Below are 144,179 nucleotides of genomic sequence, written 5' to 3' on the forward strand. Positions count from 1 at the left end.
TAATAGTTCTTTTTCGACGCCTTCGCATTTTTCCTGTAGTAATTTCGTTTTAATTCCGTGCATATCCTGAAATGTCGTTCCTAACTGACTTTGATAGCTGTCCTGTTTCAAACATTACTATACTTCCTTCTTTCTTCGATCAATTGAAGAATTTGTTCGGTTATTCAAGATTTCTTCAGCGTTACCGATTTTGTATCGATATTTATCTGTCGAACGTCAGTGGTTAGCCATTTAAGAGTTGCCCACTCCTCTTCAACTGAACTACCTACTGCGATATTCATTATCAAAGAAACTACAGAGAACTGCAGAAACATCATTGATACCTCACAACTGGGCTTGAGATAGTTTAATGGAAAAACATGGAAGGTGGACCCACACAGGCGATCGTCGATATGCCGTAAACCTTATGTATGCAGAGTAAGCTGGGAACTTGCCCACCAGGTTGCACGCCACGTCCATTTGCCTTCGCGCCGCCCACCGTTACCAGGCTTGCCGCCGGCCTATTTACCATTGCGCCGGTCCTCGCGACCCACGCCGGACCGCCGAAGTCCCCTAAAAGCGTCAACTTGCAAGCCACGCGCCCCTCAGCCAACTAGCCCACCAAACACGTCGCACCGTCGAAGTCCCCCAAAAGCCTCAACTTGTAAGCCACGTGTCCGCAAGCCACGTGCCCCTCAGATAACTTGCCCGCCAAACCAACAACACACATACCTCGACCAAAGACATTATCTCGCGACACACGATCGACTCGACATTGGCAACCTAAGCAGTTAGCGACGCCAGTGTGAAGCTATAGCGCCAATACTAGAACCGCCAGGGCTCAAGTATCATTCCTCTGTACTTCAGAACATTAATTTTTTCCACATTGATTCCTCTCTTCATTATTTCTTGTGATCCAAGACTACATCTGCTCCTGGGTATGCCTTAAAATCCCTGACTAACCGTGACGTAATCAAGATGAAATTTTTGTGATGGCCTCAGACGATTTCCAAACATACCTCCTTTCTTGATTTCTGGACAGTGTATCACTGTTGTCGTTGTGGTGGTGGTGGTCGTCCGTCCAAGGAATGGTTTGCTGTAGCTCTCCATGCTGGTCTATCCTATGCAAGCCTCTTCAACTCTACACAGTTGTGGTATCTGAAACTACCAGTAACGTACACTGCTCTACTTTTGATCATTATATTGTACGTTACTGACATGTGCAGAACCCACAAATGTTGTTTCAAGAGATTTACAGATGATGTATGTGAGAAATGCAGACATGAGCCGTATATAAGGGAATAAAGCCAACTTGTTTATGACCACCTCACCCATCTGTCATTTTCAGTCATCCCCTCCCTATCCCCACTTCCCTTATGTACAAATGGCCTGCTTTTATCCTGTTGGCTGAGGCATACAGGGTAATAATTTATGACAGATTATTTTTAAGCTAGGCTCCCTCTAAACCACTTGAGCTGTTATTATTATAATGTATCGTCGATTAGTATAACTTAAGAACCATATTATTACTTTTTGTTCGATCTCACATTTAAAAAATTAGAAAAATCTCAGTAAGACAGCATGGCTTATTTATTCAGGAAAGATTCTGACATTTATGAATCAGTATGTTAAAAATGCTGCAGTCATTGTCAGTGTAATGCTAAGTATGAAATTCGAGATGGTTTTCTTGTTAAATCAATTAATATTTATTTAGGAACGTTTCTGACGTAATAATACTGTGGAGGTGTTCAAACAAACTACACTGATATCCCATAGTTCCAAGTTTAGCAGTTTTCACAGGTACGTATTTATGATGTGCTGTATCACACAGTGTAGTGGGAAGGAATGGACCAATTACGACATTTTTATTACAAACAGTCACAGTGTTCAGTGAGTGCAAGACCACTGTACAGCTATTGACTGCTGACACACACAACCAGAAGGACTGCCACGTATGTGCAGTTTCTGCAGAGTAGGTTCTCATGGCCACCTCACCATACTGTTGACCAAGATAACCAGACACCAGACACATCGTTCTGACATGCTACAGCACCAGACCTCCCACCATGCCCACAGCCCTCGTAATGCCTTGGATAGGGGCTGCAGTCTTTCTACCCCCATGTCAAGATGATTTTCACATATTAGAAGGGGGGTTCAGAGTCTGCCCACACTGGCTTATAAATCTTGGCCATGGCGACAGCAGAGGCTGCCCACCCAGCTCAAAGAGCACACACGTTTTTACCACTATTCATCCAACCTTCAGACGCAACCCTCATTTCCATTCAGCATTTCTGATAGGTATGCCAGTCTTTTCCTCAGCGTTTAAAAATGCGATTATGCATTTCCTACCTAGCGTCTGTACATAAACAGAATTTGGTGCAACAATGTCATTACTTTGTGTGATAGTGCTAAGGTGATGTGGAATGGCGAGCCAAAGACCATGTTTTAATCGCCAGAACGTATAGAAGATATCCTACACTACACCAGTCGGTCCCCTTTTAGAGTGATGCTGCATGTAATGCTAGCTCCTTAGAGAAGGACACAACGATTTCTTTGCTGAACCCTACCTAATCCATGCTTATGTTCTCTATACTGTTTATGTTAGGTAGCATTGTACATTCACTGTATAAAGCTTTTCTCAGACAATGGTAATTTCTATACATGGACTGTACTGAAAATCAAATGCGTAACGCCCATATGGCACCTTACGATATGTTGTGGAGAGTACTTCCATACTTAATTGTCATCCCTGGTATTCGAGAGTGGAATAGTCGACGCAGCTGTGTACGGTACAGCTTTTTTCAGCTAGTGATAACCACTTGTGTAGTGTGCATGCATTAACTTGCTCTCTCATTTAACATCTATCCCCCTTCCATTCGTGAATGATACATGGAAAGAATTAATGCCAGTATAAACCTATGTATTAGTTATAATTCCTCGTATTTTCCCGTTGTGGCTGATTCCTGAGGTACATGTGTGAACAAATAATATGTATTCCTAAATGGCGTATCTCGCTTTTTTGTTTCATTGGTGAACCTCTCAGTGATACACAACAACTCTCTTGTACGGACTGCCATTGAAGTTCGTTTAGCATTTCCATAATGCTCTCTCACCGATAAACGACAGTATGCGTGCCGCCCTACGCTCGACCTTGTCTCTTCTACTAATGTGACCTACTCAAAAATTGTCCGAACAAATGTTTCGTAAGCCATTTCTTTGGTGAATGAATCACATTTCCTTAAGATCTTTCCAATGAACCTCAGCGTGTCATCTAATTTTCGTACAAGTTGTATTACGTGATCATTCTACTTTAGGCTAGCCCGGACAGTTGCACCCACAGGGTGACAATTATTGAACCATATGAAATAAAGTCGTCATAACTTCTGAGCGGTTTGTGTTAGGACTTTCAAACGGCACGGCTGGCCGCGAGGCTTGATGGGAATTAGTATGTGTTTGCACTATTTGCACCCGAAAATATCACGGTACAGCGTGCATGGATGTATAGTGCTTGTGAAGGCTTACTATGCGAGCAATAACAGCCCAACTACGGCTCAAGCTGAAGAAAAACGGTCCGAGTATGCTAACAATCAAGAATTTGGTTTCCCAGTTTGAGAGGACGGCTAGTGTTCGTGATAACAGTCTTGGTAATACCGGTCGTCCAAAAAGGGTGATAAAGACAGGAAACATCGAGACGCAGCCCCAGGCAATCGAGCAGACGAGTAGCGCAACGGGTGGGAATCAACCGGGAGACACTGTAACAAATTGTTGTTGAAGACCTGCATCTCTTACCAAACAAAATTCAAACCCATCGGCTATTATGCCCCAGGGCCATGCAACAGCTGTTGTGTTTCGCTATTATCCATACAATTGACGAACAGGACTTTGATACGAATATGGTTTGATTTAGCGACGAAGGCCGCTTTCATTTGGATGAGTTCGTCAATAAGCAAAACTGGCGCATCTGGGGGACTGAGAATCCTCATTTCGCGATTGCGAAGTCTCTCCACTCTTAATTGGTGACTGTGTGGTGTACAATGTCTAGCCACGGAATAATCGGTGCGATATTCCTTGACTGTAGGGTGACTACCGAACATTACCTGAAGGTTTGGGAAGATGATTTCCTCCTTGTTATCCAAAGTGATCGTGATTTTTACAAGATCTGGTTCGTGCAAGATGGAGCTCGACCCTACCGAAGCAGGAAAATGTTTGATGTCCTGGAGGAGCACTTTGGGGACCGCATTCTGGCTCTGGAGTACCCAGAGGTCACAGGGGATGGGTCTTGGTTGGCCGCCATATTCTCCGCATCTGAACATGGGGGTATATTAAAGGTAAGGTGTACAGCAACAACCCTAAAACCACTACTGAGCTGAAAACAGCCATTCAGGAGGTCATCATCAGCATCAATGTTCCGACACTTCAGCGAGTCATACAGAATTTCGCTATTCGTCTGCGCCACATCATCCCCAATGAGCTCAGGCACATCGAACCTATCATAACCTAAATCCGATTATCTGTAGTAACGTTTACATGTTAAATAAAGTGTGTGCACGCCGTAATTTGTCGCAATTTACGTTTTTCCTCATATAGTTCAACAATTGTTACGCTGTAGGTATTATGTGGTTGCTTCTATCTCCAGAGGCTTATTGCCAATAGCGAAATTGTACAGTAATGGGTCTCTTCATCTATGGGTGTGCAATAGTTGCGTTTATTTAGATTCGGTTCCATTCCAAGTCACTGCACCAATCGTCAGTCTTCTGTACATCTTCCTGGAAATCGTAATAGCCGACTGATGTTTCAGCACTCATGTAGGTAACAGTATTGCTTGCAAACAACTTAAACCTTCGTCTAAACACATACTTCATAATTCACTCTGCAGTGTATGAAGATTGGTACACTGAAATAATATTATGAATCACCTTGCCTATCCAGATCAATTACTTATTGAAAAATAAAACGCTTGTGTATATGCTTCTGTGTGTACCTTAAACTGTTTTATCTTGTACTTACGACCATTAAGGCAAAAATGCGATGGTGGCGGAATGGTCTCCATGTTCGTTGAATACTGTTTCCCTGAATCTACCCGACAGTATTTTACCTGAAGCACTTCGTGATTTTTCGAAAAAAGTCTCCCGAGCTTTTCTCTAGCATTTTTCGAATAGAGTGTACCTACCTGATACAATCCAAACAGTTTCATGAAGCTTCAGATATTATTCACTGGATCATTTAAATTGGTACACCTGCTTCGTGGGTCAGCCACAAGCAGTTAGTCATGTTACACGATTTTATCAGTGGCAGTGTCAATATGGCACCCATTTGTATTTTTTAAATCTTATGGAACAAAAACGCCGCAAGAATAGCGCCACATATCTTTGATACTCGAAATGTTATTTATTTTGATAAATAATAATAAAACATTTTGTTTTGACATATGGTTGAATTTTTTTCGTTCGTGACCAGTAATCTGTAATCATACTTGCATATTACTATAAACAATCTGTATGTGTTTTGTACACATACCATTATTCTCTACCTCAAAAGGCCACTTAGGAAGAAAAATTGTACATATATATTAAAAGTGACACTTACATGGTAGCTTCACCATCACTGAACGGTGAAGTGATACATACTGCAAAACTTCATTTCCTAGGATTGTGATCCCACACAGAAATCATTAGCTGACATAGTGTTCTCAGATGACAGGAGCTACATCCAGGAAATTCAAAATAGTAACCCTCCTCATAATTCCAAAATGGCGCACGCTGTCATAATTGGTAGAAGCAATTCTGGTGAGGAGGGAGGGCTGCCATTATGTAAGCCCTTCCAGTTTATCCATCTAGTTTCAAAGGAATGCTGCTGTTCACAAGTACATTTTATCTGACTACTTGCAAATCAGAATGCATCAAGGTTGCAATGGTGCTGGATGTTGAGTTCGCCATCATAACTAAATTAGAGTATGTGTGGAAGTGTAGAGGCATTCCATTCAGTCAAACAGAGAGGAGACACTTGTGCACAAATCTGTCACCGAATACAACCCATATAGGGTTATAATCAATGTTCTCTCCAGCAGTGACAGCAGTAGCAGCAACACTCACGTTGCCGCCTTGATAGTAACAGTATTTGGCAGCACAGCACTGGAACTATTAGACAGAGAAACTACTCATAGCATGCGTTTAAGAAAACAAAGTGTTACAAATATATGTAGTGTATAGACGCGTATTGTGCCTTAGACAGAATATTTGAATTAGCCAACAGTGTTAAAAATGAGTTCACTGACAAGGTGGAATGTGTAATACGACACATAGCTTTTGTGGGCATAGAGCTGGATGATTGCATAACTGCATGTGAAGATTATAACAAACGTGCGAAATTTAAAATGTACAAAACAGAATTATTGGTTAAATATTGCAATATGGCAAGCAAAATAACATTTATTAATAAGTGTGTATATATGAAGGTAACAAGATTAATATTGATTTCAAGAAGTTGCAACGTGTGTTTAATGTTCAATCATATCTATTACTATATACCTAGTATCAAACATTGGCCGTAATTTGAGGAAGCATTTTTTGAAAGTATGTGTCTGGAGCACAGTACTGTAAATGTAAACACCAGTGACAGAGTAGGCTTCAGGTCTACTTCGACTGGTCAACTGCTGCGTACAATGCAGTATGAAGAGCGATCTATGATCGTGGGACATGTGATGTGCATGTCGCCACACTCGAAGCGTTATTGCCAGCAGATGAATCCTGATGATATCACTGCTTCTCCACTCAAACAGCTCCTTATCTGGCCTCACAAGGCTAAGTAGACCTATTCCTGACCTCACTAAGTCAGAAAATTTCAAAGACATACTGAGAACCGAAGCTGGGGCCTTCCGCACCAATGACAGCTATGTTAAACATACGGCTGCGAAGGCGGTCACACATTGTTGCATGGAAGTGAATAATGGTCTGCAGGCTAAACAGAGAAAAAAATGATCGAAGTATCTGAAACACAGTGTTACAGAAATGAGGAAGTTAGATAAGAAATGAGGAAGTTTTCCACACATTCGGCGAGGACACAAATGTGGGGAAATGCGTGATAGGACTTGCGTTAAGACGTCAAACAATATTTTCTTTAGTATAACTTCCCTAGTACTAGCGGGAGCCGTAGAGGATATAGGAGAAGATAGAGCTGTAATGTAAACAAAAAATAATTGAAAATGTTGGCTACTCTGAGATGAATGGGTTAGTACAGGAGGGCCATTTGTGGCGGGCCACATCAAATCATTCACAGGAATCATACGCATAAAAAATTTAATTAATATATTTCAGAAAAGTTAAATACCACCTTCACATTGAAGGCAGAATCGAAACACTACCATGTGGCCTCCGTCTTTTCCATTGTGCCGGTATGCCGATGGTTAGTTAGATCATGAACATGAGTTCTTGCAGATATCTTTTTCCGTGTGTTTTTTTTTTTTAGGAGTAATTCTAGACCCCTTATGAAGTAGGCATGACAACAGACAACGAACGTACTCAGACATCTGCTGGGATTGTAAAAGGCTAGTATAGTCCATACGAAAGTGTAACAAAGATGATCGAGGAACTTCAGCTGCATCTTTCGAAGAAAGGCGACGTAGTTTTCGTAAAATCCTGTTGCTTAAGTTTAGAATACTTAAAATCCTAGGAAGTCTGTGTGAATATTCTCCAGTCACCATCGTACGTCGCAAGCAGGAATCTCGAGAGTAGGGTAAGAGAGATTAGAACACCTACAAGGACATATAGACAATAATTTTTCGTTCGGTCAGTACGAGAACGGAATAGGACAGGGAATGGCTAACTCTGTTATGAAACGGAACGTGCACGTTAAGTCGGTTTTACGTAAGGTGAATGGTCGATTTTGGTTTATTGGGACAATTTTAGGAAAGTGTGGCTCTTGTAGAAAGGGGGCCGCGTGTCGAACACTTGTGTGACCCATTCCTCAGCACCGCTAGAATGATTGGGTTTCCCAACAAGTCGAATTAAAGGAAGACATCGAAGAAATTCGGGGGCGTGCTGCTAGTTTTGTTACTGTTAGGTCTGATCAACACGCGAGAGTCACAGAGATGTTTCTTGAACTCAAATGGGAATACCTGAAGGGAAGATTGCGTTCTTCTCGCGAAACATTAAAGAGAAAATTTAGAGAACAGGCATTTGCAGCTAGTTTCAGAACGATTCTGATTCTTCCACAGCGAATTTCGCTTAAGTGTCGCGAAGACAACATAGAGAAATTAGCGCTCATACGGAGGCATTAGGATCGTTTTTCACTCAAGCCATTTATTAGTGGAATAGGAAAGGAAATGACTGGTAGTGGTACATTCTATCCTCCACTGTACGCCGCACTATGGCTTGCGGAGTGTGTATGTTAAAGTAAACCTAGATGTAAATGTACTGTAGTGTGGAGTATAGTGACTTGCGGAGTATACAGGGTGAATCACCTAAAACTTGCAAAGCAGATACTGCGAAAATGGAAAGTGCTATTGATGTACGGTTTTCAAGGAATGGGTTGGTAGTCAGGGGCTCGTATTGTTAGCCAATACACAGACTGTAATAATACTGAGAAAGTGTATTTTTGTGCAAACATACACTTTTTTAAATGGAACAATACCTATAGACATTAGCAATTAGAATGTCAGTGGTATCTGTTGCCTGAATTGGAACCAATAAGTGAAGACATGCTGCAGTACTTCGTGCTCTATGGACTGGACAGCCATCATGTTTGTTCCGAACGTTAACCCCTAGTCTGCAGTTGTACGTCTTCTAGCACTCATGGAAGACGGTGTTTTAGGAGGCTGCTATGCTTTTGCGCGTTCAGTGTTACGTCTTTGAAACACGGACCTATGAGCTGATGGTTCATTATCCCACACCACACATTTACTCTCCAAGGACGCTAACGTTTCACCTGTCGAAGCCAACGGCGATCGTCAACAGACCAACAGTGCACACGTGTCAGCAATTTACCTGTCCATGATTGGTGGATGTGGCCTCATCACCAAACAAGATGCCTGATACACTCGAGTATCCTGTCTTAAAGCCTATGAACAGAAGTTAACACGATTCTCACAATCATCGATGTAGAGAGATGTGACAGGGATGGAACCTATGTCAATAAAGAATGTGTAGGACACGACACTTGCCTGGCTCATGCCACTTCCTCGTCCGATTGCGCGAGCTAACGTGTGAATCAACTTCAGTAGCGCTTCTGTCATTACTTGTTTCCCTCTGTTACCTTGACTAGGTGTTACACTATCACTTTGACATGACTGGTTGAAAAGGCTGATAAATAACTGCCGAGATTGTTGACGTCTGCTGGGATATCTTACCGCATACACCGCCCAAGAACTAACTGAATTCTTCCCACACGCTCCATACGGCTTTTTCTTCATTGGTAATTCCCATCGTCCACTCATGACCTACTGCTTGGACTGTCACACACTAAGTTCAAAAATGGCTCTGAGCACTATGGGACTCAACTGCTGAGGTCATTAGTCCCCTATAACTTAGAACTAGTTAAACCTAACTAACCTAAGGACATCACAAACATCCATGCCCGAGGCAGGATGCGAACCTGCGACCGTAGCGGTCTTGCGGTTCCAGGCTGCAGCGCCTTTAACCGCACGGCCACTTCGGCCGGCACACTCAAAGTGGCTAGCAAGTTGCAGTGCACTCAAGGAACACGCAAGCACACTGTAAGCAAACATAACAACATCGTACCTGGCAACCACACAGGTTGAATGGCATAAATAAGTGTCAGTGTTGCAACTTTTCACAATGCGATATCTCGTAAACGTCTCGCACTAGACTCCTGCGCAACAAACACCACTGACATTATAATTTATCCCACTTTTAGACTGTTAATGTCAACAGGCATTGCTCCATTTAAAAAAGTTTATGTTTGTACAAAAAGTACACTTTCCAGGTATTATTGCAATCTGTTTATTGGCTAACAATACGAGTCCCTGACTACTAAACCATTCTGTGAAAACCGTACACCAATAGCGCTTTCCATTTTTGCAATATCTGTTTTGCAAGTTTTAGGTGATTCACCCTGTACACTTGTATGTAGATGTAGATCCTCAGTTCAAAAAAAAATTATGGGTGGAAAAATTTTGTTTGTAATGAAGAGGGTGAGGCTGCCACGTATGGGACACCATATATCTTCCAGAAAAGTTGAACAAAGTTCATTTACTATGAAGGGGATTAGATCGAAAATGAAGTGAATTTCTGTCACACAAAAGGCAATGTTTACCATCGGTCTGGCAAGTTTTTACCTTGCCATCATAATGTGAGAGTCTGCCACATGCCTCAGTTCGCAATTATTACGTACTGGACTTTTTGTAGCGTAAAACTAGTGTTTGTTAGAAATCCAGTGTGGATACTGATACCAGTGATCCATGTTCAAACATATGCAGACATCTCGGATTAAAATGCTACAAAACGCATTATTAACTGTATCGCATGAAGCGGTGAGGTCTTGATTAGATACGACGGTATTGACAATATTTTGACACGTAATCTGATAGGAAACAAATTGTGTCCACGGCAGTCTCGAGAGGGCGGTGATAAAATAACTAATAAGACAGGTGTGGTTAGATAACATCTGGCAATTCTCAGAACTCATCAGCTGGTCTAAAACAGTGACTACACAGTAATACTTTATATAGGCATCGACTAAGAGGCTTCAAATGCATGATATCTGTGAAACTGTTTGCTTAAGCTGTATCTGTAAACCCGTTGTACTGTAACGGTTTCTTAATAAGACTTAATGAACAGATAAATGCTTGGTAAATGAAAACAAAAAACTGTAGCTGTAGTTACAGTTACGTCATGTTCTAGTGCGTAAAATGCTGTGAATGTTGCTGCACATTTAGCTACCTCATTGGAATCCAAGTACCTGATGTGTAACTATGTTTACGTCTGTTCTGGTGACAGTTGTCTGAGGCCTGTGCTTGTAATTAATCAAAAAGACATCAGATATGACTACTAAGATTTGCACTGATTAAAATTCCCTTTTTGTCTTTATGAATGTTGACTAGCACTATAAATTTCAAAATTAAATATGAGGCTCTAATCTTTAGCTGAGCAACGGTATCACACATTACATCAGAGTGTGCTGCTTCACCAGAAAGGGAAATTTAAAGCTAATTTATGAAATATTAAAAGAAAGAAGTTAATACATGTCAGTGAACTGAACCTTGATGATTGCATGTTAGTTCTAGATTCAATAGATATAATCCAGGAACATGCTAAATCTAAGACTAATCAGAATTCAAATCAGCTGGCTGATCCTAACACAAGCAATGGTAGGACATGCGGTGATTATTTTTTAATTGTTATGGGAGCATCACGATGGTCCAGCACTAAGGGGTTCAGCATTCGTATACTGGGTATGGGCTTGGCGGTCCCTGGGTTCCTAAGCTGGGGACTCAGAGGCGGCTCGTGAGTATACATTCTGGGTGTTCACAAAATTTTTAGATTCACGTAAATTTCAGAGTGTGTAATTAATAGCATCTGCTGTGTACCAGTTATGCTTATCAACAAACTTATACAACTACAGCTACTGCCAATAATAACAACAACAACACTAATAATACTCATAAAGTAATAATAATAATAAGATTCATAACTTATCTGACAAAAGGAAGAGTTTTTTTCGTGTAATTCTGTTGTTTTGTACATAATTAAGTGCAGTTTAGGGCAATAACGAAATAATGTGTAAGCTTTCGCAGCTCACCATTTCGCACTTTTGTGTAAGTGGGAGTTTTCGTACTTTCCCTTTTCGCAGACAAACGTACAAGAACCCCCCTCCCACACCATTAAACCACAACCTCCATACAGGTCCCTTTCAAGGACATTAAGGGGTTGGTATCTGGTTCCTGGTTCACGCCAGATGAAAATCCGGCGAGAATCACTGTTCAGACTATACCTGGACCCGTCCGTGATTATAACCTGGGACCACTGTTCCAATGACCATGTACTGTGTTCTTGACACCAGGCTTTACGGGCTGTCCTGTGACCAGGGGTCAGTGGAATGCACCTTCCAGGTCTCCGGGCAAATAAACCATGTCTGTTCAGTCGTCTGCAGACTGTGTGTCTGGAGACAACTGCGATAAGGTCCAGAGCGAAGCTACCTGCAGTACTCCGTGGCCGTCTGCGGGTACTGATGGTGAGTTATCGGTCTTCTTATGGTGTTGTACAGTGTGGACATACCATACTGTAGCGCCTGGACACGTTTCCTGTCTGCTGGAATCGTTGCTATAATCTTGAGATCACACTTTGTGGCACACAGAGGGCCCTGGCTATGACCTGCTGTGTTTGACCAGCCTCCAGTCGCCCTAGTACTCTACCCTCATAATACCAATATGTGTTCTTTGAACTATTTTCAACACACAGTCACCATTAGCACGTCTGAAAACGTCTGCACACTTACTCGCTGCACCGTACTCTGACGTGCACCAACACACCTCTGCGTATGTGGACTGCTGCCAGCGCCAACGTGCGACGACCGCAGGTCAAATGCACCGCATGGTCATACCCCGAGGTGATTTAAACCCGCAAACCGCACACTAGAGCGTTGTTTCACCATGTATCAGCATTATCCTTAACTTATGACCATGGGTGTAGATAATGTAGGGGAAGGCGAACCAAACGCTGCAGTTTATTGGCAGAACTCTCAGAAGATGCAACAGAGAGACTGCCTACAGTACACTTGTCCGTCCTCTTTTGAGGTACTGCTGCGTGGTGTGAGATCCTTACGAGATAGGATTAACGGAGTACGTCGAGAAAGTTCAAAGAAGGGCAACGCATTTTGTATTATCAAGAAATAGGGGCGAAAATGTCGCGGACATGACATAGGACTTCTGGTGGACACTAATAAAACAAAGGTGTTTCTCGATGCAGCAAGATCTTCTCACGAAATTTCAATTACCAAATTTTTCCGAAAACATTTTGCTGACGCTGACCTACATAGGGAGAAACGATCATCGTAATAAAAAAAATCGCACGGGAAGATGGAGGTGTTCGTTTTTTCCACGCGCTGTTGGAGAATGGAATAATAAAGTATTATTGTGAAGGTGGTTCGATGGATCCTCTGCCGGGCAAATGGCTCAAATGGCTCTGAGCACTATGGGACTCAACTGCTGTGGTCATCAGTCCCCTAGAACTTAGAACTACTTAAACCTAACTAACCTAAGGACATCACACACATCCATGCCCGAGGCAGGATTCGAACCTGCGACCGTAGCAGTCACACGGTTCCGGACTGCGCGCCTAGAACCACGAGACCACCGCGGCCGTCTGCCGGACACGTAAGTGTAATTTGCAGAGTACCCATATAGATGTATAAAGGGTGACAATTATTGAACTATGTGAGAAAAAACGTAAATTAGTTAAAAACTACGCCGTGCACACACATTACGCAACATGTAAACGTAATACAGGTATTCGGATTTACGTTATGACATGTTCGATTAGCATACCATTATTGGCGATGGTGTGGAGCAACGAATAGGAAAATTTTGCATGAACCGCTGATGTGTCGGAACATCGATGCTGTCGACGACATCCGGAATGGCTGTTTTCAGCTCAGCAATGGTATTGGGATTATTGCTGTACACCTTGTCTTTAATATAACCCCACAAACAGGAGTCGCATGAATATAGATCCGAAGAACATGGCGGCCAATCAAGGCCCATGCCAGTGGCTTTTGGATGCCATAAAGCCAGAATGCGGTCCCCAAAGTACTCCTTCAGGACATTAAAAAATGTCCTGCTTCGATGAGGTTGAGCTCCGTCTTGCATGAACCACATCTTGTCGAAATCAGGGTAACTTTGGATAAAGGGGGTAAAATCACCTTCCAAAACCTTCACGTACCATTCGTTAGCCACAATGACATCAAGGAATATCATACTAAAGTGTAGACTTTCCCGGAAGGAAATGCGCCGGTCCTCGCGACCCACGCCGGACCGCCGAAGTCCCCTAAAAGCGTCAACTTGCAAGCCACGCACTCCTCAGCCAACTAGCCCACCAAACACGTCGGACCGTCGAAGTCCCCCAAAAGCCTCAACTTGTAAGCTACGCGTCCGCAAGCCACGTGCCCCTCAGCCAACTTGCCCGCCAAACCAACAACACACATACCTCGACCAAAGACATTAGCTCGCGACACACGATCGACTCGACATTGGCAACCTAGGCAGTTAGCGACGCCAGTGGGAAGCTATAGCGCCAATATTAGAACCGCCAGGGCTCAAGTATCATTCCTCTGTACTTCAGAACATTAATTTTTTCCACATTGATTCCTCTCTTCATTATTTCTTGTGATCCAAGTCTACATCTGCTCCTGGGTATGCCTTAAAATTCCATATCTGGCTCTGTAATCCCTTACTAACCGTGACGTAATCAAGATGAAATTTTTGTGATGGCCTCAGACGATTTCCAAACATACCTCCTTTCTTGATTTCTGGACAGTGTATCACTATTGTCGTTGTGGTGGTGGTGGTCCTCCGTCCAAGGAATGGTTTGCTGTAGCTCTCCATGCTGGTCTATCCTATGCAAGCCTCTTCAACTCTACACAGTTGTGGTATCTGAAACTACCAGTAACGTACACTGCTCTACTTTTGATCATTATAGTGTACGTTACTGACATGTGCAGAAACCATAAATGTTGTTTCAAGAGATTTATAGATGATGTATGTGAGAAATGCAGACATGAGCCGTATATAAGGGAATAAAGCCAACTTGTTTATGACCACCTCACCCATCTGTCATTTTCAGTCATCCCCTCCCTATCCCCACTTCCCTTATGTACAAATGGCCTGCTTTTATCCTGTTGGCTGAGGCATACAGGGTAATAATTTATGACAGATTATTTTTAAGCTAGGCTCCCTCTAAACCACTTGAGCTGTTATTATTATAATGTATCGTCGATTAGTATAACTTAAGAACCATATTACTACTTTTTGTTCGATCTCACATTTAAAAAATTAGAAAAATCTCAGTAAGACAGCATGGCTTATTTATTCAGGAAAGATTCTGACATTTATGAATCAGTATGTTAAAAATGCTGCAGTCATTGTCAGTGTAATGCTAAGTATGAAATTCGAGATGGTTTTCTTGTTAAATCAATTAATATTTATTTAGGAACGTTTCTGACATAATAATACTGTGGAGGTGTTCAAACAAACTACACTGATATCCCATAGTTCCAAGTTTAACAGTTTTCACAGGTACGTATTTATGATGTGCTGTATCACACAGTGTAGTGGGAAGGAATGGACCAATTACTACATTTTTATTACAAACAGTCACAGTGTTCAGTGAGTGCAAGACCACAGTACAGCTATTGACTGCTGACACACACAACCAGAAGGACTGCCACGTATGTGCAGTTTCTGCAGAGTAGGTTCTCATGGCCACCTCACCATACTGTTGACCAAGATAACCAGACACCAGACACATCGTTCTGACATGCTACAGCACCAGACCTCCCACCATGCCCACAGCCCTCGTAATGCCTTGGATAGGGGCTGCAGTCTTTCTACCCCCATGTCAAGATGATTTTCACATATTAGAAGGGGGGTTCAGAGTCTGCCCACACTGGCTTATAAATCTTGGCCATGGCGACAGCAGAGGCTGCCCGCCAAGCTCAAAGAACACACACGTTTTTGCCACTATTCATCCAACCTTCAGACGCAACCCTCATTTCCATTCAGCATTTCTGATAGGTATGCCAGTCTTTTCCTCAGCGTTTAAAAATGCAATTATGCATTTCCTACCTAGCGTCTGTACATAAACGGAATTTGGTGCAACAATGTCATTACTTTGCGTGATAGTGCTAAGGTGATGTGGAATGGCGAGCCAAAGACCATGTTTTAATCGCCAGAACGTATAGAAGATATCCTACACTACACCAGTTGGTCCCCTTTTAGAGTGATGCTGGATGTAATGCTAGCTCCTTAGAGAAGGACACAACGATTTCTTTGCTGAACCCTACCTAATCCATGCTTATGTTCTCTATACTGTTTATATTAGGTAGCATTGTACATATACTATATAAAGCTTTTCTCAGACAATGGTAATGTCTGTACATTGACTGTACTGAAAATCAAATGCGTAACGCCCATATGGAACCTTACGATATGTTGTGGAGAGTACTTCCATACTTAACTGTCATCCCTGGTATTCGAGAGTGGAATAGTCGATACAGCTGTGTACGGTACAGCTTTTCTCAGCTAGTGATAACCACTTGTGCAATGTGCATGCATTAACTTGCTCTCTCATTTAACATCCATCCCCCTTCCATTCATGAATGATGCATGGAAAGAATTAATGCCAGTATAAACCTATGTATAAGTTATAATTTCTTGTATTTTCCCGTTGTGGCTGATTCCTGAGGTACATGTGTAAACAAATAATACGTATTCCTAAACGGGGTATCTCGCTTTTTTGTTTCATTGGTAATCCTCTCAGTGATACACAACAACTCTCTTGTAGGGACTGCTATTGATGTTCATTCAGCATTTGCATAATACTCTCACACCGATAAACTATAGAGTGCGTGCCGCCCTACGCTCGACCTTGTCTTTTCTACTAATGTGACCTACTCAAAAAAATTGTTTGAACAAACGTTTTGTAAGACATTTCTTTCGTGAATGAATCACATTTCCTTAAGATCCTTCCAATGAACCTCAGCGTGTCATCTAATTTTCCTACAAGTTGTATTACGTGGTCATTCTACTTTAGGCTGGCCCGGACAGTTGCACCCACAGGGTGACAATTATTGGACCATATGAAATATAGTCGTCACAACTTCTGAACGGTTTGTGTTAGGACGTTCTAACGATACGGCTGGCAGCGGGGCATGATGGGAATTAGTATGTGCTCGCACCATTTGCACGCGAAAATATCACGGCACAGCGTGCCTGAATGTATTGTGCTTGTGAAGACCTGCTATGCGAGCTATAACAGCCCAACTGCGGCTCAAAGAAGTTTGAGACCGGCTTAACGCTGAAGACAAACGGTCCAGGTATACTAACAACCAAGAATTTGATTCACCAGTTTGAGAGAACGGGTAGTGTTCGTGATACCAGTCTTGGTAATATCGGTCGTCCAAAAAGGGTGAAAAAGCCTGGAAACATCGAGAAGCAACCGCTGTGTTTCAACTATCCCCAGTAAATCGATCAGACGAGCTGCACAACAGGTGGGAATCAACCGGGAGACACTGCGACAAATTTTAGTTGAAGACCTGCATCTCATCGCATAGCCGCGCGGGATTAGCCGAGCGGTCTTAGGCGCTGCAGTCATGGACTGTGCTGCTGGTCCCGGTGGAGGTTCGAGTACTCCATCGGGCATGGTTGTGTGTGTTTGTCCTTAGGATAATTTAGGTTAAGTAGTGTGTAAGCTTAGGGACTGATGACCCTAACAGTTAAGACCCATAAGATTTCACACACATTTGAACATTTTTTTGTCATCGCATACGAAACTCAAACCCATCGGCTATTATGCCCCAGGGCCATGGAACAGCGGTCGTGTTTCGCTATTATCCATAGAATTGACGAACAGGACTTTGATATGAATATGGTTTGGTTTAGCGACGAAGCCCGCTTTCATTTGGATGAGTTCGTCAATAAGCAAAACTGGCGCATCTGGGGGACTGAGACTCCGCATTTCGCGATCGCGAAGTCTCTCCACTCTTAATTGGTGACTGTGTGGTATGCAATGTCCAGCCACGGAATAATCGGTGCGATATTCCTTGACTGCAGAGTGACTACCGAACGGTACCTGAAGGTTTGGGAAGATGATTTCCTCCTTGTTATCCAAAGTGATCCTGATTTTTACAAGATGTGGTTCGTGCAAGATGGAGCTTGACCCTACCGAAGCAGGAAAATGTTTGATGTCCTGGAGGAGCACTTCGGGGACCGCATTCTGGCTCTGGAGTACCCAAAGGTCACAGGGGATGGGTCTTGGTTGGCCGCCATATTCTCCGGATCTGAACATGGGGCTATATTAAAGGTAAGGTGTACAGCAACAACCTTAAAACCACTGCTGAGCTGAAAACAGCCGTTCAGGAGGTCATCATCAGCATCGATGTTCCGACACTTCAGCGAGTCATACAGAATTTCGCTATTCGTCTGCGCCACATCATCCCCAATGATCTCAGGCACATCGAACCTATCATAACCTAAATCCGATTATGTGTAGTGACGTTTACATGCTAAATAAAGTGTGTGCACGCCGTAATTTGTCACTAATTTACGTTTTTCCTCGTATAGCTCAACAATTGTCACGCTGTAGGCATTATGTGGTTGCTTCTATCTCCAGAGGCTTATTGCCAGTAGCGAAATTGTACAGTAATGGGTCTCTTCATCTATGGATGTGCAATAGTTGCGTTTATTTAGATTCGGTTCCATGCCAAGTCACTGCATCAATCGTCAGTCTTCTGTTCATCTTCCTGGAAATCGTAATAGCCGACTGCTGTTTCAGCACTCATGTTGGTAATAGTATTGCTTGCAAACAACTTAAACCTTCGTCTAAACACATACTTCATAATTCACTCTGCAGTGTACGGGGATTGGTACACTGTAACAATATTATGAATCATCTTGCCTATCCCGATCAATTACTGACTGAAAAATAAAATGCTTCTGTGTATGCTTCTGTGTGTACCTTACACTGTTTTATCTTGTACTTATGAACATTAAGGCAAAAATGCGATGGTGGCGGCATTATGGTCTCCATGTTCGTTGAATACTGCTTCCCTGAATCTACCCGATAGTATTTTACCTGAAGCACTTCATTTTTCGAAAAAAGTCTACCGAGCTATTCTCTAGCATTTTTCGAATAGAGTGTACCTACCTGATACAATCCAAACAGTTTCATGAAGCTTCAGATATTATTCACTGGATCATTTAAATTGGTACACCTGCTTCGTGGGTCAGCCACAAGCAGTTAGTCATGTTACACGATTTTATCAGTGGCAGTGTCAATATGGCACCCATTTGTATTTTTTAAATCTTATGGAACAAAAACGCCGCAAGAATAGCGCCACATATCTTTGATACTCGAAATGTTATTTATTTTGATAAATAATAATAAAACATTTTGTTTTGACATATGGTTGAATTTTTTTCGTTCGTGACCAGTAATCTGTAATCATACTTGCATATTACTATAAACAATCTGTATGTGTTTTGTACACATACCATTATTCTCTACCTCAAAAGGCCACTTAGGAAGAAAAATTGTACATATATATTAAAAGTGACACTTACATGGTAGCTTCACCATCACTGAACGGTGAAGTGATACATACTGCAAAACTTCATTTCCTAGGATTGTGATCCCACACAGAAATCATTAGCTGACATAGTGTTCTCAGATGACAGGAGCTACATCCAGGAAATTCAAAATAGTAACCCTCCTCATAATTCCAAAATGGCGCACGCTGTCATAATTGGTAGAAGCAATTCTGGTGAGGAGGGAGGGCTGCCATTATGTAAGCCCTTCCAGTTTATCCATCTAGTTTCAAAGGAATGCTGCTGTTCACAAGTACATTTTATCTGACTACTTGCAAATCAGCATGCATCAAGGTTGCAATGGTGCTGGATGTTGAGTTCGCCATCATAACTAAATTAGAGTATGTGTGGAAGTGTAGAGGCATTCCATTCAGTCAAACAGAGAGGAGACACTTGTGCACAAATCTGTCACCGAATACAACCCATATAGGGTTATAATCAATGTTCTCTCCAGCAGTGACAGCAGTAGCAGCAACACTCACGTTGCCGCCTTGATAGTAACAGTATTTGGCAGCACAGCACTGGAACTATTAGACAGAGAAACTACTCATAGCATGCGTTTAAGAAAACAAAGTGTTACAAATATATGTAGTGTATAGACGCGTATTGTGCCTTAGACAGAATATTTGAATTAGCCAACAGTGTTAAAAATGAGTTCACTGACAAGGTGGAATGTGTAATACGACACATAGCTTTTGTGGGCATAGAGCTGGATGATTGCATAACTGCATGTGAAGATTATAACAAACGTGCGAAATTTAAAATGTACAAAACAGAATTATTGGTTAAATATTGCAATATGGCAAGCAAAATAACATTTATTAATAAGTGTGTATATATGAAGGTAACAAGATTAATATTGATTTCAAGAAGTTGCAACGTGTGTTTAATGTTCAATCATATCTATTACTATATACCTAGTATCAAACATTGGCCGTAATTTGAGGAAGCATTTTTTGAAAGTATGTGTCTGGAGCACAGTACTGTAAATGTAAACACCAGTGACAGAGTAGGCTTCAGGTCTACTTCGACTGGTCAACTGCTGCGTACAATGCAGTATGAAGAGCGATCTATGATCGTGGGACATGTGATGTGCATGTCGCCACACTCGAAGCGTTATTGCCAGCAGATGAATCCTGATGATATCACTGCTTCTCCACTCAAACAGCTCCTTATCTGGCCTCACAAGGCTAAGTAGACCTATTCCTGACCTCACTAAGTCAGAAAATTTCAAAGACATACTGAGAACCGAAGCTGGGGCCTTCCGCACCAATGACAGCTATGTTAAACATACGGCTGCGAAGGCGGTCACACATTGTTGCATGGAAGTGAATAATGGTCTGCAGGCTAAACAGAGAAAAAAATGATCGAAGTATCTGAAACACAGTGTTACAGAAATGAGGAAGTTAGATAAGAAATGAGGAAGTTTTCCACACATTCGGCGAGGACACAAATGTGGGGAAATGCGTGATAGGACTTGCGTTAAGACGTCAAACAATATTTTCTTTAGTATAACTTCCCTAGTACTAGCGGGAGCCGTAGAGGATATAGGAGAAGATAGAGCTGTAATGTAAACAAAAAATAATTGAAAATGTTGGCTACTCTGAGATGAATGGGTTAGTACAGGAGGGCCATTTGTGGCGGGCCACATCAAATCATTCACAGGAGTCATACGCATAAAAAATTTAATTAATATATTTCAGAAAAGTTAAATACCACCTTCACATTGAAGGCAGAATCGAAACACTACCATGTGGCCTCCGTCTTTTCCATTGTGCCGGTATGCCGATGGTTAGTTAGATCATGAACATGAGTTCTTGCAGATATCTTTTTCCGTGTGTTTTTTTTTTTTTTAGGAGTAATTCTAGACCCCTTATCAAGTAGGCATGACAACAGACAACGAACGTACTCAGAGATCTGCTGGGATTGTAAAAGGCTAGTATAGTCCATACGAAAGTGTAACAAAGATGATCGAGGAACTTCAGCTGCATCTTTCGAAGAAAGGCGACGTAGTTTTCGTAAAATCCTGTTGCTTAAGTTTAGAATACTTAAAATCCTAGGAAGTCTGTGTGAATATTCTCCAGTCACCATCGTACGTCGCAAGCAGGAATCTCGAGAGTAGGGTAAGAGAGATTAGAACACCTACAAGGACATATAGACAATAATTTTTCGTTCGGTCAGTACGAGAACGGAATAGGACAGGGAATGGCTAACTCTGTTATGAAACGGAACGTGCACGTTAAGTCGGTTTTACGTAAGGTGAATGGTCGATTTTGGTTTATTGGGACAATTTTAGGAAAGTGTGGCTCTTGTAGAAAGGGGGCCGCGTGTCGAACACTTGTGTGACCCATTCCTCAGCACCGCTAGAATGATTGGGTTTCCCAACAAGTCGAATTAAAGGAAGACATCGAAGAAATTCGGGGGCGTGCTGCTAGTTTTGTTACTGTTAGGTCTGATCAACACGCGAGAGTCACAGAGATGTTTCTTGAACTCAAATGGGAATACCTGAAGGGAAGATTGCGTTCTTCTCGCGAAACATTAAAGAGAAAATTTAGAGAACAGGCATTTGCAGCTAGTTTCAGAACGATTCTGATTCTTCCACAGCGAATTTCGCTTAAGTGTCGCGAAGACAACATAGAGAAATTAGCGCTCATACGGAGGCATTAGGATCGTTTTTCACTCAAGCCATTTATTAGTGGAATAGGAAAGGAAATGACTGGTAGTGGTACATTCTATCCTCCGCTGTACGCCGCACTATGGCTTGCGGAGTGTGTATGTTAAAGTAAACCTAGATGTAAATGTACTGTAGTGTGGAGTATAGTGACTTGCGGAGTATACAGGGTGAATCACCTAAAACTTGCAAAGCAGATACTGCGAAAATGGAAAGTGCTATTGATGTACGGTTTTCAAGGAATGGGTTGGTAGTCAGGGGCTCGTATTGTTAGCCAATACACAGACTGTAATAGTACTGAGAAAGTGTATTTTTGTGCAAACATACACTTTTTTAAATGGAACAATACCTATAGACATTAGCAATTAGAATGTCAGTGGTATCTGTTGCCTGAATTGGAACCAATAAGTGAAGACATGCTGCAGTACTTCGTGCTCTATGGACTGGACAGCCATCATGTTTGTTCCGAACGTTAACCCCTAGTCTGCAGTTGTACGTCTTCTAGCACTCATGGAAGACGGTGTTTTAGGAGGCTGCTATGCTTTTGCGCGTTCAGTGTTACGTCTTTGAAACACGGACCTATGAGCTGATGGTTCATTATCCCACACCACACATTTACTCTCCAAGGACGCTAACGTTTCACCTGTCGAAGCCAACGGCGATCGTCAACAGACCAACAGTGCACACGTGTCAGCAATTTACCTGTCCATGATTGGTGGATGTGGCCTCATCACCAAACAAGATGCCTGATACACTCGAGTATCCTGTCTTAAAGCCTATGAACAGAAGTTAACACGATTCTCACAATCATCGATGTAGAGAGATGTGACAGGGATGGAACCTATGTCAATGAAGAATGTGTAGGACACGACACTTGCCTGGCTCATGCCACTTCCTCGTCCGATTGCGCGAGCTAACGTGTGAATCAACTTCAGTAGCGCTTCTGTCATTACTTGTTTCCCTCTGTTACCTTGACTAGGTGTTACACTATCACTTTGACATGACTGGTTGAAAAGGCTGATAAATAACTGCCGAGATTGTTGACGTCTGCTGGGATATCTTACCGCATACACCGCCCAAGAACTAACTGAATTCTTCCCACACGCTCCATACGGCTTTTTCTTCATTGGTAATTCCCATCGTCCACTCATGACCTACTGCTTGGACTGTCACACACTAAGTTCAAAAATGGCTCTGAGCACTGTGGGACTCAACTGCTGAGGTCATTAGTCCCCTATAACTTAGTACTAGTTAAACCTAACTAACCTAAGGACATCATAAACATCCATGCCCGAGGCAGGATGCGAACCTGCGACCGTAGCGGTCTTGCGGTTCCAGGCTGCAGCGCCTTTAACCGCACGGCCACTTCGGCCGGCACACTCAAAGTGGCTAGCAAGTTGCAGTGCACTCAAGGAACACGCAAGCACACTGTAAGCAAACATAACAACATCGTACCTGGCAACCACACAGGTTGAATGGCATAAATAAGTGTCAGTGTTGCAACTTTTCACAATGCGATATCTCGTAAACGTCTCGCACTAGACTCCTGCGCAACAAACACCACTGACATTATAATTTATCCCACTTTTAGACTGTTAATGTCAACAGGCATTGCTCCATTTAAAAAAGTTTATGTTTGTACAAAAAGTACACTTTCCAGGTATTATTGCAATCTGTTTATTGGCTAACAATACGAGTCCCTGACTACTAAACCATTCTGTGAAAACCGTACACCAATAGCGCTTTCCATTTTTGCAATATCTGTTTTGCAAGATTTAGGTGATTCACCCTGTACACTTGTATGTAGATGTAGATCCTCAGTTCAAAAAAAAATTATGGGTGGAAAAATTTTGTTTGTAATGAAGAGGGTGAGGCTGCCACGTATGGGACACCATATATCTTCCAGAAAAGTTGAACAAAGTTCATTTACTATGAAGGGGATTAGATCGAAAATGAAGTGAATTTCTGTCACACAAAAGGCAATGTTTACCATCGATCTGGCAAGTTTTTACCTTGCCATCATAATGTGAGAGTCTGCCACATGCCTCAGTTCGCAATTATTACGTACTGGACTTTTTGTAGCGTAAAACTAGTGTTTGTTAGAAATCCAGTGTGGATACTGATACCAGTGATCCATGTTCAAACATATGCAGACATCTCGGATTAAAATGCTACAAAACGCATTATTAACTGTATCGCATGAAGCGGTGAGGTCTTGATTAGATACGACGGTATTGACAATATTTTGACACGTAATCTGATAGGAAACAAATTGTGTCCACGGCAGTCTCGAGAGGGCGGTGATAAAATAACTAATAAGACAGGTGTGGTTAGATAACATCTGGCAATTCTCAGAACTCATCAGCTGGTCTAAAACAGTGACTACACAGTAATACTTTATATAGGCATCGACTAAGAGGCTTCAAATGCATGATATCTGTGAAACTGTTTGCTTAAGCTGTATCTGTAAACCCGTTGTACTGTAACGGTTTCTTAATAAGACTTAATGAACAGATAAATGCTTGGTAAATGAAAACAAAAAACTGTAGCTGTAGTTACAGTTACGTCATGTTCTAGTGCGTAAAATGCTGTGAATGTTGCTGCACATTTAGCTACCTCATTGGAATCCACGTACCTGATGTGTAACTATGTTTACGTCTGTTCTGGTGACAGTTGTCTGAGGCCTGTGCTTGTAATTAATCAAAAAGACATCAGATATGACTACTAAGATTTGCACTGATTAAAATTCCCTTTTTGTCTTTATGAATGTTGACTAGCACTATAAATTTCAAAATTAAATATGAGGCTCTAATCTTTAGCTGAGCAACGGTATCACACATTACATCAGAGTGTGCTGCTTCACCAGAAAGGGAAATTTAAAGCTAATTTATGAAATATTAAAAGAAAGAAGTTAATACATGTCAGTGAACTGAACCTTGATGATTGCATGTTAGTTCTAGATTCAATAGATATAATCCAGGAACATGCTAAATCTAAGACTAATCAGAATTCAAATCAGCTAGCTGATCCTAACACAAGCAATGGTAGGACATGCGGTGATTATTTTTTAATTGTTATGGGAGCATCACGATGGTCCAGCACTAAGGGGTTCAGCATTCGTATACTGGGTATGGGCTTGGCGGTCCCTGGGTTCCTAAGCTGGGGACTCAGAGGCGGCTCGTGAGTATACATTCTGGGTGTTCACAAAATTTTTAGATTCACGTAAATTTCAGAGTGTGTAATTAATAGCATCTGCTGTGTACCAGTTATGCTTATCAACAAACTTATACAACTACAGCTACTGCCAATAATAACAACAACAACACTAATAATACTCATAAAGTAATAATAATAATAAGATTCATAACTTATCTGACAAAAGGAAGAGTTTTTTTCGTGTAATTCTGTTGTTTTGTACATAATTAAGTGCAGTTTAGGGCAATAACGAAATAATGTGTAAGCTTTCGCAGCTCACCATTTCGCACTTTTGTGTAAGTGGGAGTTTTCGTACTTTCCCTTTTCGCAGACAAACGTACAAGAACCCCCCTCCCACACCATTAAACCACAATCTCCATACAGGTCCCTTTCAAGGACATTAAGGGGTTGGTATCTGGTTCCGGTTCACGCCAGATGAAAATCCGGCGAGAATCACTGTTCAGACTATACCTGGACCCGTCCGTGATTATAACCTGGGACCACTGTTCCAAGGACCATGTACTGTGTTCTTGACACCAGGCTTTACGGGCTGTCCTGTGACCAGGGGTCAGTGGAATGCACCTTCCAGGTCTCCGGGCAAATAAACCATGTCTGTTCAGTCGTCTGCAGACTGTGTGTCTGGAGACAACTGCGATAAGGTCCCGAGCGAAGCTACCTGCAGTACTCCGTGGCCGTCTGCGGGTACTGATGGTGAGTTATCGGTCTTCTTATGGTGTTGTACAGTGTGGACATACCATACTGTAGCGCCTGGACACGTTTCCTGTCTGCTGGAATCGTTGCTATAATCTTGAGATCACACTTTGTGGCACACAGAGGGCCCTGGCTATGACCTGCTGTGTTTGACCAGCCTCCAGTCGCCCTAGTACTCTACCCTCATAATACCAATATGTGTTCTTTGAACCATTTTCAAGGCACAGTCACCATTAGCACGTCTGAAAACGTCTGCACACTTACTCGCTGCACCGTACTCTGACGTGCACCAACACACCTCTGCGTATGTGGACTGCTGCCAGCGCCAACGTGCGACGACCGCAGGTCAAATGCACCGCATGGTCATACCCCGAGGTGATTTAAACCCGCAAACCGCACACTAGAGCGTTGTTTCACCATGTATCAGCATTATCCTTAACTTATGACCATGGGTGTAGATAATGTGGGGAAGGCGAACCAAACGCTGCAGTTTATTGGCAGAACTCTCAGAAGATGCAACAGAGAGACTGCCTACAGTACACTTGTCCGTCCTCTTTTGAGGTACTGCTGCGTGGTGTGAGATCCTTACGAGATAGGATTAACGGAGTACGTCGAGAAAGTTCAAAGAAGGGCAACGCATTTTGTATTATCAAGAAATAGGGGTGAAAATGTCGCGGACATGACATAGGACTTCTGGTGGACACTAATAAAACAAAGGTGTTTCTCGATGCAGCAAGATCTTCTCACGAAATTTCAATTACCAATTTTTTCCGAAAACATTTTGCTGACGCTGACCTACATAGGGAGAAACGATCATCGTAATAAAAAAAATCGCACGGGAAGATGGAGGTGTTCGTTTTTTCCACGCGCTGTTGGAGAATGGAATAATAAAGTATTATTGTGAAGGTGGTTCGATGGATCCTCTGCCGGACAAATGGTTCAAATGGCTCTGAGCACTATGGGACTCAACTGCTGTGGTCATCAGTCCCCTAGAACTTAGAACTACTTAAACCTAACTAACCTAAGGACATCACACACATCCATGCCCGAGGCAGGATTCGAACCTGCGACCGTAGCAGTCACACGGTTCCGGACTGCGCGCCTAGAACCACGAGACCACCGCGGCCGTCTGCCGGACACGTAAGTGTAATTTGCAGAGTACCCATATAGATGTATAAAGGGTGACAATTATTGAACTATGTGAGAAAAAACGTAAATTAGTTAAAAACTACGCCGTGCACACACATTACGCAACATGTAAACGTAATACAGATATTCGGATTTACGTTATGACATGTTCGATTAGCATACCATTATTGGCGATGGTGTGGAGCAGACGAATAGGAAAATTTTGCATGAACCGCTGATGTGTCGGAACATCGATGCTGTCGACGACATCCGGAATGGCTGTTTTCAGCTCAGCAATGGTATTGGGATTATTGCTGTACACCTTGTCTTTAATATAACCCCACAAACAGGAGTCGCATGAATATAGATCCGAAGAACATGGCGGCCAATCAAGGCCCATGCCAGTGGCTTTTGGATGCCATAAAGCCAGAATGCGGTCCCCAAAGTACTCCTTCAGGACATTAAAAAATGTCCTGCTTCGATGAGGTTGAGCTCCGTCTTGCATGAACCACATCTTGTCGAAATCAGGGTAACTTTGGATAAAGGGGGTAAAATCACCTTCCAAAACCTTCACGTACCATTCGTTAGCCACAATGACATCAAGGAATATCATACTAAAGTGTAGACTTTCCCGGAAGGAAATGCGCCGGTCCTCGCGACCCACGCCGGACCGCCGAAGTCCCCTAAAAGCGTCAACTTGCAAGCCACGCACTCCTCAGCCAACTAGCCCACCAAACACGTCGGACCGTCGAAGTCCCCCAAAAGCCTCAACTTGTAAGCTACGCGTCCGCAAGCCACGTGCCCCTCAGCCAACTTGCCCGCCAAACCAACAACACACATACCTCGACCAAAGACATTAGCTCGCGACACACGATCGACTCGACATTGGCAACCTAGGCAGTTAGCGACGCCAGTGGGAAGCTATAGCGCCAATATTAGAACCGCCAGGGCTCAAGTATCATTCCTCTGTACTTCAGAACATTAATTTTTTCCACATTGATTCCTCTCTTCATTATTTCTTGTGATCCAAGTCTACATCTGCTCCTGGGTATGCCTTAAAATTCCATATCTGGCTCTGTAATCCCTTACTAACCGTGACGTAATCAAGATGAAATTTTTGTGATGGCCTCAGACGATTTCCAAACATACCTCCTTTCTTGATTTCTGGACAGTGTATCACTATTGTCGTTGTGGTGGTGGTGGTCCTCCGTCCAAGGAATGGTTTGCTGTAGCTCTCCATGCTGGTCTATCCTATGCAAGCCTCTTCAACTCTACACAGTTGTGGTATCTGAAACTACCAGTAACGTACACTGCTCTACTTTTGATCATTATAGTGTACGTTACTGACATGTGCAGAAACCATAAATGTTGTTTCAAGAGATTTATAGATGATGTATGTGAGAAATGCAGACATGAGCCGTATATAAGGGAATAAAGCCAACTTGTTTATGACCACCTCACCCATCTGTCATTTTCAGTCATCCCCTCCCTATCCCCACTTCCCTTATGTACAAATGGCCTGCTTTTATCCTGTTGGCTGAGGCATACAGGGTAATAATTTATGACAGATTATTTTTAAGCTAGGCTCCCTCTAAACCACTTGAGCTGTTATTATTATAATGTATCGTCGATTAGTATAACTTAAGAACCATATTACTACTTTTTGTTCGATCTCACATTTAAAAAATTAGAAAAATCTCAGTAAGACAGCATGGCTTATTTATTCAGGAAAGATTCTGACATTTATGAATCAGTATGTTAAAAATGCTGCAGTCATTGTCAGTGTAATGCTAAGTATGAAATTCGAGATGGTTTTCTTGTTAAATCAATTAATATTTATTTAGGAACGTTTCTGACATAATAATACTGTGGAGGTGTTCAAACAAACTACACTGATATCCCATAGTTCCAAGTTCAACAGTTTTCACAGGTACGTATTTATGATGTGCTGTATCACACAGTGTAGTGGGAAGGAATGGACCAATTACTACATTTTTATTACAAACAGTCACAGTGTTCAGTGAGCGCAAGACCACAGTACAGCTATTGACTGCTGACACACACAACCAGAAGGACTGCCACGTATGTGCAGTTTCTGCAGAGTAGGTTCTCATGGCCACCTCACCATACTGTTGACCAAGATAACCAGACACCAGACACATCGTTCTGACATGCTACAGCACCAGACCTCCCACCATGCCCACAGCCCTCGTAATGCCTTGGATAGGGGCTGCAGTCTTTCTACCCCCATGTCAAGATGATTTTCACATATTAGAAGGGGGGTTCAGAGTCTGCCCACACTGGCTTATAAATCTTGGCCATGGCGACAGCAGAGGCTGCCCGCCAAGCTCAAAGAACACACACGTTTTTGCCACTATTCATCCAACCTTCAGACGCAACCCTCATTTCCATTCAGCATTTCTGATAGGTATGCCAGTCTTTTCCTCAGCGTTTAAAAATGCAATTATGCATTTCCTACCTAGCGTCTGTACATAAACGGAATTTGGTGCAACAATGTCATTACTTTGCGTGATAGTGCTAAGGTGATGTGGAATGGCGAGCCAAAGACCATGTTTTAATCGCCAGAACGTATAGAAGATATCCTACACTACACCAGTTGGTCCCCTTTTAGAGTGATGCTGGATGTAATGCTAGCTCCTTAGAGAAGGACACAACGATTTCTTTGCTGAACCCTACCTAATCCATGCTTATGTTCTCTATACTGTTTATATTAGGTAGCATTGTACATATACTATATAAAGCTTTTCTCAGACAATGGTAATGTCTGTACATTGACTGTACTGAAAATCAAATGCGTAACGCCCATATGGAACCTTACGATATGTTGTGGAGAGTACTTCCATACTTAACTGTCATCCCTGGTATTCGAGAGTGGAATAGTCGATACAGCTGTGTACGGTACAGCTTTTCTCAGCTAGTGATAACCACTTGTGCAATGTGCATGCATTAACTTGCTCTCTCATTTAACATCCATCCCCCTTCCATTCATGAATGATGCATGGAAAGAATTAATGCCAGTATAAACCTATGTATAAGTTATAATTTCTTGTATTTTCCCGTTGTGGCTGATTCCTGAGGTACATGTGTAAACAAATAATACGTATTCCTAAACGGGGTATCTCGCTTTTTTGTTTCATTGGTAATCCTCTCAGTGATACACAACAACTCTCTTGTAGGGACTGCTATTGATGTTCATTCAGCATTTGCATAATACTCTCACACCGATAAACTATAGAGTGCGTGCCGCCCTACGCTCGACCTTGTCTTTTCTACTAATGTGACCTACTCAAAAAAATTGTTTGAACAAACGTTTTGTAAGACATTTCTTTCGTGAATGAATCACATTTCCTTAAGATCCTTCCAATGAACCTCAGCGTGTCATCTAATTTTCCTACAAGTTGTATTACGTGATCATTCTACTTTAGGCTGGCCCGGACAGTTGCACCCACAGGGTGACAATTATTGGACCATATGAAATAAAGTCGTCACAACTTCTGAACGGTTTGTGTTAGGACGTTCAAACGATACGGCTGGCAGCGGGGCATGATGGGAATTAGTATGTGCTCGCACCATTTGCACGCGAAAATATCACGGCACAGCGTGCCTGAATGTATTGTGCTTGTGAAGACCTGCTATGCGAGCTATAACAGCCCAACTGCGGCTCAAAGAAGTTTGAGACCGGCTTAACGCTGAAGACAAACGGTCCAGGTATACTAACAACCAAGAATTTGATTCACCAGTTTGAGAGAACGGGTAGTGTTCGTGATACCAGTCTTGGTAATATTGGTCGTCCAAAAAGGGTGAAAAAGCCTGGAAACATCGAGAAGCAACCGCTGTGTTTCAACTATCCCCAGTAAATCGATCAGACGAGCTGCACAACAGGTGGGAATCAACCGGGAGACACTGCGACAAATTTTAGTTGAAGACCTGCATCTCATCGCATAGCCGCGCGGGATTAGCCGAGCGGTCTTAGGCGCTGCAGTCATGGACTGTGCTGCTGGTCCCGGTGGAGGTTCGAGTACTCCATCGGGCATGGTTGTGTGTGTTTGTCCTTAGGATAATTTAGGTTAAGTAGTGTGTAAGCTTAGGGACTGATGACCCTAGCAGTTAAGTCCCATAAGATTTCACACACATATGAACATTTTTTTGTCATCGCATACGAAACTCAAACCCATCGGCTATTATGCCCCAGGGCCATGGAACAGCGGTCGTGTTTCGCTATTATCCATAGAATTGACGAACAGGACTTTGATATGAATATGGTTTGGTTTAGCGACGAAGCCCGCTTTCATTTGGATGAGTTCGTCAATAAGCAAAACTGGCGCATCTGGGGGACTGAGACTCCGCATTTCGCGATCGCGAAGTCTCTCCACTCTTAATTGGTGACTGTGTGGTATGCAATGTCCAGCCACGGAATAATCGGTGCGATATTCCTTGACTGCAGAGTGACTACCGAACGGTACCTGAAGGTTTGGGAAGATGATTTCCTCCTTGTTATCCAAAGTGATCCTGATTTTTACAAGATGTGGTTCGTGCAAGATGGAGCTTGACCCTACCGAAGCAGGAAAATGTTTGATGTCCTGGAGGAGCACTTCGGGGACCGCATTCTGGCTCTGGAGTACCCAAAGGTCACAGGGGATGGGTCTTGGTTGGCCGCCATATTCTCCGGATCTGAACATGGGGCTATATTAAAGGTAAGGTGTACAGCAACAACCTTAAAACCACTGCTGAGCTGAAAACAGCCGTTCAGGAGGTCATCATCAGCATCGATGTTCCGACACTTCAGCGAGTCATACAGAATTTCGCTATTCGTCTGCGCCACATCATCCCCAATGATCTCAGGCACATCGAACCTATCATAACCTAAATCCGATTATGTGTAGTGACGTTTACATGCTAAATAAAGTGTGTGCACGCCGTAATTTGTCACTAATTTACGTTTTTCCTCGTATAGCTCAACAATTGTCACGCTGTAGGCATTATGTGGTTGCTTCTATCTCCAGAGGCTTATTGCCAGTAGCGAAATTGTACAGTAATGGGTCTCTTCATCTATGGATGTGCAATAGTTGCGTTTATTTAGATTCGGTTCCATGCCAAGTCACTGCATCAATCGTCAGTCTTCTGTTCATCTTCCTGGAAATCGTAATAGCCGACTGCTGTTTCAGCACTCATGTTGGTAATAGTATTGCTTGCAAACAACTTAAACCTTCGTCTAAACACATACTTCATAATTCACTCTGCAGTGTACGGGGATTGGTACACTGTAACAATATTATGAATCATCTTGCCTATCCCGATCAATTACTGACTGAAAAATAAAATGCTTCTGTGTATGCTTCTGTGTGTACCTTACACTGTTTTATCTTGTACTTATGAACATTAAGGCAAAAATGCGATGGTGGCGGCATTATGGTCTCCATGTTCGTTGAATACTGCTTCCCTGAATCTACCCGATAGTATTTTACCTGAAGCACTTCATTTTTCGAAAAAAGTCTACCGAGCTATTCTCTAGCATTTTTCGAATAGAGTGTACCTACCTGATACAATCCAAACAGTTTCATGAAGCTTCAGATATTATTCACTGGATCATTTAAATTGGTACACCTGCTTCGTGGGTCAGCCACAAGCAGTTAGTCATGTTACACGATTTTATCAGTGGCAGTGTCAATATGGCATCCATTTGTATTTTTTAAATCTTATGGAACAAAAACGTCGCAAGAATAGCGCCACATATCTTTCATACTCGAAATGTTATTTATTTTGATAAATCATAATAAAACATTTTGTTTTGACATATGGTTGAGTTTTTTCGTTCGTGACCAGTAATCTGTAATCATACTTGCATATTACTATAAACAATCTGCATGTGTTTTGTACACATACCATTATTCTCTACCTCAAAAGGCCACTTAGGAAGAAAAATTGTACATACATATTAAAAGTGACACTTACATGGTAGCTTCACCAACACTGAACGGTGAAGTGATACATACTGCAAAACTTCATTTCCTAGGATTGTAATCCCACACAGAAATCATTAGCTGACATAGTGTTCACAGATGACAGGAGCTAAATCCAGGAAATTCAAAATAGTAACCCTCCTCATAATTCCAAAATGGCGCACGCTGTCATAATTGGTAGAAGCAATTCTGGTGAGGAGGGAGGGCTGGCGTTATGTAAGCCCTTCCAGTTTATCCATCTAGTTTCAAAGGAATGCTGCTGTTCACAAGTACATTTTATCTGACTACTTGCAAATCAGAATGCATCAAGGTTGCAATGGTGCTGGACGTTGAGTTCGCCATCATAACTAAATTAGAGTATGTGTGGAAGTGTAGAAGTATTCCATTCAGTCAAACAGAGAGGAGACACTTGTGCACCCATCTGTCCCCGAATACAACCCATATAGGGTTATAATCAATGTTCTCTCCAGCAGTGACAGCAGTAGCAGCAACACTCATGTTGCCGCCTTGATAGTAACAGTATTTGGCAGTACAGCACTGGAACTATTAGACAGAGAAGCTACTCATAGCATGCGTTTAAGAAAACAAAGTGTTACAAATATATATAGTGTATAAGACGCGTATTGTGCCTTAGACAGAATATTTGAATTAGCCAACAGTGTTAAAATGAGTTCAGTGACAAGGTGGAATGTGTAATGCGACAAGTAGCTCTTGTGGGCATAGAGCTGGATGATTGCATAACTGTATGTGAAGATTATAACAAACGTGCGAAATTTAAAATGTACAAAACAGAATTATTGGTTAAATATTGCAATATGGCAAGCAAAATAACATTTATTAATAAGTGTGTGTATATGAAGGTAATAAGATTAATATTGATTTCAAGAAGTTGCAACGTGTGTTTAATGTTCAATCATATCTATTACTATATACCTAGTATCAAACATTGGCCGTAATTTGAGGAAGCATTTTTTGAAAGTATGTGTCTGGAGCACAGTACTGTAAATGTAAACACCAGTGACAGAGTAGGCTTCAGGCCTACTCCGACTGGTTAACTGTTGCGTGCAATGCAGTATGAAGAGCGATCTATGATCGTGGGACATGTGATGTGCATGTCGCCACACTCGAAGCGTTATTACCAGCAGATGAATCCTGATTATATCGCTGCTTCTCCACTCAAACAGCTCCTTATCTGGTCTCACAAGGCTAAGTAGACCTATTCCAGACCTCACTAAGTCAGAAAATTCCAAAGACATACTGAGAACCGAAGCAGGGCCTTCCGCACCAATGACAGCTATGTTAAACATACGGCTGCGAAGGCGGTCACACATTCTTGCATGGAAGTGATTAATGGTCTGCAGGCTAAACAGAGGAAAAAACGATCGAAGTATCTGAAACACAGTGTTACAGAAATGAGGAAGTTAGATAAGAAATGAGGAAGTTTTCCACATATTCGGCGAGGACACAAATGTGCGGAAATGCATGATAGGACTTGCGTTAAGACATCAAACAATATTTTCTGTAATATAACTTCCCTAGTACTAGCGGGAGCCGTAGAGGATATAGGAGAAGATAGAGCTGTAATGTAAACAACAAATAATTGAAAATGTTGGCTACTCTGAGATGAATGGGTTAGTACAGGAGGGCCATTTGTGGCTGGCCACATCAAATCATTCACAGGAGTCATACGCATAAAAAATTTAATTAATATATTTCAGAAAAGTTAAGATACCACCTCCACATTGAAGGCAGAATGGAAACACTACCATGTGGCCTCCATCTTTTCCATTGTGCCGGTATGCCGATGGTTAGTTAGATCATGAACATGAGTTCTTGCAGATACCTTTTTCCGTGGTTTTTTTTTTTAGGAGTAATTCTAGACCCCTTATCAAATAGGCATGACAACAGACAACGAACGTACTCAGAGATCTGCTGGGATTGTAAAAGGCTAGTATAGTCCATACGAAAGTGTAACAAAGATGATCGAGGAACTTCAGCTGCATCTTTCGAAGAAAGGCGACGTAGTTTTCGTAAAATCCTGTTGCTTAAGTTTAGAATACTTAAAATGCTAGGAAGTCTGTGTGAATATTCTCTTGTCACCATCGTACGTCGCAAGCAGGAATCTCGAGAGTAGGATAAGAGAGATTAGAACACCTACAAGGACATATAGACAAGAATTTTTCGTTCGGTCAGTACGAGAATGGAATAGGACAGGGAATGGCTAATTCTGTAATGAAACTGAACGTGCACGTAAAGTCTGTTTTACGTATGGTGAATGGTCGATTTTGGTTTATTGGGACAATTTTAGTAAAGTGTGGCTCTTGTAAAAAGGGGGCCACGTGTCTAACACTTGTGTGACCCATTCCTCAGCACCGCTAGAATGTTTGGGTTTCCCAACAAGTCGAATTAAAGGAAGACATCGAAGAAATTCGGGGGCGTGCTGCTAGTTTTGTTACTGTTAGGTCTGATCAACACGCGAGTGTCACAGAGATGTTTCTTGAACTCAAATGGGAATACCTGAAGGGAAGATTGCGTTCTTCTTGCGAAACATTAAAGAGAAATTTAGAGAACAGGCATTTGCAGCTAGTTTCAGAACGATCCTGATTCTTCCACAGCGAATTTCGCTTAAGGGTCGCGAAGACAACATAGAGAAATTAGCGCTCATACGGAGGCATTAGGATCGTTTTTCACTCAAGCCATTTATTAGTGGAATAGGAAAGGGAATGACTGGTAGTGGTACATTCTATCCTCCGCTGTACGCCGCACTATGGCTTGCGGAGTGTGTATGTTAAAGTAGACCTAGATGTAAATGTACTGTAGTGTGGAGTATAGTGACTTGCGGAGTATACAGGGTGAATCACCTAAAACTTGCAAAGCAGATACTGCGAAAATGGAAAGTGCTATTGATGTACGGTTTTCAAGGAATGGGTTGGTAGTCAGGGGCTCGTATTGTTAGCCAATACACAGACTGTAATAATATTGAGAAAGTGTATTTTTGTGCAAACATACACTTTTTTAAATGGAACAATACCTACAGACATTAGCAATTAGAATGTCAGTGGTATCTGTTGCCTGAATTGGAAACAATTCGTGAAGACATGCTGCAGTACTTCGTGCTCTATGGACTGGACAGCCATCATGTTGGTACCAAACGTTAACCCCTAGTCTGCAGTTGTACTTCTTCTAGCACTCGTGGAGGCTGCTATGCTTTTGCGCGTTCAGTGTTACGTCTTTGAAACACGGACCTATGAGCTGATGGTTCATTATCCCACACCACACATTTACTCTCCAAGGAGCTAACGTTTCACCTGTCGAAGCCAACGGCGATCGTCAACAGACCAACAGTGCACACGTGTCAGCAATTTACCGGTCCATGATTGGTGGATGTGGCCTCATCACCAAACAAGATGCCTGATACACTCGAGTATCCTGTCTTAAAGCCTATGGGCAGAAGTTAACACGATTCTCACAATCATCGATGTAGAGAGATGTGACAGGGATGGAACCTATGTCAATGAAGAATGTGTAGGACACGACACTTGCCTGGCTCATGCCACTTCCTCGTCCGATTGCGCGAGCTAACGTGTGAATCAACTTCAGTAGCGCTTCTGTCATTACTTGTTTCCCTCTGTTAACTTGACTAGGTGTTACACTATCACTTTAACATGACTGGTTGAAGAGGCTGATAAATAACTGCCGAGATTGTTGACGTCTGCTGGGATATCTTACCGTATACACCGCCCAAGAACTAACTGAATTCTTCACACACGCTCCATACGCCATGAGCATGTCGGCTTTTTCTTCATCGTCCACTCATGACCTACTGCTTGGACTGTCACACATTAAGTGGCTAGCAAGTTGCAGTGCACTCAAGGAACACGCAAGCACACTGTAAGCAAACATAACAACATAGTACCTGGCAACCACACAGGTTGAATGGCATAAATAAGTGTCAGTGTTGCAACTTTTCACAATGCGATATCTCGTAAACGTCTCGCACTAGACTCCTGCAACGAACACCACCGACATTATAATTTATCCCACTTTTAGACTGTTAATGTCAACAGGCATTGCTCCATTTAAAAAAGTTTATGTTTGTACAAAAAGTATAGTTTCAAGGTATTATTGCAATCTGTTTATTGGCTAACAATATGAGTACCTGACTACTAATCTATTCTGTGAAAACCGTACATCAATAGCGCTTTCCATTTTTGCAATATCTGCTTTCCAAGTTTTACGTGATTCACTCTGTACACTTGTATGTAGATGTAGATCCTCAGTTCAAAAAAAAATTATGGGTGGAAAAATTTTGTTTGTAATGAAGAGAGTGAGGCTGCCACATATGTGACACCATATATCTTCTAGAAAAGCTGAACAAAGTTCATTTACTATGGAGAGGATTGGAACGAAAATGAAGTGAATTTCTGTCACACAAAAGGCAATGTTTACCATCAATCTGGCAAGTTTTTACCTTGCCATCATAATGTGAGAGTCTGCCATATGCCTCAGTTTGCAGTTACTACGTACTGGACTTTTTGTAGCGTAAAACTAGTGTTTGTTAGAAATCCAATGTGGATATTGATACCAGTGATCCACGTTCAAACATACGCAGACATCTCGGATTAAAATGCTACAATACGCATTATTAACTGTATCGCATGAAGCGGCGACGTCTTGATTAGATACGACGGTACTGACAATATGTTGACACGTAATCTCACAGGAAACAAAGTGTATCCACGTCAGTCTCGAGAGGGCGGTGATAAAATAATTAATAAGACAGATGTGGTGAGATAACATCTGTCAATTCTCAGAACTCATCAGCTGGTCTAAAACAGTGACTACACAGTAATACTTTATATAGGCATCGACTAAGTCGCTTCAGATGCATGATATCTGAGAAACTGTTTGCTTATCTGTATCTGTAAACCCGTTGTACTGTAACGGCTTCTTAATAAGACTTAATGAACAAATAAAAGTTTGGTAAATGGAAACACAAAAACTGTAGCTGTAATTACAGTTATGTCATGTCCTAGTGCGTAAAATGGTGTGAATGTTGCTGCACGTATAGCTACCTAATTGGAATCCAAGCACCTGATCTGTAACTATGTTTACCTCTGTTCTGGTGACAGTTGTCTGAGGCCTCTACTTGTAATTAATCAAAAAGACATCAAGTATGACAAACAAAATTTGCACTGATTAAAAGTCCCTTTTTGTCTTTATGAATGTTGACTAGTACTATAAATTTCAAAATTAAATATGAGGCTCTAATCTTTAGCTGAGCAACGGTATCACACATTACATCAGAGTGTGCTGTTTCACGAGAAAGGGAAATTTAAAGCTAATTTATGAAACATTAAAAGAAAGAAGTTAGTACATGTCAGTGAATTGAACCTTGATGATTGCATGTTAGTTCTAGATTCAATAGATATAATCCATGAACATGCTAAATCTAAGACTAATCAAAATTCAAATCAGCTGGCTGATCCTAGCACAAGAAACGATAGGACATGCGGTGATTATTTTTTAATTGTTATGGGTGCATCACGATAGTCCAGGACTAAGGGGCTCAGCACTCGTATACTGGGTATGGGCTTGGCGGTCCCTGGGTTCCTAAGCTGGGGACTCAAAGGCGGCTCGTGAGTATACATTCTGGGTGTTCACAAAATTTTTAGATTCACGTAAATTTCAGAGTGTGTAATTAATAGCATCTGCTGTGTACCAGTTATGCTTATCAACAATTTTATACAACTACAGCTACTGAGCTACTGCCAATAATAACAACAACACTAATAATACTCATAAAGTAATAATAATAGCAAGATGCATAACTTATCTGACAAAAGGAAGAGTTGTTTTTGTGTAATTCTGTTGTTTTGTAAATAATTAAGTGCAGTTTAGGACAATAACGAAGTAATGTGTCAGCTTTCGCAGCTCTCCATTTTCGCACTTTTGTGTAAGTGGGAGTTTTCGTGCTTTCCCTTTTTTCAGACAAACGTACAAGATTTCCCCCCCCCCCCCCCCCCACACACACACACACACCATCAAACCACGACCTCAATACACGTCCCTTTCAAGAACATTAAGGGGTTGGTATCTGGTACCTGGTTCACCCCAGATTAAAATCTGGCGAGAATCACTGTTCAGACTATACCTGGACTCGTCCGTGATCATAACCTGGGACCACTGTTCCAATGACCATGTACTGTGTTCTTGATACCAGGCTTTACGGGCTCTCCTGTGACCAGGGGTCAGTGGAATGCACCTTGCAAGTCTCCGGGCAAATAAACCATGCCTGTTAAGTCGTTTGTAGACTGTGTGTCAGGAGACAACTGTTCCAGTGGATGCGATAAGATTCCGAGCAAGGCTGCCTGCAGTACTCCGTGGCCGTCTGCGGGCACTGATGGTGAGTTATCGGTCTTCTTTTGGTGTTGTACAGTGTGGACATACCTTACTGTAGCGCCTGGACACGTTTCCTGTCTGCTGGAATCGTTGCCATAATCTTGAGATCACACTTTGTGGCACACAGAGGGCCCTTGCTATGACCTGCTGTGTTTGACCAGCCTCCAGTCGCCCTAGTATTCTACCCTCATAATACCAATATGTGTTCTCTGAGCCATTTTCAACACACAGTCACCATTAGCACGTCTGAAAACGTCTGCACACTTACCCGCTGCACCGTACTCTGACATGCACCAACACACCTCTGCGTATGTGGACTGCTGCCAGCGCCAACGTGCGACGACCGCAGGTCAAATGCACCGCATGGTCATACCCCGATGTGGTTTAAACCCGCAAACCGCACTCTAGAGCGTTGTTTCACCATGTATCAGCATTATCCTTAACTTATAAGCATGGGTGTAGATAATGTTGTGGGGAAGGCGAACCAAACGCCGCGGTTTATTGGCAGAACTCTCAGAAGATGCAACAGAGAGACTGCCTACATTACATTTGTCCGTCCTCTTTTGAGATACTGTTGCGTGGTGTGAGATCCTTACGAGATAGGATTAACGGAGTACGTCGATAAAGTTCAAAGAAGGGCAACGCATTTTGTATTATCAAGAAATACGGGCGAAAATGTCACGGACATGACATAGGACTTCTGGTGGACACTAATAAAACAAAGGTGTTTCTCGATGCAGCAAGATCTTCTCACGAAATTTCAACTACCAACTTTTTCCGAAAACATTTTGCTGACGCCGACCTACATAGGGAGAAACGATCATCGTAATAAAAAAAATCGCACGGGAAGATGGAGGTGTTCCTTTTTTCCACGCGCTGTTGGAGAATGGAATAATAAAGTATTACTGTGAAAGTGGTTCGATGGATCCTCTGCCGGACACGTAAGTGTAATCTGCAGACTACCCATTTAGATGTATACAGGGTGACAATTATTGATCTATGTGAGATAAAACGTAAATTAGTTAAAAACTACGGCGTGCACACACATTATGCAACATGTAAACGTCATACAGGTATTCGGATTTAGGTTATGACATGTTCGATTAGCATACCATTATTGGCGATGGTGTGGAGCAGACGAATAGGAAAATTTTGCATGAACCGCTGATGTGTCGGAACATCGATGCTGTCGACGACATCCTGAATGGCTGTTTTCAGCTCAGCAATGGTATGGGGATTATTGCTGTACACCTTGTCTTTAATATAACCCCACAAACAGGAGTCGCATGAATATAGATCCGAAGAACATGGCGGCCAATCAAGACCCATGCCAGTCGCTTTTGGATGCCCCAGAGCCAGAATGCGGTCCCCAAAGTACTCCTCCAGGGAATTAAAAACTCTCCTACTTTGATGAGGTTGAGCTCCGTCTTGCATGAACCACATCTTGTCGAAATCAGGGTCACTTTGGATAAAGGGGATAAAATCACCTTCCAAAACCTTCACGTGCCGTTCATTAGTCACCGTGACATCAAGGAATATCATACTAAAATGTTGACTTTCACGGAAGGAAATGTCATGTCCATTATAATTGTCCGGGCTGTTATGCCGTCGTCGGTTGATGAATTCTATGTCAATTCCCAACGTTTCGTCCCCGTCTGCGGAGGACATCTTCAAGGGGGTCTGCAGCTCGATGGAAGGTCCAACACACCCACTGGCTCGCCACTGACTGCCGCTAAATTCCGTGTCCGCGCGCTCCCGCGCCGAGGCGTGACGTCACGTGTTTTGAAAACGTCAGTGCAACTGTCCGCTGTGTGCTGTCGTCGATCGCCATCACCCAGTGGTGGACGGGTGGTACACATCTTCTTCAACACCGGCATCCATATACCGTTTAATTTCATGCCCTCCTCCTTTCGATTGAAATTATTAGGGTGTTTGGCGATTTCGATTACCTCCCTGTAGAGCCTTTCGTAATATCCGCTTGTGGCCGCTAGTACTTGCGTCTCCTCGAAACGAATATGGTGGCTACCTGGCTGGAAAGCATGCTCTGCAACAGCTGATCGTTCCGTTTCTCCTCTTCTACAATTGCCCTTGTGCTCTTCCAAACGTTTTGAAACAGTTGTTTTAGTGGTACCCACATAAACATCTCCACAGCTGTATGGGATCCTATACACTCCAGCTTTTTCTAATGGTTTGCGAGCGTCCATTGGCAGGCTTAAGGTATTCCTGTATCTTCCTGGTGGGCTTGTAAATTATTTGTGAACCTGAGTTGCACGACGCTGAGATGGAACATCTTCACAATGCACTAATGAAGAACGGATATTCGTCCGCCGAAATAAAACGTGCGTTGAGACAGCCACGCAGAAACCATAGTGACGTACAGGCTACTGCAAAATCTAAGGTTTTCCTGCCGTTTGTTAAAGATGTAACCGAAAGAATAGGGAGGATCTTAACGAAGCGGTATATTATCTTAATTTACAAGCCACCAGTAAGATACAGGAATACCTTAAGCCTACCAAGGACGCTCGTAAACCATTGGGAAAAGGTGGAGTGTATAGGATCCCATGCAGCTGTGGAGATGTTTATGTGGGTACCACTAAAAGAACTGTTTCTAAACGTTTGGAAGAGCACAAGGGCAATTGTAGAAGAGGAGAAACGGAACGATCAGCTGTTGCGGAGCATGCTTTCCAGCCAGGTAGCCACCATATTCGTTTCGAGGAGACGCAAGTACTAGCGGCCACAAGGGGATATTACGAAAGGCTCTACAGGGAGGTAATCGAAATCGCCAAACACCCTAATAATTTCAGTCGAAAGGAGGATGACGTGAAATTAAACGGCATATGGATGCCGGTGTTGAAGAAGATGTGTACCACCCGCCCACTACTGGGAGATGGCAACGGCGATCGACGGCAGCGAACAGCGGACAATTGCACTGACGTTTTCAAAACACGTGACGTCACGCCTCGGCGCAGGAGCGCGCGGACACGGAATTTAGCGGCAGTCAGTAGCGAGCCAGTGGGTGTGTTGGACCTTCCATCGAGCTACAGACCGCCTTGAAGATGTCCTCCGCAGACGGGGACGAAACGTTGGGAACTGACACAGAATTCATCAATCGACAACGGCATAACAGCCCGGATAATTATAATGGACATCAAGGAATATCGCACAGATTATTCCGTGACTGGATATTGCGCACCACACAGTCACTCGTCGAGCGTGAAGAGACTTGTCGATCGCGGAATGTTGGATTTTCAGTCCCCCAAATGCGCGAATTTTGCTTCTTGATGAATCCAACCAATGACAAAAAAAAAAAAAAAAAAAAAAAAAAAAAAAAAAAAAAGGAGGTTCAAATGGCTCTGAGTACTATGGGACTCAACTTCTAAGGTCATCAGTCCCCTAGAACTTAGAACTGCTTAAACCTAACTAACCTAAGGACATCACACACATCCATGCCCGAGGCAGCGGTCGCGCGGTTCCAGACTGTAGCGCCTAGAAACGCTCGGCCACCCCGGCCGGCCATCCCAAATGACAGTGAGCTTCGCCGCTAAACCAAACCATGCATGCACATACTAATTCCCATCATGCCCAGCGGCCAACCGCGCAGTTTGAACGTACAAACGCAAACCGCTTAGAAGTTATGACGATTTTGTTTCATATAGTTCAATAATTGTCACCCTGTACGTAGATGTGAAAGCAAACAGGGTGGCTGTGTTCTTGCCTATTCATGAAAAAACCTATGTGGTCCATCAAACTAAAACTGGGCACAGGGGAACTTCACGCCTATGCCCCTGTAATAGAACAATAAGCAGTACAAACTGGTCAGAGCTATTGTATTGGTGTATAATAATCGTCGTGCCCAACGATACCTTGTGTAGCACAAATTCTGTGCGATTCCTCGGCTGTACTTGCGAACTCGTGTGTTCGCTCTCCTTTTGACGATGGTTTAGTGTACTTGCACCCGACATCCGACTCACGTGGCGACTTATCAGTTAAACGGGCAGCGGCGGAGACTCCCGAGTCTAGTCTCCGAGCATACGCTGACGGAAACTTCAGAGACGATGTTATAGGACCTGCTGGCAAGTAGAACACGAGTACGCAAAACTCAGTTCTAATTTCTACTCTACAGGAGCCCATGGCACTGGCCAGCGTTTCGCTTATTGGTCGTCTGCTTCTGTTCAACGTGATGGAGGACGTCCTCTTCGACGTCGAAATACGGCGTCTGCATAGAGCACCACAGTAATCCTCCTACTTGCCAACATACCACTTTGTCACGGCTGTCGTTGCAGTCTGACTAAAATGGTATGCGACGCCATTATTACAGGAAAGACTGACGATGGTGCGCTCTTCTCAATTTGTGTGCCTACCGTGACGCAGGAGGTTTGAAACTGAGCCGATCTAAAAACTAGTTTTCTACTCAAAAGTACACCTGCGGACATGGGTTCCCCATCAAAACTTTATCTACTATGTCCCTTCTACAAGCCGTAGAAGCCTTTAATGGGAATTGAGACACTTTTTTTTGAGTCGTCAGTCCTCTGACTGGACTGATGCGGCCCTCCACTAAGTTCTTTCCAATGCCAACCTTTTGCACCTCAGAATACCAAAAAAAGAAAAAATGGTTCAGATGGCTCTGAGCACTATGGGACGAAGGTCATCGGTCCCCTAGGACTTAGAACTACTTAAACCTAACTAACCTAAGGACAGCACACACATCCATTCCCGAGGCAGGATTCGAACCTGCGACCGTAGGGGTCGCGTGGTTCCAGACTGAAGCGCCTAGAACCTCTCGTCCACACCTGCCGGCTCTCAGAATATCACTAACAACCTACGTCCTCAATTATTTGCTGGATGTATTCCAATCCCTGCCTTCCTGCACAGTTTTTACCCTCTACAGCTCCCTTTAGTACTATGAATATTATTTCGTGACGTGTTAACAGATGTTCTATCATCCCGACCGTTCTTCATTCCTCGCCGATTCGAACCTCTTAATTCCTTATTGTACCAGTCCACCTAATCTTCAAAATTCGTCTGTAGCAGCACATCTCAAATGCTTCGATTCTTTTCAGTTCCGTTTCTCCCTTAATCTATGTTTCACTACCAGTCCGTGCTATGCTCCAAACGTATTTTCTCAGAAATTTTTTCCTCAAATAGGGCCTATGTTTGATACAAGTAGGTTTCTCTTGGCCAGGAATGGTCTTTTTGCCACTGCTAGTCTGTTTTTGACGCCCTCCCTGTTCCTTCTGTCATGGATTATTTTGCTGCCTGGGTAGCAGAAATTCTTAACTTCATCTACTTCATGACCATCAGTCCTGATGTTAAGTTTCTCCAAATTCTCATTTCTGCTACTTCTCATAATTTTCGTCTTTCTTCTATGTGCTCTCAGTCCGTATTCTGTACTCATTAGACTGTTCACTCCATTCAGCAGATCCTGTAATTCTTCTTCACTTTCACTGAGGATGGCAACGTATCAGCGACTCTTATCGATGACACCCTTTCACCTTGAGACGCATTGCACAGCGAAAATCACCCCACGACTCAGCAGTTTAGTCACCCTGGTCGTACACACAGCACAGAGTTGTCAGGCTTATTATATTCGTAATAAACATGCAACCCCTTTATTTGACCATTAAAACGCAAAAATGAAATTGGTCTTACACGCCAGTTTCCATTGTTTTACTTCCTGAAGCAATTCCTTCTGTAAGAGTATGAACCCCTACCATTTCGTTCGCATGCAGACAGAGGAAAACTTATTTCTCTGTCGGTGTGCAGGTGTCTGAATATACATTTAAATATAGGATGATTGATTTAGAATGGCGGACCCGAAGTTGCAGCTACTACTCATTCCGCTGAGAATTGGGTGCTGCACATTATTTGGGTTAAGCAGGACTACGCCCATGCTGGGAGACCCGTAAGCCGATTGGGCCTCGTACTCCGACGGAAAAGCTTCTTACTCTGAGCCCGTCTCATGCTGAGTCGGCAGGCCGTCTAAACCTGCGTCGTTGACAATGGAGCTCACCGAGTTTCCGAACTTTACTTTCTTTCTTTTCCCCTCTGTGTAATAAACTACGATGAAGACAACCGTGACTGCGAAGTTAATTCAATGTGAACATAAACCAACTGACAGTTTAAATACTGCCCTCTACTTAATGCACCTATCTCCTGTCATCCGTAGCCATAACACCGCTGTCTGAGACGGAAAATTCGAAAGAGCAAGCGTGGCTTATTGGTTTCGTAATTCAAGATTTTTTTTACTCCTTTAAGGTTTACTTCTAATGTAGGCTTCTACACTGAAGCGCCAAAGAAACTGGCATAGGCATGAGTATTCAAGTACAGAGGAATGTAAACAGGCACAATACGGCGCTGCGGTCGGCATCGCTTATACAGGGTGTTACAAAAAGGTACGGCCAAACTTCCAGGAAACATTCCTCACATACAAATGAAGAAAAGATGTTATGTGGACATGTGTCCGGAAACGCTTAATTTCCGTGTTAGAGCTCATTTTAGTTTCATCCACCTACGCTCAATGGAGCACGTTATCATGATTTCATACGGGATACTCTACCTGTGCTGCTAGAAGATGTGCCTTTACAAGTACGACACAACATGTGGTTCATGCGCGATGGAGCTCCTGCACATTTCAGTAGAAGTGTTCGTACGCTTCTCAACAACAGATTCGGTGACCGATGGATTGGTAGAGGCGGACCAATTCCATGGCCTCCACGTTCTCCTGACCTCAACCCTCTTGAATTTCATTTATGGGGGCATTTGAAAGCTCTTGTCTACGCAAGCCCGGTACCAATGTAGAGACTCTTTGTGCGCGTATTGTGGACGGCTGTGATACAATCCGCCATTCTCCAGGGCTGCATCAGCGCATCAGGGATTCCATGCGACGGAGGGTGGATGCATGTATCCTCGCTAACGGAGGACATTTTGAACATTTCCGGTAACAAAGTGTTTGAAGTCACGCTGGTACGTTCTGTTGCTGTGTGTTTCCATTCCATGATTAATGTGATTTGAAGAGAAATAATAAAATGAGCTCTAACATGGAAAGTAAGCGTTTCCGGACACATGTCCACATAACATACACTCCTGGAAATGGAAAATAGAACACATTGACACCGGTGTGTCAGACCCACCATACTTGCTCCGGACACTGCGAGAGGGCTGTACAAGCAATGATCACACGCACGGCACAGCGGACACACCAGGAACCGCGGTGTTGGCCGTCGAATGGCGCTGGCTGCGCAGCATTTGTGCACCGCCGCCTTCAGTGTCAGCCAGTTTGCCGTGGCATACGGAGCTCCATCGCAGTCTTTAACACTGGTAGCATGCCGCGACAGCGTGGACGTGAACCGTATGTGCAGTTGACGGACTTTGAGCGAGGGCGTATAGTGGGCATGCGGGAGGCCGGGTGGACGTACCGCCGAATTGCTCAACACGTGGGGCGTGAGGTCTCCACAGTACATCGATGTTGTCGCCAGTGGTCGGCGGAAGGTGCACGTGCCCGTCGACCTGGGACCGGACCGCAGCGACGCACGGATGCACGCCAAAACCGTAGGATCCTACGCAGTGCCGTAGGGGACCGCACCGCCACTTCCCAGCAAATTAGGGACACTCTTGCTCCTGGGGTATCGGCGAGGACCATTCGCAACCGTCTCCATGAAGCTGGGCTACGGTCCCGCACACCGTTAGGCCGTCTTCCGCTCACGCCCCAACATCGTGCAGCCCGCCTCCAGTGGTGTCGCGACAGGCGTGAATGGAGGGACGAATGGAGACGTGTCGTCTTCAGCGATGAGAGTCGCTTCTGCCTTGGTGCCAATGATGGTCGTATGCGTGTTTGGCGCCGTGCAGGTGAGCGCCACAATCAGGACTGCATACGACCGAGGCACACAGGGCCAACACCCGGCATCATGGTGTGGGGAGCGATCTCCTACACTGGCCGTACACCACTGGTGATCGTCGAGGGGACACTGAATAGTGCACGGTACATCCAAACCGTCATCGAACCCATCGTTCTACCATTCCTAGACCGGCAAGGGAACTTGCTGTTCCAACAGGACAATGCACGTCCGCATGTATCCCGTGCCACCTAACGTGCTCTAGAAGGTGTAAGTCAACTACCCTGGCCAGCAAGATCTCCGGATCTGTCCCCCACTGAGCATGTTTGGGACTGGATGAAGCGTCGTCTCACGCGGTCTGCACGTCCAGCACGAACGCTGGTCCAACTGAGGCGCCAGGTGGAAATGGCATGGCAAGCCGTTCCACAGGACTACATCCAGCATCTCTAAGATCGTCTCCATGGGAGAATAGCAGCCTGCATTGCTGCGAAAGGTGGATATACACTGTACTAGTGCCGACATTGTGCATGCTCTGTTGCCTGTGTCTATGTGCCTGTGGTTCTGTCAGTGTGATCATGTGATGTATCTGACCCCAGGAATGTGTCAATAAAGTTTCCCCTTCCTGGGACAATGAATTCACGGTGTTCTTATTTCAATTTCCAGGAGTGTATTTTCTTTCTTTGTGTGTGAGGAATGTTTCCTGAGAGTTTGGCCGTACATTTTTGTAACACCCCGTATAAGACAAGTGCCTGGCGCAGGTGTTAGATCGGTTACTGCTGCTACAATGGCAGTTTATCAAGATTTAAGTGAGTTTGAACGTAGTGTCATTGTCGGCGCACTAGTAATAGGACACAGCGTCTCCGAGGTAGCGTTGAAGTGGTGATTTTCCCGTACGAACAATTTACGAGTGTACCGTTAATATCAGGAATTCGGAAATACATCGCTGCGGCCGGAAAAAGATCCTGCAAGAACGCTCACAACGACGACTGAAGAGAATCGTTCAGCTTGACAGAAATGTAACCATTCCGCAAATTGCTGCAGATTTCATTGCTGGGCCGTTAACAAGTGTCAGCGTACGAACCATTCTACAAATATTATTGATATGGGCTATCCTTGATGACTGCGCGACACAATGCTTTACGCCTCGCCAAAGCCCGTCAACACAAACATTAGATTGTTGATGACCGGAAACGCATTGTCTGGTCGGAAGAGTCACATTTCAAATTGTATCGAGCGGATGGACATGTATGGTTATGCAGACAATCTCATGAGCTCATTGTCCCTGCATGTCAGCAGGGGACTGTTCAAGCTGATGGATGCTCTGTAATGGTGTGGGGCGTGAACAGATGGAGTGATATCGGACCCCTCATACATCTAGATACGACTGTGACTGGTGACACATACGTAAGCATCCTGTCTGATCAGCTGCGTCCATTCATGTCCATTGTGCATTCCGACGGACTTGGGTAATTACAGCAGGACAATGCGACAACCCACACGTCCAGAATTGCTACAGAGTGGCTCCAGGAACACTCTTCTGAGTTTAAACACTTTCACTGGCCACCAAACTCCGCAGACATGAACATTGTTGAGCGTATCTGGGATGCCTTGCGACGTGCTGTTCGGAAGATACCTGCTCCCCTTCCTACTGTTAGGGATTTATGGGCAGCCCTGCAGGATGTATCGTGTCAGTACCCTCCAGCACTACTTCATACGTTAACAGAGTCCATGCCACGTAGTGTTGCGTTACTTCTGCGTGCTTGCGGGGGCCATACATGATGTTACGCAGGTGTACCAGTTTCTTTGGCTCTTCAGCGTAGATATCGCGTAGGTTGGAGCCCCTGTATGCTTCAAGGAACAGTCAATTGGAAACCTAACACCCGCCACGACGGGAAAGTGGAATGGTTTCATTTAAAAATAATCATCACACGCGTGAAGACATTCACCATACTGGGAGAGGAGACGATCAATTCCCGTTTCGTAGAACGCGGTTTGCCGCTCACGGATCCACAATCGCACCCACTCTAGCACTTTTTCGTCCGACTGAAACCAATGTCGACGTATGTTTGTCATCAGGTCGCCAAAGATGTTAAAATCACATGGTAGTAGACCCGAACTGGATGAAGGATGCTGCAGTGTTACCAAACCATTTCGCTAAAGAGTAGCCTTCAGCCGATTGGCGGTGGGAGGCGCAACAGGATGCCTCTAGCGTGGCTAAGTACACACTGTGCGGAAACTGCAACGCGCCAAAAAGTCAAAATGCTGAGGAATGTTGACGGACAGAATCATCCTGTTGCATAACAACGCGCGCGCCCATACTGCCAATCGGATGAATGCTACCCTTCACTGACTTGGTGGAAACATTGTAATATCCTCCGTTCTGTCGGACGAGAAAGTGCAAGAGTGGGTATTTCTGTGGATCCACCAGCGATGGATCGCGTTCTACGTGACAGGAATTGATCATCTCCCAGTGGGGTTGAAACTTCTCCTTTGAATGTAAAGAATGACAGTGCTGGAAAACCTCTTACGTTGTTTGATTTTCAAACAGTTGAACAAAACTCAACGTACTCAGGCAGTTTTCTCTTCACTTATTCTGATCATTACTAAAGTGACACACAATATTATTTTAGCGCAACGCAATCTGACTTTCAATATTCCCTACAAAAGAATGGCCCTGATTAACAATAACTTATACCTTTCATGAATCACTTACCTCACAAAAATCTTCGTTACTCGACGTACTGCAATACAGCTAGCGCCAATACTGCCAGCTAAATAAAAGATTCAAACTACTGAAGGCACTAACTACTGATAGGCATAGTTAGCAAATGAAAGATTTTGATAGAGAACAAACAATGTATTTACCTTAATGGCGTTCAAAAGTCATAATATATATATCAGTTCATGACATCCAGTCTTACAAATTTCCTTTTTCTGACGGACACACGCCCAGATCGTCCGCTCTCAAAACTCTGGCATCTCTCTTCCCACATCCACCACTGCTGACAGCTCACCTCCAACTGTCCAACGCTACGCGCTGTTGACATCCAATTGCCCAACACTACACTAGAGAATATTCCAACAATGAGTCTAACCAGCCACAGACTGCGCACAGCGCAGTCAGCGATTTTCATACACAGCACTACTTGGCATTACCAACATAAAGACTTAAACAACCTACTTACAGGGTAAATGTCTTATCGCTTGTGGTAATTACTTTTAAATGGACCCGTTCCAAGGCCCCGTTGTGGCGGGTGTTTGGTTTTTATTTGACTGCCCTTTGTTTGGTTTTCATTCAACTAGCAATAACTGGAAAACGTCTCGTATCCGACAATGATCTGTAAAAACTTTTATACCAGTTGGCAGTGTGTACCATCGTTAACTTCAAACCATCTTCTGAAACTGCCTTCCACTTCTTTAACTGCTTTTCGATGTACAAGTTAAAACAGCAGTGGCAACAACACAGTGGTGATAGCTCCAAAGCCGCATCACATTCTTCTGAACATGAAGGGGCGTTTCTTGTTCTCGCGCCTTTATTACCCCCATGTAGCTTTAGTAAATGCTGGTCATTATCCATCTACCTCTCGTCTTACCGTGTGTACTGGCGCAAGGATAAGACACTGGGCTGCAATCCGGGTGAACGCCGGATCAAATCTCCGTCCGACCATCTTGATTTCGGTTTTCCGTGATTTCCCCAAATAAACGCCTGGAATATTCATTAGAAAGGACGTGGTCACTTCCCTTACCAAGCCTGTACTGTGTCTCTAATGAACTCTTCGTCGACGGGACGTTAAGTACTGAATTTTTTTTCTCATATCGAGATTGCGAGCGCCTTATTTATCCTCACATTGACGAAAGATTTCTGCAGATCCACCGTACGCTCATTTCCCTGCATTCCTCTCTCCGTAATTAAGAAGAAAATCAAAATTGCTCCTGCTGTACCATTTCATTTTCTCAAACGACACTGAACTCCGTCCAGCAGATCTGGTCTTTATGTTACCAAGGCTATTAGTGGAGCATGACCTATCAACTCATCGTCCGATAGTTTTCATATTTATCTACTTGTACCTTCTATGTCAATCTGATGCAAAATCTTATCTGGATATCTGATTGTTAGTCATCAGTTTCACAGATTTTTGACTCAAGCGCAAATAATTTTCTAAAACCAATAGCTCTTGCATATTTCGTTATCACCGAGGGTATCTTCTGGACTCCAACTGTTTTGTTTCAGCTGAGATCACACAAGCTTCTTTGAAATTTCATCTCATTACTGGATAGCCGCCGGCCGAGGTGGCCGAACGGTTCGAGGCGCTACAGTCCGGAACAGAGCGACCACTACGGTCGCAGGTTCGAATCCTGCCTCGGGCATGGATGTGTATGATGTCCTTAGGGTAGTTAGGTTTAAGTAGTTCTAAGTTCTAGGGGACTGATGACCTCAGAAGTTAAGTCCCATAGTGCTCAGAGCCATTTGAACTGGATAACCGATTCCTTGCACATCAACAATGTGTTACAAAATGGTTGAAATGGCTCTAAGCACTATGGGACTTAACATCTGAGGTCATCAGTCCCCTAGACTTAGAACTACTTAAACCTAACTGACCTAAGGACATCACACACATCCATGCCCGAGGCAGGATTCGAACCTGCGACCGTAGCAGCAGCGCGGTTCCGGACTGAAGCGCCTAGAACCGCTCGGCCACAGCGGCCGGCAACAATGTGTTACAAAGATTCGAAGTAGTACAATCTGCTTATTCGTAATCACCAGTGCTAACTCGACACTCGACGATATGAGTGGTTAAAGTGCGCGATTGTTCATGTCTGATCCCTTTTTCTTCCCCACCGTAACGTTCAAGGATCTGTGTCGCGTAAATGATCACGTCTCGCAGTTATACGAGGTGCATTCAAGTTCTAAGGCCTCCGATTTTTTTTCTCCGGACTGGAAAGAGATAGAAGCATGCGCATTGTTTTAAAATGAGGCAGCGTTCATTGTCAATACGTCCCAGAGATGGCAGCACCGTACGGCAGATGGAATTTTACCGCCAGCGGTGAGAATGAGAACTGTTTTAAACACTTATAATGGCGACGTTTTCCTTACTTGAACAGTGTGCAATCATTCGTTTTCTGAATTTGCGTGGTGTGAAACCAATTGAAATTCATCGACAGTTGAAGGAGACATGTGGTGATGGAGTTATGGATGTGTCAAAAGTGCGTTCGTGGGTGCGACAGTTTAATGAAGGCAGAACATCGTGTGACAACAAACCGAAACAACCTCCGGCTCGCACAAGCTGGTCTGACGACATGATCGAGAAAGTGGAGAGAATTGTTTTGGGGGATCGCCGAATGACTGTTGAACAGATCGCTTCCAGAGTTGGCATTTCTGTGGGTTCTGAGCACACAATCCTGCATGACGACCTGAAAATGCGAAAAGTGTCATCCAGGTGGGTGCCACGAATGCTGACAGACGACCACATGGCTGCCTGTGTGGCATGTTGCCAAGCAATGTTGACGCGCAACGACAGCATGAATGGGACTTTCTTTTCGTCGGTTGTGACAATGGATGAGACGTGGATGCCATTTTTCAATCCAGAAACAAAGCGCCAGTCAGCTCAATGGAAGCCACCAAAAAAATTTTGGGTAACCACCAGTGCTGAAAAAATGATGGTGTCCATGTTCTGGGACAGCGAGGGCGTAATCCGTACCCATTGCGTTCCAAAGGGCTCTACGGTAACAGGTGCATCCTACGAAAATGTTTTGAAGAACAAATTCCTTCCTGCACTGCAACAAAAACGTCCGGGAAGGGCTGTGCGTGTGCTGTTTCACCAAGAGAACGCATCCGCACATCGAGCTAACGTTACGCAACAGTTTCTTCGTGATAACAACTTTGAAGTGATTCCTCATGCTCGCTACTCACCTGACCTGGCTCCTAGTGACTTTTGACTTTTTCCAACAATGAAAGACACTCTCCATGGCCGCACATTCACCAGCCGTGCTGCTATTGCCTCAGCGATTTTCCAGTGGTCAAAACAGACTCCTAAAGAAGCCTTCGCCGCTGCCATGGAATCATGGCGTCAGCGTTGTAAAAAATGTGTACGTCTGCAGGGCGATTACGTCGAGAAGTAACGCCAGTCTCATCGATTTCGGGTGAGTAGTTAATTAGAAAAAAAATCGGAGGCCTTAGAACTTGAATGCACCTCGTATAATGTAGATGTCATGCTTTCGATAACAGTGATTTATAGCACGAAACATCTCTCTTGATCCTTCGATTTCTTCAACAGTGCACTACTATTGGGAACTTTTGTTGAAAAGATCGTTCGAAGAAATGGTTTAGCATACAGAAATCAATCATTATACTTTGTATCAAAAAGAACCTCATTTGCCATATTCTATACATGATAGCCAAACATAAATTACTGTAATTATATTCATTGTATCGAAACTTGTAAGGTTTCTAGCTTGTTTTTGGTACCCGATGAAAGTGACTGAACTCTCTTTTTATTCGATTTGACATAGCTCAGATTTGCGCACTGTATATTTTTCAAACAGAAGTCTCAGATAGTCGTTACATTACGCCACAGAGGTTCTGAGTACAAGCAGTGTGACATTGGGTTGTCAGTAACATTGTCGTTGCCAATATAGCATTCGGTAAGACGTAAGTGAGAGAGTCTGGTGATGGTCACGCTGCTGAGCGGCAAGGAAACAAGTAGCAACACAGAGATGCAAACACAAAGAGAGTTGCATTATGGAAATATGTTTTTGTAAAGCTTGATTTGAAAAGTATGAAGACATTCAGGTAACGTTGTCGCTGCATTGTTAACTCATGCGTAATTTGTCATGAGTTCCAGAAAGACAAACGTTTAGCACGATTTGTCTTCATTGATTCACGTCAGTTATTTTGAATGACGAGATGTTTGTTAATTAAATATATCTGCTCACGTAGCCTGGACTCAGAGCGACATTTTCAGCTGTCCCTAACTATTTCAGTGTTGTATTATAAGGCACAGTAACATTTTTTAATAAGAAATGAATTTTGTAAAGACTGTTGTAGTTGCCAAGGAATGAAATCCATAATTCACAATACAGTTTTTATATGCTGGTCTCTTCTCGATAATTCACCTAGTTTAGTTTCTACCACTGTCTCATGACGAAAGTTTTGTTTTCTAATCGTGGATTGCCGCATTGCACTCAGCAAAAGAGTTGCTCAAGCTTACTGTAAGGGGTAGTTAGCATACCTCAATTTCCTTACATTACACTTGGGCAACGTTTCTTTTCTTTAGCTGGTTTGCCGCCGCACTACATACTGACGTTCATCAGTTTTGAGCATCACCCAGTTTCTGTTGCCACAAGCCGCAAGGTGAGTCACAAAGTTTGTTAGGACACAGTAAAACTATTCAGTCATGAATTGCATTTCAAAATCACAATCATGGTCAGTTTACACTTGTTGTAGCTGGGATTCACAGTTATAAAAAACTTTGTGAAGGACATCATCTTTACGCCAGTGACTGTTTTTTTTACACACTATTGTAATTTCGGCCTCAGTCCATTATCAAGTGATATTACGTCTTTAAGTCATGTCAACGTAATGTAAGCTGACACATTTGTATGTCGTTGTGGTGGTGGTGGTTAGTGTTTAACGGCCCGTCGACAACGAGGTCATTAGAGACGGAGCGCAAGCTCGGGGTAGGGAAGGATTGGGAAGGAAATCGGCCGTGCCCTTTCAAAGGAACCATCCCGGCATTTGCCTGAAACGATTTAGGGAAATCACGGAAAACCTAAATCAAGATGGCTGGGGACGGGATTGAACCGTCGTCCTCCCGAATGCGAGTCCAGTGTATATGTCGTTGTCAAACCTGTTAAACACATTCGTGATGTTGATACACAGTGCTAAACATAATCTGCATGTGTGACTAGTGATGGGTTAACAAACAAGTGCATTTACAGATTATGTTGTTTCACGATGATTGAATACGTGTGCTCGTACTGTGTATCAACGACACGAAAGTGTTCAACAGGATTGACAACGACATACAAATGTGTCAGCTTACATTACGTTGACATGGCTTAAAGCCGTAATATCGCTTGATAATGGCCTAAGGCTGAAATTGCAATAGTGTGTAATAAAAACTTATAACAGTCACTGGCGTAAAGATGATGTTCTTGAAAAAGGGTCAGTTTAGGTAAAGTTTATTTCAGATCTTATTTCTTATGCAGACATTCGTATTCTTAGCGTGCAGTTTTTTACATTTTCGTGTTTGTCTTTCAGTGTTTGGACTTTCAGTTAGTCAGTTTGCGTACGTAATTTATAGGGCATTGTAATATAATCATTTTCGACACTTATACTTTCAAAATTCAGTATGTAATTTTATGCGGAATTCTTACTCCGTTAGTTGCTTATGTTGAAACTGTGTGTTTTGACGTCACGCACTGTAACACTGTTCACTGCATAGCACAGAATATCACAGGATAATTTATTTAGTATACAGTTTTAGGATTTTTAGTTATTTCTGGTAAAAGGTAGTAACAGGACAGCCACACTATGTAAGACGGATATTGCGACTCTTTTTGTCAGATAGCGTTTCGTAGTCACACTGCTTGCATTGCTCAGTTTTACGCTCAACACAGACACACACATGAATTGAGACTAGAAAACCAGTTTACATACACAACAAAAACCAACAACATTATTTTCAATCTCAAACAAGCTCTGTCTTACTAATTTTGTGACGCTACCTTTATGGCATTGCTTCCACAATCCAAACTAACTGACATAACTGATAGGTATCTGAAATTCAGTTTCCAGCAACCGTAGCATCTGAGTCACAGAATGTGCTGGAAATGTTGGATACACCGTCGTCAAACGGGAAGCTCTCCTCTCCAGCGCATTCCAGTAAAATTTTTGCGTGTCGGACCCCTCGTTTGCCTGAAAAGTGTAGGTGAGCAACCGTCCGATACAGGGTCGCCTATCTCTACTGGAGGCGTTCGATAAGTAATGCAACACATTTTTTCTTGGCCAATTTTTGTTGAAAAAATGCGGAATTTGTTGTGAGAGAATGTAGAATATTTCATCTTCAGCCCCTAAACTTTCAAGAAATTCAGAGAGGTGGTGGCACTGTACGTAGCTTTCAAAATGGGTCTGTAACAGAGGTGTCCTCCCAACAGGGATCTGAATTTCTTTTGACGAAAGGACAGAGCAGCGTTTGTAGAATGTCTGCGGAGACCTGGCAGTGAACAAAAGCATGGGGAGTCGTTGGGCGAGGCGTCTGTCATCATCGCAACAAGAACGTGGAAACACATCCCATCTCCCGCGTGCCGGCCGACCTCATGCGAGTTTGGAATGTGTGGAAACACTCATTTGAGATGATCGACAAATCACAATCAAACGCCTCGGCGTAACCATAAAGAGCAAATTCAAAAAAATGGGTTCAAATGGCTCTGAGCACTATGGGACTTAACATCTATGGTCATCAGTCCCCTAGAACTTAAAACTACTTAAACTTAACTAACCTAAGGACATCACATAACACCCAGTCATTAGGAGGCAGAGAAAATCCCTGACCCCGCCGGGAATCGAACCCGGGAACCCGGGCGCGGGAAGCGAGAACGCTACCGCACAACCACGAGCTGCAGACCATAAAGAGCAACGAAGGACTATCTCTGAGGAACTGCTTGCGCGTTAGGAGGGTGATGGTGACAATTTTTTGTCGAACACCGTCACAGGTGACGAGGAATGAGTTCATCACTTCGAACCGGAAACAAAACAGTAATCCGTGCAGTGGCGCAACACCACCTGTCCTCCGAAGAAAAAGCCCAAAGCCACACCCTGAGCCGGTAAAGTCATGGCTACAGTCTTCTGGGATTCTGAAGGGGTTATTCTGGCCCAACGATTAACACTGAAGTGTACTGTGTAAAGGTAAAAAGACGAGGGCTAATAGAAATCCTTGGGTAACAGAAGAAATATTGAATTTAATTGATGAAAAGAGAAAATATAAAAATGCAGTAAATGAAGCAGGCAAAAAGGAATACAAACGTCTCAAAAATGAGATCGACAGGAAGTGCAAAATGGCTAAGCAGGGATGGCTAGAGGTCAAATGTAAGGATGTGGAGGCTTATCTCACTAGGGGTAAGATAGATACTGCCTACAGGAAAATTAAAGAGACCTTTGGAGAGAAGAGAACCACTTGTATGAATATCAAGAGCTCAGATGGAAACCCAGTTCTAAGCAAAGAAGGTAAGGCAGAAAGGTGGAAGGAGTATATAGAGGGTCTATACAAGGGCGATGTACTTGAGGACAATATTATGGAAATGGAAGAGGATGTAGATGAAGACGAAATGGGAGATAAGATACTGCGTGAAGAGTTTGACAGAGCACTGAAAGACCTGAGTCGAAACAAGGCCCCGGGAGTAGACAACATTCCATTAGAACTACTGACGGCCTTGGGAGAGCCAGTCATGACAAAACTCTACCATCTGGTGAGCAAGATGTATGAGACAGGCGAAATACCCTCAGACTTCAAGAACAATATAATAATTCCAATTCCAAAAACAGCAGGTGCTGACAGATGTGAAAATTACCGAACTATCAGTTTAATAAGTCACAGCTGCAAAATACTAACGCGAATTCTTTACAGACGAATGGAAAAACTGGTAGAAGCGGACCTCGGGGAAGATCAGTTTGGATTCCGTAGAAATGTTGGAACACGTGAGGCAATACTAACCTTACGACTTATCTTACAAGAAAGATTAAGAAAAGGCAAACCTACGTTTCTAGCATTTGTAGACTTAGAGAAAGCTTTTGACAATGTTAACTGGAATACTCTCTTTCAAATTCTGAAGGTGGCAGGGGTAAAATACAGGGAGCGAAAGGCTGTTACAATTTGTACAGAAACCAGATGGCAGTTATAAGAGTCGAGAGGCATGAAAGGGAAGTAGTGGTTGGGAAAGGAGTGAGACAGGGTTGTAGCCTCTCCCCGATGTTATTCAATCTGTATATTGAGCAAGCAGTAAAGGAAATAAAAGAAAAATTCGGAGTAGGTATTAAAATTCATGAAGAAGAAGTAAAAACTTTGAAGTCCGCCGATGACATTGTAATTCTGTCAGAGACAGCAAAGGACTTGGAAGAGCAGTTGAACGGAATGGACAGTGTCTTGAAAGGAGGGTATAAGATGAACATCAACAAAAGCAAAACGAGGATAATGGAATGTAGTCAAATTAAATCGGATGATGCTGAGGGAATTGGCTTAGGAAATGTGACACTTAAAGTAGTAAAGGAGTTTTGCTATTTAGGGAGTAAAATAACTGATGATGGTCGAAGTAGAGAGGATATACAATGTAGACTGGCAATGGCAAGGAAATCGTTTCTGAAGAAGAGAAATTTGTTAACATCGAGTATAGATTTAAGTGTCAGCAAGTCGTTTCTGAAAGTATTTGTATGGAGTGTAGCCATGTACGGAAGTGAAACATGGACGATAACTAGTTTGGACAAGAAGAGAATAGAAGCTTTCGAAATGTGGTGCTACAGAAGAATGCTGAAGATAAGGTGGGTAGATCACGTAACTAATGAGGAGGTATTGAATAGGATTGGGGAGAAGAGAAGTTTATGGCACAACTTGACTAGAAAAAGGGATCGGTTGGTAGGACATGTTTTGAGGCATCAAGGAATCACAAATTTAGCATTGGAGGGCAGCGTGGAGGGTAAAAATCGTAGTGGGAGACCAAGAGATGAATACACTAAGCAGATTCAGAAGGATGTGGGTTGCAGTAAGTACTGGGAGATGAAGAAGCTTGCACAGGATAGAGTAGCATGGAGAGCTGCATCAAACCAGTCTCAGGACTGAAGACCACAACAACAACAACATAACACTACCGGCCACTACTGTTAAACTCGTACTATAACCTCAAAGCTGGAGGCAGTTCGTATAATGAAATTATTTTTATTAAAGCAATTTCAGTGTAAAGAAGCAGAGCAGTGTTACCCTCTGAAAGGAATTTTGTGTGTTGACCGAGATGTACCTAACGGAGGTGGCTTATCGGAAGCGAAAGTCAGAATTACGTAAATATTTAAACAGTAACAAACAATAATTTACCTATCCACAGTGTCCAAATGATAATAAAAACGGTCGCCAGCCTAATTAAGCGTAGGAATGAGTAACATTCTTGTTCAAGAAACTGAAAATAAGTAATTTCAATGGGCAAACACAGCCTATACTTTGTCACGCGAGAGTGCAATGAACTCTGGGACCTGCGTATGTTCACGTTAAGGTCGGAGCTGACAGAGCAGAACGAACTATTTGCATAAATATAACAGATAACGAAACACACTATTACCTTGAGGACTTAGTCAAACTGAATGGTCTCAATAACGTTACTATTAATATTCACTGTAAAATTATGAATTCGACATAGATTTAGTATCACTTTTCAAACACTTTCCTATCTGACATGAAATGTGAATAAAGTTCACTGCAAAATTATAAATTGGACATAGATTAAGCCTCTCACTACTAAACACCTTTCTACTTAGAATGGAAATTAAATGGAGTTCACTAACAAATTACTTCTCACTGCCTTTTGAATAAAGAAGTTATTGTTTTCATAGATAGTGGTCTTCCTATTAATCGTTAACTAGCATGAGCACAATAGACAAACTGTGGTTCCTGTTACACCATTAATAGGCACTTTTAATACACAAAAAGAACTCAGTATTGTACAGAATTTGACCTGAATATTAAGAGTAATTGAAACTTCCTATAATTAAGTAACTTCGTATATTTGAACTACTTTCAATGGAGGGTGGCCCTTAATCTTAACCACTGTAGCAGAACAAACTAAACAAACTTTCAGTACACTAGAGAAACAAGCCCTTAACCAGCATGAACATGTAACTTTCAACAGCAATAGTTCTCAACTTTTACTTCAGTAGAACACAACTTGACGTGGTTACAAGACAATAGCTCACCTTTCGGTGATTTTCAACAGGCTGCACTGTGATCATTTAATTTGCAAAACTCTATAAGCCACAGTTTTGAGAACATTCACTTTAGAAGTTGGAAACAAAATATTAATAACCAGTTTTAATAGAAAGATTATTTTCAGTAAGCATTATTTACTATATTACTCAGTTCTGCTACATTAACTTTAACTTAGTTTCTTCTTACTATCTTCAAGTGGCATTAATTAGTAAAACACTGAGCTTTAATGTTCTTTCAATAAGGACACTCGGTAATCACTTTAGCATGAGAAGGATCCTAAGTGGAAATGTGACAGAGGATAAATCAAGGTAAGTTTCACAAATAGTCGTTTGGTTTACCTTATAATTGAAAACAAATAAATCATCCACATGAGCTGATCCTTCACTGTACATTTCTATAATTCCTTGGTTCCTTTTCAGTGATTGCGCAACGTGGTGGCGAGTGCATGTCGGTGAGTGGGTGTGCAGGCGGAAACGCTGGACTCTGTCATTTCTTGGTGGCGATGATAGATACAAATTCCAGAATAGTTCCAGCTCTTTATCCATTCATCCGAGGCATTAGCACCTTGGAAAACGGCACCAAAAGCCTCTCTCGGCACCAGCACAATACACAACTTCTATATGAGCAGTTGATAGTTTGGTAGTTCGTCCCCGACTGACTCTTAATCCACCTCTTCTATCTATGCCAACCACAATTTGCGCCCGCTACTAAGTTCCGTTCCGGAGGGGAATCACACCACCTTTTACATACAAAATAACTAAGAACCCTAAGTGAAGGTCAGCAGTTTACATAACAGCAAACAATCACTTTAAACAAAACATATTATTTGCACATATTGGTAGTTCTACACAAAATTATTTAAATAAAATTATTCAGTTTTAAAGACAACCAAAGAGATTATGTGACAAAGACAAAACATATCATTTGCTCATATTGTGCATATTACAGAGATGACACTTACTACACTCTAAAAGATATCAAAGTTTTTAACAGAGAAAAGAATAAACACTCTCACGGTATCGATTCAATCCAACAACATTTACAGAAACTCAAAGTTATAACATTAAACAAAACAAAAGGCAAAATAAATCAGTACAGCATTAGAGAAATCGTGTTACAAGACGACATCAACGTGTTTGCCGTCACAAAAATGCAAGCTAACTTCCCGTTCTCCATGACAACACAAGGCCTCAGGAAAGTCCGAGCACGCAAGAAGAGCTCGTAAAACTTCACTGAACTGTTCTTCCTCATCTTTTCCTCATCGAGGATCTCTCACTTTCCGACTTATATCTGTTTGGCCCAGTGAAGGATTCACTCAGAGGCAAGCAGTACGTGGATGATGAGGAGGTTATTGATTGGCTCCGACGTCTACCAGTAGAGTGGTTCCAAGGGTGTATACCGATAGCTGAGTGGTCAGCGTGACGGATTGCCCTCCTACGAGCCCGGCTTCGATTCCCGGCTGGGTCAGGGATTTTCTCTGGGCAGGGACTGGGTGTTGTGTTGTCTTCACCATCATTTCATCCCCATCCGGCGCGCAGGTCGCCCAATGTGGCGCCGAATGTTATAAGACCTGCACCAAGACGGCCGGACCTGCCCCGTAAGAGGCCTCCCGGCCAATGAAGCCAAACGCTCATTTCATGGGGGTATACGGGCCATACCAGGAATGTGGCGTAAGGCCGTCGCATTGAATGGAGATGATGTTGAAAAATACATTTCTGTAGCCGAAAGTGTGGGAAATAATATGGTTTATTGATATCCTGAATAAAATTAACCTTCTTTCCGAAAAAAATGTCGCATTTCTTACTGAACGCCCCTCATATTAAGGGAAGGGAAATCTCCATTGTCCGAGGAACACACTACTCGCCCCGCCCAAGAGACATGCGACTCCACTGAGAATCCCTTCATGCCAACAATAAACCTGGCGAAATATACTATTATTTTAATGAAATGCGACTTCCTTATTTCTTCCCAAGAGACGAGGTGGGTCACAAACAGTTTGATAACCTTATAATACTCTTGTAGGGTACGTTATGCTGAGGAATAATTCTTAAGAAAAAAACTAGATCGTTACGCCATTTCAGACTCTATTAGTGTTGCAGCTATTCAGTCAGGTCATTGCACGTGCAAATTCAAGCGACCCACCGGAGACGGTGTGGCAAATGTGTTCTTCATTTGGTTTTCTAAATCCGAACACGAAAGAGATACAAAAACTGGACAAGGGACGGTAGTAAGGATCAAACATGAGCCAAAGGCTGAGAAGTCACGTTCACTGTCTTCTACGCTGTAAGAATTGTATCCGACGGGCCGCAGCCGGCCGCAGTGGCCGAGCGAATCTAGGCGCTTCAGTCTGGAACCGCGCGACCGCTACGGTCGCAGGTTCGAATCCTGCCTCGGGCATGGCTGTGTGTGATGTCCTTAGGTTAGTTAGGTTTAAGTAGTTCTAAGGTCTAGGGGACTGATGAGCACAGATGTTAAGTCCCATAGTGCTCAGAGCCATTTGAACCATTTGACGGGCCGCTTGAATTTGTGCGCGTAACGACCTGATTAGCAACTTCAGTGCTAATTAAGTCGGAAACACCGTTCGAAATGTTTTCTTAGCAATTATTTCCCAGCGAAATCTCCCCAGCAACACCCTTACAAGCTTTTCTGACGACCCTGTATATGTATAAATGGTAGCAAAGAGAGAGCTAACACTTGGCTAGTTGCAATTACTTCATCTCTGCTTATGCTTACATTGACACAAATGGCAGAAATTAAACGACTTCTCATCACAGAAGGGGGATTCCTCACTCAAACTGGAAATAGTAAGACATATGCCAGCATCTTCCCATGTTCACTTTATTAGTTTATCTCTTTGTCATGCACTGTCAGTCTGAATTTCTATATTAGCTGGCTTACAGAAGGAGTAAGGAGTGCTGTAAACCTGAAGAATACAATGGGGTTGATAACACTTGCAAACACGTAGCAAGTGGTAAGAGAGACGAAGTCAAGAAAGGCAGAAAAGATCTGACACATTTCTTTTGGTGTTTTACTGCGTACTCGTACTAATGGATCAACGTATTTCAGGCCTTCACTGTGCGTGATATCGGGTTCCTCTACCGTCTATAGCCACGTCTTCAATCTTTTCTTTTAACTGAAGGAACTTAGTTCGTTGTATCCACCTCAAGTCGCTCCTAATACCATCGTTCATAGGCATTGTTGTTTAATCACCCACTGATGATTTCGTCATCTTCTTCTTCAGAACGAGAAATTTGTATTCTAAACCAAAATATTCTTTCAATTATAACAGAATACCTCAAGCATATTTTTTAAATTTCCTTTCAAAATCGCCTAATTACGCACAGATAAGCCACAAGCCAGATAACGAGGATTTTTTTCCGCTCAGAAAATGCCACTGAATAAGCCCGAAAATTTTTGTCGGTGTATTACACGCGGTGAGCTGGTTATACTGATGTTTAGTGTACCATTGGCGGAAGGTACAGAAGTGTGAGGTTTCTACTGAAGTATAGTGCGCGTCACTGGAAATATAGATAATGAACTACTTGAAACATCGTAACATTGGCAAGCCAGAATGGGTACAGATAAGATTCCTTCGGATTTTCTGAAATAAATTGTGGAAGTGAAAACTAAGTGAATATTCAGGGTGGTGTGTAGAATCATGGAGAGTGGAGACACATCATTGGACTTCCGTAAGAATGGCATTCACACAATCGTATACGCTGCTATCTTCAGGATTATGTGAGTGATATTTTTCCGAGATATAGATTTGCTACTAGTCAAATGTCAAAGGTAGCCACAGGGGGGGGGGGGGGGGGGGGGAGAGAGTTGAGGTGGGTTGGGTGGGTGAATTGAGTGAGGGGGGGAGACAATTATTTTTGATCAAACTAAGGAAAGAACATTAGCTATTGTTACAAATTGTTGACTAATACCTTTCACCATTCATTCAGTTCATACTTTATTTCTATCAAGGTGCGTGCCGTATTAGTGGAGCGTTCTTTACTTTTAATTACTAAAACGGTACTGCGAATTATGAACATATATTTTCTGTTTATGACACGTAAGATTACATTTGATGCACGCAAATATAAGTACTTACACAAAGGCAACCAGCATATCCCCAACTGCAGCATTCAGGTGATTGTGTCGTCTTGGTTCTGTAACACTTTTTTTCTTTCGTTTGTTACTTCGAAAGATAATTATTAGGAACAATAAACACATTCAACTCTTTCATTTTCTCTCGGTCTATGTTAACATTAAAGACAGTTGAGGAATGATAGGGCAGTGTGGGAACGTCGTATTCGGCGCAGAGCAATGTCAGCAATTGTTCATACTTCACTCTTTATTTTTTAACACTACATGACATGACAAAGGATTATGTGATGACTCAAGTTGTTGACTATTTTCTTGAAAATTCGAGGGGTTCTGTGTCGATTTTCCATATCAGAGTAATTGATGGAGGAAAAAAAAAGAACGGCTTACCACAAAAAATGGTTCAAATGGCTCTGAGCACTATGGGACTTAACATCTGAGGTAATCAGTCCCCTAGAACTTAGAACTACTTAAACCTAACTAACCTGAGGACATCACACACATCCACGCCCGAGGCAGGATTCGAAACTGCGACCGTAGCGGTCACGCGGGTCCAGACTGAAGCGCCTAGAACCATACGGTCAACCGGCCGGCGCTTACCATAAGGCAGGATTCCTGCCCCAACTTTCTTCAACAACAAACCGCTCCCAGACAGCACCAAAAGCTGAATGATGGAGCTATTGTCATTCAGGCAACTCAAAGCGAGACTGCAGAATAAAATTTATCTGAAGCCGTGTCTGAACGAACTGGCTAACACAGAGAAAAGGAACTGAAGCATAACCCATAAAAAAAGTCTGGTATGTGGCTTCCGTCGAAGGAACAATCAGGCTTCAACAAAATTGCATTTAGCTTGGGAGAATGTCCAGTTAGACCACTGTCCAACGCCCAAGTATTTACATGTAATTATGCATCGCTCCCTCTCTTACAAAAAGCGCACCATAAACACCAAACACAAAAGAGTTCGCTAGAAATAACACCCTTCACAAATCGACTGGAATCAAATGGGGTACACAAACAGAGAAGTTGAGAACCGCTGCCCTGCCTCTGTGTTAGTCTGCTGAAGAGTATGCTTACCCTGATGGAGACAGATCGTCAAATTGTCACTTCTCTGAATCAAACGCGTCAGCGCATCACTGGTTGCTTCAGACCAATACCAAGTGATAAAATTTAGTATTTGGCAGGAATTGCTACTCCAGATATTACAGTAGAAGTGGCGTCCACAACTAGAGCACTAAAGAACTTGTCTCACACGCTCACCCATGGATATGTACGGATATCAACCTGCCCACCAACGACAGAGGTCTAGCAGGAATTTGCTCCAAACAATCGAAAATTTAAGCAAACCTCCTCACACTACAAGGTGAAGATTATAGAGGGCAAGAGACACTTACCTTGCAAGTAGGATGCTACCAAGCGGACATCTTCCCCCAAGACATGAGGAACACTAGTCTACCTGGAAAGCATTAAACAAACTTCTTACTGGTGTAAGCAGATTCAGAATCAGTGCGTTAAAGTGGGGCTTCCCTAGTCCATCTATGCTCTGCGACCACTACATCGACTGCAGGAAGTACCGTCTGATATGCCAATGGAGAACTTGATAGCAGTTACATCTAATGCCCATCATTTGGCAAAATTCTGAGCAGACACCATATCGTATGTCTTATACAGTTTGTCTTTAAGTACCATTATGTAATGCAGTTTGTACACTACTGGCCATTAAAAATGCTACACCAAGAAGAAATGCAGATGATAAACGGGTATTCATTGGACAAATATATTATACTCATTGACCAGACGTTTTCAATTGGTGAGAGATCTGGAGAATGTGCAGGCCAGGGCAGCAGTCGGACATTTTCTGTATCCAGAAAGGCCCGTACAGGACATGCAACATGCAGTCGTGCATTATCCTGCTTCAATGTAGCGTTTCGCAGGGATCGAGCCACGGGTCGTAACACATCTGAAACGTATGGTTCAAATGGCTCTGAGCACTATGGGACTTAACATCTATGGTCATCAGTCCCCTAGAACTTAGAACTACTTAAACGTAACTAACCTAAGGACATCACACACATCCATGCCCGAGGCAGGATTCGAACCTGCGACCGTACCGGTCGCGCGGTTCCAGACTGTAGCGCCTTTAACCGCGCGGCCACCACGGCCGGCGATGACGAATACGCACTTCCAATGTGCGTTCACCGCGATGTCGCCAAACACGGATGCGTCCATCATGATGCTGTAAACAGAACCTAGATTCATCCGACAAAATGAGGTTTTGTCATTCGTGCACCCAGGTTCGTCGTTGAGTACACAATCGCAGGCGCTCCTGTCTGTGAAGCAGTGTCAGGGGTAACCGCAGCCATGATCTCCGAGCTGATAGTCCATGCTGCTGCAAACGTCGTCGAACTGTTCGTGAAGGTGGTTGTTGTCTTGCAAACGTCCCCATCTGTTGCCTTAGGGATCGAGGCGTGGCTGCACGATCCGTTACAGCCATGCGGATAAGATGTCTGTCATCTCGACTGCTAGTGATATGAAGCCGTTGGGATCCAGCATGGCGTTCCGTATTACCCTCCTGAACCCACCGATTCCATATTCTGCTAACAGTCATTGGATATCGACCAACGCGAGCAGCAATGTCGCGATACGATAAACCGCAATCGCGATAGGCTACGATCCGACCTTTATCAAAGTCGGAAACGTGATGGTACGCATTTCTCCTCCTTACACGAGGCACCACAACAACGTTTCACCAGGCAACGCCGGTCAACTGCTGTTTGTGTATGAGAAATCGGTTGGAAACTTTCGTCAGGTCAACACGTTGTTGGTGTCGCCACCGGCGCCAGCCTTGTGTGAATGCTCTGAAAAGCTAATGATTTGCATATCACAGCATCTTCTTCCTGTCGGCTAAATTTCACGTCTGTAGCACATCATCTTCGTGGTGTAGCAATTTTAATGGCCAGTAGTGTAATTTTATGAACGTTTGCCTTTGATACGAATAGGAACACTTATGTTGTTACGAAAGGCACAACAAGTAACGAGGATAAATCAGTGGAACAGTGAACAGTAAGAATCAGTTTATACCTAGATCATTACTAAAACTACCAACACATAACAAAAACGGGTTTCAGTCCGTAGGCAAATGGTTGTGGGATATGTAATGTCAGTAATTCCTGTATGTACTGTGTAATAAGTATACCTTTACATGTATTTTTATATTGCTTTTTAAGCCGAACTATATACTCATCATTTAACGTCGATATTGCATTATTATCTGCCATTGATGTTTGAAGTCAATGATGAAATCGAAATCGGCATCGATGATGTGCAAACGTAGCTCATTGCTAATTAGAATCTGCAGAAGTGCGAGTTCTGCCTCGTTAGCCTCTGACGCTCTCCCGATCTGTTCCGTCGCGCCGAGTTATGGCGGCGCCTTAGGCTTACGGTGCCTCCGGCATCCCGTTAACATCCGCAGCGCCATAAAGACGTCCTGCGACAGCTGGACGCGAGCCTCTTCGTCGTTTTATGACGCACTAAAGTTGCAGCCTGGGTGTACCTGTCACGGTTTCCACTGCCTGATTTCTGAAGACGCCCTGCGCACCGACGCGGAACATGGACGGTGTGGAACTTATCAAGGAAACGTGTGATTGACATCATCGTGGCGAGCAATTCAGCAGCAGCTGCCTGTACTCGTAAACATCGGTCCCTGAAACTGGAGCCTTTTACTATGACAATTGATTTGCTGTTGCCCTGTTGACAAGTGCAACCACCTCGCCGTTATGCACCAGGGTCACTCCAAAAGAAATGCACACTATTTTTTTTTAAATCCATCTTTTACTCTACATGTTTGAAAGTTTTACAGTGTGTAGATACATCCTTTAGAACAATATTTTTATTTCTCCACATAATTTCCATCCCTCTCAACTGCCTTGCGCCATCTTGGAACCAGCGCCTGTATACCCGCACGGTAAAATTCTGGACCAACCTGCTGGAGCCACTGTTTGGCAGCGTGCACAAGGGAGTCATTATCTTCAAACGTTGATCCACGAAGGCAGTCTTTCAGTATCCCAAAGAGATGATAGTCACATGGAGCCAGGTCAGGACTGTAAGGCGGTGTTTCATTATTGTCCATCCGAGTTTTGTGATCGCTTCCATGGTTTTCTGACTGACATGTGGCCGTGCATTGTCGTGCAACAGCAAAACATCCTGCTTTTGCCGATGTGGTCGAACACAACTCAATCGAGCTTGAAGTTTCTTCAGTGTCGTCACATATGCATCAGAATTTATGGTGGTTCCACTTGGCATGATGTCCACAAGCAAGAGTCCTTCGGAATCGAAAAACACCGTAGCCATAACTTTTCCAGCAGAATGTGTGGTTTGAATTTTTTTTGTTGGTTGAATTTGCATGATGCCATTCCATTGATTGCCTCTTCGTCTCTGGTGAAAAATGATGGAGCCATGTTTCATCACCTGTCACAATTCTTCCAAGAAATTCATCTCCATAATTCTCGTACAGTTCCAAAAGTTCGCGCTGCATACCGTTTTTCTTGTTTCTTTGTGAGCCACTGTCAACATCCTGGGAACCCACCTAGCACAAACTTTTTTTAATGCCAACAGTTTCAGTATTCTGCAAACACTTCCTTCCCCTATCCCAACGTAGCGTGACAATTCGTTCAGTGTGAGGCATCTGTCAGCAGTCACCAATTCGTTAACTCTCTGCAGACTGTCTGGAGTGTGTGCAGTACGAGGCTTGCCACTGCGAGGACAATCCTCAATATTGCCGTGCCCGCTTTCATCAGGTAACCTGCTTGCCCACCGAATAACTGTACTGCGATAGACAGCAGCATTTCCATACACCTTTTTCAACCTCTTGTAGATGTTTCCCACTGTCTCGTTTTCACAGCACAGGAATTCTATGACAGCACGTTGCTTCTGACGAACGTCAAGTGTATCAGCCATTTTGAAGACATCCTGTGACGGCGCCATTCACGGGAACAGGTTGAACTAATTTTGAAAACAAGCAGGAAGGATGTATCTACACACTGTAAGACTTTCACACATGCAGAATAAAAACTGTATTTTTACAAAAATAGTTTACATTTCTTTTGGAGTGACCCTCGTACAAATTGATCAAAAGCATGCTGCCACCCCTATTTAATGCGGAATTGGCAACGAGAAGTCACGACAGGAGGACCTGCCAGTGTAAAAGGAACGAGAAGTAGAGAGAAGCAGTAACAGCAATATAAATCGATCAGAACAGTTCAGTGACTTTGAAGTTGGACCAGCCATTGGATGTCACTTGAGTAACAAATTCATCAAGAATATTTCAACCCTTCTAAAGCTGTCCAAGTTGACTGTTGACGATGTGATTGTGATGTGCAAACGTGCAGGAACAACGACAGCCATACCGAGACCAGGAAGACCTGACGTACTGACAGAATGGGACTGTCGAGCATTGCTTAGGGTGGTTGTAAAAACCTGCATGAAATCAGAGGAAGAAGTCACTCGTGTGTTCCAAAGTGCTACCAGAAGCCCAGCTAGCAAAATGGCTGTCCGTATGAAATTAAAAAGAATGGGCTACAATACCTCCTCATGAGCTATATATTTCTATAGTCAATCCTAAGTGATGCTTGAGGTGGTGTAAAGAGCGACACCACTCGCGACTAGATACGAGTGATGTGAAGGGATGAATCACCTTGTCGCAATGACAATCCAATGGGAGGGTTTGGAAGTGTTGATTGCTGGAGAACGTTATTTGCCATCAGCGAACTGCCAAAAGTAAAGTATGTTGGAGGTGTTGTTGCGGTATAAGGTGTTTTTCGTGCTTGGAGTGTGGTCTCCTTACTGCGTTTAAGAAAACACTAAACTCAGAAGGATAAGAAAACTTTTTATAGCTTTGCGTACTACGTAGAATAGAGGAAAGTTCGGAGACGATAGCTGTCCTACCAGCATTACAAAGCACCCTGTCATAAAGCACCGTCTGTGAGGCATTTGCTTGTGGACAATAACATTCCTGAAATGGACTGGCCTCCCAGAGACCTGACGTGAAAGCAATTGAATAGATTTGAGCTCACTTAGAACGTCGACTTCGCACTAGATCCCAGGGTCCAACGTTATTACCTTGTATGGTTTCGGCTCTTGAAGAATGGACTGCCATTCGTCAACATACATTCAAGTATCCCATTGATAGTGGCTCCAGCAGAATCCAAGCCCTCGTAAAGGCAAAGTGTGGACACACCCCATATTAATGTCCACTGATAGGTGTCCAAATACTTTTAAATAGATGTTGTATACGTGAAATCCAAAAAAATTATAAACAAAATAACTTATATCTGCATGTTCCTTCGATACATAACGTAAAAAAAGGTGAAAGCTGTAATCAAAACAAAGTTTGGTTTGAACACCATAGTGTGTTAGACGTAGTACTACTGGAGGTGATACGCCTTTGCCTACCTCAGTTGTTTAAATGACATATACAGCCATAGTTTAATGCAGAATCCGGATCCCAGTGAGAAACTTTCCACATTAACAGACTAACAGACGTTGCAATGATACACTGTGATACATTTTTGAATACGTCTTTAGGAGAGGAAATGAATTACCGAACGGAAAATACAGGGTGGCATTTAAAAAAGTCATACCGCTGTCCATATCCTTGTTAAAAAAAAAAAAAAAAAAAAAAAAAAAAAAAAAAAAAAAAGCAAAGCTGCAACGAAAGCAGTCATGCTGATAGCTACCCCCCGACGGCTAAAGAGCATTTCCTCGAAACATTTTTCTAATTTGCATCTCCACAAACAGTTATTTAGGATGGTCAAGATAAATTAGCACCCTGTAGAAGAAAACGATGTACGGCGGAATCGAACTGATGTTAAACTGGTAGGATTCTTCTAATTATTCTTTTAAAAGTTTTAGCGATTTTGCGAACTGATGTGTTCGACATTTGATAGAGTGTCACTGGGAAGTTGACGGGGTGAGAATTTTGTGGAACGAATGTCTGTTTAGTTCATATTAGCAGTCCACTACGGTACTCATCAGAATAATCTCACACAAAGTAATTTTGCCTACAGCCTTTACAATTATAAGGGGTTCCTCACCACGGTATTAAAGCAAAGGCGTCTTTTTATTTTCATTTTCTGTGGTGCGTAACCGCAGCCTCCTCAGTCCGTATGTAGCACATATCCTATATCCAACTTTTACTTTTTCTGGCTCAGTGAATAAACTAAACTAGCTATATCTGCTTGTGGCATATACTTTACACCATCTGCTTTCTGTCGATCGCTCGTTTCCGGTTCTGCTTGTTCCCAATAGGCGGCAACGGCTGCTTGAAGAAAGGTATTTGTTGCAGTGGCAGCATCTCTTCGAGACATAAAAGTAATTTCGGTTTGTATTTAGTAATTTTGGAATAGAATATGTTTAGAGGTTGCTGTATCCTCGAAGGGCGGTCTGTCTCTTATACAGTGTCCAGTCACATTAATGTGACCATCTGTCAAAAGGCTGAATAACCATCTTTTGCAGCACGGACCAGAGCAGACGTGCAGGAAGACAGTCAATGAGGTTCTGGAAAGCACCGACAGGGATTTGGAGCCGCATCGACTCCATTTCCGTGGCCAGCTTCACTAGGTTTCTCGGTTGAGGATCCATGGCGCCAAAAGCCCGGTCGGAGTGGTCCCACATAGACTGGTTTTAAATTCGGTGACTTTGGTGGACAAGGGAGTGCGGTAAGCTTATCCTGGTGCTCTCGGAACCAAGGACGTGCATTGCGAGCTTTGTGACACGTTGCATTGTCCTGTTGGTAGATACCATCGTGAAGAGGAAAAAAAAAAAAAAAAAAAAAAAGACATGTGGGGTCCCACAAGGTTCCATTTTAGGGCCCTTACTTTTTCTTGTGTATATCAACGACCTTTCATCAGTAACATCACCAGATGCCAAGTTCGTTTTGTTTGCCGGTGATACAAACAGTGCAATAAATAGCAAATCAAGTGTAGTCTTAGAAAGATCAGCTAATAAAATATTTGTGGACATTAATCACTGGTTCCTAGCCAATTCTTTGTCACTAAACTTTGAAAAAACACACTACATGCAGTCCAGAACTTGTAAAGGTTGTCCCACGAGTATATGCCTAACATACGATGACAAGCAGATAGAAGAAGTGGACAGTGGTAAATTCTTGAGATTACAGCTTGATAATAAATTCAACTGGGAAAAGAGCACCACAGAACTGCTGAAGCGTCTAAACAAGTCTCTATTTGCATTGCGAATTGTGTCAGACATAGGGGATATAAAAATGAAAAAGCTGGCATACTATGCTTACTTTCATTCGATGATGTCATATGGGATTATTTTTTGTAGTAATTCATCAAGCTACGCTAAAGTTTTCTGAACACAAAAACATGCAGTAAGAGTTATATGTGGCGTGAACTCAAGAACATCCTGTAGAAGCCTGTTTAGGAAACTAGGGATAAACTAGGGATACTAACTACTGCTTCTCAATATATTTATTCTTTAATGAAATTTGTCATTAAAAATATATAATTTTTTCAAACCAACAGCTTAATTCATGGAATCAATACTATAAATAAGAATAATCTCCACAAGGATTTAAAGTCACTTAGTCTTGTACAAAAAGGTGTGCATTATTCATGAACACACACTTTCAATAACTTGCCAGCAGCCATGAAAAGCTTAACAACCAATGAAATTCAGTTTAAGAGAAGCCTAAAGGATTTATTGGAGGCCAACTCCTTCTACTCCATTGATGAATTTACATCTACATCTACATCTACATTTATACTCCGCAAGCCACCCAACGGTGTGTGGCGGAGGGCACTTTACGTGCCACTGTCATTACCTCCCTTTTCTGTTCCAGTCGCGTATGGTTCGCGGGAAGAACGACTGTCTGAAAGCCTCCGTGCGCGCTCGAATCTCTCTAATTTTACATTCGTGATCTCCTCGGGAGGTATAAGTAGCGGGAAGCAATATATTCGATACCTCATACAGAAACACACCCTCTTGAAACCTGGCGAGCAAGCTACACCGCGATGCAGAGCGCCTCTCTTGCGGAGTCTGCCACTTGAGTTTGCTAAACATCTTCGTAACGCTATCACGGTTACCAAATAACCCTGTGACGAAACGCGCCGCTCTTCTTTGGATCTTCTCTATCTCCTCCGTCAACCCGATCTGGTACGGATCCCACACTGATGAGCAATACTCAAGTATAGGTCGAACGAGTGTTTTGTAAGCCACCTCCTTTGTTGATGGACTACATTTTCTAAGGACTCTCCCAATGAATCTCAACCTGGTACCCGCCTTACCAACAATTAATTTTATATGATCATTCCACTTCAAATCGTTCCGCACGCAAACTCCGAGATATTTTACAGAAGTAACTGCTACCAGTGTTTGTTCCGCTATCATACAATCATACAATAAAGGATTCTTCTTTCTATGCATTCGCAATCCATTACATTTGTCTATGTTAAGGGTCAGTTGCCACTCCCTGCACCAAGTGCCTATCCGCTGCAGATCTTCCTGCATTTCGCTACAATTTTCTAATGCTGCAACTTCTCTGTATAGTACAGCATCATCCGCGAAAAGCCGCATGGAACTTCCGACACTATCTACTAGGTCATTTATATATATTGTGAAAAGCAATAGTCCCATAACACTCCCCTGTGGCACGCCAGAGGTTACTTTAACGTCTGTAGACGTCTCTCCATTGAGAACAACATGCTGTGTTGTGTTTGCTAAAAACTCTTCAATCCAGCCACACAGCTGGTCTGATACTCCGTAGGCTCTTACTTTGTTTATCAGGCGACAGTGCGGAACTGTATCGAACGCCTTCCGGAAGTCAATGAAAATAGCGTCTACCTGGGAGCCTGTATCTAATATTTTCTGGATCTCATGAACAAATAAAGCGAGTTGGGAGTTGGGTCTCACACGATCGCTGTTTCCGGAATCCATGTTGATTCCTACAAAAGTAGATTCTGGGTTTCCAAAAACGACATGATGCTCGAGCAAAAAACATGTTCTAAAATTCTACAACAGATCGACGTCAGAGATATAGGCCTATAGTTTTGCGCATCTGCTGGACGACCCTTCTTGAAGACTGGGACTACCTGTGCTCTTTTCCAATCATTTGGAACCTTCCGTTCCTCTAGAGACTTGCGGTACACGGCTGTTAGAAGGGGGGCAAGTTATTTCGCGTACTCTGTGTAGTCGAATTGGTATCCCGTCAGGTCCAGTGGACTTTCCTGTGTTAAGTGATTCCAGTCGCTTTTCTATTCCTTGGACCCTTATTTCGATGTCGGCCATTTTTTGGTTTGTGCGAGGATTTAGAGAAGGAACTGCAGTGCGGTCTTCCTCTGTGAAACAGCTTTGGAAAAAGGTGTTTAGTATTTCAGCTTTACGCGTATCATCCTCTGTTTCAATGCCATCATCATCCCGGAGTGTCTGGATATGCTGTTCCGAGCCACTTACTGATTTAACGTAAGGCCAGAACTTCCTAGGATTTTCTGTCAAGTCGGTACATAGAATTTTACTTTCGAATTCACTGAACGCTTCACGCATAGGCCTCCTTACGCTAACTTTGACATCGTTTAGCTTCTGTTTGTCTGAGAGGTTTTGGCTGCGTTTGAACTTGAAGTGAAGCTCTCTTTGCTTTCGCAGTAGTTTCCCAACTTTGTTGTTGTACCACGGTGGGTTTTTCCCGTCCCTCACAGTTTTACTCGGCACGTACCTGTCTAAAACGCATTTTACGGTTGCCTTGAACTTTTTCCATAAATACTCAACATTGTCAGTGTCGGAACAGAAATTTTCGTTTTGATCTGTCAGGTAGTCTGAAATCTGCCTTCTATTACTCTTGCTAAACACATAAACCTTCCTCCCTTTTTTTATATTCCTATTAACTTCCATATTCAGGGATGCTGCAACGGCCTTATGATCACTGATTCCCTGTTCTGCACTTACAGAGTCGAAAAGTTCGGGGTCTGTTTGTTAGCAGTAGGTCCAAGATGTTATCTCCACGAGTCGGTTCTCTGTTTAATTGCTCGAGGTAATTTTCGGATAGTGCACTCAGTATAATGTCACTCGATGCTCTGTTAGTAGAACCAACTGATTTGTGTGTATATAATATAATTTCGCACAATTTCATTGTGTTAATTGTAAATAAGTATTATAGTAGTTGTATAACACGTTTATTACTTTATAAATAAAGTATTTGTAAAGGGATCCTATGATATAGTGTTCATTAAAAAATGACGATCATTCCACTTGGGACCTATGGAATGGTACATTAGCTTATTTGTTTGAGTTGTAAATATTTGTCATGTATTGTTGTTTTTCTGACATGTTCTACATCCTGGAGGACCTCCTCACTACGGATCAATTGGAATGAAAGAAAATCTAATCTAATCTAAACTGCGCCTGGGGGTTGACATGGTGCCCAAGGGTAGATGCATAGTTGAGTTCGTCCATTGTGACTTCCTGAATGACGAAATAACGCCACGAAACATTTCCAAAACCATGACGCTCCGTCAGTTGTCGCAGGGTATTTGCTTTCAGACTTTTCACGTCGTACACACCAACAACCATGGAGCATAAAACGTGCTTCACCTGATAAGGCCACCTGTCGTCACTCAGTTGACGTCCAGTTGTGGTACTGGAGTGCAAATTCCAGCCTACAACGCCGATGAACAGCACTCAATACTGATGCACAAACAAGGTGCCTGCTGCGGAGTCCCTCAACCAACAATGTTCACTGAACGGTCGTTGAGGAGACACTTGGTAGACTCTTTGTTCATCTGGCCGGCCAACAATCTGTTAACCCTTATACACACCTCCGCAATCGTCGTGCACCCCTGTGATCTATGGCCCGTGGTGCACCACAGTTTCCTCAGCATTGGTTTTGAATAAGGTCATTTTACCATGCACGATACATACGAGGGTTATTCGGAAAGTAAGGAACAATCGGTCGCGAAATGGAAAGCGCAGTGAAAATCCGATAAAGTTTTACACAGGTGTGTTGGACAGTGTCTCTAGTATGCCTGTCGATGCGTTACGTCGTTCTTTTTAGTTCGGAGCACACAGGGAGCACCTAAACATAGTGTCTCCCGCCAAGTCCGAAAGCTTGGTGAGAAATTTCGCCTGAAGCTATGCAGCCAACATTTCATAACTGCCGTGCGTTTTCTTCTTCAAGACAATTCTCACCCGCATTCTGCAGGGGCAATGAAGATGCTCCTGCATCGTTTTCAATTGGAAATGTTTGATTACCCACAATGCAGCCCGTAATAGTCTCCCTTTGAGTTTCATCTCTGCTCACATGAACCGCTGGCCATGAAGACAACGTTTTGGCACAGACAAAGAGCTGTAGGCCAGCGTAGAGAACTGGTGGAAAGCACTGGCAGCTGCCTTCTATAACGAGGGTATTGGAAAGTTGGTACAATGCGACGACAAACGTCGAAGTCAGATCGGCGACTATGGGGATAAGTAGCTGGAAGTTGTAGGTAACTGTTGCAAATAAAACAGTTGCGATTTTCGCTGTGGTTTCCATTTCGCGACCTATCGTTCCTTACTTTCCGAATAGCCCTCGTTCTACGGCGGTAAGCGAACTGTTTACAAACTTGGGCGTTCCGAAAATGCTTCCACCCTTGGTCCCGAAAGTCAATGATCATGCCCTCTTGGGCGTCAGATAAAAAGTCACATTACGACAACGACTGCACTATTTTTCACGACACCCCAACACGCTTTATATACCCTCCACTGCTACTGTGTGTGATTGGTCATTGCACGTTGACGTCGAATACAGGCGGGGGTCACGTTAATGCGACTGGAGCGCGTACGTGTTGTTCAATGCGTCAACCACGTCGCAAGAAAGAACACCATAGCATGTAACTTTAATAATACCCAATTTAATTTTTAACTTATAGCTTAAATCCACATCTGAATCATCTATTTCTTTCTCCAACCAGTAATTTGATAAATACAGAGAAGGTATATTCTCGAATTCTAATACGTATCTAATTTTCTTCCTGTAAAATACTTGGTTTAAGGCTGTAACTGTTAGCTCTGTTCCTTCCTGCAGTTCTTCTAGACGAGAGCATTCGGGGGATTTGAATTTTTCCTCGTATCTCCTCCAAGACACTATTGTTAAAGCGTTCCACGTCTTACTGTGTGTATGTCGGCAACTCTTCTGCTCCACATTCTTGAGGGATTTCTGTACAGAACTTTCAGTTTACGACTTTTGCAAACGAGTGTCCATTACATGTAGTTATTCCATCAGTTTTAAACTCGGCAAATGGCTGTTCTGTTGCTACGTGGACAACATATAGCTGGCCACACTTAGAATATAACCATCCTTTTAAAGTCAATTCAAATGGGAATATAGCTTAAGAAACACATTTTTCGTGTATCCCTTCATATAGTAAACGTTTTCAATTCCATTGATTTCGGCTAGTACACCAACATGTGACCAGTTTCCATGGCCGGCCGGTGTGGCCGGGCGGTTCTAGGCGCTTCAGTCTGGAACCGCGTGACCGCTACGGTCGCAGGTTCGAATCTGCCTCGGGTATGGCTGTGTGTGATGTCCTTAGGTTAGTTAGGTTTAAGTAGTTCTAAGTTCTAGGGGACTGATGACCACAGATGTTAAGTCCCATAGTGCTCAGAGCCACTTGAACCATTTGAACCAGTTTCCATGGCTGTTTACTGTAGATGCCAATATTTTGTATTCCCCATTCGCAGCCAGATTTTTCCAAACAGAATGTTTAAATCCTTACGTATACCTGGCCTGCACATCGGCAATAGCTTCTTCCTGTTCCAATTGCAGCTTATATTCTTCCGTTAAGACTCTTGTCTTCAATGCATCAACCACGTCGAAAGAAAGAACACCATAGCAATCCAACAACTTTGTCACGGTGCTTCAGGCCAAATATGATGCATTCAACGTGTTCTCCGGAGTCACAGCGTGTCAAACAACGTATAATCAGACTGTTGCCAGAGTGACGTTGCATATGTGACGTATATTGATGCGGCAGAAGCAGCGAACAAGAAACTAGTATTCTGATACGAGTATACCCTACGCTATCGAATAAGTGATTGTTCATTTCATCACAAAAGTACAACAAATATTTTTTCCATGTAGCACTGGGTTTACGTTCGGCAATGGCTTATATTTTCACTTTGCACTGGCAATGTTTTCATTATTTGAGATTAATATTGTATTTTCTGAGTACTGCATATATTTCAGTTCTTTTCTGACACATCTAGTATTAAACATGCTCTAAAATTTTTGCGAATCACACCAAATTCTTAAATATCGTATTTTAGTCGTATTTTAATCGAGAACAGTGCATTGATCGCAAGCTCAGGATCGATGAGGTTAGACTGCAGTCTACAAACCGTGCGTTGTAAAAAGCTGTCCTGCTGCTGACAGCACAGGCGAAACATTTACACGCGGCACCACGTCCAGAACAAACTTCTCAAGCAGTCGTGCACGGTTGCCCTTACTACCCGTGACACGTTTCGTGACAAATAGCCGCCTTAATCTCTTCTTCCTCCAGGCGTCTCACGCACGCCTGTCAGCCAGCGTGTCGCAAGCACTTGCGGGGTATTTACAAACTCAAGGAATGTAGCTTGCTTCAGCGAACTGCTGCGTATGTGCGTGTGGTGATCCGTCAAGCAGTGACACTAACAAAATTTCCCATGACTGGCCAAGATGGCGCATTGGGTAAGGTACGAGGGGCGAACAATAAGTAAGTTTCCTTGTTTCATAAAAAAAGGCTACACACAATTTATCACGACAAATTAATTTTATTCGCTTCCAATGCTTTCACACATAGTCGCCATATTTTTTCAAATAGTTTTGGTAACATGAGACAAGTTATCCCGAACCAGTGTCGTACTGTGCTTCCTTCGAAGACTTGACTTGAGCTGCGGCCAGATTTCGAAGGAACCACTTGAGAATTCACGACATTCAGAAACATACGACCCCATTATGCCAAATCAATTATTTTTTGGAGGTGCGTATGGAGTCTGAAGATGGCATAGTGAATTGCCGAAACTGGTAGCGAAAGTAAAATAAAAGAACTTCTCTATTTGCACAGTTGTTTGGCGAATTTCTTTCTTAAATATTTGACCAGGCGCTGTCCTAGTTTTACAGTGGATCGACAAAGAGTGTCGTACTAGGTCAGACCCTGTGCTCGTAACCAGCTGTTTACTTTTACTGGGACTTCGTCAAAAATGGTTCAAATGGCTCTGAGCACTATGGGACTTAACTTCTGAGGTCTCAGTCCCCTAGAACTTAGAAGTACTTAAACCTAACTAACCTAAGGACATCACACACAGCCATGCCCGAGGCAGGATTCGAACCTGCGACCGTAGCGGTCGCGCGGTTCCAGACTGTAGCGCCTAGAACCGCTCGGCCACTCCGGCCGGCTCGGGCTTCATCGTCGGTGTTAAAGTGCTTATTTTCAAAATGAACCTAATGTTGGGGGAACACGTCAGGATCATTTGCGGCAAGATCTGGTGAATATGGAGCATGCAGGAACACTTTCCAGCTGAATCTTCCGAGCTCCGCCTAGTTCATTCGAAATGCACGAGATCGAGCGTTCTCGTGGAGGTGAGACTGAAGTCCACGACATTTTCTTTTGATGGGAGCTCACAGACTGCATAAGACATTACAGAACCTCTCTGCATTTATAGTGCTATTGCGAGACAGACAGTGAACGAGTAACGCCCCACGACGGTCGTAAAAGATAGTTACAGTAACTTTCCCTGCTGAAAATGTGACGTTTGCCATTTTTGGGGCACATTCGCCAGGTTTCTTCCACACCACGCTCAGATGTTTTGTCGCAGGGGTCGAACCCCTGTCTCATCTCCACTTGAATGCTCATACAGCCTTCACTATAGAAGCAGGTTAACTCCGATGGATATCGCTCCGATGGATGTTGCTCCGAAAAACGAATGACAGAGAGCAGCTCATAAACCGACACACTTTGTAATGGTAAATCCATGTTGTGAACACATACAAGTCGAACTCGCCAGCCCTCGTATGTCACGGGTGTAGTTTATTCTGTAGAGAAATATAATACGGAATCTTACTTACTGGACGATCCTGATAATAGTATCGCATATGAGAGGCGTGGTCTCCAAATTCGTCCTTTCAGAGGTTTGCCACAGTTACCTTAAGCCACTCCACATGACTGCGGTAAGTGTTTCCTTCTAAAAGTGTGGTGTCACCGCCAGACACCACACTTGCTAGGTGGTAGCCCTTAAATCGGCCGCGGTCCGTTAGTATACGTCGGACCCGCGTGTCGCCGCTATCAGTGATTGCAGACCGAGCGCCGCCACACGGCAGGTCTAGACTAGAGACTCCCTAGCACTCGCCCCAGTTGTACAGCCGACTTTGCTAGCGATAGTTCACTGTCTACATACGGTCTCATTTGCAGAGACGACAGTTTAGCATAGCCTTCAGCTACGTCATTTGCTACGACCTAGCAAGGCGCCATATTCAGTTACTATATTTACTATGTATTCTGAACAAATAATATTTTGAATCATGTACCGTCAAGAGCGACGTTCATCATTAAGGGATTAAAGTCAAATATCAAACTAATTACGTCCGCTTTCTGAATTCTCATTCCTTGTCATGTCCCAGACCTCACGTCAGTATAGTTCTTCCCTCCTCACGCCAGCCTGCATGAGCTAAAACCCGTGCATTTCGGCCTCCACTCGTAACACGGTGTTGGCTCTTCTGCTAACAGAAAAAAAAGATCATGTCTTATCCTTGTCCAGGTTGAGATCGTGATCCTTCTGTAAGGCACTCGTCATCAACAAGGCAATAAACTATACCGGGCTCTGAAATGCACGCTGTGACATTTACTGCTGCACTAACGCCTCACATATATGCTGATGAATCAAAACATTACGATCTTGTGCTTAATAGGGTGCTGATCCACCTCTTCTTTCTTCTTCTTTCACTGGTGCCATGTCCCACACTGACGCAGAGTCGGCATTGTTAGGAACGGATTTGCCAAGGTTAGTGTTAAGGGGTGGACAGATGCCCTTCCTGCCGCCACCCCATACGCCCCGGGACGGAATCAGTGTACCCAGCTCTCTGCGTCTACTGTAATTCATGGAATAGTGCGAACGTGTTCACATGTCTGCTAGTCGGGTAACTGAGGCGGAACGTGGGGACCAGCCCGGGATTCACCTAGCGGGATGTGGAAAACCGCCTAAAAACCACATCCAGGCCGGCCAGCACACCTACCGACGTCGTTAATCCGCCGGGCGGATTCGATCCGGGGGCGGTGCGCCTACCCGAGTCCAGGAAGCAGCGCATTAGCGCTCTCGGCTATCCTGGCGGGTAGGATGTTGATCCACCTCTGGAACTCAATATAGTAGGTATTCTACATGGCATGGATTCGATAAGTCCTTGATAAGTATGCGGCACCAGATGTCTAGATCCAGTCATGAAGCACAATAATTTTATTAATCAGGTCACCTATGACCATCTTCAAACCTCAAAAATATACACAAAGGTAGCTTGATGTACAATGGCTCCAAATTACATAACATAAAGAATCAGAAATCATTATCAGCAAACATGAAAGCATTTCTGTACCTGTGTGAATTCAGTACATTACGTTATTCGTATCATTGCGTATATAGATGGTACAGTCACATTAATCAGCCATACGAGCTTCATCATAAAATCTAAAAATTTTTTTATCATGGATACTATTTCGCCAGACATGTTGACACTCTAAAGACATGAGGTACACAGGTATGAATGGGAACCTCTCGGGTGTCAATCCGGTTGGCAGAGTTAAAATAGTGCGACTATCTGAAAGTGTTGAAAATGGTTCAAATGGCTCTATGGGACTTAACATCCGAGGTCATCAGTCCCCTAGAACTTAGAACTACTTAAACCTAACTAACCTAAGGACATCACACACATCCATGCCCGAAGCAGGATTCGAACCTGCGACTGTAGCGGTCGCGCGATTCCAGACTGTAGCGCCTAGAACCGCTCGGCCACTCCGGCCGGCTCTGAAAGTGTCTTACCTATCATCTTCTGATGGAGTCGGAGAGCTTTTTGTCAACTATAGGTTTGGTCGTCATGTGCAGCACTAGTTCCACACCTTAGAGTCAAAAAAGTGGTTCAAATGGCTCTAAGCACTATGGGACTTAACATCTGAGTTCATCAGCCGCCTAGACTTAGAACTACTTAAACCTAACTAACCTAAGGACATCACACACATCCATGCCCGAGGCAGGATTCGAACCTGCTATCGTAGCAGCAGCGTGGTTCCGGATTGAAGCGCCTAGAACCGCTCGGCCACATCGGCCGGCCACCTTAGTGCCATGACATGTTGCAACATGTCTGTGTGTCCATTTGACGGCAAATTCGCTGGCAGTCCTCAAACGCGTCTGGGAGATTTGCGTTCTAGTCATGTGTCTTCGTTATGAGTGCTGTACTCAGTATTGATTCTGAAGCATTAATATTGTGTGTGTGTGTGTATGGAAGAACGGTCAGTCCTCTGGGATAAGAAAACGAAAGAATACGACAAGAAAATAATGATTACTATTGAGACTTTGCAGTACTGCATTTATTCTGTTTGTGAATTAATGTGCAAGCTACGATAAATAAATCTTTCCTGGGTCTCCCAGACAAGAGTGAGAAGAAAAGAGCGTATCATTGTCCCTCTGTGCAGGAGTAATTTTGTGCCAAGATTATTTTAATACACTCCTGGAAATGGAAAAAAGAACACATTGACACCGGTGTGTCAGACCCACCATATTTGCTCCGGACACTGCGAGAGGGCTGTACAAGCAATGATCACACGCACGGCACAGCGGACACACCAGGAACCGCGGTGTTGGCCGTCGAATGGCGCTAGCTGCGCAGCATTTGTGCACCGCCGCCGTCAGTGTCAGCCAGTTTGCCGTGGCATACGGAACTCCATCGCAGTCTTTAACACTGGTAGCATGCCGCGACAGCGTGGACGTGAACCGTATGTGCAGTTGACGGACTTTGAGCGAGGGCGTATAGTGGGCATGCGGGAGGCCGGGTGGAAGTACCGCCGAATTGCTCAACACGTGGGGCGTGAGGTCTCCACAGTACATCGATGTTGTCGCCAGTGGTCGGCGGAAGGTGCACGTGCCCGTCGACCTGGGACCGGACCGCAGCGACGCACGGATGCACGCCAAGACCGTAGGATCCTACGCAGTGCCGTAGGGGACCGCACCGCCACTTCCCAGGAAATTAGGGACACTGTTGCTCCTGGGGTATCGGCAAGGACCATTCGCAACCGTCTCCATGAAGCTGGGCTGCGGTCCCGCACACCGTTAGGCCGTCTTCCGCTCACGCCCCAACATCGTGCAGCCCGCCTCCAGTGGTGTCGCGACAGGCGTGAATGGAGGGACGAATGGAGACGTGTCGTCTTCAGCGATGAGAGTCGCTTCTGCCTTGGTGCCAATGATGGTCGTATGCGTGTTTGGCGCCGTGCAGGTGAGCGCCACAATCAGGACTGCATACGACCGAGGCACACAGGGCCAACACCCGGCATCATGGTGTGGGGAGCGATCTCCTACACTGGCCGTACACCACTGGTGATCGTCGAGGGGACACTGAATAGTGCACGGTACATCCAAACCGTCATCGAACCCATCGTTCTACCATTCCTAGACCGGCAAGGGAACTTGCTGTTCCAACAGGACAATGCACGTCCGCATGTATCCCGTGCCACCCAACGTGCTCTAGAAGGTGTAAGTCAACTACCCTGGCCAGCAAGATCTCCGGATCTGTCCCCCATTGAGCATGATTGGGACTGGATGAAGCGTCGTCTCACGCGGTCTGCACGTCCAGCACGAACGCTGGTCCAACTGAGGCGCCAGGTGTAAATGGCATGGCAAGCCGTTCCACAGGACTACATCCAGCATCTCTACGATCGTCTCCATGGGAGAATAGCAGCCTGCATTGCTGCGAAAGGTGGATATACACTGTACTAGTGCCGACATTGTGCATGCTCTGTTGCCTGTGTCTATGTGCCTGTGGTTCTGTCAGTGTGATCATGTGATGTATCTGACCCCAGGAATGTGTCAATAAAGTTTCCCCTTCCTGGGACAATGAATTCACGGTGTTCTTATTTCAATTTCCAGGAGTGTACAATGCCTTTTAAACGGTAACTGTGGGTGGTCGCTAAAAAGACTGCCATGAAGATGAAATTTGTGGCTTGATGTGTTGTTTTGTTAAGTAATTGCAGAAAGTCAAAAACTTGTAACTGGTAGCGGTCACCGGCCGCTGTGGCCGAGCGGTTTTAGGCGCTTCAGTCCGGAACCGCGCTGCTGCTACGGTCGCAGGTTCGAATCCTACCTCGGGCACGGACGTGTATGATGTCCTTAGGTTAGTTAGGTTTATGTAGTTCTAAGTCTAGGCGACTGATGACCTCATGTTTAGTCCCATAGTACTTAGAGCCGTTTGAACCATTTTCGAATCTGTCTCGGTCCATATATTGCCGAATAAGGCTAAAGATTAGATGGTTACATAGAACAGCTAGTGTGGTGACGCTGAATCGAGTTGGGAAGAAAGAAATTTATAGCAAAACGTGACTAAAATGAGGGATCGACAAACAGAATACTTTATGAGGCATGGAGGAACCAACAGTTTCGTAATAGAGTGAAGTGCGGAGGTAAAAACTAATAAACTGTCAGCAAGGCTTGAGTACATACTGAGGACGACAGTAACAACAACATTGGATTAAGTTGATAAACAAATTTGAAATGAACAAAATGACAAGGACATTAAAAAAAGCAGAAAAGGGGAAAAATAGATTTTAAATATATTGTCTACATCTACATCTACATTTATACCCCGCATGACCGCTACGGTCGCAGGTTCGAATCCTGCCTCGGGCATGGATGTGTGTGATGTCCTTAGGTTAGTTAGGTTTAAGTAGTTCTAAGTTCCAGGGGACTGATGCCCTCATATGTTAAGTCCCATAGTGCTCAGAGCCATTTGAGCCAACCACCCAACGGTGTGTGGCGGAGGGCACTTTAAGTGCCACTGTCATTACCTCCCTTTCCTGTTCCGGTCGCGTATGGTTCGCGGGAAGAACGACTGCCGGAAAGCCTCCGTGCGCGCTCAAATCTCTCTAATTTTACATTCGTGATTTCCTCGGGAGGTATAAGTAGGGGGAACCAATATATTCGATACCTCATCTAGAAACGCACCCTTTCGAAACCTAGACAGCAAGCTACACCGCGATGCAGAGCGCCTCCTTTGCAGAGTCTGCCACATGAGTTTGCTAAACATCTCTGTAACGCTATCACAGTTACCATATAACCCTGTGACGAAACGCGCCGCTCTTCTTTGGATCTTCTGTATCTCCTCTGTCAACCCGACTGGGTACGGATCCCACACTGATGAGCAATACTCAAGTATAGGTCAAACGAGTGTGTTGTAAGCCACCTCCTTTGTTGATGGACTACATTTTCTAAGGACTCTCCCAATGAATCTCAACCTGGCACCCGCCTTACCAACAATTAATTTTATATTATTATTCCACTTCAAATCGTTCCATATGTAAGGTGTCAGGCAAATACACCTTCCATGAAAACCCTGACATGATAAGCAAATCCAGTAGTATGTCACATAGCTCCAAGTAAATCGTGACATTAAATTAACCAAAGTAATATGAGTAACGAGTGAGCAAATGGAATACCACAGACTAACACAAGAATGCCTAAATGCATGTCATACCTTCCCACCATGAGACAGACGCAGTTCCAAGGGGAGAAGCGAGAACAGAAACCGAGAGCAGAACCGTGTTAAGCTGGAAGGCCCTACGGTAAGGGACGGACGGACACCCACGTCGCCAGCTAACCGCTAGGACGACACCACCCGCAAGTTTTTAGCGTGAGACTTTTTCGCATCTCTGTTACGTTAGGACCACCCCCCAGCCCATGTTAAAAGATAGAGCCCTCCAGAAGAACAGTATATATCTTACGATAACGCTAAAAGGACCACACCAGCTGCAAGTTTTAGCGTGGGACTTTTTCGCATCTCTGTTACATTGAAAACTTTAAAAAACATTGCCCCACCACGAAAAGTATAACGTTTCTCATTGGATAGACAGAATTTTTGTAGGCGGAGCTTGAGGTTAACATTGAGACCCTGATTGGTCAGATGAAAACACAGCCAGATAGTTTTTCTTAAACCAACTTCGGTAAATTGTAGTAAGGAGAAGTTAGGACAGAGTTGCTTCCGAGAGGGCGAGTTGGACGGAGCTGCGCCGGCCGCCGTCCCCTGACGAACACCGACAAGGTAATGAACGCACGCGATGCCGCATTTTTGAGCGCATAAGACTTCACTCAGAACTGCAGAAGTCTCATCTGTTACATCCCCTTTACGTAATACTAGTGTCGATCGTCAATTAAAGCTCATGGTGTTCACATTTGCCACTTGAAGTAAAAATCTGAAACGCGATGATTTTTCTGTTATATAGTTATTGAGAAGCCACATCAGTCACTGTAATTTAAGACAAGTTAGATAAGTAATTAAAGATAATTGAGGGGTCACTGCAGACCATTTTGATAGTTTTCTCTTTTGTGAAACTTAATTTAAACCTAGATTATAGATGTAATATGGCATAGGTCATCCTTCGATCCATTGTAGAACTTGGAAACCCATTCAGGGAATATTCGTTCACATTTTTGTTGAATGCAGTTGATTTTTTACCATCCTGTATTAAAACATTTCCTTTTATCAATAGTGCAATTTATAAACAATGTTTTGTGAGTAGAATAAAATTTCCAATGGTAAACTTAACTGCTTTTTCGACGTTATTTTACCAGCTAACTAAAAATAGGAAAGCCTTGAACCCCTTCCACTAAATTTAGTTAGTATTAAGATTCTTTTACAGGGAGTGCAATGGAGCTGACGCTGAAATCATTAGGTACTTGGTTATATCATCGCTAGTCTCACTGAACTCTTCTGAATTTTACATGTCATGTGTGGTCTGACGTCTCCTTACCAGCAACAGGTCTCAGGTTCAAACTAGTCAATTCCCTAAAAAACACGTTCAGAGCGTCGTTGCGCGAAAGTGGTAGGGAGACACGATATAGAACAAACAGACACCACGCAGAATGTTTAGACGTATGCATAGTCCCAGATATTTTACAGAAGTAACTGCTACCAGTGTTTGTCCGCTATCGTATAATCATACAATAAAGGATCCTTCTTTCTATGTATTCGCAATACATTACATATGTCTATGTTAAGTGTCAGTTGCCACTCCCTGCACCAAGTGTCTATCCGCTGCAGATATTCCTGCATTTCGCTGCAATTTTCTAATGCTGCAACTTCTCTGTATAGTACAGCATCATCCGCGAAAAGCCGCACGAAACTTCCGACACTATCTACTAGGTCATTTATATATATTGTGAAAAGCAATGGTCCTATAACACTCCCCAGTGGCACGCCAGAAGTTACTTTAACGTCTGCAGACGTCTCTCCATTGAGAACAACAAGCTGTGTTCTGTTTGCTAAAAACTCTTCAATCCAGCCACACAGCTGGTCTGATATTCTGTAGGCTCTTATTTTGTCTACGGTTACGAGGTTCGAATAGATGAATACATGTGAGGGGCGGTTTGCATGAAGTTATGAATTTGAGTGTTCCATGCATTGTAGTGAATGTTAATGATATGGCGGATAACAGCTGGTGTCGTTGGCACCTTTTGTTGTGGCTCTGCTTCTTAGTCGTCTTCCTCGGCCGTCTGACAGCGGTGGCGCTGGTGTTTGCCTGCAGGTGTTCGCACGTGTGCGTTTGTGGGCGTCCGCCGTCGGCGCAGGCGTAGCGGCGGCTTGTAAGGCAGGCGGTGACGTAAGAGCCACAACAAACACACCTCTCAAGGTGAGCACAACCTTGCGCGGTCACGCCGTGGCGCGCCGGCTGCGTCGCTGGCAGACGAACGACACACCTCGTGCGTCGCAGCGTCTGAGCAGTCAGCCAGAGATACACAACTGGAGCAGTAGTATCACAGGTGACCTTGACAGTGTTTAGCTGCGCGAAGAATTAACAGCTTCAGTTTATTCTCTTTATATACAAAGATTCAGCCTGCGTATGTTCGTGCTCACAAAACTCGAAAAGTACTCGGGCGACAGACTTCAAATTTTGACACAATGTTATATTCGAATACGTGCGTGATTTTATATGCCTACTGGAGTGCCATATATGTTATGTAGATATAAATGGGAAACGTAGTTACCAAAAATCTCGAAAAATTCTTGATCGACTTACGTCAGATATGTGCGTTACTCTATCGAACATTGGAATGGGCATAGGCTATCCATTATTGGATATACATAATACATTACTGACCATTAAAAATGCTACACCAAAAAGAAATGCAGATGATAAACGGGTATTGCTACAATGGCACCATGGGACTTAACATCTGAGGTCATCAGTCCCCTAGAAATTAGAACTGCTTAAACCTAACTAACCTAAAGACATCACACACAACCATGCCCGAGGCAGGATTCGAAACTGCGACCGCAGCGGCCAAGCGGTTCCAGACTGAAGCGCCTAGAACCGCTCGGCAACACTAACCGGCTAAACGATACCCGTTATTTCATAAATATATTATACTAGAACTGACATACGATTACATTGTCACGCAATTTGGGTGCATAGATCCTGAGAAATCAGTACCCAGAACAACCACCTCTGGCCGTAATAACGGCCTTGATTCGCCTGGGCATTGAGTCAAACAGAGCTTGGACGGCGTGTACAGGTACAGCTGCGCATGCAGCTTCAACACGATACCACAGTTCATGAAGAGTAGTGACTGGCGTATTGTGACGAGCCAGTTGCTTGGCCACCATTGACCAGACGTTTACAATTGGTGAGAGATCTGGAGAATGTGCTGGCCGGGACAGCAGTCGAACATTTTCTGTATCTAGAAAGGCCCGTACAGGACCTGCAACGTGCGGTCGTGCATTATCCAGCTGAAATGTGGGGTTTCGCAGGGATCAAATGAAGGGTAGAGCCACGGGTCGTAACACATCTGAAATGTAACGTCCATCGTTCAAAGTTCCGTCGATGCCAACGAGAGGTGACCGAGACGTGCAACCAACGGCACCCCATACCATCACGCCGGGTGACACGCCAGTATGGCGATGACGAATGCACTCTCAACGTGCATTCACCGCGATGTTGCCAAACATGGATGCGGCCATCATGATGGTGTAAACAGAACTTGGATTCATCCGAAAAAACGACATTTTACCATGCGTGCACCCAGGTCCGTCGTTGAGTACACCATTGCAGGCGCCCCTCTCTGTGATTCAGCGTCAAGGGTAACCGCAGCTATGGTCTCCGAGCTGATAGTCCATGCTGCTACAAACGTCGTCGAACTGTTCGTGCAGATGATTGTTGTCTTGCAAACGTCCCCATCTGTTGACTCAGGGAACGAGACATGGCTGCACGATCCGTTACAGCCATGCGGATAAGGTGCCTGTCATGTGGACTGCTAGTGATACGAGGCCGTTGGGATCCAGCACGGCGTTCCGTATTAGCCTCCTGAACCCACCGATTCCATATTCTGCTAACAGTCATTGGATCTCGACCAACGCGAGCAGCAATGTCGCGATACGATAGACCGCAATCACGATAGGCCACAATCCGACCTTTATCAAAGTCGGAAACGTGATGGTACGCATTTCTCCTCCTTACACGAGGCATCACAACGACGTTTCACCAGGCAACGCCGGTCAACTGCTGTTTGTGTATGAGAAATCGGCTGGAAACTTTCCTCATGTCAGCACGTTGTAGGTGTCGCCACCGGCGCCAGCCTTGTGTGAATGCTCCGAAAAGCTAATGATTTGCATATCACAGCGTCTTCTTCCTGTCGGTTAAATTTCGCGTCTGTAGCACGTCATTTTCGTGGTGTAGCAATTTTAATGGCCAGTAGTGTAAATACATGCGTAATACAAGACGGAAAATAGACGGAAAAGTTGTTACCAAAAATCTGAATATGTTCTTGACCGATGTAGTTCAAATTGTTACGGAGCACTCCAATGAACGTTTTTACACACATAGGCAAAATATTTTGTAATACAAATGGGTAACGTTGTTAACAAAAACAACGAAGTGTTCCTTACCAATGTACTTCAAATGCTCCAAGATCATTCGGATATGTGTGGCTTGACACCATACGCTAAATTCTTGACAAATATTCATTGGCAAGTTGCCTCTTAAAAATTGTGGGTGACTTATTGCCGATCACAATTTTTCTGTACATCAGTCGATTTATATCTGGTTATTTGTTCTTTTATGGGCGATAGTCCGTTGCTTTCTTGAGTATGCTAACCGCGATCTGAAATAGTCTGGTGCCACTAGTCGTGCCCGTTATCTGATTCACTTGTGACTTGTTGTCAGTAAGGGGAAGAACTAAGTGTGTTCGTTGGACGACAAGGTCCGGGAGTTGCTCTTTAACTAAATGTGAAAGAAATGTTCTCTGCTCTAAATGTTTATGCTGTAGTGTCAATTATTTAAATTTCTGGGGAAACTTAATGAATGTAAAGTTTCTGACTGGAGTATATCAAAAGAAGTTTGGCAGCAGACCTCTTATTGGAGCTTTGTGTATATTCCATTTGAGTAAATGTCTAGATAAGTGAAACAGATTATATGCCCGTTGCTGAAGCATAACTGACATTATGATCGTTTGCGTTTGGCTTGCTCCAGTGTTTTAATTGTGCTGAAGAAGCTTTGCAGTTTCAGAATGAAAATTCACTTAGAGGAGAAAGTGAAGTGTTCAAAAGTGTTTGGAATGTGCTAATGGTCGGATTTTAATAAATGTTTTTAGTGATCTCAAAATTTTGATGTATTCCCTTCCAATCCAGCACCACCCACACCCACTGGGATCCTATACTTGCCTTAGCCAAGTACATAAAGTTGCGGCAACACAGGTCATCTTATTCATCAGTAGTCATTAATTTATTCTCTGGGTAGGGCAAATGTTAGAGGTGGTTCATTCTATTATAATATTACACATCGGAACAAATTACTGTTAATCCTACTTTAAAAATAAAAGTGTATCTAAAGTTAGCGTTTTATATACGTTAAAGCAATCATCATTGCCGGCCGAAGTGGCCGTGCGGTTAAAGGCGCTGCAGTCTGGAACCGCAAGACCGCTACGGTCGCAGGTTCGAATCCTGCCTCGGGCATGGATGTTTGTGATGTCCTTAGGTTAGTTAGGTTTAACTAGTTATAAGTTCTAGGGGACTAATGACCTCAGCAGTTGAGTCCCATAGTGCTCAGAGCCATTTGAACCAACCAATCATCATTATTTCCTCTAGTGATTATAACACATTCCTCATTTGCATAGTTTCCTGCGTTAGATTATTCTTCAGCACAGCACATAACTCATAAAAAGACGTCAAAGACATTCTAAAGTAGTTAAAGAACTTTGCAGAGATTTCTCTCAGTTCCTAATAAATTACAATACACGCGTTTCTCTCTAGTCGTTAATACAGAATGAATCCAGTACTTGGTTGACTACGGTAGCGCCTATGTTTACTTTTCAACAACAAAGCGAAAATCAACATTTCTTCGTCAGAATCTATTACGTAATTGGCTGGCGCAAGCACAGAGACAGCTCTTGTCACAGAGCTTCGCCGCGCGGTTCAGTAGCATGCCGGAAGCGACTGCACCACTCAACGATGAATTACCCAGTCCTGCACCTTCCTCTGTGGTCGGCAACGTAGATACAAGTAGCGATGGCTAAATGACACAACACGTGAAACTCCGGGCCACCAGATTACGATCACCCCCGACATAATCACCGCACAACGCAAGCCAGAACTCGACACCGCCACTGCAGGACCCCTACACCGTGGTTCCCAGCCTGGGGGTAATCACTCTCTGAGGGGTAAAATGAAATTTTCTGAGGGGTAAAAACTAAGCGATTCGATTCTGTTTCAGTCACGAATCCAAATTGTCTTCAAAAGATCATTACTATTACCAAAATTTTGTGAGACTGTAATATTAATTATACAAGTTATCAGTAATTACTTTTCCGCAATTAGTAGCAGTACTGGGTTGGAGCTTACAGGTTCCTCACATGATCCATCCTCTACATTCACATATTGTGCTTTGTCCCGTACATCGCTGCGGATAAAAGTGAGACATATAAGTAGCAGATGCTAAATGTCTTACAAAATGTCTTTTCCAAGTTGTACATAATACCTGCAGTAGTTCACGAATTGCTTCATTACCGGCTTCGAAACAGATAAATGAATTATGGTTAATGTTTTTTAACAAGTGTGTACCCTCACTGTGGATAGCTAGCTTTCTTTTGTGAGAAGAAGTTGTGGGCAGCACTTGTGATGCACCACGAATTCCTACGTCATTTATTCTAACACACACACACACACACACACACATACACACACACACACACACACACACACACAACCTAACTATAATTCATCTTTCATTATTTTAAAAACAAAAGTGTTCCATGGAAAGCCTTTCATTCTACAGTTTAGTTAGGTGCTAAAGTTGATGATAATGGGGGGGGGGAGGAGGCGCAGATAGTGGGGGAAGGAGGGAGCTGGGGTACTACCTAATGTCAGATTGCACTGAGGGATAATGGTCTAAGAAAGGTTGGGACGCCCTAGACAACGCTGTCATTGCGTCACCCCCGGTCAGACATTGAGAGTTCACAAGGCAGTCACCCGTGATCATTCACGACGTCGACAGTGCCACCCGGTATCAGCTGCAAAACACGGCTAACAAACGAACGGCAAAACAGACAGAGGAACTACAGTACTTCCATCGGAGGACGCAGCGCGAATTGAGACGTGCCGGATTGTGGAAAAACCAGCACAACACCATTAGATCGAAACTATCCATACACCCCTATTTAATGCGGACTTGATCACTAAATATGGTTCAAAAATGGCTCTGAGCACTATGGGACTTAACAGCTGTGGTCATCAGTCCCCTAGAACTTAAAACTACTTAAACCTAACTAACCTAAGGACATCACACACATCCATGCCCGAGGCAGGATTCGAACCTGCGACCGTAGCAGTCGCGTGGTTCCGGACTGCGCGCCTAGAACCACGAGACCACCGCGGCCGGCACACTAAATGTCACGAGAGGCGGACGCACCATTATAAAAGGAGGTGGGGAGTATACTATAGTTAGCAGAGACGCAGTAACAGTAAAGCAGGCCACAGTCTAACATAGTCGCGAAACTCTCTGGGATGAAAGTTGTTACCGTACAGCTTGAGCGATACTAGCGCCCCAAGTGGTGAGGAAACAGACGGTGACATGTGTCGTTAGGACAATGAAAGTTTTATTTTTCTACTTAATTAACAAAATAATTGTTAAATTTTTGCGTTCGATGCTTTATTACATTACCAATAGATGCGAATTGTCGTGAAATAAAATCCGAATTTCACTAATTCAGTGACATGTGGTACGATTCATTCATAAAGAAATTCTTGCGAATATATGAACAATTGCAGCTTACTTCTCTGACAGCGAGAGAAAAGAAGTACATATTTCACGCATGAACACCACATATATCTGTTGTTGTCACTCAATCGTTAAAGACACTTTCCTTGACACGTAAAAAAAAAAAAAAAAAAAAAAAAAAAAAAAAAAAAAAAATATGGATTTGATTCGCCCATTCTTACACTTTCTGAGGGGCTAATATTTTTGTACACGTAATTATCTTTGCTTCAAAAGTGAATTTGTTGAAGATTCTCACCGTTTGTGGCTCAATGAACACTACTGGCCATTAAAATTGGTACACCAACAAGAAATGCAGATGATAAACTGGTATTCATTGGCCAAATATATTATACTAGAACCGACATGTAATTACATTTTCAAGTAATTTGGGTGCATAGATCCTGAGAAATCAGTACCCAGAACAACCACCTCTGGTCGTAATAACGACCTTGATACTCCTGGGCATTGAGTCGAACAGAGCTTGGATGGCGTGCACAGGTACAACTGCCCATGCAGCTTCAACACGATACCACAGTTCATCAAGAGTGGTGACTGGCGTATTGTGACGAGCCAGTTGCTCGGCCACCATTGACCAGACGTTTTCAATTGGTGAGAGATCTGGAGAATGTGCTAGCAAAGGCAGCAGTCGAACATTTTCTGTATCCAGAAAGGCCCGTACAAAACCTACAACATGCGGTCGTGTATTATCCTGCTGAATGTAGGGTTTCGCAGGGGTCGAATGAAGGGAAGAAAAAAATGTTTCAAATGGCTCTGAGCACTATGCGACTTAACTTCTGAGGTCATCAGTCGCCTAGAACTTAGAACTAATTAAACGTAACTAACCTAAGCATATCACACACATCCATGCCCGAGGCAGGATTCAAACCTGCGACCGTAGCGGTCGCTCGGTTCCTGACTGTAGCGCCTAGAACCGCACGGCCGAAGGGTAGAGCCACGGGTCGTAACACATCTGAAATGTAACGTCCACTGTTCAAAGTGCCGTCAATGCCAACAAGAGGTGACCAAGACGTGTAACCAATGGCTCCTCATACCATCATGCCGGGTGATACGTTAGTATAGCGATGATGAATACACGCTTCTAATGTGCGTTCACCGCGATGTCGCCAAACACGGATGCGAACATCATGATGCTGTAAACAGAACCTGGATTCATCCGAAAAAATGACGTTTTACCATCCGTGCACCCAGGTCCGTCGTTGAGTACACCATTGCAGGCGCCCCTGTCTGTGATTCAGCGTCAAAGGTAACCGCAGCAATGGTCTCCGAGCTGATAGTCCATGCTGCTGCAAACGTAGTCGAACTGTACGTGCAGATGGTTATTTTCTTGCAAACGTACCCATCTGTTGACTCAGGGATCGAGACGTGGCTGCACGATCCGTTACAGCCATGCGGATAAGGTGCCTGCCATCTCGACTGCTAGTTATACGAGGCCGTTGGGATCCAGCACGGCGTTCCGTATTACCCTCTTGAACCCCCCCGATTCCATATTATGCTAACAGTCATTGGATCTCGACCAACGTGAGCAGCAATGTCGCGACACGATAAACCGAAATCGTGATAGGCTACAATCCGACCTTTATCAAAGTCAGAGACGTGATGGTATTTATTTCTCCTCCTTACACGAGGCATCACAACAACGTTTCACCAGGCAACGCCGGTCAACTGCTGTTTGTGTATGAGAAATCAGTTGGAAACTTTCCTCATGTCAGCACGTTGTAGGTGTCACCACCGGCGCCACCCTTGTGTGAATGCTCTGAAAAGCTAATCATTTGCATATCACAGCATCGTCTTCCTGTCGGTTAAATTTCGCGTCTGTAACACGCCATCTTCGTGGTGTAGCAATTTTAATGGCCAGTAGTGTAGTAACAATTGTGGAATTTGCTTCTTCCCGTACCGTTTTCGCTTGAGCTACAGGTGTGATGACTTGTGGTATGTTAAATAATGTAGGTGTTACATTCTATGCAGGTTTCATACGTTCCACATTCAGTGACTTGGACTGTATGTGCAGCGAACAAAACTTCGTGTTCTTGAGTAGACATATGACGTCAGGACTTCTGGGTTTTGCTGGCAGTTTTTGTTATTAAAGGAAAATGACGTTTTTCAGTAAGTATCTGTACGTTACAAGAGAATTTTAAATAAACTACCCTGTAATCTAAAGTTTCATAACGTCCATGGTTCGTAGGAGATAAAAGAATGACAAATGTGGTGTCATTATGTTATAAATCAAGATAAACGATATCGTACTCAGAAGCGTCACTTGATGGCCGATTGGCGTGCTGCTTTCGCTGTGGAAACAAACACCTGACGGAGTGTTACGACTGTTATGTTAGACTGTGGAATAGGCTAAGAGATCTCAGTGACTGTTTTGCGGCCAGAGTCTGACCAGAGCGCAGACCTGAACTCAATAAAAAATCTTTGGGATGAGGTAGAAAGTCCAGATCCCAGCGTCTTCTCTGGATTCGGCTTTTTAATGGAATGGTCTGCCAGTCCTCCGTAGACATTCATTGGAGGTGTCCTCAGCAGACTTGAAAACGCTACAAAGGCAAAGCGTGGATACACCCCATCTTATTGTTCACTATTAGTGTTTGGATACTTATGATTACATAGAGTATAATAAAGAGCTAATTATGTCTGTATAATGCCAGTCATTGTTTACGTAGTGGTTATCAGAACATAAATGGCCCTTATTTGTGATGATATCAAATAATTTGGAATTTATCAAACTGTGGAATGCTGTAGCTGAGACTGGAAGGAAGAACTCTATAATGTGAAAGGAGTAAATACTGAGAGCAAAGAAAGTGTTGACATATTGTTCAAATGGTTCTGAGCACTATGGGACTTAACATCTATGGTCATCAGTCCCATAGAACTTAGAACTACTTAAACCTAACTAACCTAAGGACAGCACACAACACCCAGCCATCATGAGGCAGAGAAAATCCCTGACCCCGCCGGGAATCGAACCCGGGAACCAGGGCGTGGGAAGCGAGAACGCTACCGCACGACCACGAGATGCGGGCTCATATTGTTCAGATACGCTTCGCGTACATCTACTTAGTTTTCGTCTCAGCGATGGTGTTCCGTTTCTGTGTCAGGATAAGGTTCGCATTTTTACCTTTTCCGATTTGTATTTCACTTCTGAGATATTTACACCCGTTAGTACCATGCTGCGCCAACCCGTTATTAACGACACCGTCACGTGCTGCTTCCTCTACACAAATATGTGAAACATACACTGAAGCGCCAAGGAAACTGGTATAGGGATGCGTGTTCAAAGGCAGAATACGGCGCTGCGATAGGCAACGTCTACGTAAGACAATATGTGTCTGGCGCAGTTGTTAGATCGGTTACTACTGCTAAAATGGCAGGTTATCAAGATTTAAGTGACTCTGAATGTGGTGCTATAGTCGGCGAACGAGCCATGGGACACAGCATCCCCGAGATGGCGATGAAGTGGGGATTTTCCCGTACGACATTTTCACGAATGTGACGTTAATATCAGGAATCCGGTGAAACATCAGATCTCCGACATCGCTGAGGCCGGAGAAAGATCCTACGAGAACGGGACCAACGACGACTGGAAAGAATCGTTCAACGTGACTGAAGTCCAACGCTTCAGCAAATTGCCACAGATTTCAATGCTGGGCACTCAAACTAGTGTCAGCGTGCGAACCATTCAACGACACAACATCGATAAGGGCTTTCAGAGCCGAAGGCCCATTCGTTTTCCCTTGATGACTGCACGACACAAAGCTTTATGCCTAGCCTGGGTCCGTCAATACCGACACTGGACTTTTGATGACTGGAAACATGTTGCCTGGTCGGACGAGGCTCGTTTCGAATTGTATCGAGCGGATGGACGTGTACGGGTATGGAGACAAAGTCATGAATCCTTTGACCCTGAATGTCAGCAGGCGACTGTTCAAGTTGTTGGAGGCTCTGTAATGGTCTGGGGCGTGTGCAGTTGGAGTGATATGAGACTTCTGATAGGTCTAGATACGACTCTGACAGGTGACACGTACGTAAGCACCATGTATGATCACTGGATCTACTGATGTCCATTGTGCATTCCGACGGACTTGGGCAATTACACCACGACAAAGCGACACGCCAGACGCCCAGAATTGCTACAGAGTGGCTCCAGGAACACTCTTGAGTTTAAATACTTCCGCTGCCCACCAAATTCCCCAGACATGAACATTATTGAACATATCTGGGATGCCTTGCAAAGTACTGTTCATAAGAGATCTCCACTCTCCCGTACTGTTAGGGATTTATGGAGAGCCCTGTACGATTAATGGTGTCAGCATTACTTCAAACATTAGTCGAGTCCATGCCACGCCGTGTTGCGGTACATCTGCGTGCTTGCCGCGGCTCTACACGATATTAGCCAGGTGTATATTTTCTTCGGCTCTTGAGTGTGCATATTTCCATTTCCAGTGATATTAAATACCAACGGATTTGACGCAGTGGTAACACCGGTTCCTGTCGGAGCACCGAAGTTAAGCGCTGTCGGGCTTGCCTAGCACTTGAATGGGTGACTTCCGTGACTGCCGAGTGCCGTAAGCAAGCGGGCTGCACTTAGCCCTTCTGAGATCAATTTAGGAGCTGCTTGACCGAGAAGTTGAGGCACCGATCGTGAAAACTGAGAAGGGCGGGGTGAGCATCCAGCGACGTCAATGGGCTGAGGATGACGCGACAGCCGGTCGGTACCATTAGACCTACCAAGGTCTTTCGGACAGAGTTTTTGGTTCAGTAACATTAAACACTTAGAACTGATCATCATAGTTCCTCTTTAAATAGGCAAACATTTCTTTTTTCTTTTGCTGCAATGAATTAGTTACGCGATGTCCTTTCGTGTCCTGCACGTTTTTATCACCACTGCCGGACTGCTAGAATACTTGTAATCGAATTCCGTACAATAATCCTTCTAAAATGAGAGTACGGCACTGCTCGCCTTCCAATGTTCCGTAAGAAGAAGTCGGTGTTGTGGAGAACCGGTCTAACGGTTGGTGGTAAGCGCGAAGATCCTGCTGGAGTCCCCTGGAGGATCAGCAGAAGCCGCTCAAGGCTGACCGGACTGGTAACCGGCCGCGTCCGACGATGTGTCCGCTTACGCTTGACGACTTAATGATGTAATGGGTCTGCTGGCGGCGGGAAGAGACATTACTCACATTGATCACCAGCGTGTCGTATGACCGTTTTTACACAGGCGTCCTAGCAGTAGCAGCTCAATTGCTCGACGTTCAAGATTCCGTAACGTAGAAGTGTGAGTCTTATTTGAACCTATTTACGTATTTGCAAATAATGTAATTCACATCGACTAACAAATAGTAATGGTGGTGTAGTCCAGCTGTTACTTTTCTCCAATCGGAAACTTTGTAAAGCTCCAATCACCATTTTCCCAGTATAAAATCATAACTGGAGCTCTATATTAAAAAGAAAGTATTTCATGCATCTCGGTATTTACGACGACATAGCCCCTCTACTGCGCGTCGTACAATGATATAATTTTACAAATACATTCAGTAGTAAATGTGAATACTGGCTGTGAAATGTGTTGTGATCAGAGTTAGTAATAAAGAAGCAATAACGAAACACAAAGCGCTAACCCATGGAACAAATGCTTGTAGCTAGCACTGTTTCAAATCTGCAAAATGGTTCAAATGTCTCTGAGCACTATGGGACTTAACATCTGAGGTCATGAGTCCCCTAGAACTTAGAACTACTTAAACCTAACTAACCTAAGGACATCACACACATCCATGCCCGAGGCAGGATTCGAACCTGCGACCGTAGCGGTCGCGTGGTTCCAGACTGAAGCGCCTAGAACCGCTCAGCCACGCCGGCCGGCTCAAACCTGCAAGCTGAACAAAATTACGTCGGGTTTGGTGGTGTAGCGATAAAGTACTTGCATGAGGACCGATAGGTCGCAGCATCGGATCCCGGTCGAACCACAGGTTCATCAAGAAATGATAATTAAATCAAGACCCTACACTGCCGACAGGTGTTGATATACATCAACAGGGACAATTGAAAATGTGCGCCCCGACCGGGACTCGAACCCGGGATCTCCTGCTTACATGGCAGACTCTCTATCCATCTGAGCCACCGATGGCACAAAGGATAGTGAGAGTGCAGGGATTTATTCCTTGCACGCTCTGTTTGAGGTCCACATTCCCAACTTAATGTTCACACACTATATTCCATATATAGGTTTATCAGTCTGCATTTTATCTTAGCCTTCGTCTCTCAGCGACGTGAGCAATCGTCAAAAGCTACAGGTGGTTCATATTCAACTCTAAACTGTAGATTCCGTTTCCCCGTTGGGTAACTGTCGTCCAGTTGAAAGACTTACAGGCTATTGAGATGCACGAAATAATAACATTAATAGGTTATTGGATAAGTTCGTAGCAGTTTTTGTTTTGCGTGTTCGTATTCCGGTTACTATGGGTTTATTTATCGATTCTAATTTTTTATTTGAAATTCGATGTTTCTGTTTGAGTTTAGATATTGTCAGTTTATCATCTGGAGATAGTGACTGAAGTTGTTGACACTACAAAATGGAGTGCCGAGTGGAGAAATCGAGACATTTCCGATATATTCTTATGCTTGAGTTCAGTAGAGGATAGACAGCAGCGGAGAAAGCCAGAAACATATGTGCCATGTACCATGTATGGGGATAATGCCATTGGACAGAGCATGGCAAGAAAATGGTTTTTTTCATTTTAAGCAGGGTCGTTTTGACGTTACTGACTCTCCACGTTCAGGAAGACCTTCGGCGTTTGACAAAGATCGAGAAAACTCATTGACCCACAATGATCCATTGCATGCAATGGGGAATATTCAGTAATCAAGAGTATGAGTACCGCATGCTCTGAGCTAAAACCACACAAATCAGCGGTTGACCATGCGTGCATCTCTGTGGTGGTGGTGGTGGTGGTAAGTTCCTATGGGACCAAACTGCTAAGGTCATCGGTAACTAGGCTTATGTACTACTTAATCTAACTTAAACTCACTGAGGCTAAGGTCAACGCACACACCCATGCCCGAGGGAGCACTCGAACCTCCGACGGGGGTAGCCGCGTGAACCGTGGTAAGGCACCTCAGACCGCATGGCTACCCCGCGCGGCTTCATCTCTGCTTGCGCATCATCATTTGGCTCGTGAACAACACTGCGTTTCCTATCGTGTGCAGTTACTGGTGGCGTGAAATTGTGTCTTTACTCTAACATAAGGAGAGGAAAGAAATAGTTGAGCCCAAACAAAGCACCAACTCCCCGTACAGAGATCTGCGGGCATCCACAAAAGATAATGTTACACATCTGGTGGAATAGCAACGGTATGGTGTACTACGAAGTGAAACTTCCTGGCAGATTAAAACTGTGTGCCGGACCGAGACTCGAATTCGGGATCTTTGCTTTCCGCGGGCAAGTGCTCTACCGATTATTTTTATTATTTTTTATATTTTTTGTAATCTCATTTTGTTCGTTATTGGTCGTCTTATTTGTTCGGGGTGGACTTCCCATGACGCTTGTTGTAATATTTCTGGCTTAGTCTGCCATCATATTAGCCTCCAAAAAGCTGTTCCCAGAGCAGTGGAGATGCAAGAAGTATATAGATGACGAAATGTGGTGTGAGGTACCTGTGACAGATATTAGATTCGGTACCATTCCCGTGAGAAAGACCGCCTGCATAATGCTACTGCTCTGTGATTGGCTGCTGTGTTCGGAGCAAGGGCGCCAAAACGTTAAGTATAGATATTATTATTAATTAAACTACTCATTGGAACGACTTTTTACTATAAATATCTCTCAACAGCTGACTATCAATCAGTCATTTTAGAATTATTAAAAACATTTTAAATCAAAAACAAGACACTGATGAAATTACAGACGAAGCACTTCGGAAGCGTTCGGGTCACGCCTATTCTGGTATGGTGCGCAAAGTGTTTCGGGCTGTTCGTCACTCTGGATTAGGCATTCGAGAAGAACAGCATGTTATCTGTCGTAGGATGTGTTTCCAATTTTTATTTAAGTCCCTGTTCGCACTCTGGATTAGGCAGTCAAGATGTACAGTCATGTCGTCTGTGGCAGGATGTGTTTGCCAGTATTCAGTATTACTCCGGTAGTTATGAGGCACAGACACGTGCCACAAATAGTGTAAAGGTACATATTCGTAAACATTGTGTTTCATCATGTACTTTGCTGTTTCAGAAGGTGTTGTATTAAGATCATGTAGTCTTCTTGTGTGGCTATATTAAAATATGCGAGTGGCATCCCAAAGAAGTGATACATTATTTCAGAACAGAACCTCGCTAAAAGTCAGTTTCAGCCTACGACCTGCGAGCTGTTTTCTGCGCTGGGGACATCAACTTGAAGACAGCAGGTTAGTGAACTATAACAGAACCTTCGTATGCCACACAGTGCAGTGGAAACAACTAGGCGCCTCACGAGTACTGCATGCACAGATCAAATGTGCTCAGTGACACGTCATCTGCAGTAATGCAGAGGAGGTAAAGGAGGATGATCGTTATTAACACCAACAATCAATTCATTCTTCCTTTCTTGCCGTATTGTTCAAGTTCATCGTTGATCCATTCACTCTTTTTTTTTTTTTTAATTGCAGAGGGCTGCTATCCCTCTAACCGGACACGCTGAACTACGCAAGCACGACTCACGACCTCTCCTCACAGCTTCAGTCCTGCCAGTACATCGCCTCCTACCTTCCGAACTTCACAGAAACTCTTCGCAGAAGAGCTTGTGAAGCTCTTCGCAGATAGGAGACGAGGTAGTGGCAGAACTGAAGCTGTGAGGAGGGGTCGTGAATCGTACTTGGGTAGCTCAGTCGGTAGAGCACTTACCCGCGAAAGGCGAAGGTCCCGAGTTCGAGTCTCGGTCCGGCACACAGTTCGAATCTGCCAGGAAGTTTCATATTAGCGCATACTCCGCTGCAGAGTGAAAATCTCGTTCTGATACTACGAATTGCTTCCCCGAGGTGTAGATTTCACTGCTGACATTTACTGTCAACAACTGAGACGTCTTGCAGACGGAGTCCTAGAACAACAACCAGTAAGACTGGATGATGTGGTACTACTCCATGATAACAAGTCCACATTCTGCTAGACTGACAGAAAAACAATCTACAAGCCGGCCGCGGTGGTCTAGCGGTTCTGGCGCTGCAGTCCGGAACCGCAGGACTGCTACGGTCACAGGTTCGAATCCTGCCTCGGGCATGGGTGTGTGTGATGTCCTTAGGTTAGTTAGGTTTAAGTAGTTCTAAGTTCTAGGGGACTTATGACCTAAGATGTTGAGTCCCATAGTGCTCAGAGCCATTAATTAACAATCTACAAGAGTTGGTTTGGGAAGTCACTCAGCACCCGCCTTATTCAGCCAACCTTGCACCCTCAGATTTTCACCTTTTCGGCCCTCTATCGAACAACATTCAAAGAACTTCATTTCCGTGCGAAAATGCGCTCCGAATATGGCTCGACGAGTTTTTCACCTTAACGCCACGTGATTTCTATAATCACGGAATCGAAAAGTTGTCCCAGCGTTGTCAGACAGATGTAAATAGTGAAGGAGGATGTATTATTGATGACTTAAGTCTCTGGTAAGTGAATCTGTTATGTTTATTAAATTTGTGTACCAACCCAACAATAACTATTACTACTACTACTACTACTACTATTATTATTTGGAAATAAGCAGGCTCCACCTTCATGTCTGTCCATTTCGTAAAGGCAATGACTGACAACGCAGGACCAAACACTATACTGTTTCAATAACTTTACAGGAATTCTATCTCGCATAATTAAGCTTTTTGTAATAACTTGATGAAGTGATATATGCAATAGCGATAACTTCGCGAAATTTTCCAACACGTCATTGTAAGATGATTGCACTGAAAGAAATCGCTAACTTATAAGGGGCAGTCAGGTGAAAACGAGACTTATGGGGTAAAAGTAAGTAAACACTCCATTATTTCAAAAATAATTACCACACGTATCAATACATTTATTCCACTGTGATGTGAAACGCTCAGTGCCTTCATGCAAAACGTTTGCGGTTGCGTGCGGGACCATGACTGTAGACAGACGTGCACCTCTTCATCCGAAGCAAATCGACGGCACCGAATGTCTTCCTTCGGGGTCCCAAAATTACGGAAATCGTTTGGGGGGAGATGGGGAAGATTGTGTAAGGGCTTCTCAGCGGAACTTCTGCAGTATAGTCGAAAGAACCTTCACAACACGTGGGCAGCCCAAACCGAAGAGAAGATCGCTACAGACTAAAATCATGGCAAGCAGAAAAATTATCCAACTTCGCGGCAGGCATCCGGAGAAGATGAAACTTATATGACATGTTAACAGATTACAGCAAGACTTACCCGGAGCATTCTTACATACTGAGAACGACCGAAAACTAAACCGTGGACTCAAGAAATGAAAAACTATTTATATTACTAAACAGCTATAACGGTCAAAATAATTAAAAATTCTAACACAATTACCCACCACCACAATCTGATGGCATGTAGCGATATCCGTCCAACTGCATATATACGAGGGCTATTCGGAAAGTAAGGAACGATAGGTTGCGAAATGGAAACCAATTCTAACAAATTATAACACGTTATAATTTAATAACTGTTTACTATTACTCACACAGACCAACAATGAGGAAATATTGAATAGGATTGGGGAGAAGAGAAGTTTGTGGCACAACTTGACCAGAAGAAGGGATCGGTTGGTAGGACATGTTCTGAGGCATCAAGGGACCACCAATTTAGTATTGGAGGGCAGCGTGGAGGGTAAAAATCGTAGAGGGAGACCAAGAGATGAATACACTAAGCAGATTCAGAAGGATGTAGGTTGCAATAGGTACTGGGAGATGAAAAAGCTTGCACAGGATAGAGTAGCATGGAGAGCTGCATCAAACCAGTCTCAGGACTGAAGACCACAACAACAACAACACAATCTATTCATTAAGACGTATAATCTTACGTTAAAGGTTTGACACAGACAGTCGATTATTAATGTTAGAAACTGTGTACATGTCGAGGTAGCGTAAGTCACGACACGAAAATTACTCACATCATATTTACTCAGTATTTGAGACTGAGGGCATGTAGCGATATCCGTCCAACTGTATATATACGAGGGCTATTCGGAAAGTAAGGAACGATAGGTCGCGAAATGGAAACCACAGTAAAAATCAAAACTGTTTTATTTGCAACGGTTAGCTACAACTTCCAGCTACTTATCTCCATAGTCGCCGATCCGACTTTGACGTTTGGCGTAGCGTTGTACCAACTTTCCAATACCCTCGTTACAGAAGGCAGCGGCCAGTGGTTTCCGCCAATTCTCTACGCTGGCCTACAGCTCGTTGTCTGTGCAAAATGTTGTCTTCATAGCCAGCGGTTCATGTGAGCAGAGATGAAACTCGAAGGGAGACTATTATGGACTGCATTGTTGGTAATCAAACATTTCCAATTGAAAACGATGCAGGAGCATCTTCATTGCCCCTGCAGAATGCGGCTTAGAATTGTTTTGAAGAAGAAAACACACGACAGTTATGAAATGTTGGCTGCATAGCTTCAGGCGAAATTTCTCACCAGGCCCTCGGACTTCGCGGGAGACACTATTGTTCTAGGTATCTTCATGTGCTCCCCGTGAGCTAAGAACTAAAAAGAACGACGTAATGCGATCGACAGGCATACTAGAGACACTGCCCAACACACCTGTGTAAAACGTTATCGGATTTTCACTGCGCTTTTTATTTCGCGACCGATCGTTCCTTACTTTCCGTATAACCATCGTAATTTCAAATGTTTTCGAATTTCTCGCTGACACACACACAGAGTAATCAAAGGAAAATTGTTTATTGTTCGCTATGCTTACGTTATTCGTGAAGTAAGACTTCAGCATCAGGTATGACGTTATAATTTAATAACTGTTTACTATTACTCACGCAGACCAAGTTGACGCTGGGCGCGGTGGGTAATGGGAAAGACTGTAGAGGTGTTTCCCATTTTTTTATTTCTTTATGACAGTGATAACAATGACATTGGAGCAGAATTACAAATAGCACTAAGCAGCAATATTATAAAGATATTTTCTACTTACGGTCGTTTCCACCAGCCACCGCGCCGAGCGTCAACTTGGTCTGGGCGAATAATACAAACGCTGGTCGAAACACATTTCGCGGACAGTATGCACACATACCGCTGCACGTACGTGCATAGTTATATCACTGTACAACGCGTAGTTTAAGAGAAAAACTATACTATCAAAAAATGTAAATGGGTCTCAATTAAAAAATCTCTGTTGCAAGGCAGTTCTCACATGATTGTACCATACAAGCCTACGGTTAGTGAATTATTTAGCTGTTGAACTTTATGGGATGTAGCGTGATTTCAAAAGAAGTGTGTTGACCGCCTACCATTGATTCCCTATTAACCGGATCACCTGTCCATCTGCTCTTCATTCGACTGTCCACAGCTCGTGGTCGTGCGGTAGCGTTCTCGCTTCTCGCGCCCGGGTTCCCGGGTTCGATTCCCGGCGGGGTCAGGGATTTTCTCTGCCTCGTGATGACTGGGTCTTGTGCGATGTCCTTAGGTTAGTTAGGTTTACGTAGTTCTAAATTATAGAGGACTGATGACCATAGATGTTAAGTCCCATAGTGCTCACAAGGGAACCTCCCCATCGCAACCCCCCTCAGATTTAGTTATAAGTTGGCACAGTGGATAGACCTTGAAAAACTAAACACAGATCAATCGAGAAAACAGGAAGAAGTTGTGTGGAACTATGAAAAAATAAGCAAAATATACAAACTGAGTAGTCTATGTTCAAGATAGGCAACATCAAGGAGAGTATGAGCTCAGGAGCGCCGTGGTCCCGTGGTTAGCGTGAGCAGCTGCGGAATGAGAGGTCCTTGGTTCAAGTCTTCCCTGGGGTGAAATGTTTATTTTCTTTATTTTTGCAAAGTTATGATCTGTCCCTTCGTTCATTGACATCTCTGTTCACTGTAATAAGTTGAGTGTCTGTGTTTTGCGACCGCACCGCAAAACTGTGCGATTAGTAGACGAAAGGACGTGCCTCTCCAAATGGGAACCGAAAACATTTGATTGCAAGGTCATAGGTCAACCAATTCCTCCACAGGAAAACACGTCTGATATATTCTATACAACACTGGTGACGGCATGTGTGTCACATGACAGGAATATGTTGTCAACCCACCTAACTTGTACACTTGGCGAATGGGTAAAAAGATTCTTCTACTTTGCCCGATTTAGGTTTTCTTGTGGATGTGATAATCACTCCCAAAAAAGTGATGAAAACAAAAGCGTTTGTCACATTAACTGAAAAAAAAGTTAAAGTTTTCAGCCAAGGGAAGGCTTGAACCAATAACCTCTCGCTCCACAGCGGTTCACGCTAACCACAAGACCACGGCACTCCTGAACTTGCTTGTTCCCTGTTGTTGCCTATGTTACACGTGGACTACTCTGTATATTTTGCTTATTTTTTCATAGTTCCACACAACTTCTTCCTGTTTTCTCGATTGATCTGTGTTCAGTTTTACAAGGCCTATCCACTGTGCCAACTTATAAATAAATCTGAGGGGGTGCGATGGGGAGGTTCCCTTGTCAGAGCCATTTGAACCATTTTTTCATTCGACTACGGTGACATCGGGCTTCTTAATGTCTAGAAGAGATTTCGATAGCTAAATAAACAACATACTGATTTAGAACAACAGGGGAATGCTACTGCCCAATACACAGGCAGATCTAGTATATAAATTCGATATACACTGACCAGCCAAAACATTATGACGTTGCCCACCACGATGTTGGATGTCGTCTGGTAGCGTTGCGAGCACGTGACGCAGTAACACACTGAACAAGGGATCAGCCTGGCCAAGGTATGGGCTGCAAATGGGAAAATACATTGAAATAAGCGAGTCTGAGAAAGTGCACATTATTATTACTCAGAGCCCGTAAACAAGTAACTCGAAAACGGAGAAGCTTGCCGGATGGTCACGTGTTTCTGTCGTGAGCATCTACGGAGAGAGGTAGGACAGTGAAACTACCACTACATGGTAAATGGTTGGACATCCACGGCTCCTTACAAAACGTGGGTTTCGGAGGCTTTTCTGCTCTGTAAAGTGGGACAGATGATGATTTGTAGCAGTTAAGTCGAAAGAGCACAGTGCTGGTGTACGCATAAGTGTTTCAGCACGCCGTTCATCGTACGTTGCTGAACACGGAGCTCCGCAGCAGACCACGCCTCCGCGTTCACATGTTGACCCAACGACATAGTCAACTAGGATTGCAGTGGGCGCAGGACCATGGGGATTCGACCGTCGATCAATGGAAACGCGTCGGAACTTCGGTTGGATCACATTTGTGCTATAATAGACTGATGGTCGCCTCCACAAACGCCGTCATCGAGGTGAAGAGCGGCTCGAAACGTGCAGTGCGCCACGGATGCAGGCTGGTGGGAGCAGTATTACGCCATGGGAGACATTCTCCTGCGCTTGCATGGGACCTGTAGCAGGAATCTAAGACAGGCAGACAGCTGCGAACCACCTGCATCCCTTCATGTTTGATGTCTTCTCCGACGGCGATGTCATCTTTCAGTGTCTCGGAGCCAGAACCGTGCTACAGTGGTTCGAGCAGCATTCGAGTGAACTCACGTTGATGTCTGGGCGACCAAATTAACCTGATCCTATGGAACCCATCTGGGTCAATATTTCCTGCCATCATCGCGTACACAAATCAGCGGCCTGTCATTTAAGAGAATTACGTGACCTGCGCGTAGACATTCAATGCCACATACCTCCACAAACCTGCCAACAAACTGTCTGATCCCTGATAAGCAAAATAAGTGATTTATTTCGTTCCAAAGACGGACAAACAAGCTATTAATCAGGTGGTCATGATGCTCTGGTTCATCAGTGAATTCACCAAAATATTACACTTCACATACTATTATAATATCGACCCACACATAACAAAATAACCTGTCACGATCATCTTGCTGTAGGTCAAGACCAAACATTAAAATACCACTGAACGCAACAACCGTACACGAACAACCCTTCAGCTCTTTTTAGGGCGTGTGGCAGCCGTAAATAACGAATAAACTGGAGAATTTGAAATCAAGATGGAAATGATCAATAGCCTTGATATCTCCACTCCAACAAAAGCTCGACAGGGGTAGCACGACAAGCTTACCGCGTCAGCATGCAAAAAGTCGACATGCTCGTCGACCTAGACGGAAAAGGTAGCATCGTTTGTAAAATCGCGACCGAAATTAACGCGAAGGTATTATTCTGAAACTGCGGCACTAAATACAACTGCCCAGTCCGTGGCTGCCACAGTTAACGTATACGAGCTCATAAAATAATAATAATAATAATAATAATAAAGAAAAAGAATTGGCACGACGCGAGTGCTGCCGCGAAATGACTCCATCCTAGAACTCCTACGAAACTGGTCGATCAGAGCGGCTCTCCTACTTATTTTCATTTCAAATGCCCCGCAACAATAGGCGTCAGGCAGTAGGAAGTAGTTCCCGCAGCCAACCTAACAAGGGGTGACAGTTACGATCTCTTCTGGCCAGTGATGACCCGGCCTCCTAGTTCAGGAGTTGGGGAGAATGAAGTAGCGCCAACTCTGCGAAAGCAGCCGAGCCTTGTGTCCTTGGGCGTTAAAGTAGCCGTGGCTTGAATTTTTATAAGCTGACGGATCGGAACCTCCGCAGAATTTCACCATATTGTCCTTAATTAACTTTACATAATATGGGGCCCTAAAAATTTCTCTGGCCCCACCAGTCGATATTTACCTGTCCAAGCTGTCCATTGGTGGTCTCATTTCATTGACTTTCAACTCTTGTTTGATGTCGTTTGATTAGTAATTTCACAAGCAATCAGAATCTGCAATCGGAAACATAAATTTAATTTAAGTAGCACCTCTGTCTTTGTCAGAGCACTGGGCAGGGCTGCAGGTGTGGCTTCTCCACGGCTCGTGTATGTCAGAGAAAAATCTCTGAGTTACAATTATAACTGGCCTAGTACTTCGCACAAAAATATGAGATGGTTGATGGCTCAAATGGCTCTAAGCACTATGGGACTTAACATCTGAGGTCATCAGTCCCCTAGAACTTAGAACTACTTAAACCTAACGAACCTAAGGACACCACACACATCCATGCCCGAGGCAGGATTCGAACCTGCGACCGTAGCAGTCGCGCGTTTCCAGACTGAAGCGCCTAGAACCGCTCGGCCACTGCGGCCGGCTGCCATTGATGCATTTAGCAAGGAGTTTACATAATATACGTTGATAACGGAATTGTTGTTAGTATTTCCGAATAAAGTTAGTGTCGAGAGTTGCATGTTTAACATCCAATATTTAACACAGTAACTTATTTCTAAAGTAATCAGACGTTTAAAGCTGTTTCGAGTCTTTAAAGGTGCGGAGACTTGGGGTTACTGGTATAGAAAGAACCCAGATAATTTCCCCAGAAGTCTTAGAAACCTCCCACAAAATGGAGGACGCTAGGCCACTCCCTTCGACAGCGAATGTGAATTGTAACGCTGATTGTGCTACCATCTCTACCAGTCCTGTCAAACTGTCGGAAAAAATTCTGTGCCTTGCAAAAGGTTAGTTAAAAGATTTTACCTTTTTAACTCGTTCACATGATCGCGAAACCAAGTTTTACCAACAAAATGATGGTGCCAAAAAATTTTAAAAATTCTGGACTTTTTCAATTTTCCACAAAATCTCAGTTCCTTGTGCTCCTAGTGCTTCTGTGTCTATTTACTCTAGGAAAAAGCACAAAATTCTCTACAAATTTGTATTTTTTCTCTACTGATTACCAAGGATGCTACAGTTCGTCAAAAAAAAAAAAAAAAGATTCTTCAAATTTTGTGCAAAATGCCAAATGCTAAGTTTTTGTGCAGTGTTATTCCAGTTTCTGTTTATAAGTAGAAATATATTCTATGTTATACATTGTAATGAGCATTTCACTCTGCGAATGGCCAGCATATATAGCCTCTCTGACATTTCATTCAGTGCCTACTAACACAGCCAGGTCAGATTGCGTGAATTTTTTTGTGGCTAAAAGCTTACAGGTGCCGTATACGTTTCATAAATGACTGACGTTAATGATTTTCTGCAAGAAAAGTGTGTAGAAATTGTTGTTTCTTGTAATTTAACGGACATCATTGCCTTTCTTCCTTGGTGCGCGGAGCACGATTTGCTTCGGCGATTTGTTTCGTAGTACGCTCACAGCTATTAGCAGTCTCCATTCTGCGCTCAATATTATAAAAGCTGGGAGTGCTAAAATTATTCCTGTTGATCCATTAACTCTTTTCCAAAGGATTTTTTTAATCAAAAAAAAGAGAAGCAGACTTAAAAACCATTCTAAAATATGAACTATTTCCTTACCCACTGTCTCCATTCTAAGAAAAAGGAATGCTTAAAGGAACAAAATATTCAATCTATAACGCCTTTGTCAAGTGAAGGATGTGAATTCGATTGCCCCAAAATATTTTTTGTTGATGATGCACGGCACCTTACATACAAAGTTACTTTCCGCGTATTGCTTCCTTGAAATCAACAGCCTGCAGTTATGTTTCTTACCTGCAACGTCATTCTGGTTTTGCCGTGTGTCGAAGCTTTGGGCAAAGTCTTGGTATTTTTCGGCTCTGCCCCTCTGGCTGTGTGGAATCTCTTTGCCAGAGAGACTTGTGGTGCAAGTGTGATCCGCGAGGCGGCCTTTGACGGGCAGGGACGGGAGTGTTGAGTTAGCAGCGGCACGGGGAAGATGTCGAGCGGGGCGCTGTGCTGGCAGCAGCCCGTGTATCTGGCGGGAAATGACTTTGCGCAATTGGAGTGATTGCGCGGCCTAGTTGTAGTTGAGAGCTGTTGTTTGGAAAGCTGTAATTTGGACAGGAGTTCCCCTTTTCTATGCAAGAGCGCTTCAGCTGCAAAATATTGGCGTTGCCACAAGGAAATCGGCGGTTAAATCAATGGCTGGGCGTGTGTACAGACGTCACTTCACTGTCACAGCGCTGTGGTTGCATTTACACACGGGTACTGGATAACTCCACATGAAGCCGAGCACTTGCCCATGTGTGTGTTTTAGTTGTTCCTCGTGCAAAATTGTAATTGAGCCTGCTCTTGTGGGGCGCCATTAGTTCCACTATTTTGTGACTGCGTCATTCGTTTGTTTTAACCGTTCATGTTACAAGGTTGTCGTTGAGTTTGCCCTGGTGGTGGTGGTAGGGGGGGGGGGGGCATTATTTGTATGCGTTGGTGAGACTAGTGGCAACTGATTTATGTTTCAGGTCTTATCACGCCACTTTAATGATGTGTGTAATGCATTGGCAGGAAGTGTGCGCAAGACTGTCGTGTCAAATGTAACATACACCGAAGCATCAAAGAAACTGGTATAGGCATGAGTATTCAAATACAGAGGTAAGTAAACAGGCAGAATACGGCGCTGCGGTCGGCAACGCCTATATAAGACAAAAAGTGTCTGGCGCTGTTCTTATATCGATTACTGCTACTATAATGGCAAGTTATCAAAATTTAAGTGAGTTTGAGCGTGGTGTTACAGTCGGCGCACGAGCGATGGGACACAGTGTAACATCAATATCGACTGTAGTTAGTTTATGCAGTGTAATTATGTGTATGTGACTATGAAGTGGTTGTTCTTTACTAATTAAGATCTTTGAATTGTCAGACAGAAGTTGAAGTTTGTAATGTACTTATTGTAACAAACTTAATAATGTTTAAAAGTAATGAAACTTTATAAAATATGAATCCTAAGAAAGAGAAATGCGTGTGTAAAAAACTGGTACATAATTATGGATCTTGTATTGTATAGTATAAAAGGTGTAGGGAACCCCTTCCGCTACTGAAGTGGCCTGGCGCGCGCTAAAAGGTGATTTTGGCGGTCGATCTGGGCGGCTACTGGGTGAGTACGTTACGCAGTCAGTGGCTAGTCGTTGTACAGTTAACATCGAGGGTGCCAAGTGAGGCCTTCGAAAGCTAATTTATATTGAAATTGCCTCGGATGTGGTTTCAGCTGTCGTATGGTGCTCTTGTCATTATGGAATGGCTCTAAAACGAGGATAATACGTCGTCAAGAAGAATTTATAAAGAGCATTCAATATCAAGAGTGTGAGACCAGATAGCCGCCACGTGCTCGCCACCACTGTTGGGCCACGGCTCCACCAACTTCAGGAACTCAGATATGTATCGTAGCGTGAACCAGTGTGTTTGTGTGAGTGTTTTTTTTTTCAATAATAATTCCAGTGATATAAACACGTGTTTGAACCCTAAAATTGTCCTGTTCATGAAACCAATGCAGGATCCCATCGTAAATGTGCAGAAACCGAGTGCCCTGTTTCTAACTAATTAGTGGTTTGCTTCTGTAGTAAATGTGCCAAAGTGTGTAATGTTACCGTAAAAATACCTGCTTCACAGGTAATGGATAAGGTACACAAATTGACCCTATATAAAAAGTAATTTTGCTTTGATTATTACTATGAACTATTTTCTGAAGTTGATTGAACTTAATATTTGAATTACTTGCTTTAAAGTGTGAACATCCAAACTATTTCAAGTGGGGTTAGAAATCAATATTGGCAAACTGCAATTTGTTTCTGAAATAGTCACAGAATTTGCCTGTAGAGACAGTTTCAGTTATGGGTGCCCACTATATTCTTTTCTATTACAAGAAAAATAAACTAAATACCACTTTTGCTAGAGAAATCTCAAGCATTTCCATAAAAGCGTTATTATAAAAAGTGTCTGTGTAATGTTATTTAGCCACATTTGTGGAGTCTGTATCCTAGTTAAAACAGGACACTTGTCATGCCCAATTTTAGTCTTGTGTGGTCTTTAGCTAGATCTTAGTGCTGAGTTAGCTACTGTTTGCAACTGTAACTCCTATTACTATGAGTGAAACAACTTTTAAAATTCCTATGATTGCTGATTTGCGTAAATAGTAACAACTGCTATTCACTACTTAGTTCGTCCGGTATTCGTGGGTATTCGTTGCACTATTCAAAAGGAGTATTAATGAAAATCAATTTAGTAACTCATATTGATTTTCCTTGAAACATAATGTTTCGAATTATGATGCCTAATTAGGCTGGCGACCGTTTATTATTTCATTTATATGAATGTCATTACTAGTATTACCTCCAAAGTAAAGTCTTTCAGTTTTCTATTAATAGCCACTTATACGACATTAATGTTTCGATACCCTCTGTCCATTAGGTAATCACGCGGTCAAACAACTAAAAATTCTCACAGAGGGTAACACAAAACCGTGAGCATAGCGATAAACTTAGCGCAAACTTGCAGCTTCGCGTGTTGTAACAGAATCTCCGACGTAGCGATGAAGTTCAGATTTTCCTTTCGGTCCTTTCACGAGTGTACCGTGAGTATCAGGAATCCGGTAAAACATCGAATCTCCGACATTGCTGCGGCCGGAGAAAGATCCTGCAAGAACAGACCAACGACGACCGAAGACAGACGTGAAAGCAGTGCAAACCTCCCGCAAATTGCCGCAGATTTCAGTGCTGGGCCATCAACAAGTGCCAGAGTTTGAACCATTCAACGAAACATCATCGATATGGCACACTCCTGTATCCTTGACGATTGCACTACACAAAGCTTCACGCCTCGCCTGGGCTCGTCAACACCGACATTGGGCTCTTGATGACTGGAAGCTTGTTGCCTGGTCGGACGAGTCTCGTTTCAAATTGTATCGATCGTATGGACGTGTACGGGTATGCAGAAAACCGCATGAATCCATTGTGCCTGCATGTCAGCAAGGGACTTTTGAAGCTGATGGAGGTTCTGTAATGGTGTGGGGCGTGAGCAGTTGGAGTGATGTGGAACCCTGATATGTCTAGATACGTCTCTGATAGGTGACACGTAGGTAAGCATCCTGTCTTATCTCCTGCATCCATTCATGTCCATTGTGCATTCCGACGGACTTGGGCGATACCAGCAGCACAGTGCAACACCCCACAGGTCCAGAAACGGTGCAGAGTGCTACTTCCGCTGCCCACCAAACTCCCCAGACTTGAACATTATTGAGCATATCTGGGATGCCTTGGAACGTGCTGTTCAGAGGAGATCTCCAACCCCTCGTACTCTTACGTTTTTGAGGACAGCCCTGCAGAATTCATGAAGTCAGTTCCCTACAACACAACTTCAGACAATAGTAGAGTCCAAGCCACGTCTTGTTGCAGCACTTCTGCGTGCTGGTGAGGCCCTACGCGATATTAGGCAGGTGTACCAGTTCTTTGGCTCTTCAGTGTATGATCAGCTACTTGTTTCGGTTTGTGTGTTTCAGCCAGTAATAGTCCAGTTTTCTGTAGCAGCTTATTTAACACACTAATCAGCAAGAACCTTATAACCACCAACTTGTTATCGATATAAGGCCATCCACGAAATAGCAGTGTCACCTGGCGAGGAATGACTGCTAGTCGAACACACGCACGGTGCTTGCAGGATCGTGCTGTCCGTGTGTAGACTGGAGAAGGCACGCTACCTATCCGAATTTGACTGATGGCAATTCGTGATAGCCCAGAGGCTCGGCACGAGCATTTCGGAAACTGCACGACTTGTCGGGTGTTCGAGGAGTACTGTGATGAGTGACCTCAGTACTTGGCGAATCCAAGCTGAAACCATGTCCAAACGTCGTAGGGTTGGGCGGCCAGCCTTCATCACGGATGTCGGACGTCGTAGTCTTGCAAAACAGGACAGGTGGTGAATTGTGGCGGAACTAACACCAGACTTTAACTCTGGGTAGAGTAAAAGTATGCCTGAACACACAGTACATCGAACACTCCTAACGATGGGCCTACGTATGTGTGTGCCAATGTTAACATAACGACATCGGCAACTAAGACTGAAATGGGAACTTGACCATTGGCACTGGACGTGACACTGTAATACAGCATTACATGGTCTGATGAATCGCAATATCTTGTTCATGATGCCAATGGGAGGGTGCCAATCCATCCCAAAGTATGTGTATCAAGGAGCTGATCCCCTGGAAAACGAATCCCCATTATGCTCTGGAGAACATTCGCATGGACATCTGTAGATCCAATGGAGTTCATGCGAGGCACTGTGACAGCCAAGGAGTATCATACACTGGTTGCAGACCATGTACACCCCTTCATGATGATCATGTTCCCTGACGGCCGTGGCATTTTTCAGTGCCCTTTCACAAGGCCAGGAGTGTGATGGAGTGGTTCGATATACAGACTGGGGACTTCCAATTGATGTACTGCCCCCCCTCCCACCCCAACCCCAACTCGCCAGATCTAAACCCAATCGAACACATCTGGGATGTAACTGAATGTGGCATTACAGCTCATCGCCCCTAAATTTACGGAAATTACGTGACTTGTGTGTGTGCAAATGTGGTCCCAAATCCCTCCAGTGACCTGCCAATGCCTCATTGCTTCCATGCCACGACACGTCGCCGCTGTTATCCGTGCCAAAGCTTGACATACCAGCTATTAGGTAGGTGGATATAATGTTGTGGCTGATAAGTGTATGTAAAATATGAGTAAATGAAATAGTTTCATAAAAGTTCATGAGTCAGTGCTGAAATGCCCTGGATCTTAACTTTGACGAGTGATGTACGAATCGCTGTAGATGGGTGCCCAGGAATCACCCATCTTGCACATAGAGTGATTGAATATGTACAGTGAGATACCCAGTTCGAATGTATAACATATATAATATATTTGTACTATATAAACAGTAATTTTAAATAAAAGTGATAAAAGACTTGCTGATTCTGACATATTGCACAAGGTTTGAAAAACTGATATTTTTAGACAAACTTTAATGCACTTGGTTTTCGTTGCCACAAAAACTTGTACTCATCAGATTTGTAGAGAATTTTGTGCTCTTTCAAAAGGTAAATAGATGTCAGACCCCTAGAAGCACAAGAAACAGATGTTTGAAAAAATTGAACAAAGTCCGAAATTTTCATAGTATTTTGACTACAGAAAGTTTAGCCAGCATACATTCTGATGGCAATACATGGTTTTCTAGCCTTAACAGGATATGAACGAGTTAGAAAGCATCATGAACAAAATTATCTTTAAAAGTGAAAGTATCTAACCAAAATGGTTTCCTTTTTAATTAGTGAAAGTATCAAATTGTTCGAAAATAATTATTCAACTAACCTGCATCTGACTGCATCTGCTATCTTGTTTCGTGCACTCCTCCATTTTGCTAGCAATGTAACATATATTTGACTCAGCAATCAAGTTTAAGAGAATAAGGCCGTTTGTGCAATGGCATTAAGATGGTACTGAAAAATTAACTTTTGGCCCTGACGTTTACTTAACGAAATTATATCTTGACTATGCCAGTTGTGCAGTTGTGTTATTTGAAATAAATTTGCTCTGATAACTTTAGTTAGACCAAAATCGATTTCAAATCATGACGTACACATATATTGCATAGAGGCCTCATTTTCTTTATGTTCTTTCATAGGTGGGTAACTTTACTACTCATTGTCATATTCGATACAAGCAAAGGATGTGTATTATGATTCAGGCTGTTAGATTTAAAAACAATGTCGATCTCAATATATATATATTGTTAAAATTTTAAGTCATACACAGAAAGTACCATTTCCGACATTCTTGTAGTACGAATCACTAGTACAAAAAATTTTACAAAATGCTTACTGCGTCAAACCTTGGACATACAAATCCTATCTCTGAACATTATCTAACAAAAACCATTTTGAAATCATTATATAGCTTCTCCCATTAACGTGCTAAAGTTTGCTCAGTGTAAACTGTGCAGCACGAATCCTACCTTAAAGCTGTCACCACACGTCTGCTTCCTCCGAGCACCTACCTGCGACTCCCGAGTTTTTCACTGCGCGCACCTGGCTCTCTTAACCATCAAAGATCCTCCTACTCAAAGATATTATACTCATTCCACCTTGCGGTTGGCAACTATCGACTTTCTTTTCTGGATCTACCCTGATCGGACCTTAGCACATACCTTTCAAGATAAAAAAATTAAATTTTTACCCCACCTTTTGCAAGGTGTACCTACTGTTTGCCTGGACTACGCACTTACCGGTCCTTACAGTGTTCTGCGACAGGCATGGACGCGACACACGCCACGTACCCTCCTTAGGTCCGTCAGGTCCGTTGCGTAAACTACCGTCCTCCAGCATCGAAGGGCTGCCCAGTAGCAGGCGTGCCTCCCTCCAACATCGGCGCCCTGTAGTGTCGATTGATGACGTTTTCGAACATCCGTTTCTATCCTCAGTTGCTCCTCTGGCCATCCTCTCCAGCCCTTCGAATTTCTGTAGCCTATTCCAACTGTTATTCAACCCGAACGCTGAGATAACAGTGAAGGAAACCAAAGGAAAAGTTGGAAATGAAGTTCATAGAGAAAGAATAAAAACTTTGAGATTACTCTTTTTTATGGAGTGTATCGAACTAAATCAAGTGATGCAGAGAGAATCAGTTTAGAAAATGAGACACTAAAAGTAGTAGACGTGTTTTAACTATATGGGCAGCAAAATAACAGATGATGACCGAAGTAGATTAGATATGAAATACATACTGCAAATAGGAAGATAACATTTTTGAAAAAGATGACTTTGTTAATATACGGTAAAAATTTAAGCCTTAGGAAATCTCATCTGGCGGTATTTGGAATGTAGCGTTGTACGGAAGTGAAACCTTCCGACAAACAGTTCGGAAAGTAGCAGTGTGGAAGCTTCTGAAATGTGGTGCTACAGAAGATTAGATGGGCAAATCGAGTGTCTAATGAGGAGGTACTGAATCGGGAGAATAGAAATTTATGGCACAACTTGGCTAAAAGAAGAGAAAGACTGATAAGACGTGTCCCAATGTCTCAAGCTATAGACAATTTGGAAAGGGTGGGAAGTGCAAGGGGTCGTAGAGTAATGCCGTGATACGAGTATATAGTAAGCAGGCTTTAATGACCATATGTGTCAATACCTACGTTCTTGGAAGTAATTCCTCAGTTTAGGAAGAACAAGAAAATAATGGGACGACAAACGTAGCTACACAGCGAAAGCTATCAACGTAGTTATTTCGTCGTAAGTTCATGAAAAGATTGACGATTCCTGGTACCCAGTTTGTTATGCACTTCATGCTCTTTGTAAATGGCTTTTCAGTCCATGTTATATCTTTGGTTAACAAACTGAATTTATTGTTGTCATCTGTTCAAGAAAATCATTATGGGTAAACATCTCCTTCCCCCAATGGATATCATTACCTTTCCAGTCATCGACAGTATTTCAATTTTTTTATCTGCGGTTAGACCGCAAATCAGTATTCTGAGACATACCTACAGCCTTTTCAGTTCGTATGGTGTTCTCAAGTATGCTCCTGCAGTCACGTAAAAACATTAAAATATGTAGTCTTGTCATAGGCGATCATGAGAGACATCCAGAGCGAAAAGAAAAATAAAGCGATAACGTAACCCACCCGCTTTTGTGAAACTTCTAATCCGGCATCAACTTATCGAGGGATCATCTTATCGATAAGTGATGCCCTGATTCCCATGAGACGATTAGTCAACGCGTTACGTGCAGAAATAAAGGTCGACCAAGTACTTGTTTGTTTCACAGTACGCAGATCAGGACCTCTCCTCCCTCACGCGTCTTAATCCAACGCTGCATAGCGCTCAGGCAACGGGACACGTTAGAACGTACAGAATTCAGTCGTTTGTGAATCTCCGTCATGACAACACCTTTTAAAACCTAAATGACTGCAGGTTGCTTAACTGGCAGTGACTGCATTCTCCAAAACACTGCCATGACTGCCATTCATTGTATGTCGCTTCCATTTAAAATTCTGCAACACGTCACCAATTATTGTCTCAGTTAACACGTAATGCAACAATAAGAGCCATAATGTAAACTTATTAAAGATTATGTTAGATTTACTTTCACTCCAGTTCATCCTCCAGATGTAGAACATTTCAGAAAAACAGTAATACATGACAAATAAATGCAAGTAAAACAAACAAGCTAATGTAGTCCACTCCCGGTAGCTGCGTGATCAGCGCGACAGAATATTAATCCTACGGGCCCGGGTTCAAATGGTTCAAATGGCTCTGAGCACTATGGGACTCAACTGCTGTGGTCATTAGTCCCCTAGAACTTAGAACTACATAAACCTAACTAACCTAAGGACATCACACACATCCATCCGAGGCAGGATTCGAACCTGCGACCGTAGCAGTCGCACGGTTCCTGACTGCGCGCCTAGAACCGGGAGACTACTGCGACCGGCCGGGCCCGGGTTCGATTCCCGGCTGGGTCGGAGATTTTCACCGCTCAGGGGCTGGGTGTTGTATTGTCCTAATCATCATCATTTCATCCCTATCGACGCGCAAGTCGCCGAAGTGGCGTCAAATCGAATGACTTGCACCCGGCGAACCGTCTACCCGACGGGAGGCCCTAGTCACACGACATTCACCTTCCAGCTAATGTGCCTTCCACAGGTCCCAAGTGGAAAGGTCAATACTTTTTTAATTAATGAGCACTATATGAAAGGATAAACTTGAACGACAAATAGTTTAGACAAGAAGAGAATAGAAGCTTTCGAAATGTGGTACTACAGAAAAATGCTGAAGATTAGATGGGTAGATCACATAACTAATGAGGAGGTATTGAATAGAATTGGGAAGAAGAGGAGCTTGTGGCACAACTTGACTAGAAGAAGGGATCGGTTGGTAGGACATGTTCTGAAACATCACCAATTTAGTATTGGAGGGCAGCGTGGAAGATAAAAATCGTAGAGGGAGACCAAGAGATGAATACACTAAGCAGATTCAGAAGGGTGTAGGCTGCAGTAGGTACTGGGAGATGATGAAGCTTGCACAGGATAGAGTAGCACGGAGAGCTGCATCGAACCAGTCTCAGGACTGAAGACCACAACAACAACAACATATGAAAGGATCATTTTACAACACTCATTCACTCATTTACTACGATCGCATTTATGCGTTCTACTGAGAAATTCATCAATGTATTAGAAGGAGTTGGCCACCAATAAATCCTTTAGGCTTCTCTTAAACTGAATTTCATTGGTTGTTAAGCTTCTTATGGCTGCTGGCAAGTTATTGAAACTGTCTGCTCCATGAACTGAGCTGTTGGTTTGAAAAAGGGATATATTTTTAATGACAAATTTTATTAAGGAGTAAATATATTGGGAAGCAGTAGTTAGTATCCCTAGTTCCCTAAACAGGCTTCTGGAGGATGTTCTTGAGTTCAAACCACATATGCCGGCCGCGGTGGTCTCGCGGTTCTAGGCGCGCAGTCCGGAACCACGCGACTGCTACGGTCGCAGGTTCGAATCCTGCCTCGGGCGTGGATGTGTGTGATGTCCTTAGGTTAGTTAGGTTTAAGTAGTTCTAAGTTCTAGGGGACTGATGACCACAGCTGTTAAGTCCCATAGTGCTCAGAGCCATTTGAACCATTTTTCAAACCACATATAACTCTTATTGCACGTTTTGTGCCCGGAAAACTTTAGCTTGGCTTGATTTACCACAAAAAATAATCCCATATGGCATTATGGAGTGAAAGTAAGCATAGTAAGCCAACTTTTTCATTTTTATGTCCCCTATGTCTGACAGAATTCGCATTGCAATTAGAGATTTGTTTAGATGCTTCAGTAGTTCTGTGGTGTGCTCCTCCCACTTGAATTTATTCTCAACCTGCAATCCCAAGATTTTAACACTGTCCACTTCTTCCATCTGCTTATCATAATAAATTAGGCATATACTCGAGGGACACCCTTTACAAGTTCTGAATTGCGTGTAGTGTGCTTTTTCAAAGTTTAGTGACAAAGAATTGGCTAGGAACCAGTGATTAATGTCCACAAATTTTTTATTAGCCAATCTTTCTAACACTACACTTGATTTGCTATTTATTTCAATGTTTGTATCATCGGCAAACAAAACAAATTTGGAATTGGTAATTTTTCTGATGAGAGGTCATTGATATTCACAAGAAAAAGGAAGAACCCTAAGATGGAACCTTGTAGGACCCAACATGTAATTAGTTCCCAGTTGGGTGATGCCTCATAGCGCAATACATGTCTCTTTCCTAGTAAGACCCTTTGTTTCCTACCAGAGATGTAAGATTTGAACCATTTTGCAGCGTTTCCTGTTGCACCATAATATTCTAATTTACTTAAAAGGATATTGTGATTTACACAGTCAAATGCCTTTGACAGATCACAAAATATACCAGTTGCCTGCAATTAAGTACATTTTCACTGCAAGTGTAGACAGCCTTCTCAATATCAGAACCCTTTAGAAATCCGAACTACGACTTTGACAGTATGTTATCTGTGATAAGATGGTTACAAAGCCGATTGTACATTACCTTTTCTACAATGTTTGAGAATACTGGCAAAAGTTAAATTGGATGGAAATTTGACGCTATTTCCTTATCTCCGTTCTTAAACAGTGGCTTACATCTGCTTTAGATTTCTTTAAACGTTATGTATGGTCTCTATTTACTGCACATTACTTGTTTCATAACTAACCTGTGGTCCTAAGGAAATTTAATTCGTCCACACGGACTGATCCTTGAATACTGCTAGGTAGTCTGGGAGCATTACCGGTAGTGAAAAACAGAGGAAACAGAGAAGATCCGAAGAAGAGCAGAACGTTTCGTAGCGGTCTCATTTAATAAGAGCGAGAACCGAAATGCTCACCAATCTCCATTGACAGAAGCTACTTAAAGGCGTTTCGCAACGAGGTCAGTTTTACTATTGAAATAACGAGAAAAAAAGAGCGAGTCCTCCTTACCACACACTTACCACTAAATAACCACAATGGGAAAATCAGGTAAATTAGAGCTCATATAGAGGCTTAGCACCAGTCGTTATTCCTAGGCGTCATTGTCGTCGTTAACGAGCCGCTTCCTAGATTCGAGGAGGCGAGGGCTGAAAAAAAAAGGTGAGCCGGCCAGCCTGCATGTGGTTTTTAAGCAGTTTACCACATCCGACTATGTAAATTCTGGGCTGGTATCTTAAGTCCCGCCTCCGATACACGCTACACAAACATTCAGAAAAAGTTCTCGCTCTTGAACACCGGGCGCAGAAAGATAGGGTACACAAATTCAGGTCACGGGGTGTAACACCATAGCTTAGACAATACATACCTTTTGTTGATTCATTTAGCTTTCTATTTTGTTCAACATCCCATCGTTGAACTTCTGTAATTAGTTTTGTCTTTCTTACATAATCTCTTTGGGTATCTTTAAAATTAAATAATTTTATTTAAATAATTTTTTGTATAAATGTCAATATGTGCAAATGTTCTGTTTTAATTAGTATGTTTGGTTACTGTTATGTAAATTGCTGATCCTCACTTAGGGATCTCAGTTATTTTGTATGTAAAAGGTGTTATAGTTCCCCTCGGGAGCGGAACTGTGTAGCGCGTCCAAATTGTGGTTGGCCTAGGTATAAAAGGTAGAATCAAGAGTCAGTCGGGGACGAACCACCAAACTGTGAACTGCCCATGTAAAAGTTGTGTATTGTACTGGTTCCGAGAGAGCCTTTTCCTGACGCTTTCCAATGCCTTGGATGGATGGATAAAGAGTTGGAACTATTCTGAAATTGGTACCTATCATCGCCACCAAGAAATGACAAACACCTCTCACGTTCCTCTCCGTTTGAACTAAAGTGATTACCGAGTGTCCTTACTGAAAGAACATTAAAGCTCAGTGTTTTGCTAATTAATGCCTCTTGAACATAGTAAAAAGAAAGTTAAAGTTAATGTGGCAGGAGAGTGAGTTAAAGTAAACGATGCTTGCTGAAAATAATTTTTCTGTTAAAACTGCTTATTAATATGTTGTTGCCAATTTCAAAATTAAAAGTTATTAAAACTGAGGATGGTAAAGTTTTGCTTAGTAAATGACCACATTGCTGCTTGTTGCTAATCGCAAAAGGTGAGTCAGTTTCTGTCAGATATGTCAAGTTGTGTTTTGCTGCAGTAAGAGTTAAGAACTAATACCTTGTTTCTTTAGTGTATTGAAAGTGTGTTTAGTATGCTCTGTTACAGTGGTGAAGATTAAGGGCCCCCTTCCACTGAAAGTAGTTCAAATGCACAAAGTTACTTAATTATAGCACGTTTCAATTACTCTTCCTATTCAAGTGAACTTCTGTACAACATTGGACTCCCCTTGTGTATTAAAAGTGCATATTAATGTTATAATAGGATCTATAGTTTGTCTATTGTGCTCATGCAAAATAACAATTAATAGAAAGACCCCTATGAAAACAGTAACTTCTTTTATTCAGAATTCAGTGAGAAATTTTTTGTTAGTGAAATACATTTAACTTTCATTCTAAATAGAATAGTATTTAGCTGAGAGATACTTAACCTGTGACCAGTTCATAATTTTGCAGTGAACTACATTTGTAATTTTATGTCAGCTAGGAAAATGTTTGAACAATAATACTGAACCTATGTCCAATTTATGATTTTGCACTGAATATTAATAGTAATGTTATAAAGACCATTCAGTTTGAATAAGCCCTGAAAGTTATGGTGTGTTTCGTTATCTGTTACATGTTTGCACATAGTTTGTGCTGTTCTAGCTGTTAGTTCCAACCTTAACGTAAACATATGCAGGTGTCAGAGTTCATTGCACTCGCGTGTGGTAAAGTATAGGTTGTGTTTGTCCGTTAAAGTTACTAACAACTATTTTCTTGAACAAGAATGTTAATCATTCTGTTGCCTAATTAGGCTGGCGACCGTTTTCTTTATCCTTTGAACAGTGTAGATAGGCAAAAATATTGTTTGTTACTGTTTAAAAATTTACTCGATTCTGACTTTCACTTCCGATAAGCCACCCCCGTTAGGTACAACACGGTCAACATAACAAAATTCCTCTCAGAGGGTAGCACTGCTCTGTTGCTTTATACCATAATTACTTTAACAAGAATAATTTCATCATACGAACTGCCTTCAGATTTGAGGTTATGGTATAGTGGTAGCGGACAGAAGTGTTATAGAGGGAGGGAGTGAGGAGGGCGGAAGCAGGGCGGGGAGGGAGGGGGGAGTAGTGGCGTCAGGTAGGGTATCCAGCCACCACCTAACATTGCAAAATCCCGTATAGAAATGCAGACCCCGCAGAGGAACGGCAAAAGAGAAGAAAGAAGAAGAAGAAGATGGGAAGATTCGCATATGGAATGGGGAAGTGGGAAAATGTGAGCAGCTCCGGAAGTACTCTCCACATCTACGCATCTAGACCTATATTCTGCAAGCAACCTTACTGTGTGTGGTGAAAGGAATATTGTGTGTCACCGTCACTTCTCCCGTTACTAGTCCAGTCGCCATTGGTGCGCGTAAAGAACTATTGTTGACGAGTCTCTACATGAGATCGAATCCCTCATATTTTTCCCTCGTGGTCTTTTAGCGAGATATACGTAGGAGGAAGCAAAATACATGTTGACTCTTTTAGGGGCTCTCAGAGCCTTTACTGTAAACCAAATTGTGATGCACAACACATCTCCCTTGTAGCATCTGCCACTGAGTTTCGCATTTTAGTCAACGAACCAGTGACGAAACGGACTGCTCTTGTTGGATATCCTCTGTTTTACTGGTCGATCCTATCTGCTACGAGTCCAAGGCTGACGATCAATATCAAAGCATCGGTAAAATGAGCATTTTGTAAGTCACCTTCTTCCGTAGTTTAAGATGGCTTATGGAGCATACACGTAAGGCAATTCAGTGTAAGATGTCAGCATTATCCATCATCACTTGTTATTGAGAGTGTGCCGTCTGTAGGACAAAGCCGTCCGCGACGTGTGGGACGAGGCTCGGCCTGTCTCGGCTTTACTCGGTTCTCCTCGGAAATACCAGGAACTGTACTATGGCATTTTTCGGTCGGCATAAAATTCTTCAGTTTGATAGAATCTTGGTGTCAGCGCTATTTGCCTTGGATATTCATAGGTCCAGTAGCTATTTGCACAAAAACAGGCAGTCTAACGATCTTCTATCAAAGGGCTCCAAAACTGAGTGGTGGTACGAACTGTAAAATTTCTGAAGTCCCACTCGTTATTCCACTCAGTAGCAAAAGTTTTCGATCGAATCGAAGCAAGAATATGGAGATTTTATATTACTGCAAAGTATATTGGTTAAGTCAAGGGGTACGTTGGGAACGATTTTTCGATTTCAACCATTGCTGAATTTACTGAGGAAAAAGTACAGGAACGAATATTAGAGCATTCGGTTTGGAGTGCAGACCTCGCATTTTAAGTAGACTTGATTGCACACTGTCTACAGCAAGACAATGCTTTCTGATCTCATAGGGATTCATTTAAAAAGAAAAATGTGCTATAAGAAGGCACACATTCTCACAAACACAGCCCAGTCCCCTAAGATCACAGCCGTTAAAGAAAACGAGAGGTCTGAACAATTCAGTGTGACCTAGAAAGAATTACAAGAATAGTTTTCTAAACGTTTTGAGGACACTGCCAATCTTACATCTGTTTTCGAAACCGTTTCAGTTTAAAGCGCCTCTGTGCATGTGCAGCTGTAACTGATTGATCTGCATTGTAATTTCCGTTTTAAAGACACATTCTTTTTACGTTGAAACTCTCCAGAACATCTACATAGTTTCCCTCAAGTAGAGAATCCATAATGAAGTTACAAAAGTATCTCGATCAAAATATTTGTTGTGAAAGACCTTTTTTCGATTATGAAACTAAACACGTTGCAACCTCAGTGCAATATTCAGTGAAACTGTTTGTATCTCTATAGTTTATATCATTCAAAAACTACATTACATTTTCAGTGCATCAAACATAATTAAAAAACGCAAAACAATTGTTTCATTTGTGGTCTGTGTTGTTGACAAACGCGAAATATAAAACCAAGTCGAATGTAGTGCAACTGTGCAATTTAAAAGAGCACGCTCGCAGTTTCCCCTTCTTCCCCCTCCTCGGGCTTAGACAGTGTGTCGCGGTGCTGGGGGGAATTGTGTAGTCTGGGTGAGCGCTATGGCACGTGAGCCAGGGCATGGCTCACGAGCCGAGTTCTTGGTCGCCCCTGCTATAGGAAGAAGAAAATTGCCCGCATTTATCCACTGAAGACGAAGTAATCGGATAATGTATGGAGTTAAACACTTAAGAGTATGCAACTTATGATTCCATTCTCGTTTGTGGTAATGATTTCCTTCGTGGGTGCTCGCGTTATGAGCACGATATTAACGGATATTCTGAAACCGCATTGTGTGGCTGCCAGGTACTGGGTTTTGCCATTTTTGATGGAGGTTATATTGAAGAAAATGTAGGTTGTATCCTACCCATTTAAACGGATTAGATGCCACTTAATTCAGGCTTCAACATAGGATTATACAGCTAACCGATTGCAAATTACTGTTTGGTACACTGACCTTGGTTTCGACACCTAATGAGGGGGTCTTCATCAGAGTGAAATTTTGATAAACCGTGAAATTACATTGCGAAAAATCGATGGTCCGATTTTAGAGCATCTACACTCAAGTCAAAAATTAAGAAGTTATTCTGTGTGATAAGTTCAAAAGAGTTGTATTCTGTAAAGGTTATGCATTTATTTTAATTATGTATGACATACTAAAACACATAAGTCGTACATTTAAATCTGAGATGTAAGAATTGGTTTTACTTGTGGTGTACAGTGTAAAGCGCCATATGTGTAAACCGAAAAATTTACTTTTAGTGTAACTTATCACGCCGCACCAGTACGAGAGAAAAACAAATAGAGCTTCATGGTTAGAAACTAATCTCGTACTAGGTGCATAAGATGACAACAGTGAGAAGATGTCCTTGTGGGATGCATTCGAAAGTCTATCAAACACCATCGTCGGCAGATACTGGTATCCGAGTTTTCATTTTTCCGTATTTCCATTACTGAATGACAGTTCAGGTATGGAGATGGCTATGATGGTCTGGCAGACCAATCCTGGCATGGAACATGCGGCCACATACATGCCACATAGTAAAGAGTGGAGGGCGTGGCTGGCCCTTCAGAAGTTTGCATCTCGGACGTTTTTCATTTCCCTGCCTCCGACATTCCTGCCCAAGATGTAACACAGCAACTGGGGTAGTTGCGCGCCATTGTTTACGATCTTCTGATGTGCCTCACCAATTTCTTGAGCCAAAGCTTAGATTCCTTAGGTTCATCCTGAATTAGTCCTTACAGCGCTTCAGAGCAGCACCATGGGTCCTTCAACCTGTGCTCACTTTACTGTACGCAATTTGTAAAGGAAGTCTGTTGTTTGTCATCCGCTGGACGTGCCCAATCCGAGTTGGTGGCTTCTGTTCCATACCTCTTCCCTTCTCAAGAACGGTAGTGTTTGATACAAAGTAATCCCATTTATTGTTCATGATTCCTCTAAGCTTCTGTTGGTCGAAGCGTCCTAGTTTCTTAAGGACACGTCGATATGGTGTCCAGGTTTCGCAACCGTAGAGCAGAGGAAAAACAGCAACTGCTCGATACACTATCAGTTTGGTGCATAGTGTCAGGTCCTTATTCAGGTAGGGCCGATGTAGCAGACGTCCAAAAGAACTTACGCAGCACGTCCTTTTCCGAGGAGCAGTTAGTTGATAATATACTTCCTAGACAGTGGAAGTGATTTAATTCTTCCAAAGGTTTGCTGAAAATAAAGATACTGAGATCCAGAAAGGCAATTCCAGGAGCTGGCTGGACTAGTACCTTTGTTTTTTGGATGTTGATGGTCAAACCAAACCGCTTATATGCAGTACTGAAGTAATTTGTAGACAGTCGCCGCTCTGAGGACGTGTGAGCTGGAGAAGCGGTGGTTCAGTTACCTGAGTCAGACTTGTGAACCTTTCAGTGCAGAGCTGGCTAAATAGCCCTCCATCAAAACTGTATTTGAGTTCTACTCCTGCGATGTTTACAGACGACGTCTGCATAGCTGCTAGGTACAGTGCAAACAAGGTTGGCTCGCGAACACATCATTTTTTGAGCCCATTATTAATAGGGAATTTGTCAGATGTTTTATTCTGGTGTAGCACTCATCCAGATATGTCGTCGTGGAAAGCTTGGATCAGTTTAACAAAGTGTTCAGGCCAGCCAAAACGTTTTAAGTCCTTCCACATAGCTTCTCTGGACAGTGTATCGAAGTTCTTTTCAAGGTCATAGAACACAAATGGTAGAGACTTATGTTGTTCCCCACACTTCTCCTGCAGTTGTCGTGCACAGATCATATCAATAGTTCCACTGGAGGAGCGAAATCCGCACGTAGATTCAGGAAATACAGTCTCAGAATGAGTCTGGAGACGATTCAATAGAATTCTATCAAAAATTTTGCCAGCCACGGAGAGGCAAGGATGTGCCACAGTGGTTACCACATATGCTTTGGTCGCCTTTTTCAAAGATGGTGACAGTTTTGGAGCTCTAAATGTCAGCTGGTACCTTACAGGATTCCCACATTAGAAGAGACAGGGAGAAGAGTCTCATTTTTAGAAACAACCCACCACTTTGAATGATCTCTAGGGGATGTTGTCATTCCAGGTTCCTTTCTTGGCTTCATGATATCTAGAGCCTTGCTGAAATCATAAAATGTCGGTGGGACTGTATATTAGGTTGTGTTGGATGTTGTGGGACATGTTCGAGAAGATCAACAGCAACAGTAGAATTACGGTTAAGAGTGAGTTGAAATGCCTTTTCCAGCAATTCAAGATATCCTGACTGTCAGTTAGGATGGCCTTGATGTCGGCAGCTTTCAGGATTCTTGATGAAGAATGAGCAGGCCCATATATTTCTTTTATTCCATCACAAAAACTCCGTTAGTTCCTGGCATCTGAAGTTCCTTGGCTTTTTGTTGCCACCAGTTTTCCGTGATTGTTCTTGTTTCAGTTTGACATTTCTGATTGACCTCTTGAAAGTGTGCTTTCTTCTCCACGGAGGATGGATCTTGAGCAAGAGATAGGTATGCATCCGGCTTGACACTTATGAGGTTCTTAATCACTTCACTGTTGTCATCAAACTAGTCAGTTTCCTCCTTTGCATCAAAACCAGTGATCTCTACTGCAGTCTTTTTGATCGGGTTATTTAAGGTGAACCGTTCCTGTTCAACATCTGTTGTGTTAACTGGAGTATTGCTAAATCGACACAAAAGTGTGTCTTGCGAACACTGACATCTCATTAACTATGTCATCACTCGGCAGCGCGGCAAGAGAAATGTACTGATGACAAAAACAGCTCGTAACATCGATGACTGCTGGACTGGTCACAAACTGATGATTAGCCATCTGAGAATCCTCGTTCATCGTAAATCACGATCCTACTTTTCATATCCTTCCAGAAGAAAATTCAACATCAACTACCTTCAGAATGAAACTTTTCACTCTCCCTTGCCTCAAATACAATAAAGAACCCCAAAACAGAGGACGGGAATCAAACATTTATCGAAAGGTTGACCAGGTCCTGCAGGTTAGAATATTGTCATAAAATCATCTGTGGTGCCAAGTTAGCCATTACTATAGACGCCGGAATTTCAGTAACAAAATAGTAATGGTAATTCGGATTGGTAACTTCTTCAGGAGACTTTGGTGATAAAAATGAAAGCAAGCTTGTGGACTCTGACGACTGCAAGATGTTGGATTTCCTCCATCGCCAAAATCAATTCGGCGGTTAGGGTATTTATTTGCGAAGAAAAATGGAATACCTAACTGATTCAGTAAAGAAAGTAAGATGGTAGGCTACGATTGGTTGAATTGTTCTTATAACGGCATCCCACTGTTCCTGTAAGGAATGCCGAGGGTATATCCATTGCGAGAGGCTTGGGAATGTATAAAGGAAAGACTGAGAACTATTTTTCCCTCTTGTTACACTCTTGTCAGAATAACAAGCTGTTTCAGCAGCCTTGGAGAAATTAGAACTTGGAAGAGTGAGGAATTCAGCTGAAAAATGAGCCTGGGGAAATTCTTCCAGTCAAAAGTTCCATAGACGTCCACTACATAAGGTAGAAATAGGCGAAATCGTATCCCTAACTGCTCGTTGCAATGCCGAAGCGAAATTCCTCCCATCCTACTGCATATTGAAAATTAATCGAAACCCTCAGCTCCTCAATGGGGACAGCTGAAAATGTGTGCCCCGACCGGGACTCGAACCCGGGATCTCCTGCTTACATGGCAGACACTCAATCCATCTTTTTTTTTGTGATCTCATTTTGTTCTATACTGTTCGTTGAATTTGTTCGTGGCGGACGTCCGATGATACCAGTTCAGGTTGTTCGTTAATCCGTTCACTCAGTTTTTTATTACAGAGGGTAGCTAAACCCTCCGACCGAACACGAACCGTCTGCGCTACCGAGGACACAGAGGATAGCGCGACTGCAGGGACTTATCCCTTGCACGCTTCCCGTGAGACTCACATTCCCAACTGTCCACAACCTACATTCGTAATGTAGGATATTTGCCCATGTAGGATGTGGACAGTTGGGAATGTGGGTCTCATGGGAAGCGTGCAAGGGGATAAGTCCCTGCAGTCGCGCTATCCTCTGTGCCCTCGGTGGCTCAAATGGATAGAGCGTCTGCCATGTAAGCAGGAGATCCCGGGTTCGAGTCCCGATCGCGGCACACATTTTCAGCTGTTCCCATTGAGGAATATCAATAACACCTGTTAGCAGCTGAGGGTTTCGATTAATTATCATTTCTTTCTCGAGAAGCTGCGTGGTCATCATTGGTATATGTTCTTTCGTAACAGTTACTACCTTCACCTATTGCATATTCAAAGGAAGAAAAGTAAATTAGAAAGTGATATGCCTCCAGATTCACACGTAAAAATGAATGGTAGATCCCCATATCTAAATAAGGATGTGTTTATGAATTGGTTGAACGATCGTTCCATTCCTAGGAAGAAATCTGACAAAATAGGTTATAGGATACACTATTGTGATGTCAGTCTTCCTGATTTTGCAGCTCAGAATCAGATTATCCTCCTATGCTACTTAGCGACACTACGCAGTACTTGCAACCACTAGATCGGGCTTTCTTCATGTCCTTAAAAACATTTTCGCAACGAGATACCAACAGGTCGGTTCACAAGCATCCAGACCGCAAAGTCTGTAGTCTGGGCAACTGCCGAATTCTGCATGAAATCGTGGTGCAACTTTGGGTAATGGCACCTCTAGATTTTCGGTCTTTGGGGTTTATTCACAAGACCCAACCAAAATCCAAGACATGCATTTGCAATATTCGACAGAGCCAATAGCGGTACAATTGAGACGCAATTGGAAATAGCAGCAAATGTAACACCAACACGCAATGTATAGCAATCTACACTACTGGCCATTGGTTGGTTGGGTTAAAGATTAAAGGGACCAAACTGCATAGGTCATCGGTCCCTACTGGCCATTAAAATTGCTACATCACGAAGATGTGCTACGGACTCGAAATTTAACCGACAGGAAGAAGATGCTGTGATATGCAAATGATTAGCTTTTCATAGCATTCAAACAAGGTGGCGACACCTACAACGTGCTGCCGTGAGGAAAGTTTCCAACCGATTTCTCATACACAAACAGCAGTTGACCGGCGTTACCTGGTGAAACGTTGTTGTGATGCCTCGTGTAAGGAGGAGAAATGCGTACCATCACGTTTCGGATTGTAGCCTATCAGGATTGCGGTTTATCGTATCGCGACATTGCTGCTCGCGTTGATCGAGATCCAATGACTGTTAGCAGAATATGGAATCGGTGAAATCAGGAGGGTAATACGGAACGCCGTGCTGGATCCCAAAGGCCTCGTATCACTAGCACTCGAGATGACAGGCATCTTATCCACATGGCTGTAACAGATGGGGACGTCTGCAAGACAACAAACATCTGCACGAACAGTTCGAAGACGTTTGCAGCAGCATGGACTATCAGCTCGGAGACCATGGCTGCGGTTACCCTTGACGCTGCATCACAGACAGGAGCGCCTGCGATGGTGTACTCAACTACGAACCTGGGTGCACGAATGGCGAAACGTCATTTTTTCGGATGAATCCAGGTTCTGTTTACAGCATCATGATGGTCGCATCCGTGTTTGGCGACATCGCGGTGAACGCACATTGGAAGCGTGTATTCGTCATCGCCACACTGCCGTATCACCCGGCGTGATGGTATGGGGTGCATTGGTTACACGTCTCGGTCACCTCTTGTTCGCATTGACGGCACTTTGAACGGTGGACGTTACATTTCAGATATGTTACGACCCGTGGCTCTACCCTTCATTCGATCCGTGCAAAACCCTACATTTCAGCACGATAAAGCACGACCGCATGTTGCAGGTTCTGTACGGGCCTTTCTGGATACAGAAAATGTCGGCTGCTGCCCTGGCCAGCACATTCTCCATATCCTTCACCAATTGAAAACGTTTGGTCAATGGTGGCCGAGCAACTGGCTCGTCACAAAACGCCAGTCACTACTCTTGATGAACTGTGGTATCGTGTTGAAGCTGCATGGGCAGCTGTACCTGTACACGCCATCCAAGATGTGTGTGACTCAATGTCCAGGCAAATCAAGGCCGTTATTACGGCCAAAGGTGGTTGTTCTGGGTACTGATTTCTCAGGATCCATGCTCCCAAATTGCGTGAAAATGTAATCACATGTCAGTTCTAGTATCATATATTTGTCCAATGAATACCCGTTTATGATCTGCATTTCTTCTTGGTGTAGCAATTTTAATGGCCAGTAGTGTAGTAGTCCTGCTATACCATCCACAAGTCGTGTTTCAACGCCTACTTCTGCGTCAGTACCAGTCACACCCAAAGCAGCGGTAACTATATGCAATGCAGGACCATCCAAAAGTGTTGCAGGATCATTCAGAAGTCACAAAGAACACTGTAACAACTTCTCTTTTAGTGACATTAGTCCGCCAAACTTCAGCTTCTTGGCGAACTAAGAGCAAAACACAAATTTCAGAGGTTCTTAGCAGTTCGTCTTCAGTGGCTGTAAGAAGTAGTCACATGAAGAGTGAAAATGGCAGCGACTATAGCAATATTTGTGAAATGTGAATCAGGTAACACTGAACAGCAAATTAAAGCTTTAGTCTAGCAATAACCAACTGCTGACAGTCAAATTATTCTTGTTTGTATGTATCATAATCAAAATAAATTAGGTTTGTGTGTTATACTTAATTGATTCACAAATTTTGTTTCTGTAACACAATACATGTGCAGTTTTACGGATCCATCTATGGAAAATGTCAGCTGTACAGTCCTTTCAGTATCGCAGTGTATCTATCATCTAATCAAACATATACTTTGATTCAAAAGGAATTTCAAGTTTTTTGGATGGGTGGTTCAACCGTTTTAGAAGAAAATTCCTTAACTATGGGATCTTTGCTCGATTTATCTCATATATGGGAAAAAATAAGAGAAAAAAGATGTTTGTATGTAAAGAAAGAAGTATGAAAATTTTCTGCATACAAAAAGACAATCACTGTCACTTACGAGATATTCGAAGTACTTCAATGCTAGGTGCAGTTACGGATATGTTAGAAGCACCTCATCTGTAAACAATGTGGAGAAATTGAGACGATTATGGATTTTCAGAATCCCTTATCAACAAATAGCCTCGCATTCATGTTTTCCAATAAGCCTTATCGGTTTGTTCGTGCTGGTTCTCGGAAACCGGTTAATCTAACGATAATCTCTAATGATAAGGAACTTCGGAGAATGAGACTGTGATAAGCGAATCTCTAAATTGCGGGCGTATGGCCTTGTAAAGAGGCTGCTATTCCAGATTTCTTAAAATTATGTGTCACTATGTAAGAGTTGAATTAAACTCGCTATAATAAGATGAATGTGAGGCCAGTGAGGATGAACTCAATGAAGATGAGATGAATGACACGAAATCAGCCTAAACCTGTCATAATTGATGAGCATGCAGTGTAACTGGCATGTAGCGACAATCGAAAACTAGTGCCCAGCCGGGGTTCGAGCCCAGATTTACTGCGTTTCGCGCGTAATTACTTTAACCATTAGCAAATCTAAGTGCTGAGGCAGTCAAATTGCTAAGGCAACTATTCGCGAAAAGCCAGAAATCTACTTCTGCGTCTAGGTCATATTCTACTTTATATTTCTTACTTACTAACGTTCTTCGATTACGTAACTGTACTCTGGTGGAAAAACTGCATCCACAACACATCTTTAAACAAAGAAATACACAACATCGACTCCTGTAGAGTTTTCATAATATTTATCAATTCTGTTAGTAGAGAGCAACGGCCTTGCCGCAGTGGATACACCGGTTCCCGTCAGCAGTGAAGCACTGTCGGGCGTGGGCGACACTTGAATGGGTGACCATCCAGGCCACCATGCGCTGTTGCCATTTTTCGGGGTGCACTCAGCCTCATGATGCCAATTTAGGAGCTTCTTGACCGAATAGTTGCGGCTCCGGTCACAGAAAGACACCATGACGACCGGGAGGGCGGTGTGCTGACCACACGTCCCTCCTATCCGCATCCTCAGCTGAGGATGACACGGCGGTCGGATGGTTCCGATGGGCCACTTGTGGCCTGAAGACGGAGTGTTGCTAGTAGAAGTGATGGACCACACATCTCAAATGTATTTCTTATTAGTTATAAATATTAAATCCTTGACGTACTATCTAATCGTTGACGCACTACCAGAAACAATAATATATGTACTTTTTAGTCAGCTAATGACTCCCATCTAATTGCGCGTATGCACTACCGAAACATTAGATGACTATTACAACTACAATGAAGCCAGCAAGAACGCCTTTGTAACAATATGATTCAATAATTATGAGTGGCAAGCCTTTGATCTGTATGATGATGATGAGGTCCCAAGCTCCGAGGAGCCTAAGGGACGATGCGGGATACCCGCATCGCCGTTCTAGGCAAGGTCCTACCGGAGATGGTTTGCTGTTGCCTTCCTCCGACCGTGATGGGGATGAATGACGATGATGATGAAGACGACACAACAACATCCAGTCATCTGAAGGCAGGAAAAATCCCTGAACCTGCCGGGAATCGAATCCAGGACCCCGAGCGCAGGAAGCGAGAGCGCTACCACAAGACCACGAGTTGCGGACTTGATCTGTATATTGGTTCAAAGCATCAACTCTTGTTGTTCTTTAAACGCCCACCTCACTCGGTTTATTTTTGCATGAAATGTATTCACAACTGCAAATACGTACAACCATCAGTTGTATAATCGAATGACGACAATTAAAATTTGTGCCGGGCTGGGACTCGAACGCAGATTTCCCGCTTTCTCGCCAGCGGTCATCTTAACTTTAGACTATCCTAGCATGACTCACGGTCAGACCCAAATTTCCATATGTCGTCAACCATATGTCTACGAACTGTACTCGTACATCCATTATGTATATTCCCAAACAAGCGAGACATTTCACTTGAAAGTCTATTGCCCGGTGTCGTCATTCCATTATACGGCTGATGGTTGACCATATTCGCAACTGCGAACACATTTTAAGTATTTCAATACCGCTGCAGTCGCCACAGTGCCTGTTCCTTCGGACAGGCATGAATGTCCAAAGGAACATGGCATCGTTATTTGTAATAACCCAGGCACTGCAATATCGTATTTATCCGCCGATACCAGGCAAGCGACTTTCAAGTAAAATGCTCCCCGAAAACGACTTCCAAAATTTGGGTGCTCTCGTAGCCTATTTATCACCAAATCTTCCGTGTCTAATATTCTTAACAGTATTCACTTACAATCAAGTTTCCATACATTAGAACAGTAGCACGTTTCTGACAATAGGTGGCACGGGGACGTATGGGTGAATGGGAATAACAGACAGTTGTTATGGCGTGGTTGGTTGGTAGTCCCTCGAGAAGTGTGTTCGAGCGCCTGTTGGTACATTCTTTCAATTGGACCCCACTTCACCGACTTGCTCGCCCTTAAACAACCCCAGTAAACCTGCCAGGGAAAAGGTACCTACAAGTTGAAGTGGAACCTGAACCACGGGTTGTTTCTGGCATATCTTCACACCACTGAGAGGTGAAGTCTTGCGTATACACAGACTAAAATTTCCGGTGTCTGATCTGGATTCGATCCCGTGACCAAATGGTCTCACACTGGACTCGCATTCGGAAGGACGACGGTTCAATCCCGTTTCTGGCCATCCTGATTTAGGTTTTCCGTGATTTCCCTAAATCACTCCAGGCAAATGCCGGGATGGTTCCTCTGAAAGGGCACGGCCGACTTCCTTCCCCATCCTTCCCTAATCCGATGAGGCCGATGACCACGCTGTCTGGTCTCCTTCCCCAAACCAACCAACCAACCAAATGGTCTCCACACTCGCACTGTATCACTAGACCACTAAGACCGACACATGAATGGAACACTTAGTGCTACAGCCAGGGACTCGCACCTAAACACATGACCTTCTTTTCAGTCACATCTTTTACTGTTACTTACATCTTTCTCTGAAATGTTGTTATTAGAAGGAGGACATCAATCACTAAGAACAGGATCGGTCTTTATATAGCATCGTAATTTAGAGGTATTTTGCTAAATTTGAACCTCTACTGTATTACGTCAATTGTGCTAATTGTTCAGTCAAATACAACGTAACAGGATAACGGTACAGAGAATCGTACCTGCTGCAGAGGTCAATTATATTTATGGTGTAACATTCGACAAACCAGAAGGCTTTTGCTCGTGATAATTGTGAATATTGGCGAGCCATCGTCCAAAGAAACAAGAAATGAACATTTATTTCTGCACCGGTGTTTTGGGACAGGTGAAGGAGATATTTGAGACAATATGGGAACAAAAAAATAATTCACATATAACATAACCAATAAACACAAAAACATCATTCCTAACTACAACCACGTCATCTGTTGCGTATGACTGTGTGCTGAAATGTGAGGCCAAATGTATACAGAAGCGGCATGGCGTGGACATGCAGCGCAGTCGTGGCGGCTACCTGGCACCTTTTCTAGTCATCCCCGTGTTGACGAATTTAACAACGCACACAGAGGTGGCGACAAACGTCCCTTCGTTATCTGCTCCACGTCCGTTTACAGTGGGCACTGTCCAAAGTACTTAAAACTCGCGGGACACCCCGTCACGTGACACTACAGTAGCGCAGCTGGGGCATAACGTCAGTTGGCAGTTGATGGTTGGAGAAGCAGCAGCGCTGTTACAGGTGGTCTGCAAAAACCAGTCATAGACGTTGACCACTGATAAATCGTGTATACGGATAGTGTTAACCGCCTTAGCGTCAGCTAAGGCCTGAAATGGTGCGCTGAAGCACCGAAACTGGTAGCCATACAATACAAGACATCGAAAGGACGGCTGTAGATGATCAATTTTATTACATGAGTGAACTGCAGAAGTCCCTCAGACCTCTAATCACAGAGATGGACACGTAAAAAGTCAAAATTATAGCGTTTGTAACATTAATGTTTATGGGGTAACACACTCCTTTTCCTACACATCATACCACAAATTAAGCCTCAAAACACAAGGATTTCAGAGTGCATTCATTTTATGTTCGCCTCATTTACATATGTTAACATACATCTATGCACTGTGAACATTGTTACCTTACATACTAAGTTTTACAGTGATTTTGTTAAAGACTTCCGCTACAAATATCTGCATCGTTATTAGCAAATAGATATTGTTCACAAAATGTAAATAAATATAAAAATGAGAAAATTGGGTGCCAGGCCTATTGAAATGTCATCATGAAAAAATAAACTTCTACAAAGGCAACTGTTTATGGATAATTCATCACAAATTACCTTCAATTTCAACAGTATCAGTGCTCTCATACATCCACAGTGGACAAGAATTTTTTTTACGAATATTAAAACGAGGCCGGCCGGAGTGGCCGAGCGGTTCTAGGCGCTACAGTCTGGAACCGCGCGACCGCTACAGTCGCAGGTTCGAGGAGGAGGAGGAGGAGATTAGTGTTTAACGTCCCGTCGACAACGAGGTCATTAGAGACGAAGCGCAAGATCGGGTGAGGGAAGGATGGAGAAGGAAATCGGCCGTGCCCTTTCAAGGGAACCATCCCGGCATTTGCCTGAAGCGATTTAGGGAAATCACGGAAAACCTAAATCAGGATGGCCAGAGACGGGATTGAACCGTCGTCCTCCCGAATGCGAGTCCAGTGTGCTAACCACTGCGCCACCTCGCTCGGTCGCAGGTTCGAATCCTGCCTCGGGCATGGATGTGTGTGATGTCCTTAGGTTAGTTGGGTTTAAGCAATTCTAAGTTCTAGGGGACTGATGACCTCAGAAGTTAAGTCCCATAGTGCTCAGAGCCATTTGAACCATTAAAACGAGAATGAACAGAGAAAGAAAATATGACATCAGATGGGCAATCCCATTCAACAAGCAGGAGTGACTGCGATTTTCGGCCAAAGACAGGTCAGCGAGGTGTCGGCTGAGCTGTTAAGCACCCCTAAGGTGCTACAGTTCCGATCCTCGGTGACCTACAGGGGAGGCAAGCTTCGCACAAGATCAGGAAAATTTGAGAGAAACAATGTTGCACAATGGGTAACATCTTATTAAATGAAAATTACTAGTGGTAGCCCAATTTAGCATCAAAGTATAGGTACTACACCTTATACATACTAAAGAAGGAATCCATCGAACCTCAAAAGGAAACTAGTGGTCGCAATAACAAATTCGTTTATTGCCGTAAGACATTAAAAAATGATGAATGAAGCACATAAACATTTAACAAGTGCACAAGAGATTGTAAATGCCATCTATAGCCGTGGCACATAAAAGCACAAAATGAGACTGTATCGAGCATACAGCCAATGACTAGCCCTCCTACGGTGGTTTCAGACCACCCATACACTACTGTTGGGTCGGATCCGTCCAAAGGGGGCATAAGTGAAGAAGTGTACGTACCTTATCGATGTGATCGGGTCAACGGCTTCCCCACGACTGATGAAGAGGTGACCTTGGACGACAGCATGGAACGCCCTCTACGTTAGTTGTGGCGCGAAACTGGGTCGCATACGACCCATCGTAGTAGAGGAGGGTTAAGAAAGAGGTAAGTGATGAGAAGAAAGATCCCTGGAAAAACAAGAACAGACGCCAATAATTTCGTCAAAGTGCATGATGGGTGCAACTAGATAACTGTGAAATTAAATCTGCGCAACGAAACCCTGTTGCAGATTAACTAGCTTCACGTCCCCCTCGCCTTGGTGGCTGCATCGATGGCACAAGCTTATCACTCTTAATCTGCACAAATGTGGAAGGCATCTGGAAGTTCAAAGGTCGGTTTGGCCTCTAAACATGCTCTAAGTCAAACACATCCCTCTCTGCAAATATCTTCTATGGCTGCCTAAAGCAAAGTGTGTTCTTGACGGCATCCGTGTAGTAAGTGTTCTCTTCAATCCCCCTGATTCAAGTGTTTCCTGACGTTTACTCTATGAAACTCGGCTGGCTCTGTCAGCAATGGAATCTCACCACCCAACTGCTTCAGACTTTGCAAGTTATGACAAATAATAATTTTATAAACAAGTTTAACAATTCTTCTACTCTTGTGGATTTTGTGATGGTTAACCAGTAAGGTAAAGTGCAGGGAAGAAGGCAAAATATCTCTCCAAGACCGATTTCCAGCAGCGGCCAACAAAAACCTTTACCCGTATGCCTGCGTGCGAACTCACCCCTTCTACCAAAATAATTACTGTGAGCCAATCACAGAACCCCTTACTAGAATTTGAACGAACGTTTCTGTGTGGCACAGCAGTATTAAATGACTGGTTACGTACTGTGAAGCTCTGTGTGTCCAACTGACTGTCTGACCTTAACTAACTAAAAGAGAGGACTTTTTGCTTCTCGCAAACGCAGTTTTTATGGTACGCTGCCCTGTCTCTTTGACACTTCTGCTATGCGGACACGTCAGACTGCCATTCCCTGTTCTATACCTGCCCGGAGATGGCTTTCAGCACCAAAGAACTTTATGACACTCCAGTTCTCCTACGTTAACTTCCCTGCCATAAGCCAGTTAAAAAGCCCCAAGGCACCAGAAATAAGACGTCTCCCTCACCATATTAAGAGGAAAGGAGATGAAGAAGTAATTACCAGTGCAGCGAGTATTGTTTCCAGTTATTATGTACCACTAAAGATTACTGACTATTGTGATCTGCATGTTAAATTATAAAATAGGTTATATGACAGTTTTAGGCATTTGAAATTCAGTGTGTTAACATCCATAATCACTATCAGCAAACATTTTTTAAATTTGTCCAAAAATATTTCTGATGACTGACAGCTTGGGTTCTTTCCATAACACTAAATGAATTAAGCTATCATTTCTTTGTTCATTTCGAACAGAGCAGATATCGGCTGTGTTATACAGAAGCTAAAGTGGAAAAATCGGAACAGTGTAATGGAAAATTGTCAAACCAATAATAATCGCCCTCAGACACTCAAAAAATACTGATAAAACTGAGAATATTTCAGTCAACATCAATACTGTTCATCAATATTTCTATTTCTGACAATACTACAATACTCACTCTAAGTCAGTCATGAAATTGATGTTTTTATATTAATATTGAAAGTGTGAGGGCCCGCTAACTTCCATGCGATGTTTCTACCGTTGTGGATATAGGCACGAGCTGTGTTGTTAGCACTGCATGAAATGGCAGAAACTGCTCAAACACATGAAAACATAGCTCACTATATCTGTTACAGACTGTACGGTCAATAAGAAAGCAGTAGTTCTAGAGTGAGCCCAGCGTTGGTGGAAATATCCAGAAATGCATCGTGAGAGGGGTAGCAAAAAGTGAAACGTGCATATGGCATTATTGGTCGGGAAACCGCTTGTGGTGTTTTTGGCTCCTGGTGCAGACTTACTTGTCTCCACTTCGGCGACCTGCAAGGCAGTGATGATGAAATGATGTAGACAAGACAAACACCGATTTCAGAGCAAAGAAAATCCGTGATCTGCCCAGGAATGGAACCCGGGGTCCTATGATCGAATGTGGGTAATGCTAACCACAAGCAGCTGTTGGGCAGGATACAATACGAGCATCTCACTCTCTCTCCCACTACCTGTTTCTTCTGCAGGCCGTACTGAAACAATTCGGCCTGCTCTTCGACTGTTGGCCACCCGCGGTGCGTGAATGCATTTCGCGACCTTTATTTACGATGTACAGCTTCGGTAAACAGAGTTACCGTCATCTCATCTCAGCATAGAGTAATACGTGTGCCTAAACTGAGATCAGATTATGGAAACTCTGTTACCGAAAACAGACATTGTAAATAAAGGTTTCATAAATACGACGGTACCTGAGAAGTTGTCTTTCTCCAAGATGAATATTTACAGACCTCCTCTTATTATTCAGCATGAGCTAGTTAACTGAGACAATGTTATCACATTAAATCATTTGTTATGAAACACTTTTTGTTTCAGTGCTTGTCGTAAGTGAAGCACCTAAGCAATCACCTGAGAGACTACTGCAAATAAAAATTTATACTTATGAGTGTTTAGCGAATTCAGTAGTTTTTCTGAAATGCAGTGGCAGAGCTTTTTATCAAATACGTGGAAATACATTCTTCAATAAATGTTAGAGATGGCTGTTGTTCTTTTAATTAATTGTTTGTTTGTAGCACTAGATCTTGAGAATGTTACCCCACAAAACGGAATAACGTTGTGTAACGTGTAATAATCTTGAATGATAACGTCAGTTATCAAAAAGTTGCAACGTAACTGTGTGTCAACAGTTCATAATTGTTTTTAATGTTAACACATCAAATGTGCATTGCACTGATTTTTGTCCTAGAAGAAAGTGCTACTGAGTACTCATCGCTCGTTTGCAAGCAGTTCCGATGGGAGTGATTTCATTACATTTGCGCAAAGCGGGAACAGAAAGGAACCTTAAAAATGACGATAAATTAAGGTGTTCTTTCTGCAAAACTCGTCCAGACTTATTGCTATGAAATACTCGTATGTTGGTAATCAGTCCATATTCACTTATCTTCACTATGCCAGATATACTGGCTTGATATGTGGATGCTATCACGTCAAAAAACTCAGAGGTACTTCCCAAATGCGTCTAGAACATATAGTTGCCATTATTTTTAATGTTGTTATCGTCCAACCCACAAACATTGAGCGAGTTTCACAGTGCTTAGAATCGGTTAGATATTTCATCTCACTGGGCTGCAGTTGGTGGTGGTGGTGGTGGTTAGTGTTTAACGTCCCGTCGACAACGAGGTCATTAGAGACGGAGTGCAAGCTCGGGTTAGGGAAGGATTGGAAAGGAAATCGGCCGTGCCCTTTCAAAGGAACCATCCCGGCATTTGCCTGAAACGATTTAGGGAAATCACGGAAAACCCAAATCAGGATGGCCGGAGACGGGATTGAACCGACGTCCTCCCGAATGCGAGTCCAGTGTGCTAACCACTGCGCCACCTCGCTCTGTTTGGGCTGCAGTTGGCTGGTTTTCTCTGAACGATGTAACTCACTTTGCCTTAGACAATACAGACATCCTTTAAGTATTCTTGTAATGGTCGGAATACATGTTTGATATGCTATATTTCTTCTCATTTTTCATCTGTAATGGAAGCATCCAGTAATTTCTCCGCTGTTGAACTTGCACGAACTGCAAAATGTCAAGTGCTATATTGTGTGGACCTATTCTATACGGCATATCTGCCACTATCTGCAGCACCATTGTCTCGCTCCTCGTGGCAGCGTCGTTCCAATGTTGTTTGCGCACGTCCTGCACACACCAGATCCTGGCCAAGTCGCCGACAGATGTTCGCGCCACGCCATCTCTGGGGGGGGGGGGGGGGGAGTGGGGGGAGCTGGCCGAATGCCCATTCATGTGCGAATTCACTCAAGTAATTGAAAAGCGCCTTCTGTTAAACACAGTCTGAATTTCGAGAATTGCTTGACATTTTCGAGGCACTTTGGTTTTCATGCTACTTTACTCTCCGTATGTTATTAGAGAAATTTGGAAATTGATGTATGTAAATTAGACATACTTGAATTAGAATGTTGTTTGTGAAAAGCGAAGGGCGTTCTGTCATGAACCTTATGCCCCCCCCCCCCCCCACCCCCACAAGAGAATCCGCCCCAGTTGTTGGCGGAAGCAGTCTGGCATGCTAGTTGTCAAACGCCATTGACACGCATCGACAAAAGTTTTGCATCACCCTTTTATTCCGAAATTCATATCACAGAAAACAAAAATTGGTTCTGAGGCATGTGTATTTACTAATTTGCAACATCAAATAAAAAAATTGGGGTAACGAACAAACTGTCTGTTTCCAATTGCTGGGCGGGGGAGGGGGGGTGGGGGTCCGAGCACTCCTGAGCAATCAGCA

The sequence above is a fragment of the Schistocerca piceifrons genome, chromosome 2 (genome assembly GCF_021461385.2).
Source record: "Schistocerca piceifrons isolate TAMUIC-IGC-003096 chromosome 2, iqSchPice1.1, whole genome shotgun sequence".
Taxonomy (NCBI): Eukaryota; Metazoa; Arthropoda; class Insecta; order Orthoptera; family Acrididae; genus Schistocerca; species Schistocerca piceifrons.